At 33.9% G+C, this 144,179-nt stretch overlaps 1 long non-coding RNA gene across 1 annotated transcript; it reads left to right on the top strand.

Moving 5' to 3' along the window:
* The first annotated feature begins 38,176 nt into the window (after window positions 1–38,176).
* LOC107650043 (uncharacterized) lies at window positions 38,177–110,200 on the top strand. Its single transcript, XR_008912089.1, has 3 exons — window positions 38,177–38,411; window positions 41,383–41,552; window positions 108,728–110,200. It is a non-coding gene; the product is annotated as an uncharacterized LOC107650043 (long non-coding RNA).
* The last annotated feature ends 33,979 nt before the right edge of the window (window positions 110,201–144,179 follow it).

Below are 144,179 nucleotides of genomic sequence, written 5' to 3'. Positions count from 1 at the left end.
AATTTAAAAAAAAAACTGTCTGCCCTTTGATCGAGCCATTGCACTGCTGGGTTTATACCCTAAAGAGATAATAAGGAAAAAGACTTGTACAAGAATATTCATAGCTGAACTCTTTGTGGTGGCAAAAAACTGGAAAATTGGGGAATGGCTGAACAAATTGTGGTATATGGTGGTGATGGAATACTATTGTGCCCAAAGGAATAATGAATTGGAGGAATTCCATGGGAACTGGAATGACCTCCAGGAAATGATGCAGAGCAAAAGCAGCAGAACCAGAACATTGTATACAGGTACTGATACATTGTGGTAAATCAGTTGTAATGGACTTCTCCATTAGTGTCAGTGTAGAGATCCTGAACAACTTGGAGGAATATAGGAGAAAAAACACTATCCGCATTCAGAAGAAGAACTGTGGGAGTAGAAACACAGAAGAAAAACAATTGTTTGAATACATGGGTCGAGGGGATATGGCTGGGGATGTAGACTCTAAATGAACATCCTAGTGCAAACATCAACAGCATGGAAATAGGTTCTGATCAAGGACACATGTAAAACCCAGTTGAATTTTACATTGGTTATGGGAAGATGTGAGGGAGGGGAGAGAAAGAATATGATCCTTGTAACCAAGGAATAATGTTATAAATTGACTAATTAAATTAAAAAATAAAATAAGAAATATGTATTATGTGCCATAAAAATGCTTTTTCTCTTCATCATAAGTTATAGTTCATTTGTTAGAGACAAAAGGCAGGATGTATTTTGAAATAATGATTAAAAAAATAGAAAATACCAATAACATTTAATATGACAAACATTAATAAGTATATGGTCACTCCAAAACATGAGCCTTTGTCGCATATTCTATGGTTTTCCTGGCCCCAGTCTCCCTTGTATTTGGAATAATTAAATTATAAAATGTATTTTAAGTCTTTATTGTATATAAAAGCTTGCCAAAAAAGTCAAGATTTACTACTTGTAAAAGTTATGAGATTTTAAGTGATGTTACTATTTCAGACATTTTTATTTCTTGTCTCCATTTGCTTTTCATGTATGGTAGACAGATTACTATTTCCACTTCATTTTTCATGTTTTTTAATTCAAAATGTATTCATCTGAGCATTATATTGACTTCTACATGGTACTGAGTGATCAGTTCTACATTACTGTCATTGCAAGATTTGATTGGTCGAATGATTTGATGGCTCCAGGATACTTGTACTATTATGCCAGACTCCAGGGGAGGATAGGGTGGGGGGACTAGGAACAATGGATTGAATTTGCAAATAAGCACATTAAATATTACGTTAGGAACAAAATTGTTTCTCATACTTATAGCAATCCCAAAATGGAATGAATTCTATTTAGAGGCAGTGGATCCCCTAATTGCATTTCTTTAAGGAAAAGTTCTGGATGGCAATTTATTATGCATATTAAAATAGTGAATTCATTTGCAGGTCTAAAAGTCTTTATCCTTGCGATTGTGAAATAAGTATTAAGTACCGAACATGTTTTTAGCACTGTCCTATGTCCAAAAAGAGATACTATAACTTAAATAACTTGTTACATTTTAGTTGGGACATTGAGTATCCATGAAATGGTTCAAAAATGAAGGTTAAAACAATTCAAAGGGGAATCAGTTTGGTCTGTCTTAGAGAAGATAATTTCAAAATTTTTCCCTATTGTTAGTCACCAGAGCCACTCATCTGTGCTGTTGAATCTAATGTTCTCAAGCAACTATAAGCCCAGAAAAGGAAAGAAAAGCAAAAGGAAAGCATAATGCTGGAGTTATCTGGCCATATCAACTGAGCGCACTTCACATCAAAGGAATGTGGACCTGATTCCATGTCCCCTTTGCTAATATGTAAATCTCTCTCTCTCTCTCTCTCTCTCTCTCTCTCTCTCTCTCTCTCTCTCTCTCTCTCTCTCTCTCTCTCTCTCTCTCTCTCTTTTCTCTCTCTCTTTGTCTGTCTGTCTGTCTGTCTGTCTGTCTGTCTCTCTCTCTCTCTCTATCTATCTATCTCTCCCTCTCTCTCTTTCTCTCTTCCCCTCTCTCTCCTCCCTCTCTCTGTCTCTCTATCTCTCTGTCCCTATTTCTAATTTTAATTGCCAATACCAATAAGATAGTTCTGTACTCTGTGCCCTTTACAGTCACATATCTAGTGACTTGGGATAGCATATATTTCTAGGGCAAAATAGGTCATGATAGCACCTAGCATTTAGATATCACTTTAAGGCTTACAGAAGTGCTTCATTTTCTCCCACAGCCACTCTGTGAGGTAGTATTATTTTCATTTTATGTAGAAGAAAATTGAGGCTGAGAAGCTAAGTGACTTGATCAGTGTCACAGAGAAAATGTGACAAGTGATTTTAAATTTATTCTTCTGGACTCCAAGTTCAACTCAATCCATTGTCACCTACCTGCCTCTGAGTTAAGTTTGTTTGGTGGTCTGATTTGAATGATTAATCTTAGTGCTTTGAACAAGTCATGAGACCATTTTTAGGTGAAATTTTATTATAACAATGTAACTTTAATCATTAAATTTCTTTTTTAAGCTAAAATTCTTATCTTCCACCTTAGAATCAATACTATGCATTGGTTCTTGGGCAGAAGAGTGGTAAGGGCTAGCAATGGGGGTTAAGTGACTTGCCCAGGGTCACCAAGCTAGGACATGTTTGAGACAGAGATTCTAATCCAGGACCTCCCATCTCTAGGCCTGGCTCTCAATCCATTGAACCACCCAGCTGTACCTCATTAAATTTCTTGTGATAGAATGCAAGATGATCCATCACATTATGAAAAGTCTGATATAACTTGAGTGATCTTGAATAACTGACTCCATTTATGAAATGAGAATAATTTAATACTTCTTCAGTGTAAATGCATATCATTGTTTGGTTGAAGGTATCAGGATGGAATTTTGAGCAGAGGGAACCAAAATGCAAGAGTAGAATTAGTTTATCATTTGTAAGTTTATTGAAGAGATCAGCGTTATTGGGGTATAATACAGAATAAGAGATAAAATTGAATTGATGGGGTCAGGGACAGATAATGGAGAGAAAAAAATAAGCAGAGAGTTTGTGTTTGTTTGATCAGATAAACAAAAGAAAACTGTTGTAAATTACTGAGCAGATAAAAGTACAGAAATATACATATATTTGATTTTCACAACTACTCTGTGAGCTAGTATTATATATTTTTTTATGTAGAAAGAAATTGAGGCTGAGAGAAGTTAAGTGACTTGCCCAGGGTCATAGAGCAAATCCCTCCCTCCCCCTCTACCCCCCCCTCTCTCTCTCTCTCTCTCTATATATATATATATATATATATATCTCCTTCTCTGTCTCTTTCCATCTCCCTCTCTCTCCCTGTCTGTTCAGCTCTCTCTTTCTCCTGATTCTCTCTCTCTCTCTCTAAGTAAATGCACAAAATCTACACATGCATACACATGTGCATATATACATATATATATATATACACATATATATGAAAGAATATGAGAAATAGCATGACATAGTGGAGAGAGAGCTGACCTCACAGCCAAAAATAGTTGAATTCAAATTCTGCCTATGAAACGTAGTCATGAAACAGTCAGTAGACTGTGTGATTTTTTGAAGTTAATTAACGTCTCTGTCCCTTAGGTAAGTCTCTAAGATGATTAGTTGCAAGGAAAATGGCTATCTCTATTGGCCAAGGGAGAATGTTCATCTGAGAGTTCCTTATAGCAATGAGATCAAAGGATTATTTCCTATCTGGTGTGCATATAATTCTAAGAATGCACACACACACATATAACACATATAGAGATATTTGTTTCCATGTATTTGCTTATGAACATCACTTTCAAGTATTCTTTTTTTTTTAATTTCTTGGAATTAATGCTGTGTATGGTTCCAAGCAGAAGGTCAGTAAGGGTTAGGCAATGGGGATTAAGGGAATTATCTAGGGTCACATAGCTAGGAAGTGTTTGAGCTCATATTTGAACCCAGGACATTCCACCTCTAGGCTCTCAACCCATGGAGCAACCTAGCTGTCCCCTATTTTCAGGTATTCTTAATATCATATTAAAAATATTGGGGCAGCTCAGTGGGTCAATGGATAGAATTGGTAAGCATTAGAAATACCTGATTGCAAATCTATTTTTAGATACTTCTTTTCTCTACCACCCTGGTTCAACCTCTTTCTGCTCAGTTTCCTCACACATGAATGGGGATCTACTCCACATCTACTCCTCAGATTTGTTGTGAGACTTGAATGAGATATCTTTATGAAGTTCAGAGCAAATAGTAAAGAAATCACAAATGCTTGGTTCATTTTTTCTTTCATATAGCTTTAAACTATAAGACAGATTCAGAACTCAAAGGGGCATCAAGGTTATAGAGTACAACTTGCTAAATTTTAAATATCAAGAAATTGAGTTCTCATGCGATTGATACTTGCCTATGGTCACACACCCTAGATCCTATGAATGCAAATCAAATTCTTTTTTTTTTTTAGTCATTGTACCTGGCTGCCTTTGACAACTGTGATGGAGAATTCAGCAGGTCCAATTCTGCTTCCATACATATAGAAAATAAACTAATTTCACATAAAATATACCCATCACTGGCTGAGGAGATGGTGTTTGCAATGATGATTTCAGTTTCTTCAAAGGCAAAACTTTTATCTGTCTGTAGAATATCAAACAAAAGAACCATTTGGTAGCTTTTAGTCTATTTTCTCCTTCCAAGAGAAAAAAAATTTCAAAATCACTTTTAGTCTTTTATTTCCATTAAAATATTATACCAGTATTGATTTTCATGAAGTCATAATCTAATTTGTGATCACATAATTAGCATTTAGACTGCCAGAACTGAATTATGCAGTAATCAACAAAATGAAAGAAAAAATCAAAGCTGGTGAAATGTTCATTTTCTTATTGATACTCTAAGCATAAAACCAGTGACGAAGAGGACTGAATTTTTAGATAAGAATGAAGAGAGCATCATTTTCCCCCCAGGAAACCTAAAGAGAATTTCATTTCTATCAAAGCAAAAAATTATTAAAAATGGTTTCACATCACATTATACCCGGCACTAGGTATTCTTTTATTTGAAATCATGGGGACAAAGATGTGCAGGGGTTGTGCTATAATAATATAACTCTGCAGGCAAATGGAATGAAAATAGTAAACATACAAGATAAATGTGCTAAAGATGAATGTATAAGTACTGAAATTTGCAAAATTCAACAAAGTAAATTTTATGTATATACACAGGATATATTCCATGGTAATTATCAAGGGTACTATGCTCATGTTTCCCACTGGAAATAAATATGGAGATGAATCTAGTTCAATTGGATTTTATGCCATTCATATTTACACCTAAGTATTCATAAAGCTTAATGCATTAATAGAACTCAGGCAGTTCTGATTTGGGAAGCTCATATATGAGCAATAAAATAGATGAAAACATAAGAATTCCAACTCATTTGTGTGCAGTCATTTTGGTAAAGATGATGCATTTCTACTGGTTCATACCCTCATCATTTTTGCTGGAATCCTACAACAATTTGGTTGGGTTTTTTTTCCTGCAATAACAACTATTGTCCTCTTCCTCCAATAACTCCTTTATTCAATTTATCTCAGCATTTCTGGCAAAAGTAGCTTGTTGAAACATAGCTTCAATCATATTACACTTGAACTCCTAGCTCAAAAAAGTCAGTTCCCCTCCCACCTATTTCAGCATATCAATAGCATTGCTTGCCAAACAGAATCCACTATTCTTAGCAAGACAAGCATTGCCTTCTACAACTGGACTGTGCCCATAGAGGACTAAACAGCCTCAATTCTTTCATGTGTTGCTCAAATGACATGGCCTCAAAATCATTCATCATCGTGCTTATCCTCCCTTTTTGACAGTCTTAAGATTATTGGTATTTTCTTTAATCTTCAGTTTTTAGAACTGAACACAGCAGTTCAGATGAAATTCATGAGGATGGAGAAATGTGGAACTAACATTTTTTTCCTACTCTTGGAAATCATGCATTTCTTAATACAATTCAAAACAACAACATCTTTCTTGACTGATGGATCATCTAGCTAATTAAAATTAAGCTTAATTAACTATACAGACCAACATATTTTGCAGAGTCACTGTTTAACAATAATTTACTCATCTTATTCTTATAAGGCTGATTTTTATACTCAAATATAAGATTTAAATTTATCATTATTGAATTTCATTGTGGTAGATCTTGTCCCATACACCAACCTGTTAAAATCATTTTTAGAGCTTTACTGGTATCCACTGTGTTAGTTATCTCTCCCATATTTCTGTCAATTTCATATTTGATGGGTATATCATCTATGCCTTTAACCAAGTCATTGTTTAAAAAAAAAGTCAAACACCAAATGATGAAGCACAGGTCCCTTGGGTATTTTGAAATCCTGCCACATTGACATTGAATGATTAGTATTTACTATTTAAATCAAATATATAGTTGCAATCTAGACCCAAGTTAGATACAGGGAAACTATCACCTCTCGGTTGGTAGAATCTATACCTTTCACATAAATTTGTGGAAGACCAATACACTATGGTGAGTCGCTTCCTCTAGTCTCATTCAGCATCATCTAAGTGGAGGAAGCAGATTATAAGAATGATTTAGGTTTGGAATTTTAGCAAGAATTTAGAGGATACAACATGGAAGCAAATGAATCAAGAGTAGAGATAGGGTAGTGTTCAATTGACCTATAAGGTTAATACTTGGAAAGGAGGAAACTGAAGAAAGACATTGAATAAATTAATATATTAAGCACTAATTGATTAAACACTTAATACGTGTAGAATATATTGACAAGCACTGGGAATATGAATGAATAAAATCAGTCTCAGCTCTCAAGGAGTTGGCATTCTAAGGAAGTCAAAACATATGGATAGATTCTCCTGCAAATGTTCTTAGAGTACAGTGGTAAAATAGATGACAATACTTCTTTAATTTTATTTTTGCTGATAAAGTAATATTATTTTTTCAAGTTAAACCATGCGCTAAACCAGAGGGTCAAAGACTTGGTGACAAGAACTTTCTTTTATAGGTCTTCAATAGATGTGGTTATAGCAGCTTCTGGGGGAATTATCAGGTTATATCTCCAAGGGTCATGATTGCTGAGTCTGGATACCAGGAGTATCTGGATCAGAGTCTAAGATAAGATCATGGACAAGGTGCTGGTGATAATTCATCCAGTCTGGCACACACTTCTTCCTATGTCTACCTAAGGGCTCCTTAGTACTTCAGTTGGAATGAGGACCTTCCCACTCCCATGGCTTTGAAGTGACAATTGTTCCTTCTTCAAGTTAGATAGGTTGGGTGATGGTTTTATAGAGCACTGAATGATGGGAAGACAGAAAATAATGAGGAAGACAAAGAAAGGAGTTTAAGATAAGTACAGCCTTTGGAAGATATGTAACGATTGGATAAAATAATTTATATAAACTTTCAAGTGGCACTCTTGTGAGGCATAAGATTAATCCTCTATGTTTTTGGTAAAATGAAAAAGCTAACCAAAAAGAACTACACTTAATAGCTATAATACTATAGATCAAAATGACACTCCAACACAGATCCACTCAAATTTACTCCTGATTTCAGAGATCTGATGATAATTAAACAAATTTCCTTCCACTCTGCATAAGGTTAGTGGATCAGATTTAGGGAATGTTGCTGCCATATGATGTATTAACCAATTTGAATGCTTTTGCATAACTTTTGTTTTTTGGTTACAAGTCAAGACTTTGGTCTTAAATTATGTTATGGGAGAGATCTTTTATGGAGAGGTTTTTTGTTAATAATTACAAATTAATTAAAGAGAAGATAATGACCCTAATATTTTCATTTTATGTATATATATATATATATATATATATATATATATATATATATATATATATATACCACACAATGCCATATATCAGTGATATTATAGTCACTCAGATTGCGATTTAATTGCAATTTGAAAGCAGGAGCAGTTTTCATCTGGTAATACATACCAGCGAACTGGGTCTCTCCAGGATAAGGCCCATATGTACTCTGGCCAAGAATTGCAAAAGGCTCCTCCTTGCAACTCAAAATTTTGCCTCCTGTTTTATTTGATTTATCAAAGCTTTTTAGTCTTCGTCATAAGAAAAATGACCTGAAATAAAAAAAAAATGAATACATATATGCCTCACAAAGTAGAATATTGACAAAATATACATTTGTGAAAAGTGATATTGAAAATGTGATTTGAACTACTCTCTTTTGTTTATTATATCCTAAATGACTTCCTTCTCTGTCTATCTTTCTCTTGGCTTATTTTTTAGCAGATAATGTGATATAGAGTAATCAGGGAATCATATAAACTATTAATAAAAGTAAAAGAAATGATAAAGTAGTAAAATATTTAAATATTTGGATAAAAATTAGAATAAGAAACAAGATTTTAAAGAAATAGTAACAGCTCATAAAAGTTTCTATCTACCGTTTGTTTGCGCATGTTCATTATCATACAGCCATCAGCATAGTGAAAAGTGTACTGGGTTTAAATACTTGGCATCCATGACATTGAACCCTCTGACTTCTCCACCATCCTCTGATTACTCCTTAATGACTTCTATCCTTTTCTTGCCCTGGAAGAATGAACTTCCCTTAAGATATTATTGACTTCTGTTCCTCCTTTCTGTATATTTTCTTGACTTCCATTCTCCTTTCTATGTTTATGGCTCCTAAATCAACTTCTAGAGCACTAATATTTTACTTAAAAATGCAGTACTTGTGTTTTAACTCCTCGCTGGATGACTCAAAATAGAATTTCTACTAGCAACTCACATTCAACAAAGTAAAAATTAACTTTCACCTCAAAATCCATTTTATGCAGTAGATTCTCTGGATCTTTAAGAAACTATTAATAAAATATTCATAATGCACTACTCTGATAAAAATCACTCAGGGCTCATAAAATTCAGTGTTCAGAAACTATTGCCTGTCAATACTTCAAAAGTCAGTGATTTTTATTATTTTCAATAATCTTACTGATTCAAATAACAATCCTTTCAAATCATTGTAGACAGGTTCATAACTAGAGTGATCTTCCCTCCAATTTCCATCTTCTCTCATCCCAAATTATCATATAAGGGACATATTTCTGGCTATCAATTCTCCCAAGTTAGTTTGGTATGCTGTAGACTTGCCACAGGAATATGGGACCTGAAGATATATGTGCTGCCTACAGTATAACATGTCTATAATCACAAATCCTAGATTTTGTGATTATAGCCATATTATACTGTCTCTGAAGTTTGGTTGCTTAAGCTGTCAAATACTGAAAATATATGTGCCACCTACTTCACAAGGTTGTTGTGAGTAAAATACTTTGTAAACTCTAAAGCTTGAAGTAAATAGAATGAATTCAAAGATTTATATAATATGACTCTAACCTACTTGTATAATGTTGAACTCTTGCAGGTATGCTATATTTCAGTTTGAGTAGAACTGACCATGTGTTCATCTATTCTTGCCATAATTTCTGCTTTTTTCTTATCTTAGGATATGGAATTGCCCATACCTGAATGGATTCCCATCTTACTACCTATTTCTTCCTGATGAAACTCTTTTTTTTTCCTCCTTATTCAGGTCGGGTACCATTCAAAATTCCTTCACACCTTCCTTTCCCAATGTCATGTGCCAATTTGACCTTGAGTTCTTGGTCTTGTTGTTCATTGTTTCAGTCAAGTCCAAATCTTTGTGACCACATTTGCAGTTTGGGGGGCAAAACCACTGGAGTAGTTTGCATAGCACCCTTAAGTGATATTTTACTCTTATTTATTTAAAGTTAATCTCAAAATCAGAGCCTCTCAAATAAAATAAATAGTTTAGTTTCTTATTCTTGTCTTTCTGTTCCATTCTCACATAGAACTCCCACTCATAATAATCAACTACAGTTATTGATTCTATCCAATGTCCCTGCATTTCTAGATCTCTTTAGATACCATTGAATATGGTAGCTTTCACTTTCAGATTCATGTAATACACTCAATAAATATGTCATTTAAGTCCTTATTCAAGTCATTGATAAAAATATTTTTCAGAACAAGACAAATAAGGAAACATTCATTGTATACTCCACTGGACAGTTGACCCAAGTAGCCCTTGACTTGTAATTATTTTTTAGTTGTAGTCATGGAACTAATTCTTAATTTTCACTAAATTCTTTCCAACATACTTATCATTTCCTGTTCCTAATCAGGCCTCATATGCACAATCTTTTATTTATGTTTTTCATTTCCAGTAAGATAGACATTCCTAGGACTATATTTCACATATGTCCCTTATAAAGTCTCAGAGATACCCTTGACATCAAATTTGCCTTCATGCATTAAGGTCACTAATTTGGCTTGTTTATCACTCATACATTATTTGGTTGGCTATAAATAACACAGCCATATTTTTTTATATTGGACATTTTTATATAGTTTCCTATGAAATACTTTTTAAGCAAGGACTCCCATAGTTATTTTTCCTTTTATTATTAACTTAATAATTATTAATAAGATAATAACACTAGCATATGAATTAGGGGAGAGGGAATCATATATAAAATCTATAGCTTTTAAACAGGCACAAATTCAAAAATATTGACATCCAAAGACAATGACTTTTTTTTTCCTTTCCTGGCTTACTCAGTGTTTTGGCTCTCTTCACATCCCCCTGCTTCCATCCCCATTTGTTTTTGTTTGTTGTTTGTTTTCTTTTTTATATATAGTTGTAGTCAGTGTGTATACCAATCTGGCTTCTCTAATTTTGTTGTGCATTATCTCATAAGGATTTTTCCACAGTTTTTTGCACCTTTTACATTTATCATTTATCACACTATGATATTTCATAACATTAATATATTATGATATAAAATTCTTCAATTTTTAACTGAATATTTTCTAATTTTCACTAACAAATAGAATGATTATGAGCTATTTCCTTTGCTATATCATATTCTATATCCTGCCTCTTTTGCTTGACAGATCAAGAACTAGTTTTATGATTGGAATTGTGTTTTAGTGTACTTTCTCCTATAATATCTTCCTTTTCTACATTAGGTTTTAGTTATCTCATCAATTGCCTCTGAAGTTAATTTTAATCTCTAAGCAATACAATATGCGTATGTGTGTATATATATGCACATATATGTTTGTATGTGTATGTTTGCATTTTCCCTTATATTTGGCCCCTGTCCCTCTTCACAAAAACTACTTGAAAACTCTCAATTGGATGTCTCCATTTTGAAATTCAACATTATCATGTCGAAAGTAGGACTCATCTTGCCCAGAAACTCATAATTAATTTTAACTTCCAAATTTTTATTATAAATCTCACACTTCTGTATTTTTATAGCTGGTTCAGAGTTTTTATTTCTTGTCAGATATCAGTTTGAGTAAATTATAATTATTTCAATTTGGTATATGTTTAATTCGAGTTGCCTATATCACATCCAGTTTTAAACATTTAGCAACAGATTAGTGATATGGCAATGTAACTTAGGAAAGAATGGAAATGAGTATGAAGACCTCAAGAAATGCATATGTGGGTATATATAAATATATATGCATAGACTTCTGTTAATATACTTTAAAATTGTATGAACTTTGGGGACTTCTTTGCCATAGTCTTTTGGTCCTATATAACTAAATGATTTTTCATTTTACATACTATTTAGCCCACAAGTTCCCATAATTTGGTTCAGAGTATGCTGGGGTCCCTGAGACTATTTTGGGGAATCAGCAGAGTCAAAACTATTTTCATAATAATGTTAAGACTTTAAAAATTTTGAATATAGAAAGTATTCATAGACATAACCATCATAAACCAAATAAATGTGAAGTCTGATAATTTTTAAAAACAAGAAGGAATTCTGAGAACAAAAGAAATTAGATATCTACTAGTCCAGTCACAGTTCTCATACATTGTTTAGAGCCTGTGTTCTTTTATATCAATTTCTATTCTGTTTAGTCTTGTTTGAATTAATTTCATTGATCTATATTTTCAAGCTTTTACCCCATTTGGATTTATCATTGGATGTATCAAATATCTCTCTAAGGGTTTTGCCATCTTTAAATTTGATAAGCTGTGCCTTGCTTGATAACAATGTTGATAAAGTCAATGATAAAAATATAAAAACTCTGAACATGACCAATGATGGATCCATATGATATTACTCTAGATCTACCTTCAAATTCATATCTAATCATTATGATAACTTTTGGATCCTGTCATTTAGTCATTACAAAATCCTTCTTTTAACATCTAGCATAAATGGTTTCATCTTCTTTACAAGGCTATTATGAAATATTGCTAAATTTCTTGTTAAAAATTCAATTATATTATATCTGTGATGCTCTACAGTCTTTCTGTTTTAGAAATTTTGTCCAAGCACAAATTCAGTTATTCTTGCATGACTTGTTCTTAATATAGCAATCCTGAATCAGTGTTGATCATTGCTTATTCTTTACAGACTCACAAACCAGGGGATTGTGAGAGTGTCTACAGTTTTTTTCCCACAATTTTTTAAACTCCAGAATGTGTTTCTTTCTGAATAATATTGCTTTGTAATTTTTTTACTTTATAAATCTTATTTACTTGTCCTCAATTTCAATTCAATTCATTAATTATTTATTACACACTTACTATGTGCCAGGCACTGGAAAGATAAACAAGAAAAAGAGACAGTTCCTACCATCACTGAGCTTCCAATTTAGTGGGGAAAAGAAACCCACAAAAGGAAGGTCAGGGAGGTGGGGGGAGAAGAAGACACTAGGAGAAACCAATATGGAAGCATGCTATTCCACTGAGTGGAAGTCAAAAAGAGCTGCTGATGTACAAATAAATTATCAGAAAGGCAGCCCTCCAGTCAGAGTGGAGTGGCAACTGAGGATGAGTTGAGAAGGTGTAGATATTTAAATTAGAGTAGTTTTTCATGCTGATGAGATTTCAAGTAAGCAGTTTCTCTTGGAGGGGAAGGGGGCTAAGGGAATGTTCTTGGTGGATTTGAAGCCAAACAGAACTTCTGATGGAGAATGGAGCCTGTTGCTATATAGTTGTTTTCATGTTCTCCTACCTCAACCCTCATTAGGCTATGCTCTCCTTGAGAGAGAGGATTTTCTTTTACCTTTATTTGTACCTTCAGAATTTATCAGTGCTTTATACATAGTATGGGCTAAATGAAAAGGTATTGAGGGTTGTCCTCATATCCCCAGATACTATGATAGGATGATTATTAAAGTAAGTGGGTGGATTTATACATTGGGGTAAATAACCATGAGTTCACCTATTTTTCTCCAAAATTTCATTAATTTCATTATATTAAATATATATATATATAATATACATATAGAGTATATGTGTAAATATTTATATAATGTATATTTTATGTGTATATAATATGTATACATATAGTATGTATAAATATGTATATAACAGAGTGTGCATAATAAATTCATATATAAAATTGTATATGCTTCAAAAATATGAAAGACAATGTGACAGTGTATAGTATGTTAAACCATGATACATGACTTTTAGGAAAACATTGGTTAAAGTATCACTTCTGACACATAAATTGTTTCTGTGACACTAGGTAAGCCACTTCTCTCAGTTCCCCATACAACTCTCTAATCTTAATTTGCCAAGCTGGTATTTAGCTGCATTGGTAGAATGAGTTTGCTTATCAAGAAATCCTTACATTGATCAATAACAAGTTCCTTTTTAAAAATAAAATTATTCTCATTTTCAACAAAGGACTTAATAGAAAATAAATGCCAGATTCCCTCCAAGCCTTATTATATTGATGTGATTAGGAAATTAAATTATTTTTAAAAATTAATTAATTAATTTAGAATATTTTCCATGGTTACATGATTCATGTTCTTTCCCTTCCCTCCTCCCAATCCCCTCCAAAAGCCAACAGGCAATTCAACTGGGTTTTATATGTGTCATTGAGCAAGACCTTTTCCTATATTATTGATATTTGTACCAGGATGATTGTTCAGAGTCTACATCCACAATCATGTCCTCATTGAACCATGTGATTAAGCAGTTGTTTGTCTTCTGTGTTCCTACTCACACAGTGTTTCCTCTGAATGTGGATACTGGTTTTTCTCATAGATCCCTCTGGGTTGTTCAGGATTGCTGCATTGCCACTAATGGAGAAGCCCATTACATTCTATTGTACCACAGTATATCCATCTCTGTGTACAATGTTCTCCTGGTTCTGCTCCTTTCGCTCTGCATCACTTCCTGGAGATCGTTCCAGTCCCCATGGAACTCCTCCACTTTATTATTCCTTTGAGCACAATAGAATTCCATCACCAACACATACCACAACTTGTTCAGCCATTCCCCAAATGAAGGGAATCCCCTTATAGGAAATTAAAATTTAAAAAGGGCACAAGAGATCTGGTTGCTAGGTAGAAAAAAAAGGGAGAATTTGACTTTTCTAAGATACCTCCAATACTTGGCAATTATTCTGATTAAATTCCATCTTATTATATTATCCTATTGTTTTTCATTGTCCACTTGTTTCAGTTGTATTTGAGACTTTATGATCCAATTTGCAGTTTTCTTAGCAAAGTATACTGAGAATATTTGCTATTTCTTTCACCAACTCATTTTTATAGATAATGAAAGTGAAGCAAAATTAACTGACTTCTTTATGGTCATATAGCTAGTAAGTGTCTGAGGACTTATTTGAACTTGAGACTTCCTTACTTCAGACTTGGCACTACCTGACTACTGCACCACCTATTGTTAAACCTACTAAAATGCTTTAAATAATGTTTTCTTCTCAATGTCTCTCAGCACAGTTTAAGGTCTAAATCAATATAGCTGGGGTCTTTAATGGGATTTGCTTGTGGAGAATTCATCAGGATGTTACTATACCTTTTCAGAACTACAAAAAGTTCAACTTCTACAAATACTTCTGTTGTGGACAGGGGCTTTTATAAGATTCCCCCATCTTCATTATTTAAAGATAGGAGCTTTTGTAAGCTCCTCCCCCTTTCAAAAATCACCTGGCTTTATGTAATAGAAAAATATGATGGATTAAACTGACTTGGGAAGCACTTATTTATGTAAATTGCATACAGGATATAATGCAATAGAAAAGTCCATGTAACAGAGAATGATATGCAGAATTCAGAGAATTGTATCTTAGTTCAGAGTAGCTAGGGTTATCTTAGTTGGGTTACTTTGTGCTAAAATTAAAAGAGAATCTTTTGGTTTTCTTTATTTTTTAAAATAAATTTATTCAAAAGTCAGAAGTACACCAGTCTGTTTTTCCCATTCTCCCTAGGTTTTCCATAATCATTACTGAACAGGATTCTGGTGTGGTTTACAGTGTGGCTTCCTCATTTAGAAATGATCTCTAATTGATGACTGGGTTCAGGTATGGACCAAAGGAACATCGTATCTTGTTAGGCTGCCTAATGGGAGGGGGGAAATGTGGTATGGAAAGAAGCTACTTGGAACATATACCAAATGGGAGAGGAGAGTCAGAAAAGTGAATATCTCTTACTTTTGTTTCATTTTCCATTTAAACATCACTATCTGGCAGATAGAAACATCTGCTATAAGAATGAATAAATCAAAAAGTATGTATGACTTGCTTACCCTATGTCAAGTTCTACCAATTAATTGGATGCAAATGGAAAAAGAGAGACACTCTTTACAGTCAAGGAGGTCAAATTCTAAATGGGAAATAAAACACTTAAAGATCAGCTTCAGAGCAGCCTGAAAGTCTTAAAGGATCAGTGGAAGATTGAATGATTCTTATGTTACATTACATAGGCAGTAGAATAGCAGTGACAGTGGACTGATGACATGGAGAAAAAAAAAATAGGTGGTAAAGCCAACCAATCTGACTTTATTAACCTAGGGTCCTCTCAATAATAACATTTCCTCAACTGATTCAGTATCATGTCTCCTCTGAAATTTTAGTGGCAGAATCACTGAGTATTCTGAGAGTTTGTAAAATTTTAATGACTATCTCCTTGCATGTGACATTCAAATCTAGCCCTTATGTCTTGCCTGAATTCCAAGGTCTCATCAATAACTGGCTATTGGACATTTTAAACTAAAAGCTCAAACTAAACAAAAAGAACACATCTTTCTTCACCAAACTGATATCACTTCTAAACTTTCCTAATATGATCAAGGGTCCTACTCGAGTATCATCTCAGATAGAAAGTTCTAACTTTCCTACTCACTCTATATATCTGATGTTTTCCAATTTTGTTGCTTCTTTGCTACAAAGTACATCATATCCATCTCCAATGTTCCTCTTACACTGGTTCTATTCACCAGAGCTCAGATCTTCATGGATGGCAGCCTTATAGCCCCTGACATATCCTGGAATTCCACAGAAACATTTAATAGGGGTTAAAGCCTACCTGCCTCAGGTCTTTTCTTGTTCTTTTCTATTAACTACTCAGTTAACAAAGTCATTTTCCTTAAGTACAGGTTTAATTATGTTCTATTTCCTGCTCAATAAACTCCAGGATCTCACTGTTTCTTCTAGAATGACATATAAATCTCTTGTTTGGCACTTAAATGCCTTCATTATCTGGCTTTTCCCATTTTTTCCCATTTTTTTTTATGCACTATTATCCCCCTTGCACTCTGGCATCTAGTGGTACTCATCTAGAGGCTGAAATAAACTCTTTTCTCACCTCTTCTAGAATTACTGAATCCATTCAAGATACAGCTGAATAACTATCTTCTATATGAATATTTTGTCTTCTCCAGTCTCTTGCCCACTCTGTTTAAGAAACTGCATAGTCAGGTATTTCACTGATTAATCCCCATCCTTCGAATAATCTCCATCCTCAACTTCCTCATCTCTACCCACTGATTTCCTTTAAGTCAATTGAAATTCCAACTTCTACAGAAAGGCTTTCTTTAACTCCTTAATTCTAGGGTTTTCCTTCTACTGTGGAATTTTTTATTACTATTTTATCATATCTATAGTTTGTTCATACAGAATTGCTTTCATATTGTCTCTTCCATTAGTCTGGAAGATCCTTTATAGCAGGGATTATCTTTCAATGTTCTTTGTAGCGTAAGTCCTTAACACAGATTAATCATATACATGTGCATATACTACTTTTGTCATTTATTTCTTTATTTAATAAATTATTATTTATTATATATTTAGAAATGAATATACATTGATTGCCAATGTATATGTAATGCATGATGTATATAGATTATGTATATTCATTGAATATCTATGTGCACATAGATTATATATATTCACATATATACACATATGCATTGATATATATGCATACATACATACATACATACATAATGAAGAGAAGTCCACTATGTAACATGGGAGTGTCATTGTGTGCCTCAAAGGGAGACAGAATAGATATATCTTGCCTTTTTTTGTTCCCTCCTCCAAGAGAGATGTTAATTCTTCTCAAAAGGTTGCATTCAGAAGGTTGTCCAATCTCATTTAAGTATACCTACATATCTAAGATTTAGCTATATATCTATCACGTATATTCACTATATATTTCTTTGTAAACTGTCTCTTATCTCAGTACCAGATTTTAATGTAATATTTGTATTTTCAATTCAAATGATATATATTAAGATAAAAAATCTGAAAATAGAAAAACTATAAGATATTATGAAAGTATATCATTTATCAAATAAATGCTCAAGATACAGAAACTGAATTCATGCAATTGTATCTGATGACATAAAAAACTAGATCAGCCAAAAATGACTAATTTGAGAAAAGAAATGGAAAAATTGCAATATGAAATTGTTATTCTTATCTATTTCTCATGTTGTGTAGCTGCCTTTATGAAATAATAATTCTTTTAAAGTATTGATTTTCTAAAATATAACAGAGTATACATGCTATTAGGCAATGAGAAACATCATATTTAAACCCAAAGTTCTTAAAAGAAATTAAACTGTGGCCTTGGAAAACTTCTGATTCACTCTTTTCAAGTGTCAGCTGCAATGTGTCTCCAAAATACACTCAGACACATACATCCCAATCAAACAAAAAATTATGGTTTTACAATAACAATGAAAATAGGAAAAGTATCAAAGGTAATAATAATTACAGCTCAAATGATGACAGCTCACATTCATAATATGCTTCAAAATTCATAAGGCATTTAATAGGAAAAATGGTTTTGTTAGAAAGTTTTATTTGACTGGAGAAGACATGAACTTACAAAGTGAGCAGAATCAGTTAAACAATGCATAAAGTAATAGCAATAATCAATTGTAAAAGATTTAGTTAGGATGATAATTCATACCATAGTTTCAAAACTCTCATTATAAAAAATGCTATCCAATTACAGAGAGAGAGAGAGAGAGAGAGGCAGAGAGAGAGAGAGAGAGAGGCAGAGAGAGAGGCAGAGAGAGAGAGGCAGAGAGAGAGAGAGAGAGAGAGAGAGAGAGAGAGAGAGAGAGAGAGAGAGAGAGAGAGAGAGAGAGAGAGAGGAAGGGAGAGAGAGAGGCAGAGAGAGAGGCAGAGAGAGAGAGAGAATGGGGATGGAGAGGGAAAAATAGTGTGAGAGAGATGAGGGAGGGATAGAGAAGGAAGCAGACTCAGCATAGAGATACATTAAAAGAGAAAGAAAGAAAAATCCATGGAGATCAAAGAATGACTTCTGGATTCAAGCCAAATGTAGTTTTTGAAGATAAAGGAAAGGATTAGGCAGAGTCAGTGAGGAATGAGATAGGAAATCAAAAAGAGGAGATTTGAAAGATATTTGAACAGTACTAAGGGTCTTACTGTGGTCACAGGGGGTAAATTTTGTTCAATTTCATGACTTTAAATAATAAATTTTATTCTTATATTTTATTTATATACCTTTTTTTTTCTAAATATATCTATCCCCTCTCTAACCTATCAAGCCATCCATTATAACACAGAATTAAAAAAAGGAGTGGGGAAAGTTTAGTAAAACTAACCACAGTATAAGATGATGATGATGATGATGATACTTGGCAATTTAATCAATCTTCCATAGTTATACTACCCCTCGTCTTCAAGGAAGACAGGGAAGTACATTTTTCCCATTTCATCTTCTGTGACACATTTGGTCATTATGATTACACAATATTCAATATTGTTGGTTCTGTGATTGTTCATGTATATTGTCATAAATCTAAATAGCGTTTTTCTTTTTTTTTTGTTTCCTTCAATGAACATCATTCATATCAGATTTTGTTTTCTCAGACCACCCTACCTCTCCTTTTCCCTCATCATTATTCTTACTAGTACTTATCACAGTGCTCAGCACATAGTAAGAATTTAACAAATGTTAGCTGACTTGACACCTTTACCAAAATATATTTTAATAATAATTTATATTTACTATGGAGAGATTCTTTGGGAAACATAGTAATACTATCATAATTTTAAAAAAATTCCACAAGCAACAACAAAAACTTTCTAGACATTAAAATATGTTAAATGACTGTGGTGGGGAAATGTATTACTATTTTTACTGTCTTACTATGTATAGAATACATTTTGACTAATTTATCACTGCTGGTATACTAAAATTGAAGAAATCTATGAGAGGGTAATTCAAGGAAGAAAGAAAATAAGTTTTTAGTATCAACTATGGATCAGGTAGTAGGTTAAGATCTTTACAATTATTATCTCATTTGATCTTTATAAAACCCCAAGGAGGTATGTCCTATCACTATCCTTGCTTTGTAATTGAGAAAACAAACAAATTTAAGTTAAATGTTTTGACCAGTGTCACACGGGGATTTTGTATATGAGGCCAACTTCAGGCTCATATACTGTGAGACCCAGATGTCTACCATACTTTTTAAATAAACTCTATTTATGTATCCAGTTGCATATTTTGTAGATCAACACATTAATTTCCTAGATCAAATCTCTCCTGGCTTGGAACTGTTAATTCATTTAAAAAACTGAGTAATTTTCTTAAAATTCATTTGAAGACAATATGAATTGACCTGAATACTTTAAATTGTTCTTTTTCTTACTATGACATGGAGTTGCTATTTTGTTACCTACTAATGAAAATTTTTGGTACTATTATATAGGACTGATCAAATCAACCAATCTGCGTTTACATAATTTATGTATTGGACAAAAATCTTAATACTGAATATGTTCTTGATTTATAAATGAGGGAACCATGTTCACCAAGGAGCTGACTAGTTGTACCCTCAACCAAGCAATTTCAAATAATTTAAAAACTTAAAAAAGATAGAAAACATATTAAAATTTTAGTCTATGAAAAAATATAAATGCAAAAATATGAAGTGCTTATGATTTGAAATGGAAAAAAGTTATGTAAAAATCAGTGATGTTTTGAATAGGAAGTAGACAACATTTGATTATACTTAGCACAAATTAGAATAAACATCTTTTAAATGAGATTTTGATTTTTAAAGTGACATTCTATAGGAACTGATAGATTTCTAGAAATTTATGTTAATCTATTAAAACCACTTCAAAATTGTGTTGTAATTTATAAAACTTAAATAAGATTTTGTTACTGAAATTTATATTTTTTATTTCATATCAACTCTTAAAATGGGGACTTTACCATATAAAGTCATTATGAATGTATGGAAAACTCTTTTCTCAAACTTAAAATGTATGTAATTTTAATTTAATTAAAGCACTTACTACATAAATGAGAGATTTTATATTATTATTAAAATCATGGTCATATCACCAAGTTGAGAAATATTAATTTGGCTCATCTTATTCACTCTCATACCTTTCAAAAAGTGGAATGCACATTACACTTGAGTTATTAATCACATTTCTAAGAATCTTACCATTTTTACCACTAGCAATTCCCTTAAAAATATAGGTTTTTCTTCATGATCTTCTCTCTCCTCCTTGTCTTTGTTCTCTATCATCAATAAACAGTAATTAATCACCAGTCATATTTCAGGCACTTTAAAATGACAATGGAACATTATTATCATTGTGGATTATTTTTTAAGATCATTTAGTTAATTAATTGATCACAAAGTGCCATCTCAGAAGAAACTTATGGGAATTTTGAACTATATTTTACATATGATAAAACAGTGAGATTAAGAGCTTGCCCACAGTTATTAACATTTTAATTGACAGAGTCAGGACTTGAAACATATCCTTTAAGTTCTGGATCCACTACTCTCTTCCAACTATGATACTGCCTCTATTTTCTCACAATAAAATAAGTAGTTTCTAGTGTACAAGAAATTCCTTATCAGACCATTTACCTGTTTTTGTAACTGTTTTTTTTTTTCATATATACTTAAACATATCTATTTTCATGGTTCCATCCTCTTCTGTTTCTGCACTTTTCCATATAAAATCTTTTCTTCTATAAGAGATTAGAATTTCACTTCTAAGTTGATGGTACCATGATTCTCATCCTTCTTCATTAGCTAAATTATTACAGTTGCATCTTCAAGATAGGCATTTCCTTCTTGATACCATTAGTAAATCAACCTCAATCCTTAAAAAAATTGGAAATCATCAGCACTATGGACTGTTTCACCCCTAAACCTAGATCTTCTTGATCTTTCTCTTTTTTTTTTAAATGTTAATCATCATTATTCCTATAAATGAGGTTCAAAGCTTTGGAATCATCATTTTCTCATTCTTGTCTTTTATCTCCCATAATCACTCACAAAGTTTTATAGGTTTTACAACAATATTATCTCTCCCATCCATTTCTTTCTATTCTCACAGACACCATTCTAGCTGATCCCTTCATTACCTCTTATTTAGACTCTTCCAATATTATTCTCTTGACCTTCAGACTCTTCCTCTCCAAACTACTCTTTATTCAAAGCTCTGTCAAATTAATTTTCTGAAGCCCCGTGACTAATCATGTCACTTTCCTGATGGAAATTCACCAATGACATGTCAAGACTCTTTAGCCTGATGTTCAGGGACTCTTTCTATTTTCTGATCTTAATAGGTCCTACCAATCTTATGCCACACCAATTTGGGGAAATTACTTTTTAGATGGAAACTGGCCCTGTTCTTGAAGAGCTTACATTCTCTTGTTAACTGATGGATAACTGATTCTGATGAAATTAATCACTGTCATATCTTGGCTTAAGTATTCATAAACAGAATGAAAGCCCAGATTCTGTTCTTCATTGTGCCAATGCTATAGAGATTAATGGTAGTTATTTTTACAGTTGCTTCTTAAAAATGATTGAATGAGTTCATTTTTTGAAATACTTGTTGTGAATATCAAAGTATAAACCAGGTCACACAATTGTAAAAAAGAACTTAAAGATCATTTATAATTCAAGATACAGTGACTAAAATAGTTCACAGCCTCTCACTGCTCATATTTTGAAGAAATGCACAAAAAATGAATACTCTATTAGCTCTGCTGATGAAGAGCAGAAGTATAGATAATCTGAAAAGCTACTTGTATTTGGCTTGAGGATAGACTATTTTTTCAGCAGATTTACTTCCTAATTAAATTTTGCTTAGACTAATATTCATATTAAGTTATATCTCTGCTGCACAACAATATTAGTAATATAAAATAAAATATATTCAATAACTATTTTATTGAGTATTTACTCTGTATGAGGAACTATGTGAGACACAGATTTTTTAAAATTCAAGACTATAATTTTTCATAGATCTCACAATATATTAGAAAACCATAGAATCTCAGAATGAATCTAAAACTCATAAGTCTTATTGAATTAAGTTAATAATTAGCTTCTGACAGATTGACATAATCAGTAAGTAAATTCTGAATTAGGAAGACTTCAGCATTGCCTTCTTCACTATGTTAAATCTAGAATAAATTGTTTCATGAAAGACTTGTGACTTAGAAAGTATGACTTTTTGTTTCTGATTTTTTTATTTCTTGAGGTCTTGGAGGTTAATGGAGGGCTGGGTTCAGATGATAGCTCTGCCTCTTGGCTACCTCTGTGGCAACTTTTCCAAGCCTTGATTTCTTATTTTAAAAATAAACAGTTGGCCTTGATGACTTACATAGTCTATTTCTCCCTTTAAATTCCTTCCTTTGATAATGAAAACCACCTACAAAAAAGAAAACAAATCATTATAGCAATATTACCCTAGTGTTATTCACTTAGTTAAAATGGGAATAAATGCTTTTCCCCAAAGGACTCAATAGTGATTGTTAAAAAGTCTTAGCTATGCAATAAAATTTGCACTAGATTTTGAACCCTTTCTTCCAACCATCAGATTAATCTTCCCAATTAACCACTTCAGTTGTGATTTTTCAAATGTCATATATCAAGCATAGGAAATTGAACTATTTTAATTAAAAAAACTGGGACACTTAAAAGTAGAATTCATGATGACAGTTGGGTCTAGATTTTAATTTCTTGGAATGTAAAAGAAATATTTTGAACTCATTGTCATTTCAAAAGAACACAGAGAAACTGACTGTATGCCTCTTCTCAAGGAGGCAATGGTAATACTTAATAATAGCCAATAATGATTTTTTAAAGTTCCCGAATATACAAAGAAATAATGAGTCAAGACATATAAATGATAAAGTGACTTCCCTTCCCTAGACAAATAAAATAACTACTATATTCTCTTTAGCTTCACATATGTTGCAAGGGACTAATGAAGAAATGATTAGTTTGGCTTTGTAACTTAAAGTATTGATCTATATTTTGGATGTGGATAATTTTACAAATGGAAACAACCAATGTTAATATGGATATGGAAAATCAATATCTTTTGATTTGAAAAAACAAAAACAAAAACAAGATCCAATCCACTATCAAAACAGTTAATGCTGATCACAGAAGAGTATATGTGTCAGACCTTTGGGAATGGAAAGATTTTAAGACCAAACAAGACATAGAAAAAATTACAAAATGTAAAATAAATAATTTTGATTACATTAAATTTAAAAGTTTTTGTACTAATAAAACCAATGCAATCAAAATTAGAAGGGAAGCAACAAATTGGGAAAAATCCTTATAACAAAAACCTCTGACAAAGGTCTAATTATTCAAATTTATAAGGAACTAAATCAATTGTACAAAAAAAAAACATCCATTCCCCAATTGATAAATAGGCAAGAAACATGAATAGGCAATTTTCAGATAAAGAAATCAAAACTATTAATAATCACATGAAAAAGTGTTCTAAATCTCTTATAATCAGAGAAATTAAAATCAAATCAACTCTGAGGTAACACCTCAAACCTAGCAGATTGGCTAACTTGACAGCAAAGGAAAGTAATAAATGTTGGAGGGGATGTGACAAAATACATTGCTGGTTGAGTTGTGAATGATCCAACCATTCTGGAAGGTAATTTGGAACTCTACCCAAAGGGCACTAAAATACTGCCTGCCCTTTGATCCAGTCATAGCACTTCTGGGTTTGTACCCCAAAGAAATAATAAGGAAAAAGACTTGTACAAGAGTATTCATAGCCACACTTTGTGGTGGCAAAAAAATTGGAAAATGAGGGGATGCCCTCCAACTGGGGAATGGCTGAACAAATTGTGGTATCTGTTGGTGATTGGGATACTATTGTGCTCAAAGAAATAATGAACTGGAAGAATTCCATGTGAACTGGAATGTCCTCCAGGAAGTGATGCAGAGTGAAAGGAGCAGAACCAGAACATTGTACACAGCGACTGATACACTGTGGTACAATCTATTGTAATGAACTTCTTTACTAATTGCAATGTAATGATCCAGAACAATTAGGAGGGACTTATGAGAAAGAATGCTATCCATATTCAGAGCAAGAACTGTAGGAGTAGAAATACAGGAGAAAAACAACTGCTTGATCACATGGAATGATGGGGATATAGTTGAGGATATAGACTCTAAATGTGCAGATGTCAATAATATTGAAATAGGTCTTCAACAATGACACATGCAAAACCCAGTGGAATTACAGGAGGGTGTTGGGGGAAGGGGAGGGAAAAAACATGAATCTTGTAACCAAAGAAAAATAATAAAATGCCGCCGCAAAAAAAAAAAAACTAGTTAATATAACAATGAATAACACCAACCCTTCTGAAAAACAATACAGCATTATCTGAGAAAGTTAATTAACTTTTCAGATTCTTGACTGAATAAACAATGAGATCCTATCATCCCTAAATCTATGATTCTACAAAAAAAAAATCTTCATCCCTGGACAAGGTGTAAATCAATTTACTCTTAAGTAGAAAGATGGGGATGAGAACTCTGGAATATATCCTATCAAACTGACATTTGTAATGTCAGCAGGCTTTGCTTTAATGTTTTCCATTTTTACTATGGTTTTAGTGAGAATGGTGAGATGGTTCTTTGGAAATGACTGCAATGTAAAAAACAAAAACTCAATTAAAAATATGAGAGAAGAATAAGAAGAGTGATATATCTTCTGTTTCTATTCTAATAACCTAAAGGAAGAACAAAGCCATGATTGAAATTTCCTCCTACACTACATATTTGTTGTTGCTTTTACTTATTTGGGCTCTCCCCCAGCTATTTTAGCTAATTCTCTAACCAATCTCCACTATTATTTAAAATACCTTAAGTTTATTTGCTGTACTTTCACTCTCCCATGTGTTCCATACAGAGAAGTCATTTGCACATACCCCAGTATTTTTATTATAGAAGGGTATTATTTTAAGTTTTTAAACTCAGTTTGCTTTGTTACTAATATCATGAGATTTTAAAAGAATCTAACATTAAAAGCCACTGTTTCTAAAAGTATGGGTCACTGATCTCATTCTTTCAGTATGAGGACTATTTCACTGCTCAGAAATTATGTGCCATTGTTTAGATTGAATTTAGGACATGAAGAACCTTGTCTTCACTTTTTTTTACCTAACTTATTTTGAAGATTCAGGAAAAAAATTACTTAAAAGTTATAATAAAACTGATGTTGTTTTCCTAAAAGGAATTATTGGAATTCACTATGTAAAATATTATACAAATGAAACATGGAATAGCTTATATTTCCTTAACAAACAAAAGAAATGATAAAATAAAAATATTTATAAGTGAATACAGAGCCTTAAAATAAGACATACTTAAGTGACTGCTCTCTTATTATTAAAAGAAGTTGATACATAAATCTCACCAAAGCATGAAGTAGTTCAGAGAACTTAGAAATAGTTCTTAAATCTTCAGTAACACCCCCAAACCCATGTTTTCTGGCTAATCACAATAGGTTTAGGTTTCTTCCTCTTGTTAATGGCCTTCCCCAAATGAGAAACTGCTCATGCTATCAATGAGCTCCAGTCAGGTGAATGGATTACCTCCAAACTTGAACACATATATTTTTAGATCAGTATTTATTCACCTATGCTCTTGAAACAAAAACAAAGCAGAAGAAACAGCTAGCATTCTGTGATCCATTCTCAAATTTGATTAATCTAGACACATTGCTTTAGATACTTTGTGCTAATGGGTGTATGATAGCCAGCCAATGTTGACTTTCCATCACCCTTCACAAGAAGTCCCAGACTTATATGATGCCAACAGAAGGGTTAATGAAAGAAATTCAGTAAAAGTGTTATATACCCTTTTTGTAGGTTCACTGACTTGATCTATTCATCCTGATCAGCAGTTAATAAAGGGAATGCTTTTTTTTATCTTCAAAGCACCCAAGCACCTATTGAGTCACCATAGATGGCAGAGAAGAACTCTGCATATGCACAGTTAAAAGATTTCTAGCAGTGCAAATCAAGACTCAGAACAATCAATGAATTAATTCATTAGTTTTTATTAAGTCCCAACTATATACTAGACACTAAATTAGTCAGAATACAAATACAAGGAACTGAACCATCTCAACTGTCAAGGATAATATAGTTTACCTTTCTTTGCAGAAGAGGGCAACTATTGTTATCTAATACATTATATACTGTCAAGCACAAGTGATGTAGTAGTTTTGTTGAATTGCTTATCATGGTTCAAAAAGAATCTTTATTATACAGGATAAATCTTTGAAAAAGGAAGTAGCATACTATAAAATAAAGGTGATGCAAAAGCAAAATATTGCATTGGTTTAAAAAAAATGTAATGGGAATGGACTGGAGTATGAGGACTAGTCCTTAAAATACATTTATATATTCCTTTACTTCTGTCCAAATATCCATGTGGAAACAAAATAAAACCAGTTGAAAGGAGGTTATTTTCTCTCCCCCCCCCCACTTACAACTCACTCATTTTGAAAAACAAACAAATAAATAAGTAAAATCTTTGAAACAAATACACAGTCAACTTAAACAAATTCTCACATTGGCCATATCTAAGAAATCATATGCCATTCTATAGAGGGAATCCTTCATCCCTGTCAGGAGGTGGATAACATATGGCAATGAATATGTTCTAGTACTATGGCTTGATCAGAATTTTAAGTCTTTCAAATTTTGTTTTTAGGAAATTATTTAATAAATGTTTTCTTACATCTATTTTTTTCAAAATTTGTTTGGTTTTAGGTATCTAGTACTATGACATTCAATGTACACACACACACACACACACACACAAACACACACATATTTAAATTGTTTTTATTTCATTCTTTTTTGTTTTTAAGCATTGGATAGTTTTTCTACATACCCTCATATAAGTTTCTAGTGGTAGTAACTATTGTAGTGTAGTGGTAGTCTCTCGGTGTTCGAGAATGACTATCGTCTTTGTGCAGTTTCACCTATGGTGTACCCTCATGTAGCTTTGGAGTCCCAAGGCTGAGGCGCAGAGTTTGTGGCACATGGGGCATGGGACTCCAGTTGTTACGGGAGGTGCGGCTGTGGCCTGGTGTCGGCGTTCACGCGCAGCGGCAAGACGTCAACGTCGCTCATCTTCAAAGGTGTGGTGGCCTGGTGAATGGGGGTTCGCCAGCTGCTTCTGACAGAGGCAGCGAGTTCTCGTTGCTTTGGTGTGATGCCAGCCCACTTCAAGTTGGATTTTAGCTGATCCTTGAATCTTCTCTTTGGTCGGCCTTGTTTCCTGAGTCCAGCTGAAAGTTCGCCATAGAATACCTGTCTTGGTATTCGCTGTGGGTCCATGCGGATGACGTGTCCAGACCATCGTAGCTGGGCTTTGAGGACCAGGACTTCGATGCTGGTGGAGTTGGCTCTGTTGAGGACTTCCTGCTTGGTGATACAGTCCTGCCATCGGATCCTCATGATTGACCGGAGAGAGCGTTGGTGGAATTGCTCCAGCTGCTTCATGTGCTTCCGGTACAGTGTCCATGTCTCACAACCATACAGGAGCGAGCTGAGGACCACTGCATTATACACTTTGAGCTTCGTCGCAGTGCTTACACCTCTGTGTTGGAGGACTTTGCAGCGCAGCCGCCCGAGTGCCTGGCTGGCCTTTTGGATCCTGGCATTAATCTCGTGGTCTAGGGACCCGTCGTTGGCGATGGTGCTGCCCAGGTACTTGAAAGTGTTGACATTAGAAAGCTGCGTGCCATTGATTGTAACACATGGCTGGTTCGTTGGCCTCCCTGGTGCAGGTTGGAACAGCACCTCTGTTTTGCTGAGGCTGATAGTCAGGCCAAACAATTTTGTTGCGGTGGAGAACCTGTCCACAATGGTTTGGAGATGATTTTCTTGATGGGCCATGAGAGCACAGTCATCTGCGAAGAGAGCTTCCAGGATGAGTCTCTCTGTTGTCTTTGTTTTTGCGGTCAGGCGGCGAAGGTCAAATATTGAGCCATCCAGTTGGTATTTGATGTAGACACCCAGGTCTAGATCCATCACAGCATGTCATAATACTTGGGTGAAAAATAGGTTGAATAGTACTGGAGCGAGGACACAGCCTTGTTTCACGCCATTGGAGATGTTGAAGCGATCAGAAGTCTCTCCACCAGATAGGACTTCCCCTGTCATGTCGACATGAAAGAGCTGGATCAGTTTGACGAATTTTGCTGGGCAACTGAGCTTGCTGAGGATCACCCACAAGGCGACCCTGTTCACTGTGTCGAATGCCTTTGTCAGGTCTATGAAGACAATGTAGAGACTCAGGTTCTGGTCAAGGCATTTTTCCTGCATTTGCCTCACTGTGAAGACCATGTAGATGGTGCTGCGATCTGGTCGGAAGCCACATTGTGATTCAGGCAGGTTCTGCTCTGAAACAGATGACAGGAGTCTGTTGAGTATAACACAGGCGAGGATCTTTCCAGCAGTGGAGAGTAGAGAGATGAGTCTGTAGTTGTCACAGGCTGCTCGTGAGCCTTTGTTCTTGTATAGGGCTACGATGGAGGCATCTCTGAGTTCTGGGGGCATGTCTTCCTCTTCCCATATGCTGGTCAGCACTATGTGGAATGCCTGGAATGCCATTCCATTTAAGGCCTTGTACAACTTGGTTGGGATCCCGTCTTTACCAGGTGCCTTGTCTGAACTCATTTGTTTAATGGCCATTTGGACTTCCTCTATTGAAGGAGGGACGTCAAGTTCTTCAATGGAGAGGTTTTGGGGGATCTGGTCAAGGGAGCTTTGGTCTACTGAAGAGGGTCGGTTGAGAAGCTGACTGAAGTGTTCTTTCCACCTGTTGCTGATGCCTTTTTTATCTTTTATGAGAGTGTCACCGTCAGAGGATAGTAAGGGAGTGGTGGTGGGTTTTAATGGCCCATATACAGTCTTGAGGGCACTGAAAAATTGTTTGTAGTTTTTCATATCAGCAAACCGCTGGATTTCTTCTGCCTTTTTTTCCCACCATTGGTCTTGCATCTTCCTGATCTCACGCTGCGCCGTGGCTTGGAGAAACTTAAATCTGTCCTTTTTAGGAGCAGAGTTTGGGTTATTTTGCCACTCCATAAAGGCTTTGTTCTTCTTGCTCAATAGGTCTTCAATAGCAGTGTTGTTCTCGTTGAACCAGTCCTGGTGGTTGCGTTGTTTTGGGCCTAGGACTGCCTTTGATGTTTCCTTCACTGCGTCTCTGAACTGGTTCCATTCCTTGGTTGAGCTTCCAGGTAGTGGTCCCTTCGCAGACAGCTTGTCATCCAGGCAGGACTGGAATGTTTGCAAATGAGATGGATCTCTAAGACGACTCATGTTGTAAAATGCACGAACTGTCTGGGCGCGTTTTGGATGGTGAGGCGCAGTGCGCATTTGAAGAGTCTCTCTAACCAATCGGTGGTCTGTCCAGCATTCAGCTCCTCTCATGGCTCTGGTGACCTGTACATCCTGGATGTCTCGCTGGTTTACAATGATGTAGTCAATGAGATGTCACTGTTTTGATTGTGGGTGCATCCATGTTGTTTTATATTTGTTCGCCATTCTGAACACAGTGTTTGTGATGGTGAGTTCGAACTCTGAGCATTTGCTGAGTAGCAGTAGGCCGTTGTTGTTCATTTTGCCCACACCGTGTTTGCCGAGCACTCCTTTCCATCTTTCATGGTCCTGGCCAACGAGGGCGTTGAAGTCTCCCAGTAGTATCAGCTTGTCATTTGTGGGCACTGAGTGGAGGACGGCACTCAGGTCAGAGTAGAACTGCTCGATGGTCTCCTCTGGACTGGTCAGTGTTGGGGCATATGTGCTCATGATTGTGGTGTACCGGTCTTTGCTGAGAGGCAAACGGATCTTCATGAGCCTCTCGCTGATGCCCACAGGCAAGTATGGCAGCTGTTTGAGCAAACTGGTCTTGATGGCCAAGCCAACACTGTGGATTCTGTCTTCATTTGAGGCTCTACCTTTCCAGAAGAAGGTGTATCCAGTGGTGGGTTCGCTAATAAGCGTGTTTAGCTTAAGGCTGCGATGTCGATGTTATATCGTGCCAGTTCTTTACTGATTAGAGTTGTTCTTCTCTCAGGTCTTGGGGTATTCTCTCTATCAAGTAATGTTCTGATGTTCCATGCTCCTAGTAGGAGTTTCTTTGTATGTTTTCTTTGATTTTGACTGCTTAAAGGAATGACCCACCAGCCGTAGTGTGCTGACCAGGTGTTTGTAGGGCAGGCAATGTTTGGGACACCTTTTCTAGTCCCCTCCCTTGATTAGGGTGAGCAGTGCTGTCCTAGAGAGGGCTGCTCAGTCGCCCAGGATTCTGCCGAATGTCCCTGCTGCCCACAGGGCCGAGCGACCACTAGTTCATGGGCCGCCTACATGTAGGATCATGACTACAACTGGCAGTGGTCACCTCCACCTGTTGCGTCGCCACTCCCCCATCATCGCATTATGTACCAGGAACTATGTTAAGCAATTTATAAATATCATTTTTCATTTAAAATTAATTTCCATAATAAACTTTTATACTCCCTTTTATCCTCACTTCTTTTCCTCTCTCTTACCTCTTGTATTAAAAAAAGATAAAAGAGGGAAATTTATACCCCAATGCAAGTTTGGACTTTACATATGGAGGGGGGAAACAGAGAACACCCTTCTCAAAGCAGGGTTCAGGGGATACAGCAGGTGTAACGGGTTGGCTCAGAGAGAGGAGAGGGGGTTTGAAGATCTTCTTACTTCTGCCTTCCCTCCTTAGCTAAAGCTGATCTCCCCAATTTGCTCTTGTTCATCTTGTTCTCCTTTCACTACATGAGACCAAAAAGTCTCTTCTTGATCTGTTCACTCACACTCAGCTTGGGGAACTGATAACTTTTAATGTTAACTCAATCAGGTAATACAAAAGGAATAAAGGGCAGGGAAAAGGAAAGTGGGGAAAGGGAGTCCCTATCTCTATCTAAAACCTTCCTCCTCCAGTTTGGGGGGAACTCAGGCCTTGGCAGCCTAAGGCCCCTGAGAGGAAGTCAGGTTGACTCACCCCTGGGCAACAGGAGCTGAGGTAAAGTCTGCTTAGGTTTCTCTTCAGAAAGTCCCTTCAATTGGGAAGTGTTGGGGAGAAAGATTTCCAGTCACCAGTAGGAAAAGTGGGAAACACTCAAGAAGAAGTCTTTTTTCCAACTTCTCTCTTCAGCTTCTCAAGACCGAGAGTCTTCTCCTCCACTGGAATATCCTTCTGGGGTCCCTCCCATCTCAATCTTGAGGTGATCAATTTCACATACTCTTCCGCCTGGCACTTTTCTCTAGTGCCAGTCTCTGTCACACTCTCCATTTCCATGTCCTAATCTTTCTTTATCTCTATCTAGCCCTCTCTCCCTTCCTCTATCTCTACCTTTCTCTGTCTCTCTCTCTCCAAAGCAAATGGTGGAAAAGAAGTAAAGTGATCAATGTTAGTGACACATAATTGAAGTTATTTGTTTCCTCTCTAATGCCCTTGCTGTTATATTGTTTTTTTTAAGTTTCTTTCGATTTAATTACTCCTTTACAAACTGAGGCTTATCTTCCTTTTTGTGAGATTGAAGTCTTTATTATTTTCCTCAATACTACTTTCTCTTTTTAACAAATATCCCCAAATGCCTCTCTATTATTTTTAATGTGTTACTACAAAAACTGTGGGTGTGTATTCATTATTCTTTGAGCACTTCAATAAGAGTGAAGTTTGCATTCCAGTCTGTTTTCCATAACCTTTTCTCCATAAGTAAACATGCCTTTTTTCAGATTCCAATTGTGCAAAATAGCAAATTCTATCTCTTCCTTCATTTCTTCACTAGTACATTCCTTGCTCATTTCATTTTCTCCTCTTTTTAGACTAGAATGAAACTTTTTGTGGTCTCTGTTTGTCTTATTCAATTTCCCCTTTGGACTAAACATAGTAATTCTGAAGTGGGAATTGTTTAATCTCTCTTTGTTAGTGTTTCAAGACTTCATCATTTAGCTTCTCTCAATTTCTCTAATGTATTTGATTTCTCTTGACTCCTGTATTAGCATTTAACTTTTTAACCTGCTTATTTTCATTAGAAATACTTCAAAACTTTTTATTCCATTAAATATATTTCCTTCCTTCTATATACACATAGTATATTTGTAGATATATATGTATAAATATAACATACATATGTATGTATAATTTTACTCATTCAGATATTTGTGTATGTATTGTGACAAGGAAATCACTTTAAAAGACTGATATATATTCATTTAAGGTCGCCAAGGAATTCAGCTATGTAATTCCTAAATGAAAACTCAAGTCAGCAGTCAACCTTTTATGGAGTTTAATTACAACAGGAGGAAGAATGGAATTAGAGATAGAGAGAGAGAAAAGGGAGAGAAGGGAATAGGGCTTAAATACCCCTTCTGTTTAGGCTGGGCCAAAAGGCCCAAGCCCTTAGATAGCTGGGGCAAAGAAAAGAGATCAGTCCCTATTACTCACGTGACCAAAATGGAGAAACAGTCTCAGAGGCCCCCACCTTCAGCTTCCTTCAGAGCAAGCTTCTCAGAGCACACTCCAACCACTCAGACAAACTCCTCAACCACACCTTGAGTCTTCAGACCCCTCTCTCTTTAAGGAAACCATCCAAGTCCCCTCCCCTCAGTTCTCACATCTACCAATCACTGTCCATCAATTTCCCTGTGCCAATGGAGGCTCTAGCTTAACCCAGGACCGCCCAGAGGTCTCTGGCTTTGCACATGTCTGTTGAAGGTCATATTTTCAAATAATTAAATCTTTGATCCTTTGCTACAACCCTTCCTAAATCCTGTTAACCTGAGTAGGGTAGAGATTGGAATAATTAAATTTTGATCTATGCTGCAGCCCTTCCTCAATCCTGTTGGGACTGAGTAGGGTGGAGATTGATTCCAAGTATCTCCATTGTATCAATTCTAAAATCAATCATGACTCAAAGAAATTCCTGTTCTATGCTTAAGCATAGGTCAAAGTCCTTTCCATTGTTCAGCAAAAGGTTTCTGTCCTAAAGTAATCTTAAGAAGGGAGGAGGAGGAAACTCTCATGCCAATGGGGTTCACATTCCAATAGCCAAGACCCACTATCAATAGGAAATTTTTCAAGTATGAAATTTCCCAATGGTGAAATTTCCAACATTTATAAGTCTAAGAAATTTTGAGGTTTACAGTATTCTGAATTCACTGTTTCCAGCTAATCTTATAATAGTCTTTGTTAGTCAACCATTTTCATCATGGAGGCTCTGTTTGTACTTTGAGAGTTACTGTTTTCTGAATTTACCTCTTGTTTTCTTTTTAACCCATAATATATCACCTGATTTTCAGTGCCTTTTCCTCTTTCATTGCTATATCTAACTTTATTTCCTAATTTGGAATTATGTGCCTGGATGAGGATTTGCCTTCTCTTCCATTCCTGAAGGAGATGGCCAGATCCTATTTTGTCCTAAGTTGAATTTCCTGGATTGATTATTGGTTTTCTTTGCTCCTAGAATATATGCCCTGAGGCATCAGTGTTTCCTGTTAGACCTCTGGGCTCCTTTATATGAACAAACACTTATAATACTGTTTTGTGCTCTTCAGACCTATCCTTTGCCCAACTTGGTTTGGGATTCCTTGGTTAGAGAATTTCTGTAATGTCCTTAACTTGGATGTTGTTATGATGGTCTAATCTTGGAATGTCCATGGAAAGGGAATTGTTGCAGTCTATTCATATGTGTTCTGGCTTCCTTGGTGGAACCCCTATCCCACAACTTATGGTTTCTGGCTAACATTTTGTGCAGTCAAGCTTGATGAAGATACTTAATATTTCTTTTCATATTCTTTTCATTTGATTATTCGATTGATATTGATGAAAATATTTGATGATGATTAAGTCATCGTTTGAATCTATCTGGGATATTTGGGTCCCATTACAATCAGTTTTCAAAACATCTTTCATGGGAATTCATAATTTATTTTCTCTATTTTATCAGTATGTCAAATGAGGGATGGTAAAAGATTGACTTGTTAAAGATGATCTTTAATGACCTGAAGGAGACAAATCAAGCAAAATAAACCAGTGCAACTTGAAAAATATTTCTTGAGTGCAAGATATGTCACAAAGCATGATTCTAGGCTGTATTTTCTTCCTTATGGTTTATTGTACTATACACCACCCCATTCCCTAATACAGTAAAACATTAGTGTCTATTTACTAATTTTATGGAACTGTACCCTGGACAATCCTTCACCCACTGAATCAAAGGGATAAAGGAACACAGGGCAGAGTAAGGATAAATTTGTATATTTTAAATTGCTTTTCTAATGCCAATGATTGCAAGTAGCTTTTTAAAACTCACCTGTAGTCAGCAACTAAGGCTTCAAAATATCACTATTCTTCTTTATAATGGGCTATGATTCCATGCATGTCTTATTCTTAAAAAAAAACCCTAAAAAAACACTAATTTAACACAAACCCATTCCTTAATCTTTTAATATAAATAAAAGACTTTCCCTTTTCTAAGGACAACTAAGAACTCATGGCCAAGTAACAGTAGAAAGAAGAAAAAGAGTAAAAAATTAATTAAAACAAAGCATTCACTCAGAAGAGGTTAGTGGAAATTATTTTATTGCTAATCTCTCTCAGATAATTTTGATTATTCCACAGTCCTATCTCAAGTCCATTCACAATGAATATGTATAGATTTAAAATACATCTTTAACTAGGAAGAACTGAATCTTATTATTACTTTCCACATTTACTTTTAATAATTAAAACTAAGGAGAATTAAGAATATTAAATGACAAATGTTGAAAATTGTACCATTATGGGATCCTTGCCATTTTATTTTGGTTTCATGCCTCATACCTTCAATTGATTTACTGAAATTTGAATTCAAGGGGAAAATATCTGGAGTATCAGGGACCACTTTTATGAGTCTGTAATCATCTACTTAGTATAATATGCTATGAATTTTGTTGATATTAAATAAATATGCATTGGCAAATATGGTTAGAGCTAGTAAATTCTGGATTCAAATCTTACCACTAAAATGTACCAGTTATGTGATCATACTTGACTTCTGTGTACCTCAAGGAGCTTCAAAAAACTAAACCATAGATGAATTTTAATCTTTGTTGCTGATGGAGTTCTCCCTGTTGTCAGAAATCAGAAATCATACTTGCATGTTTATTATCACTAATTCAGTCAATGAAAATTTCAAAACACCGAAAATCAGAACATTATCTTTTTTTAAGCCCATACCTTCTGTCTTGGAATCAATACTTTGTAGTGGTAAGGGCTAGGCAATGAGGGTCAAGTGACTTGCCCAGGGTCACATAGCATTATCTTTTTTAATACTTCAAATATGCAAAGAATAAGGGCCTATTATTTAATCATAATACGTATACCATATATGTAAATTACTATTCCTCTTATTCTCTTCATCATGCAATTCCTCATTACTTTCTCTTCACATTGTCCAATATTTATCCTCTCCAAAATTACCCAGACTAGCCTTTGGACCAGAGGTCATCAGTTCATTGATTTTTATCTAAATGATCATAAAGTTTTCATTGTTGTAGGATCAACTGGAATTTATGTGTCACTGGCCTTCAGATTCACAATCACCTCATGACAATTATGAGGTATCTGAGGAGGACTTTGCTAGAGGTTAGGTTTAGTGAAGTCAATATTTTTTCTCACTGAATAACGCAGCTTACTTGAAGAGAGGAAATATTGTAACATACTACCTAGGAAGGATATTTTTAGGGAAAGAGATGAGCTTAATATATATGATATTACAATGATAATAATAGTCAACATTTATACACAGTTTTGAGTTTTTCAAAGCATTTTATGTGTGTCCTTTCATTAAATAAACACAATAATCTTATGGACATATGCCATTATTACTACATTTTGAATTGAGGAAATTATATTTGAGAACAGCTAAGTGACTTGCCTAGGGTCGTATAACTTGCAAATTTCTGTGATATGATTAGAACTCTTTCCCATACACTGTGCCTATTTAATCTAACATGATATCCATTGAATATGAAATTGATTGGGATGATGTGCTCTTTTAGGGCATCACCTTTCTTACCATAGCGCATTGAATGTGAGACTCAGAATCAGAACATTAGTTCAAATCTTTGCTAAGAAGCTGGCTCTATGACTCTGGGCAACTTGCTTAATCTTTTTAGATTGTTTCCCCATCTATAGAATGAACATAATAATATCACCCACATCTCATGTTTACTGTATCAAATTAGATTATATAACTATATGCATATATATATCACTTTGCAAATAATAAAGTACTGTCTAAGTATTAATTATTATTATCTTGGAAATATGGCACATGATTAATCTAATTGTTAATCATCATTAATTCCATTAATATTATTGCAATTATCACCATTACTATTTTTAACCAGGGGAGATGACACAATTCTTTCATTTGTTCTCATTTGGTAACAACAAAATAATGGGAACTAGAAATGATGGCCAAGGGAGAAGGCATAGTCTGTGACCATGGAACAAATTTAATGCAACAAGCAGTCATTAGAACCTACCATAGCCAAGGTTCTGAGCTTAGCATTGGGAATATACAAAAACAAAACAAATAAATTAAATAATCCTTGATTTCAAGGGGCTTCCATTTAACTAGGAAGATGCAACATATATACAGTTCAGTAAATTCAAGGGCATCAAAGTTAGGAGAATGTATCAATTACTGACAGGAAAGAAGAAATATAGCATCTCTGCTGAAATTTGAAGGAAGAAGCTGAGAGGCACAGAAAAGAAGGGACTGTATCTTGGGCTTGAGGGAATGTTTTTGCAAATGTTCAGATGGAGGAGATGAAATATAGAAGCAATTTAGCTTTGATGTGCCAAGGACTCGTACCCTGCTTAAAGGTTCCTGTTAAAAATTCTGTAGTAATCATAGACACAATCTAACATTCCTCCTTTATTATAATATATTTGTTATGTTATATATTAAGATATTTTATGTTTAATATATCATAATATATATTGTCTTATTGTGTATTATAGCTTGTTAGACTAGACTGCAAGTTTAGGCAAAGTTAAGAGTTTCTCCCCCTTTAATGTACATGGTACCCCAGAATCATGGAAAGTATGGGAATCTGAATTTTAATGTGAAAATTCAAGAAAAAATTCATTGGCATTTTTCTAGTCCAGCTTGGCTTAGAAAGGAACAGATGTGTGCAGACACTCTCTCCAAAGTTTCGACTAAGTCTACTCAGGTAGCTTCTATGTCCTTTATCTCCTGCACTGATCCTTGTGGGGATAAGATCTGTGATGCTGACTTAATTATAACATAACTTCCTAAGCATTCTAGCAAGGGAAGGTAAAAGCAACAACAGTATGATTGACAGGCCTGGATTCTGAGAACTACTGGGTCAGGACTCTAAGCTTTTGAAAGGAGCAGGATTCCAACAGTCAGTCTGGAGTTGAAAGTGAAGCTTGGAAGGTGAAGATCTGATCTCTCCTGGACTCTCCTGGACAGCTTGCAAGCAGCCTCTTTGAATACCATCAAACAAGGGCGAGAGGAAATTCTCCATACCCTCTGGTGGACAGAGTGGAAATTTGGAGGAGCCTCTCTTTCCTGGGACATCTGAGGATTCAGTTGGATTCCTGTACCTGGCCCACCAAGGACTCTCTTTATGTGAGAAATCTGGTTCCCTGTTTGACTTACCCTTAGGAAACTTAGGTATTTAGTTTAGGGTAGTTAGATAGTGGGTTTAATAACTGAGTTCAGTCAAATGCAAACCCCTTCCTCTTATCCTCCCTTACCTTTACCTTCTTTATTAATGAATTCATTTTATTTATACGTGATTTTTCCTTGTATATAACCTTCCTTTCCCCTTTCCTAAAAATCACAATAACAGTATTATCTGTCAAAAAGCTCTAGGCTGCAGAATTTGTTTTGACCAGAAAATTAAGACTTCTCTTGAATAGCTTTGGAAGTAATATAGGATTAACTCTGAGCTTGGTTTTTTTCTTCTAAAAGCATTTGCAGGATCTCATTTCTCTCCAGAATGCTGATAATTATCTCAATATTCAAAAGTTATTCATATGGTACTTTGAATGGATGTTCAGTCATTTCAGTCCTGCCCAACTCTTTATGATAGATACTATTTGGGGTATTCTTGGCAAATGCAATGGAGTGGTTGCCATTTCTTTCTCTAGCTCATCTTACAGAATAGGAAATAGAAGAAAATGGGGTTGTGAATTACATAGATTCACACAGTTTCAAAGTATTTGAGCCTAGATTTTAACTCAACACTTCCTAACTCCAAGCCCAGTGTTCTATCTACTATACAACTTAGCTGCTCCTTCAATTGATACCATACCTGAAATACTTACAAGCTTTAGAGATGACATTCAGCAGCAACATTGTTAGTATCCACATATTTGTTACTAAAAGTGGAAAAACAGCACTGCTTGTATTGCTAGGAAATTGTTTTCCCAAAATATTTTCCTTGCAATTTGGGATAAATGATTGAACTAGAGGTCAGAATATGGGATAACAGAGGCCATTTTTCTTAGTACTATATTGATAGGACAGAAAAACAAAGAATAATTTTTCCTATTCTAAGAAATTGCTATTGATTGAGCACATATAAGTTAAAAGAGTTATAGACACAAAGGTGAGAAGTGGACCCAAGAAAATAGACTGAAGGTTATGTCCTTCTGGGTCTGCCCTTTCTTGCCCAATCTGGATTGAGGAGGACTAATGAACCAAGAATGAAATTAAATGATGTTATATTCACTTGCTAAGTATTATTTATATAGTTGTCATCTCTTTATATTAAGGGCACTGCAGTATATTTATTAATATTTCATTGTTTTAAGGATATTAAACAAGTAAATCACCCAAGTCATAAAAGCAACTATTAGAAATTGGTTAGACTCTATCACAAGTGGTGTATAGCAGAGGTAGCAGCTGCAGAATGGGTGTACTTTTGATAGGATAAATAAATGCCCTCAATTGTATAACATCAAAAAAAAGAGAGAGAGATATAAATAACTTCACTGGCATAGATGGAAGAATGAATGCCTGGCTGTTTTTATAGGACATGTGCATTTCTCCCCTTTGGTCCTGTACTTAATGTAAAAAGGGAAAATGTTTATAACATCAGAAGTTACTCCATTTGGCTTAGCTTTATTGTAAGGTTATTTAAATTTTTTTTCCATAGAATAAATTGTCTCCCACCTACAGAAATTTACACCCTTGTTATAATTACTTCAGAAACAACAACTCCTCCTCTTAACACTCAAATTGTGTGGGCACTGAGGATGCAGGATATAAACCTGGTATTTTCAAAAGGCAACAAATAATAAAAATGATTTCTCTTTCCAGATGCCCACTTAGGGTCCTATACTTGGATCACTTTTTTTCTGATATCACTCCATGAGAAATTAGCCCCACCTCCCACCCCAATACATTCTAAACATGACTATATTCCATATGCTTGCTTTTTTATGAGACAACAATTTCCAAATGTATTTCTCTAGTTTTGTTTTTCATTAAAATGCTTAGTTGATATGGGTCAGTTAGGCTAGACCCTCTTTGGACACTGAAATTTTGACTCCTAGCCATCAATCATCAATCATTTAAATATTTACTCAAATTAAAATGGAATGATTGTTGCTTAACAACCAGCTTTTTCATCCAATCCAAATATTTTATGCCTGGCACATTTATTTTTTTCATTTATCTATATTATTACGGTATTTTCTCCATCACTTTCTTGAGTTTAGAGGATTAACAAAACACATGTCAAACCATATAAGTATTTGCTTATTTGGAAACTGTAAATGTTTACATTGAAAATTTAATAGTCAACTATATTGCATGGTTCCAGCATATCAGACATTGTGATAAGTGAGAATATGCCAAAACAAAAGTGCATACATATTCTTAAGCAACTCATATCCTAATGTATGATTAAAAATTTTCATATGTAAAATTTACATGATATATTTTAAAAGTATATGAGGTTGTTTGGGAGGAAGTATACCAGGAGCTGTCTTCCAGCATGGAAATAATTAAGGTTAGGAACAAATTAAAAAGAGTACTCAAATAGTCAAGTGGATTTTGTTTTTCACATATTCGTATCAACAATATCAAAGGGAAAGGAAGGAAGCATAAATTAACAAAACAAGAAGTGAATGATGATAGAGTCCGTACCTCCAAAGTAGACTACCAAATCCCATGCTGGACCTTATTTCGCTTACTAAAGATTGGCATTTGAAAGAGGTCCAAGGTCATTGTTTGATTATAAAATTCCTAAAATAAAAATGATAGATTACAGAATTCCTAGAATGGTCCAGCAGTCAGTCTAGGTTCTGGATAATTTCCATGTGCAGTTTCATCTTTCTATTGTAAGTATGGGAATCTGAATTTTAATGGGTGAATTTAAAAAAATCATTGACATTTTTCTAGTCCAGTTTGGCTTAGAAAGGAAGAGAGGTCTGCAGACACTGACAACAGAACCCAACCCATATAGAGTCTATAAACCAGGACAATAAAGAATCCCATATCCTTATTCAGCCAGCCCTAAACTCATACCTGACACCAAAACAGGGATAGGTGAGAATCATTAGCTTTGCTGTCTTCTTTCCCATTTTAGGTACAGATCAAAAGCAGACTGACAAGGATAACTGTGCTGAGCTCTGTCTCCATCAGTCTTAGGCCCTGTAGAGGAGCAAGTTCAGAAGAGTGCTCAGACTCAAGGAACAGTGAGGCAGGTATAAGTTCCTATCTCAAGCCCAGTCTAAATCCAGCAAATGATTAAAAAAGGTAAGAATCCCAGACTGAAAACAGTGAACAATCTTTTAAGTAAATCAGCAGAGATTTCCAGTTAGCTGACAGTGGCCAAGTTTATCAGACTCTATTGCTACTCAGATGCAAACATAGGTAAAACATTTGCAGACCTGACACCAGAGTGGGCAGCAATCAGACTGTATCATGAATCAAAACACTTCAGGAAAACTGATAGCTTGCATGTTCTGAATCTAAATTGGCTTCAAGAGCCTAAAACAACCCAACAGACAATTCCCATGGAAAATGAGGATCAAGATTGTCTCAGATAATAACAATTTTTAAGAGATACCAAAGACCTCTTTTCTTTTAGAGATACATATCATTTTAAATTATTGGGTTTCTTTAAAAAAGATGTTTTTTTTTGTTTCTTTTGCTTTTTCTTTTTTCCTTCTTTCTTAATTATCTTTTGATGATTCTCTTGAGTTCTGGGTCTGAGCATCAAATTTTCCATTCAGGTCTGGTCTTTTCATTGTAAATGCTTGGAATTCTTCTATTTTGTTAAATAACCATAATTTCCCCTGTAAGAATATACTTATTATCACCTGGATAGCTAGAAGAATTACACTTGGAGTGAACAGTGACAAAGGATATAGGATGAAATGCCAAGACATAAATATGTATATAGATATATGTATGCATATATATATATACACACACACACACACACACACACATCTAGAGCTCAAAAAGGAGGTTAACACTAAAAGAAATGAGAAAAGGAACAAAATGGGGTAAATTTATATGTCACAAAGAAGCACATGGCAGGGGGGTAGAACATCAATATACTGGAAGAGTAAAGAAATTGGAAATAGAAAATATTCAATTCTTATGTGCATTGAAATTGACTCAAAGAGGGAAGAACAATCCAATACATTGGGGCAGAGAACTGATTCGGACCCTATAAGGAAGTAGAAGGGTAACAAATGGATTGATGGGGAGGGAAGCAGTACAAGGGAGAGAGAGGGTGGAGGTAGTTTAAAAAGACTGTAAAGAAAATAAGAGGGGAATAAGAAGGGAGGAGTAGAAAGGGAAGTAAAATAAGGATGGGAATTAGGAGGGTCTGATTAAAAACAAAACATTTGTGTAGAAGGAAATAGTGAAAGAAGAAAAGGCAGGACTAGGAGGGTAAATCAAAATGCTGAGAAATACACAGCTGGTAATCATAACTCTGAATGTGAATATAGAATTAACTCACCCATAAAACTCAAGCAAATAGCAGAGTGGATTAGAAACCAAAAACCCTACCATATTTTGTCTACAAGGAACACACATGAGGAAGGTAGACACACATAGGGTAAAAGTAAAAGGATGGAGCCAAATCTATTGGGCATCAACTGATAAAAAGAAGGCAGGAGTCTCAATCATGATATCTGACAAAACCAAAGTAAAAATAGATTTTGTTAAAAGAGATAGGGAAGGTAATTACATCCTGATAAAAAGCAGTATAGACAAATGAGGAAATATCAGTACTCAACATGTATGCACCAAGTGGCATAGCATCCAAATTTCTAAAGGAGAAACTAGTGGTGCTCCAGGATGAAATAGATAGAAAAACTATCCAGTAGGAAATCTGAACCTTCCTCTATCTGAACTAGATAAATCAAACCAAAATATAAATAAGAAAGAGGTAAGATAAGTGAATGAAATCTTAGAAAATTTAGAGTTAGTCGATATGTGGAGAAAAATAAATAGGGACAGAAAGGAATACACCTTCTTTTCAGCAGCACATGGTACATTCACAAAGATTGACCATGTACTAGGGCATAAAAACTTTGCAAACAAGTACAAAAGAGCAGAAATAATAAATGCAAGCTTCTCAGATCAAAATGCAATGAAAATAATAATTAGAAAGGGTACATGGAGAGACAAATCAAAAATTAATTGGAAATTAAACAATTCAATTCTCCAGAATAGATTGAAGAACAAATCATAGCAACCATCAATAATTTTATTGAAGAAAATGACAATGATGAGACATCCCTTCAAAATGTATGGCATGCAGCCAAAACAGTACTCAGGGGGAAATTTATATCCTTGAGTTCATATATTAACAAATTAGGAATGGCAGAGGTCAATGAATGGGCATGCAAATTAAAAAAAAAAGAACAACTAGAAAGTGAACAAATTAAAAATCCTCAGATAAAGACTAAATTAGAGATCCTAAAAATCAAAGGAGAAATTAATAAAATTGAAAGTCAAAGAAGTATTGATTTAATAAATAAGGCTAGAAGCTGGTACTTTGAAAAAAAAAACAATAAAATAGACAATATACTGGTCAATCTAATAAAAAGAGGAAAGAAGAAAACCAAATTGACAGTATCCAAGATGAAAAGGGAGACCTAACCTCTAATGAAGAGGAAATGAAAGCAATCATTAAAAAGTATTATGCCCAATTATATGGCAATAAATATGGCAATCTAGGTGTGTGAAAGTTTAAATAGTCTCTAGTAACAAAAGTATTATTTTTATGAGGTTTATTAGGGATTATTAGAAAACAAGGATACAAAATATTAAACCATGTGCCCATGGCTGATTAGCCAATTTCAGAACCCCCACACTTAGTTTACTCACTACAGCCTTGGAAATGGAAGAGCAGAGAGGAAGAGAGAGAGCCACGTGTGAGCATAGAAGAGGAAGAAGGAGGCTCTTGGGAGGCAGAGAGCCCATTAAATACTAAATTGTGATCTCACACAGGTGGAGACTCATGTGATATAATAGTGAATTCTGGGAAGTATCAAGGACTTCTGGGGATTGAAGTCCAGGGTTAAAATATACATTTTACATTCCCCCTACCCCCTGAGGCCCAAGGAAGACTAGTCTCTCACCTGGGTCTTGTAAACATACCAACTTTGAAACTACAACAATTTGAGGATAAGAGGAAAAGAGAACAAAACCAATAATTGTTAGACACATTGACAAAAAGCCAGTTAGGGTTTGTCATGAAAGTATACTTACAAATAAATGTTCAATCAATCACACCCGAAGTTCATTCTTGATCTTTCTCGTGCAGCTTGTGGTCTGTGGAGGCATCTCCATGGTGTCTTCTCCAAACAGTACAGTTTCTGAATTCTGAGAGGTAGCATGTTTCTTAATCTAAAATTTCTCTCAAAAGGAATTTAAACTTTGCAATTTAAAACAATAATAATTTTACATACCCACCTGAAGTGGGTGATTGAAAAACACAGGGATTATTTAGGGATGCATGGCTGAGTTATGAGGCATATGAATCAATTGGTAAAGAAAATTTTAAAAAAATCAGAAAAATCCAAATGAAAAAATAATTTCTGGATGAAATATAGACTATGAAAGTCTTATGTGTAGAAATTCTAAAAATAAAATAAAAATAAATCTATATGAGGTCCTTGAATCAGGGCCCAATTAAAATGATTTAAGCATTAATGCATTTACCCATTCAGTAGCCAGGACTACAGAAAGTTGCCACATTATGAAAGACAGAAAAGGGACTAGAGTCAGAGCCAAATTTGAGATACTTGTCTATAATACAAGGAAGGCCTATGATTTAACATATGTTAAGCATCACAACCTCGAGTCTTCATAGTAGGCAAGATCACAATTTAGTATTTAACGGGCTAACTGCCTCCCGAGAGCCGCTTCTTCCTCTTCTATGTTTACACGCGGCTCTCTCTCTTCCTCTCTGATCTTCCATTTGCAAGAATGTAGTGAGTAAACTAAGCATGGGGGTTCTGAATTTGGTTAATCAACCATGGGCATGTGGTTTCTTATTTTGTGTCCTTGATTTCTAATAATCTTTAATAAGCCTCACAGAACATAATACTTTTTATTACCAGAGACTATTTTAACTTTTACAGGTGATAAGGATGAATATTTGCAAGAATATAAATTGCCTACACTAACATAAGAAGAAATAAACTACCTAAACAACCCCATATCACAGAAAGAAATTGAACAAACCATCAAAGAACTCCCTTAGGAAAATCCCCATATCTAGATGGATTCACAAATGAAATCCATCAAACATTCAAAGAATAACTAATCCCAATATTAAACAAACTATTTGACAGAATAATAAAAGAAGGACTTCTACCAAATTCCTTTTGTGACACAAATATGGTACTGATTCCAAAGCCAGGCAGGTCAAAAACAGAGAAAGAAAACTATAGATGAATCTCTTTAATGAATATAGATGCAAAAATCTTAAATAGAATACTAGCAAAAAGACTCCATCAAGTGATCATGAGGGTTATTCACTATGATCAGGTAGGATTCGTACCAGGAATGCAAGGATGATTCAATATTATGAAAACTATCCACATAATTGACCATATAAACAAGCAAACTGACAAAAATCATATGATTATCTCAATAGATGCAAAAAAAGCCTTTGACAAAATACAACACTCATTAATATTGAAAACACTAGAAAGTATAGGAATAGAGGGGCCTTTCCTAAAAAAATAATAAATATTATGTATTTAAAATGGTCAGCAAACATCTACAATGGGGATAAACTAGAAGCCTTCCCAATAAGATCATGAGTAAAACAAGGATGTCTATTATCACCTCTATTATTTAACATTGTACTAGAAACACAAGGTGTAGTGATTAGAGAAGTAAAATAAATTGAAGCTATTAAAATAGGCAATGAGGAGACCAACCTATCACTCTTTGCAGATGATATGATGGTCTACTTTAAAAATCCTAGAGAATCAACTAAAAAGCTAGTCAAGATAAACAACAACTTTAGCAAAGTTGCAAGATATAAAATAAACCCATATAAATCATCAGCATTTCTATATGTTTCCAAAGTATCTCAGCAGCAAGAATTAAAAAGAGAAATTCCATTTAAAATCACCCTAGACTATATAAAATACTTAGGAATCTATCTGCCGAGACAAACACAGGAACTATCTCAACACAACTACAAAACATTCTCCACACAATTAAAACTAGATCTAAACAATTGGAGAAACATTGATTGCTCATGGGTAGGATGAGCTAAGATAATAAAATTGACAATCCTACCCACATTAATTCACTTATTTAGTGTCATACCAATTGAGCTACCAAAAAACTTTTTTACTGAATTAGAAAAAAACCATAACAAAGTTCATCTGCAAGAACAAAAGATCAAGGGTATCCAGGGAAATCATGAAAAAAATGAGAAGGAAGGAGGACTTGCAGTCCCAGATCTCAAACTATGCTATAAGTAGTAGTCATCAAAACAATTCGGTACTGACTAAGAGACAGAAAGGAAGATCTTTGGAATAGACTTGGGGTACGTGACCTCAGCAAGACAGTTTATGATAATCCGAAAGATGCCAGTTTTTGGAACCAAAATCCACTATTTGATTAAAACTGTTGGGAAATTTTGAAGACAGTATGGGAGAGATTAGGTTTGCATCAAGTTCTCACACCCTACACAAGATAAACTCAGAATGAGTAAATGACTTGAATATAAAGAATGAAACTATAAGTAAACTTGGTGAACACAGAATAGAATACATGTCAGATCTTTAGGAAAGGAAAGATTTTAAAACCAAGCAAGACTTAGGGAAAAATTCATGAAATGTAAAATAAATAATTTTGATTACATCAAATAAAAAGTTATTTTACAAACAAAACCAATGCAACCAAAATTAGCAGGGAAGCAACCAATTGTGAAACAATCTTCATTATAAAAACCTCTGACAGATGTCTAATTACTTAAATTTATAAAGAGCTAAATCAGTTGTGCAAAAAATCAAGCCATTCTCCGATTGATAAATGGGTAAGGGATATGAATAGGGAGTTTTCAGATAAAGAAATCAAAACTATTAAAAAGCACATGAAAAAGTGTTCTAGATCTCTTATAATCAGAGAGATGCAAATCAAAACAACTCTGAGGCATCACCTCACACCTAACAGTTTGGCTAACATGACAGCAATGGAAAGTAATGAATGCTGGAGGGGATTTGGCAAAGTTGGGACATTAATGCATTGCTGGTGGAGTTGTGAATTAATCCAAGTATTCTGAAGGGCAATTTGGAACTATGCCCAAAGGACTCTAAAAGACTGTCTGCCCTTTGATCCAGCCATAGCACTGCTGTGTTTGTACCCAAAAGAGATAATAAGGAACAAGACTTGTACAAGAATATTCATAGCTGCACTCTTTGTGGTGTAAAAAAATTGGAAAATGAGTGGATGCCCTTCAATTGGGAAATGGCTGAACAAATTGTGGTATATGTTGGTGATAGAATACTATTGTGCTCAAAGAAATAATAAATTGGAGGAATTCCATGGGAACTGGAAAGACCTCTAGTATTTGATGTAGAGGGAAAGGAGCAGAACCAGGAGAACTTTGTACACAGAGACCAATACACTGTGGTCCAATCAAATGTAATGAATTTCTCCATCACTGGCAAAGCAGTGATCCTAAACAACTTGGAGGGATCTATGAGATATCCATATTCAGAAGAAAAATGTGGGAGTAGAAACACCAAAGATAAACAATTGCTTGATTATATGGGTAGAGGGGATATGACTGGGTATGTAGACTCTAAATGAACATCCTAATGCAAACACCAACAACATGGAAATAGGTTTTGATCAAGGACACATGTAATATCCAAGGGAATTGTGCATCAGCAATGGGAAGGGGGGGGAGGGAAGGGATGGAAAGGATATGATTCTTGTATCCAAGAAATAATGTTCTAAATTTACTAAATAAATAAGTTACAATGAAAAAAAATGAAATAAAATAAAATAAAATAAAATAAATGACATGAAGAAAAAAAGATTGTCTGATATTTCCTATAGAAGTTCATTGAGTCTGTCTCTACCAAAATGAATTGAAAGAAAGGAAGGAGAATGGAAGAAAGAACAAACAAGCAAACAAAAGGTTTCTGTCCTCTCTTTTTCACATACACACCTACTCCTTGTTGTGGTGACAGGAATATATACATATATTAAAGGCACAAAACCAAATGTTTCCAAGACATTTAAAAACAAAGCCTTCAAATAAAATGTGTGGTCTCTCAAGGAATTCATTTTAGCAAAACAAAACCTGAAGATCTATATAAAATATTTATGATTCCTTTAAAGTAGATAAATATGGGAATCTAAAGGATTATTCATAAATTTAATAACAAGCTATGTTAAACAAATGTGGTCAGATAATATGATATAAGAAATGAAAAAGAAGATGGTTTCAGAAAAACCTCAGAAGATTTATATGAACTGCATGAAGTGAAGAGAACCAGGGAACAATTTATACAAATACAAAAAAAGATGACCAACTTTGAATGAATGAGGAATTCTGATGATCAGCATAATCATTAACCACCACTCTAAAGGAACAATGATGAAACATACTACCCATAGCTTGAAAGAGAATGGAGAGATTTGGAGTGGGGAATTTTCTTTTTCTCTAACTCTGCCACTCTATTGTTACCTCTCTATGTCTATAGCTAGTCTATATATGTAATATAAATATACATATATTTCATTATATGTAAATCTATTTTGTGTACATATACACATTCATGTGTATACATAATATGTATAGTGTGGACAATGAAGGGATTTGTCTTGCTTTAACATATAGGTTTATAATAAGGGTTTTGTTTTTCTTTCAGTCTTAAAGGGGATTTTGGAGAGGGAATATCAATGGCAATTTTTTTCTGATTGAAAGTAAGATAAATTTTAAAAGGTTATGCATATTCATATGGTTAGTATATTATTCAGTTATGCCTTGAAGTCATTTTAAAGTGAATATGAATATATCTGGAAAAATTAAAAACTTCACTAACACACTTGAATTCACCTTCAAAATATTATGCATCATGAAATCAGAAAGGGAAATTTTCAGAGAAAATTTGGAAAACTTGAAATGAACTGATGTCAGATGAAGTGAAAGGAAACAACACAACAAATTATAATGCAATAACGTTTCAAAAGATTTTAGATCATTTTAGAAGATTAAAGAACTCAGATCATTGAATTGAATGAGTGTGAATCCAGATAGTCAGTGATGACGTATCTTGTTTACCTACTGAAAGAGAGGTAATAGACAAAATATGTAGAATAAAGCACTTTTATTTGGGCATGGCCGATATGAAAATTGGTTTGCTTTATATGTCTTTGTTTCTTCCTTTCTTTTTTAAATTTCTTCCTTCCTTCCAGAAGAAGTGGAGGGAAAAAGGAGGAGAATAAATGCTTGTTAATTTAAAAAGAATTAATATGGTTTTGTTAGAGTTCTGCTTCCTCCTCTAATACCCAAATTTCTCTGATTGATGGAGTATTCCTTTCAACGATGGAGAACATAACACATCCTTGCCATTCTGTATGACATCCATTTCTTCCCATAGTTTTGCCATAAGAAGTTCTCCCAAAATTTTAGCAGCCTTTTTCACTTACTCTTAACCCCATGTTGATATAGTGAGTAGACCATGTAGTTTAGATATTAGGTTTTAATTCATTATAATATAGCCATTCAGCCTACTCTTTTAATCATGCATTTCTTTGATAACATCCTTTATTCTGCTTGTCCTTTCTAATCCCATGTTTGTAATGGTATCACAGTGTACTTATGCCTTTCCTGAACCTTTGTATTACCCTCTAGATAATACTCATTTTCTACTTTTTAGAGACCAGGATGTTCTGAGTTGTGCAACCATACACACATCAGTTGGTACTTGTGGCAATAGATAAACTCTAGGAAATCCCTTCAAAATACAAATGCTTTCACTTGGGATTAATGAGGCAGTCAGTTAAAATTTACATGGTAGTCACTAGAACAGGGAGGAAGAAGATGAGTTATGTTATTAATAAACTATTAACATTAAAACTAGTGGAGGAAAATACTTCCTACTGACTAGTTGGATTTATTTCATAAATCCAAAAATTTTTATTTTCATATTGAGCATGGAGATGCAAATTATCTTTTAAAGGTTGAACTCTTCAACAGACATTTTATTCAACTCATCAAGATACTTGCTTGGGAATATATAAATTCTTTAGTCCTAATATATGTAAATATATATTAACCAGAGAACCAATGAAAAAGACAACCCTGTGATTTTTTATAGTTTGTAGCAGAGCTTGTCATGTGATAGCATTAGTCCTCACACCTAGAAGTCTAAGAAAATTGCTCCTTACTTAAGCCTTAAAAAAAAATAAATATTAAAAATAAAATAGGAGTATATGGTCTATAATCTAGCTTGTCTTGAGATTTTTCTCCAGGATGTGACCCACACTTAATCTTGTAAAGAATATTGTATCATCTGCTTATAAAGATGACTGAAAAACATGCCATATGCCCATCAAGACTTTTTCTTTATAATCTATCTACAAAGGATACAACATGGCCCAGGGGGATACAGGGTCAGCCTTGGAGTTAGTACTACTTAAGTCCAAATCCTTGTACACATTTCCTGACTATGGACAAGTCATTTGATTTTTCAGATGTGAAAACATCTTTTATACAGTAAATTACTGATAGTTTTCAAATTTGTATTGTAAGGAATTTTCAAATTAGAAGTTAGTATATCTATGAAATTATAGGTCTGAACAAATAAAAGTAATGAAAAGCCAGAAAACAAAATTTGAGTGTTTATTTGATGGACTTTTAGATAACGTTTTTCATTATTGGCAAAGGAACCTCTCAATGTATTGTTAAGGAACTTATGATTAAGAATAATATAAAAATGTTAAAAATATATCTCACTCTAAACTAAATGCTAATGTTATTATTTTGTCAGAAGAGCATCCCTTAAATCTGAACTTCTTGCTTTTTCTGTAACTCTAGTGTCCCATAAATAGAGCTTCCACCTAAATTGATGTTGTACTTAAATATTTCTGACAAGAAAATATCTCAACTAGGTAACATATAGATTTGTTTAGCAACTATTGACCTGTGGGCACTTGGGGAATAACTAGACACAGACATATGAGCAGATGATACAATCTAGCATATGAGCCATGTTGCATTTGAACTAAAGTGTCTTACTTTTATGCCATACTCAGAGGTAAAAAGCTTAATTCCATTACATAATAATTATCTAAAAATAAAAAATACCCCCAAAACATGATTTAAATGTATTTATTTTTAATATCATTTATTATTTAAATTAAATATTAATTTGTTTAAAGGCATTAAATTTTTGCTGATTTTCAGGATTGTATTTTTATTATTATCAACTTGACAAACATTATCATTTACCTTTCCAAAGAAGAAAAGGAAAATACTTTTGAATAAGAAACTGTGACTATCTCCTATTTTCATTTTCTTAGTATTTTATGCATTTCAAATCTAATGTAGTATATGTTTTGGGTCCCCTCTGAACTTCCCCCTAGTTTAATCCAATTTTGAATAAGTTTATACTCTATTCTTTCTCTTCTTTTACTATCACTATTACTGTCAACTCACACCACCTCCATCTTTCTCCCAACATCCAGCAATTAAAAAAAGAAGATATTACTTATAATAAAAAAAAACATAGTCACATGAAACAAATCCATGCATGGATCCTGTCGCAAAATATGATATTATTTTGTACCTGTAATCCATTGCCTCCCTGCCAAGACTTTGAAATTTATTATCAGTTTTTGATCATTGTGATTAGTTATTCCCTTGACATAATTATTCTTATTTAGTTGTTTTACTTAACAATATTTTAGTCATTGTATGTATTATTCTCATAGTTTTGGTTCACTTCTTTCTGCCACAGTTCATGCAAACTCTTTCTACATTCTCTGAATCTGTCCATTTTTCCTCTGCATACATGTAATACAATTTTAATACATGCATATAATATAATTTATGAAATAATTCCCCAAATAAAAGGGTACTCACTTTACTTCAAGTTCTTTGTTACACTAAAAGACTGATGTAAAGATTTTTGTTCACAAGTCCTTTTCCTTTTTCTTGATCTTTTTTGTGGAAATTGTATCCTCTGTAGTAAACATTGTATAGTGATTTTGGTCTACAATTCCAAATTGCTTTCAAGAATTTTTAGATGACTTGAGACTTCCACTAATACTACATTAATATATATTTTCTCTGACACTCACTCTAATGTATTGTCCCTATATTTTTCCAAAATATATCTTCTTCCTATTTTGCCTATTACTGTAGAGACACCTAGGTTCATAGCCATTATTTTTTAAAATTTTATTTAATTAGACAATTTAGAATATTATTCCTTGGTCACAAGAATCATATTCTTTCCCTCACCTCCGCCACAATTTCCTGTAACAGATGCACACTTCCACTGGGTTTTACATGTGTCCTTGATCAGAACCTATTTCCATGTTGTTGATGTTTGCACTAGGATGATCATTTAGAGTCTACATTCACAATGATATCCCCCTCAACCCATTGAATCAAGGACTTGTTTTTCTTCTGTGTTTCTACACAGATTTTCCTCTGAATGTGGATAGTGTTTTTTTTTTCATAAATTCCTCCGAGTTATACAGGATCACTGCATTGTCACTAATGGAGAAGTCCATTACATTTAATTGTACCACAGTGTATCAGTCTCTATGTACAATGTTCTCCTGGTTCTGCTCCTCTCACTATGCATCAATTCCTGGTGGTCATTCCAGTTCACATGGAATTCCTATAGTTTATTATTCCTTTGAGCACAATATTATTCCATCACCAACATATACCATAATTTCATCAGCCATTCTCCAATTGAAGGACATCCCCTCATTTTCCAAATTTTTTGCCACCACAAAGAGGGCAGCCATGAATATTCCTGTATATGTCTTTTTTAAAAAAAATTAAGTTAATTTATTTAGTCAATTTAGAAAATCATTCCTTGGTTACAAGAATTATATTATTTCCCTCCCTCCCCTCCCCTAAACCTATCCCCAGCCAACATGCTATGTGTCCTTGATTGAAACCTATTTCCATCTTATTGATGTTTGCACTAGGATGATCATTTTGAGTCTATATCCACAAAGATATCCGCCTCGACCCATGTATTGAAGCAGTTGTTGTTTTTTTCTGTATTTCTACTCCCACAGTTTTTCCTCTGAATGTGGATAGTGTTTTTTTCTCATAGATCACTCCAAGTTGTTCCGATCACTGCATTGCCACTAATGGAGAAGTCCATTACATTTAATTATACCACAGTGTATCAGTCTCTGTGTACAATGTTCTCCTGGTTCTGCTCCTTTCCCTCTACATCAAATACTAGAGGTCTTTCCAGTTCCCATGGAATTCCTCCAGTCTATTATTCCTTTGAACACAATAGAATTCCATCACCAATGTATACCACAATTTGTTCAGCCATTTCCCAATCAAAGGGCATCCATTCATTTTCCAATTTTTTTTTACACCACAAAGAGTGCAGCTATGAATATTCTTGTTCAAGACCTTTCATTATTATCTCTTTTGGGTACAACCCAGCAGTGCTATGGCTGGATCAAGGGGCAGACAGTCTTTTAGAGACCATTGGGCATAGTTCCACATTGTCCTCCAGAATAGTTGGATTAATTCACAACTCCACCAGAAATGCAATAATGTCCCAACATTACCACATCCCCTACAGGATTCATTACTCTTCGTTGAAGCCATGTTAGCCAATCTGCTAATTATGAGATAATACCTGAGAGTTGTTTTGATTTGCATTTCTCAAATGAAAAGAGATTTAGAACACTTTTTCATGTGCTTATTAATAGTTTCAATTTCTATAAGTTTCCATAAAGTTCTACATAATTTCTATATTGCCCATTTATCAATTGGAGAATGGCTTGATTTTCTGTACAATTGATATAGCTCTATACTAATTTAAGTAATTATAGCTTTGTCAGAGGTTTTTGTTATGATGATTATTTCCCAATTGGTTGTTTCCCTGGTTGCCTTGGTTTTGTTTGTACAAAAATTTTAATTTGATTTAATCAAATTATTGATTTCATATTTTGTGATTTTATCTAGTTCTTGCTTGGTTTTAAAGACTTTCCTTTCACAAAGATCTGACATGTATACTATTCTGTGTTTACCCAATTTGCTTATAGTTTCCTTCCTTATATTCAATTCATTCACTCATTCTGAGTTTATCTTGGTGTAGGGTGTGAGAACTTGATCCAAACCTAATCTTTCCCATACTGTCTTCCACTTTTCCCAGAAATTTTTATCAAATAATGTACTTTTGTCCCCAAAGCTGGGATCATTGGGATTATCAAAGACTGCCTTGCTGAGATCACTTAACCCTAGTCTATTCCACTAGTTCTCATCTCTGACTCTTAGCCAGTACCAAATTGTTTTGATGACCACTGTTTTATTGTATAGTTTGAGTCTTGGGACTGCAAGGCCACCTTCCTTCAAATTTTTTTTTAATGATTTCCCAGCATATCCTTGACCTTTTGTTCTCCCACATGAACTTTTTCATGGTTTTCTAGTTCAGTAAAAAAGTTTATTGGTAATTCAATGGGCATGACACTAAATAAGTAAATTAATTTGAGCAGGATTGTCATTTTTATTATGTTAGCTCATCCTACCCATGAGCAATCAATGTTTCTCCAATTGTTTAGATCTAGTTTTAATTGTGTGGAGAGTGTTTTGTAGTTGTGTTGAGATAGTTCCTGTGTTTGTCTCGGCAGATAGATTCCTAAGTATTTTATATTGTCTATTTTGATTTTAAATGGCATTTCTCTTTCTAATTCTTTCTGCTGAAATGAGTTGGAAACATATAGAAATGCTGATGATTTATATGGGTTTATTTTGTATCTTGCAACTTTGCTAAAGTTGTTGATTATCTTGACTAGCTTTTTGGTTGATTCTCTAGGATTCTTTAATCATATCATCTGCAAAGAGTGATATCTTGGTCTCCTCATTGCATATTATAATACCTTCAATTTCTTTTTCTTCTCTAATTGCCACTGCTAGTGTTTCTAGTACAATATTAAATAACAGAGGTGATAAAGGGTATCCTTGTTACAGTCCAGGTCATTTTGGGAAGGTTTCTAGTTTATCTCCATTACAGATGATATTTGCTGATCGTTTTACTTATACACTGTTTGTTATTTTTAGGAATGGCCCTTCTAATCCTATACTTTCTAGTGCTTTCAAAAGGAATGGGTGTCGTATTTTATCAAAGGCTTTTTCTGCATCTATTGAGATAATCATGTGATTTTTGTCATTTTGCTTTTTAATATGGCCAATTATGTGGGTAGTTTTCCTAATATTGAACTATTCTTGCATTTATGTTATGAATCTTATCTGATCATAGTGAATAACCCTTGTGATGACTTGCTGGAGTCTTTTTGCTATAATCCTACTTAAGAGTTTTGCATCTATATTCATTAGGGAGATTAGTCTATAGTTTTCTTTCTCTGTTTTTAACCTCCTTGGTTTTGTAATCAGTATCATGTTTCTGTCTTAAAATGAATTTGGTAGAACTCCTTCTTTGCTTATTCTGTTCCAGAATATCAGGACAGTTTCTTGAATAATATCCTATAGTATTATGTCCAGGATTTTTCTTTTTTCATGGTCTTCTGGTAGACCAATGATTCTTAAATTGTTTCTCCTCAAATGATTTTCTAAATCATCTATTTGTGAATGAAATGTTTCATATTTTCCTCAATTTTTTCATTATTTTGGTTTTGTTTTATAATGTCCTGCTGCCTTGCAAGGTCACTTAATTCTAGTTGTTGTATTCTGGTTCTTAAAGACTGGATTTTATCCCTGGCTTTTTGGTCATCCTTCTCCTTCTGGTCTGATTTACTTTGGAGGCCATCTTTCATCCTCTTTGCCTCATCTTTCATCTCATTTACCTAATTTTCAAGCTGGTTGATTTTGACTTTCAAGACACTATTTTCTGTTTCCAGATGACTTATCTTAGTTTTTAAGTTCTTTTTCCCAATTGTCTTCAGTCTCTCTTATTTGTGTTTTGAATTGAATTTTGACTTCTTCCAATGCCCATCTCCAATTTGCTGGGATTTCTGATTTTTCCTTTGCTGATCCCTCCCCTTCTGTTTCATTTGCTCTTTGCTCATTACCTGTACAGAAGCTGACTATTGTAATTTCTTTCTTCTTTACTGTTGTTTGCTCATATTTACCCCATCTTTGCTCCCCTTATTTGTGCTCTTGTTCCTCTAATTTTTTTGGTTTTGGGGGTTTCTGTCAGTCTCCCCTCTTAGAGCTTTGATAGAGGGTCTCTCCCAGCAGTCTGTGCAGGAGGGGTGTTGTAGTTTGAGCTTCCCTGTCCTCTGGAGGCTTTTGATTGGATTAAAATCCAGAAGTCTGTGAGGGGGAGTTGTTGGATTTTGGGTTTCCCTTACCTCTGAAGACTTTTGATGGGATTAAGTTCAGCTGGGTTGGGCTGGATGTGCCCTAAGACCAAAACCTCCTGTAAGATTGGAACAATATAGAGAGTCTTTGTAGTTCTGTCCAGGCTGCCAGCTCTGTGCTCCTTCTCCAACTCCTTTCCTGCCGCCTGTGTTTCAGGCTCTGAGCCTGGCCCAGCCCTCCCTGAAAGGTATACCCTCCAGACCAGTGCCTTTGCCCGCCCAGAGCTTCCTGTTGCCACTGGAGGCTTGGCATTCTAGGTGGGGGTAGAGGTCCTGGGACCTTCTTTCTGCCTTCCCCTTAAATCCAAGTGTTCTCAGATTCCATCTTTTCAGGGGAGTACCTTTTGAATTGAGTCCAGCAGGATGGTTCCTTGGCTCTGTCTTGTTGTTAGCTTTGATTTTCAGTCTCCTATGTAAAAATGGAGATTTGAACTCCAGACTTCAATCCCCAGAAGTCCTTAATACTTCCAGAATTCCCTATAATCTCACATGAGTCCCCACCTGGGTGAGAACACAATTTATGTTTAAACTGGCTGCAATGCCTACTTTGGCTCTCTCTTCCTTTACTCAGAGATTGCAACATGTTGTAAGTAGGCTGTGAATGGGCTAATTGTACCCTAGGCACGTGGCTTATTATTTTGTATCCTTTATTTCTAATAATCATTAATAAACCTCATAAAAATATAATACTTTTATTAAAAGAGACTAAATTAACTGTTACACTTAGGAGCAGTCAGTTTATGATCTGTAAGGAAGGGTTTTCAGAGGTCTGAATTTCTACTGCTTCTAAGCCACCATCTTGACTCCACCCTGTTCATAAATAGCATTTTTAAGTGACACGGGAGTCTAACTTAAATTTACTGAAAGGTCAATATTAATCAATAATGTGATGAAGGACAAATAAAAAATTTAATCTAATTTTGTGTTGCATTAATATAAAGAATGGCATACAGTAACATTAAGGTGACAATACTTTTATACCCTGCCCTGTCAAACTATTTCTTTCTTATTATATTCAGTACCTAGAACCAAAATTTAGAGAAGGCATTAATAAACTGATTAATATTCAGAGCTAGAAAATAGAATAGTAATATGACTTGAGATTATGTCATTTGGAATGGTTAGAACCTGAACTGGATGCAAAAGCACGTCACTGGGATTTCTTGAGCAGCAATTTCCTCATCTCCCTTCCACTCTCAGAGAATATTCTTAGGGGTCAAGTCAGAAGAAGTTTCTTCATCAGAGATTTCCTCTCCCAATGAATTTATAGGATAACAAAAAATTGATAATAAGATTGGCATTCATGTAGTGATTGAGCTTCTCTTTTAAGCCTCACAACAATAGGTACTACTATCTTCATTTTATTAATTAGGAAATTTGAGGTTACAACAGGTTAAAAGCCTTTACTTATAGTCACACAGTTAGTTTAAGATTTGACCCAGAATTATAAATAGATCCAATACTCCACACTTATTTTCTGATAAACACGGTGTACATATGATACAAATCCACAATGAATATTGAAGACTATCAAAATTTTACAAAATGACATTCCACATATTCTATTTCTTTGTCTTTCCTTTTTATATGAAAAGATAAGAATCTTATGATGGTGGTTGCAGGAAAACCAATAAATCATACTTTCTAGATTTATATTTACATATCTATGGTAATTTTTTCTTGATTTACTGAAGGTGATTATTAATTTTACAACCTTGCCATTGAGAAAAATGGTAACAAAAGGAAAAAAATTGCAGGCATAAAAGAAAAAAAAGTACTGTGAGCTCCCTCTGCTGTTTCTGAGGCCTGAGTGATTTAGAAAACTAGAAAATAGTCATGATTTGGAAATACTCTGTTGCTAAAAAATACTAGACTCAGTACCAAAAGATACAAAGGCAAAAGAGTAGAGTAAATATAACCTCAGAATAAACTAATGTCTTACCATGTTGTTTTGAAATTTTAGTGTATTTCCAAGATTACATTTATGAGTCAATCTATGTTATTATTCTGAAAAAAACCACACTAAATGTGGTAAATATGATTGTACAGAGCAATATACATATATGACTATGATCTTTGAAAATATGGCTATCTTTTCTTCTTAGTTTGTGTTATTTATGTTAATGATTCAATCATGCACACACACAAACCATTAATATTTAATGGTTTGATTGCCATCTCATTGATGGTTCCTCCAGTGATGATCCATCTCTTCTTTCATCAATATAGGCTAATCCATATTTTCATTTAAGTATAATACAGGACACTCACTTTTCCAGCACCCTGGAATCCTTTAAATTTTAAAGACGTTGATGATGATGATGATCTTGGTAAAAATAAACAGATGTCAACATCTCTATGTTATTCAAAAATTGGATAATAAAAAGGGTGTCTGATAGTTCCACCTCAGTGAATACAAAGATTCTAGATTTCTTTCAATTAATCATCAAAAGAAACAAGTAGTTGTGACCAACTCTTAATATCTCTGTTGAATCATTAATCAAATTTCTTCAGTCCTGTTCAGTTCTTTGTGGTTTTGAGTTTTCTTGGCAGAGATACTGATATGGTTTTCCATTTCTTTTTCAGTAAATTTTACAGATGATAAAATAGAAGTAAATTGATTTAAGTGATTATCCTGAGTTATCACCATTTGTCTTAACTATTGTCTTGCCATTAGACTTTGATGAATTTGAAAGAGAAAGCAAGGCTAAAGATTTTGTGCTTCACTTAAATCCAGTTTTTGCTGAGTCAAAAGACTTCACAAGTGATGTCATTTTGGACCTTTTTGAATTTGAAGGATGATAATCAGCCAAGAAACTTAGTACATTAGGAAGCATGTTGGTCAAGGAGAAATGTGATCTCTTTCTTTGGAGTTTGTATAAATCGGAAGACCTGGTAAGAACCCATGGATTTGATAGTCTTGAAGTGGAAAAGAACTAAGGACCTCAAGAGTTTTGCTGGAAAGAATTAAAAGCAATAAGTAAAAGTAGAAATTAAAAGAAATAGAACTTAGCTTTGGCTGAGAAAAGTTAGGAATGCCCAGTGACAAGGCTGGAATCCCCCAAAATAAGGTTTGGGCTAAATTCACCACTTGATTAAATGGCCACTATCTTGCCACTAGCTTAAACCTAGTATATTGAAAATGGACAATTACTCATCAGAAGAAAAAATTGAATAAGAAAGGAAGGAGAATGAGGACTTTAAAGACTACTGAAAATCTGCACCCTCAAAAGTCACACATGTATACACATTACAAGAAGATAATTTTATATTAATCCAAAAATATCTGTGTTCTTAAAAAATAAAAGTACTTATTAGAACTAATACAAAATGAAGTGAGCAGAACCTGCCAATATTAATAGTAATACTATACAATAGTCAACTGTGAATGATTTAGCTACTCTGATCAACACAGAGATGCCACACATATCCAAAGGACCTATGTTAAAAATGTTGTCCACCTCCAGAGAATGATGAAGTATGTGTCTAGATTGAAGCATAACTTTTTACTTTATTTTTCTCACTTTTTGGCATCATGGTAATGTGGAAATATATTTTCCATGATTTCACATATATAATTGTTATTATATTTCTTTCTTCAGAGAGGAGTAGGAGAGAGGCAGAAAATTCTGAACTCAAAAAAAATGTTTAAAAGAATGTTTAAAATAAATAACATTAAAAATAAAGTCCATATATAAAATAATAAAAATGCATATTAATTTTAACACAATAATGCCAATAATTTCCTGCTGGTTCATATCTTTCTTAACTTTCTTTTGACCTCTTTTGTATATGTTTTAAATTTTGAATATCTGTTTTATTTGAATATATCATTAAAATTAATCTTCTGTGTTTCCCCAAAATTTTCTATTTTACACTCAATAAATGCCCTCGTTCTGAACACATAACTATAATCAAATAAAAGCAATCCAAAAGCATCCATGTCTTAAAATATATGCTACATTTAGCACTTCTAGTCCATCACCACTCTGTCAGGAGGTGCTAATCATGATTCATCATCAACTTTCCCTTTATTTCTTTCTCTTGGTATCATAATTTTAGTAGAACACATTGGACAGTGACATATCAAACTTCATTAAAATGCCCTTTCTTCCATATACTGCTTTGATAGCTTTTCTTTCTATTCATTGTTGATATGCTGCAGCCTGATCATGACCATCAAGCTCCATTTATTTTCAACATTTCTGAGTCTATTTTGTTTTCTCGTGCCTATAAAACTATCAAAATTTAGGTATTGAAGTAGTGGAGTTTTTCTAGGAGTAATTTGAGATTTTTTAAATGATTTTGCTATTTTGTGATGGAGTAATAGCCCACAGTCCTCCTCCCATATAATCCTAGAACTACCACTGCATTTTGATTATTTGTCCCAGATATGCATAGTGATGGATATGTTCTGTGGTTTGTCTGTACAAACTGCATGTCATAATATGGTCAATAGACGTCCTTTATCCATTTGGTCTCATTTAAAATATGATGAAAGTATGCATTTCCCTTTTGTGTCATGTTATAAAACAACTTGGAGAGATATTTTGACAAAAGCAAAGGATTTTATTAGGTGATTAATATCTAAGGAATTAATAAATTACAAATTTAAGTTTACGAAAATATCAATATAGAATATTTTAAACATAACTTATTCTATAGCTTTTATTAGAAAAGAGATTTAACATCAAATAACCTATGCTTTAAACAATTAACTGTGTTTTATTTGGGATCTGAAGGGAGAACTGATTAACAAGTGAAGGCATCAGAAAAGTTTGTGTGAAAGAAATCACAAATAAGGTAAGTTTTAAAGGATGGGAAGGAATTCAAGGAGGCAAAACGGAAGTAGAAGACTAATGTTAGTAAAGACTTAGGGATAACAGAATGTGGTATATGTTGATAGAGAGAATAATAGTCTGGCTCATATAGACCATTTAAAAAAGAGAATTGAAGATTTTTGTTTTGAGATATTTCTCAGGGAATTCTCTTTGCTTTTTGGGGAGAAGCATACCTATCAGCCAATATTCAGGAAGGACTAGTAAGTCTGGTGTGAGGGCTGCAATCCAAATTTAGTGTCCATCTTTCACCCAACTCTCATCTGTGGCTCCAAGAAGCTGTTGGATACACAGCAGCCAGACTCCGGTAAAAAAACTATAAGCATATGAAGACTACAGCTTCAGTGCCCTGGTGTTCACATGTTATTTTTATCATATGTCAGAAAACAGTATTCTATAATAACTTAGGATGGGTTAGTAAAATATTTCACAAGAGAGGGAAGAATATAGTAAATAGATGATCAGTCAAGACAGAAAATGGAATTATTTGGACTACAAATGATAGACTTTATTATCAGAATTAGAAAACAGTGTAAAATAGCTAGAGACTTTGAAGAGATTAAATACCTGTACAATTGTAAAAACAAAAAACATCCTTTTGGACAAAACTGTAAGATCTCTTATATAAGGACAGTAAACAATTGCTAAATAATGTATGAAATCATTCATTTTTTTCCAGTTAAAGGGTTTGGAACTTTCTATTCAGGAATCAGGTGGTTGGAGCTTTATAAATTATTAGTCCATCAAGGTGTTACAAAAAGTTTATGGTTTATATCTTTCCTTCCTTTCCCCTATTAGACAATTGTACCCAATGTAAAGGATATTGCTATGGCACCAATGTAAAGTGTATTATTATGGCATCAATATAAAGCATATTATTATGGCAAGGTAAAGAATAGATTAAAAATGGGTTAGAGGAGGGAAGACCTGTGTGGAGATTTTTGTGGTAGTCCAATTTGGGAGTAAAATATCAGATGAGATCAGTGGAAATAGCCAGGAAAAGAAAGAAGCAAGAAATTTTGAGGTGGAATTGGCAACCTTTAATAAGTGAAGAGAATCAAAATCAAACATATCAAATTAAAAGGGAAAGAGGGGTAAATCCAATACAGAATGATTACCACTTTTCTTAAGAACTAGAAAAATTCTTATCTATAAAATTCAAAATACTAAACAATGAAAAAGCATATTAATGTCATGATGACATTAAAATTATGTCTAAAAACCTAGAGTCTTAGAGCAGTTACAGTTAGACCCTACCATAATAGTCTTAGATATGCTTATAGAAGAGACAGGGGAAAAAAAGACACAGAGAGAGTAAAAGGCAGAGTTCTCCCACAAGACTACAGGTGCTTTTTGTAGATCACTTCATTGCCCCTATGCCTACATACCATCTGCAATTTCACTAAATAATCTGCCCATCACCACAAACAGTTGGATCTAATCAATACTAATTCACCACCTCCATCTGGTTGACTTGTTATGTCAATACCAAAGATATTTTCTTCCAATGCAAACAAAATCTTTGCATTGCAGAGTAGGGAAAAGTCCTGAGAAATATTTAGCATTCTACAACTAGCACCTTTCTCTAATATTGATTCCCCCATATCTTGTTCTTCCCATAATCCTAAACAATTATGAAAAGTAAATGAAGTACCTATGAGAAAGGGTCTTGAACAGATATTTATGTGTTCATATATGTTGAGGACATGGGTGGAGCTATGTTTTCATCAAGCACCTAATCTGTTCTTTGATTGGCTCAGTGATTTTCCAGTGTGAAAACTCCCTCCATCAATTTAGACTACTTATTATTCTATTTGTTAGTATCTTTGAGATTTAGCTGGGTTCACTATTTTCCCATGCAAAACTAGTTTGTGTTAGAGGTGACTTGAACCTTAAACTAATATGCCTGCTATCCATTTTGCTATAATTTTTAAAGGTGTATACATTTGTATTCAAATGTAGAGCATTACATATATGTAAGTATATACATAGACACATTTATAGATACACATCCTTAAAGCATCATCTAAGAACAGAGGGTCCATGGATATTACAGGAATATTTAAGGATAATAATAATGATTCATTGGTTGAAAAAGTTGCAGAATCTTCACAAAGTGCTTTCAGTATTAGCATATGGATGGCATTCCTCTTGGATGGTTGATTTTTATTTTATTTTTCATGTAGTAAAATTTCCCTTTTGCCTTGTAAAGCAATTAAGGCAAATGAAAACCCCTGCCAACAATGAAACAGAAAAAATGTTTCCACATATTGCCTATCTAAATGCATTTTTCTTTCATTAAATTATTGCATGCTACTAATTCTAAAATCAGACCATCACTGCTATACACTTCCCTCCCTTGGTAATTCTTTTTATTTAATATGACTGAATTTCCTTGTGGCATCTGCCCAGGATACAGTGTACTGCTGCCAACTTTACAATTGATTAGTGGGATAATTTCTTAAAGAAGAGGTTTATGGCATTTACTGGTATAATCCTATCACCCAAATATCAGGCTAAGGAATAGATAAGAAGTTATAAAGGAAGATTCTTTAATGAGGTTAAGGCTCAGTTAAATAGAGAAAAGTACATTTTAATTTCTAGTTTCTGCAGACTGTAGTCAAAGATACAGAAAGCATAGCTTAGCAAGCTTGGAAAAGGGATAAAATAGATCGAAACCAAAAGCATCTTAGAAGACAGAGGATCAAATCCTTCCTGTAGCATTAACTAGCTGTGTTGTCCTATATAAAACCTACCTAACATTTATAGACTGTTGGAAATTCCTAATTTATTAACTATTAACATAATCTAATTCTCTAGGACTTATTGTCTAAGAAATGAATCTATTGTGATGGTGATGATGGAATAATATATTCTTTGTATTTTCTACTAAAGTAATTATATCTCTCCTTTAAAAATAATGTATCCCATTTATAATTTCCTTCAATGTTGGAACTCCACAAATATTTTCTTATTTGATTTATTTAGTATTCAGAGGACTAACCTTTGAAAAGAATAATAACCCCTTTGAGTTAAGAAATTGGAGTCGAGTCTACTGTCTGTCATTGAATGTTTGCTTGACCTTAACTGAAACTGTTCTTCATACCCTTTCTGCATCATATGATGAGTTGAAGAATCACTTGCTCTAATCCAGTAGAATATATATTTTGATCTATCTGGCTAGAAGAATTGATAGCACTTCCCTTTTAATCAGTATAACCAGAATGTCAATTAATATTCTGGCAATTTTGTTGAAGTTTATACTCCCTTTGGGAGCCCTGGCAGCTTACAATCTAAAATTTGCTTTAAACAGCAAGTATTCAGGACTTTTAGTCATAGACTTCAGCAGTTTCCTTAACACTGTTGAGTTTCCAACATAATCATTCACATCTGGCTATGTGACTTACGTCACTTTACATGTTGGGAGTAATAAGTAGATTGAAATGCCATTGAAAGAGTCAATTTGCCTTCTGGTCACATCTCAAATGAGTAAGATTCTAAACAAGTAAACTGCATTTCAGGGCTAAGTTTATAATGTCTAATTTCCCACAAAATGCACTCTTGACATTATCCATCTGCTTTTGCAATCAAGCATTGGAAGAAAAAAAATTGTTTATAATGAATGATAGGAGAATCATCTAAACTCTTTCTGAGAGTCAAGATATCGAAGTAAACTTGAGCAACGTTCCAAGTGACCTTGGGTCAGAGATTTGTTTGGAGAGATTTTTCTTGAATTTTAATTTAATATCTCTACCTTTTGAGTATCAAAAGACTAAAGTAATGTATTAAAGATTAAAGTAATATATGTTTAATCTTTTTTTCAATTATCACCAGGTGAATCTAGATGTTTGGGTCTTTTTTTTTTTGGTAAAATGAGGAAAATTAATAGTTTGTCTCAGAAATACCAAAATAAGTAAGTTAGAATGTCTTTTAGTGGGATTATGTTACTGAATTTACATTATTTCATCTTACAGATTTCACACGTAATTTAAAGTATCATTTTGGTTTTTCAAAACCTGTGATTTCATATATATGTAAAACATCCCATCAATCCATTCTGGCAACTCATCTATCTATAATATAATGTTCTAGAGATTTTTTCTGTGTCCTAGAAGTTGTGACTTGCCTAGGGTCACATAATATATGACATATATAGAATTTGGACCCATATGTTCCTGACACAAAAACAAACCCTCTATCCACAAGGCCACACTGCTTCTAAAGTTATGTTAGACTTTAGAAGTTCAAAATATCTTAATTCTATGCTTTAAATTTTTCTTTAAAATATGATTTAAGAAGGTCTTTTGAAGACTGTCATAAAAGGATAAAAAGCAAGAGTTCAATTATGACATATTAGGCTTTGGAGATTATACTGTACTAATAACTTTTCTAATTTAAAACTCTGATCACATCACTTTATTACTTAAGAAAAAACTTTAATGATTCAGAATGAAACAATATCTCAAGCATAGAATAAATATTAACTCTTGATCATTGCAGTGAAAGTCCTTTTTCAACCTGGTTCTAACTTTCCTTTTTAACTTATCCCACAGTTATCATTACCACCACCATCACCACTAATACTATCTCCATTAAATACTTTAACACCAACATTAAATCTTCACAAAGCATTTCATATTTTACCTTATTTGATCTATACAATATCCCTATATTATAGATACTGTTGAGATACTCATTTGACAGATGAAGAAATAGCCTAAGAGAAACTCAGTGACTTGAGGTCCAATAGTCAAAAAATGTCAAAGACAGGATCATGTTTTCATGCCTCTAGCTTCAGTTTTCACTAAAACACCTACCCTTTATGTTCTTTAAGTGGAAAAACACAGGAACTGGAGTGAAGAGAAACCTTGGTTTGAATTTCATCTTTGATTCGTAGCAAATGTATGACCACAAGCATGACAATTAAACCTAGTAAGATTCCTTCCTTATTTATACAAGGTAGGGAATAATATATTTGGCAACTCATTCATTTGGTCCAGTGAGTTTAAAATGAGAGGAACGATATAAAGTGTATACGTACCAACTCTTTGACCCTCGGCAAACCATTTAATTTTTCAATGTTCTTTAAGGCTTTGGGCATGGTGGCACATACATTTAAGTTTTACTGCCACTGGAAATTGAGGACAATCCTTTGAATTGTGAGTTTAATTGGGCTAAGGCAAATATGCTAAAACTGAGATCAATGAGGTGAGGGCAGTTTCAGACCTGTTCATGGCCACTACCCTACAGATGATGTCATCATCATCATCATCATCATCATCATCAAAGTTCATTCAATGAATACACATTTATTAAGTGCTTGATCTTCTAGGGGCTAAGTATACACATTCAAAAATGAAATATTCCCTGTGTTCAAACAGTTTCCACCTTAATTGTAGTAGGTAATACAGTGGGTAGAACTCTGGACTTGGAGATGGAAACAACTGAGTTACCATGCAGGTAAAGGGGTTGGAGGAGTGGGAAAATGGAAAGAGGAAATTTGACACTCAATATTCAATGAAAAACATTGGAAACTGTTTTTACATGTAATTTGGGAAAATAAGATAAAATTTAATTTAAAAATGTTAGAACCTTCTCCATATTCTTGCTAGGTATGTGACTTTTGACAAATCATTCAGCCACAATTGACATCACTTTTTTTTCATCAATTAAATTAAAGTTTGAACTCACTTGCCTCTGAAGACTCTTCTAGTACGAAGTCTATGACACTGTGATCCATTAGTCTATCTACTATTGTAATGATTAAATTTAATATACAATAACTAAGTATTACATTTTAAAAGTTTTATTATTGATAATAAAGTAAAAACAAAAAAAAATCCTACCTAAACCCAGCCGAGTCTTGAGAGAAAAGAGTGAGAGAGTGGAGCTACAGAAATTATTAAACAACAACATGACCATTCAAACGTGGAGGTGCAGGAAAAGGGAAAAGGATTCTAGGTAATACAGAAAAGAATTTTGGGTAATGTAGTTTTAGGGGTTCAAGAATTTACAGCTATATAATATTGGCCTATAAACTATGTCTCTATGTCTCTAATCTGCCTGCCTGCATATCTATCTGTCTGTCTGTGTTGTCATAGAATGCAAATAGTTAAATACAAGACAGTTTGGAAGTGAGATATAGGTGTGACAGAGCCCAGTTCATGAGCCAACCTTTAAAAATGTAATATGCATTTAGAACTGGAAATAAGCAAATTCTACAAATTAGGGCTTGCTTTGTTATTTCATTGAGTATCTAACTTGGAGTAGAAAATATTAAAAGTGGGTCATGAATACAGTTTTTTTTTTTTGAGGGGGGGATCCAGCTGTTAAACAATTATCAGCACATTGATAAAATGAAAGCACTAACAATCTGGAGGAGGAGCAGTAGGCAAGGTTCCAGTGAGAAGATGGTAGCTGAACTTCATATTAACAAGAGAAAAGGGACTTTAAGAATTGGAGACAAGGAGGACATGCATTTCAGGTATGATGATTTGCCATTTGTGGGGATTGAAGTCCAGAGTTCGAGTCCATTTTTACAACAGAAGGATGGTGGTATTGGGAAGGTGCTAATCTTCATTGGTAGAGGGAGTTTCCTCAATTGGAATATCCCTTTACCAATAAAGACCCAGGTCTAATCCCTTATACCTATATCTGTTATAATCATATCAAATAAATGGGTATATTGCATGTATATCCCTTGCACAAAGGAAGTCCTGAGTTCACTTAAAATTACATATTTACATATAAAGGTCAATGAATCAATCAAAAGACATTGATTTAATTACTAATAATATGGCTGACACTATGTTTGGCCTTGTGAATACATGGACAAGGATGAAAGAGTCTCATGTTCAAGGAGTATCTGAGGAGGCAACATGTGCTTTTAACACTTAAAATATGTACAGACTGTATACAAAACAAAATTCAAACTTTTTAGTTGGGAGAGCACAAACACTCCAAAAATACAAATTTAAGCAAGATCAACAAATATCATAAAAATACATTTCAATATTTATACTATTACTATATTCTACATACTATATCTATATTCCCTTTAAGCATAATTGTTTTCCTGTTTCTATTCTTGATGCTATTTTTAATTTTGCCATACCCAAAATCATGATATAAAAATTCCTGCTTCATATCACTTAAAACATACTTTCTATTCCACCACCCCTTCCCTATCCTCTCTTTCTTCCTCTCTCCTTCTCTGTCTCTTTGTCACTGTCTCTGTCTCTATCTGTCTATGTATAGATATTAATCTGCATATCTGTATAATATAAATATATACATATATATATTCCCCATATCTTACATGCAAAAAACAACCAAACAAATGCATTACTACCTTCAACAGCTCAAAATTGATTTTTAATTACATCATTCTTTTTTTCCATTGGTGAGTGTGATCCTTTTACATTTCAGGTTTTAATTTTTCAAGTTGACTTTCTTTTCATCATTTCCTATTATTTTGTTTGTTGTTTTCAGCAAAAATTATGGGACAAATTGTTTTGTTGATATCAATCCTCACTTGATGCAAAGGGACAAACACAAAAATAAACAAATAAATAAATACTGAATTATTTTGAGTGATATATTTTAAATATTTACTTGGATCTCAATTCAAAATAGTATTTATTTTATTATATTTCTATTGCTTCAATTTCTTTGTTATCCTTTACTTTCTTTTACCCCAAATCAAGATCTAGTAGGATAATAATTTTATCTTCTTACTCATCTGCCTTTTTCCTTTAGATATTATAAAGCTGCATAATATTTTTTCATGAAGTTTCCCCCCTCATTTCCTACTCATTATTTCCTAACAACTTCCATATTTAAATAAATTCTTATAACATGAGAATTCAAAACCTCATGGCAAGTAATGCATAGATACACATTAATTAGTGATTACTTGGTTTAAGGACTTAGAATTCTTTTTTAAGGTCCAGCTTTATAGGTAGTTAAACTGTCAAAAGTAAAACACTACTTTTGAGATTTTAATACTTGAAGCTGCCAAATATTTTCAATTATTAATGAGGAAAAGATGACAAATTAAATGGGAACATTATCTGCTTCCTACGTCTTTCCCAATCCTCCAACTTCTTTCTTTTATTGGAGGGAGGGAAAAGGGTTTAATTTTCTCTATTTGCCAGCCACTCACACGATGATAAAGAATTTCATTTCTTTTTTCCCTCTTTCCCTACTACTTGGCTTAATTTTTTCCCTTGGTGTTTATATTGCTATATGGTATTTCAATGAAGATGTGATTTATTTCCCTTCCTGTGAAATAATCAATTATTTTACTGTATTTGGTTTATTTGCTACTGCATTTATTGAAAGAAACTGGCTTCAGAATGTCTTCCCCTATTCTGATATCTTGCCACACCTTCCCTGTCTCTGCACTCAACATAGATACTGTTTTCTCCAATTCTATTAAGAATAGGAGAATTTTTATGCATTCCTAAACCTCCAGAGAGAATGCAAATAAGATGCGTGATATTTTATTCAGAGGGAACAAATCATGGTTATACTTGACTTTCATTCTATTTAATTTTGCTTTATAAGTAGAGAGAATGTTATGGTTTAGCTATCCATATTTAATTTTTACTTTGTTGTTTAATGCTGCTTCTTAAGGAAGAATCTGCATACATTTTAATAATAGTCAGCCTTTTTTTTTAGGTAAATATGAGAACACAGGAGGCTTTTTTTTTTCATTTAATTATAGTACCAGTGAAATTTGACCAATCAAAAGAACAAAGGCAAGAAAACCAGTCTGTCATGTAATTAGGTTTTGTGTGTGTGTGTTTGGGTAGACAAGATAAGAGGAAAAAAATACTGATGAGTTTTATTTATAGCTAAATCCTAAGAATGGGAAAGTTCTTCTATTAATCTTCTCTTCATGTCAAATTAAGCTTATTTTGATTTTGAATTTGCCTTTTGTGCAAATGTCTTCTATTTCCTTGAATTAAGACAAAATGCCTATCATGTCTCACCTTTTCAAAATATGATCTTCAGTCATAAAAGAGGTTATTTCTACATATTTCCATTCATGGATGACATGATGGATATCTGATCAAGATCAAAGATGATCTCCTTCCACACAGCCAAGTAGACATCTCCCAGTGCCAAGTGTTTTAGGCAAAATTCTCAGAAATGCTAAGTTATCTTCTCTAAGAAAAAAGTCAGAAAGGACATGTTACATTACATGATACCAGATGATGTCTGCTTATCCTTGAATGGCATCTTCAGAAGAATTTTTAAAGAATTTTTAAAAAATCACATTTGATTCTACAAACTCCACTTTAGTCAGTCCCTTTCTAGCCTTTATATTGGGCCATTCTTATAACAGTCTATTTTGACCTCCAATATTTGGATATGAATGCATTTCATTAATTTTTCTTCTTTCTAAAGTAGTATACACTTAAAAGATATATTTTAGAGGAGATGAGATGTGAGAGATTTATGAGTGATGAGAGGGCTCCTGATGTCATATCTACAATTACAAAGCACAACCTATAGCAGATATAGTAAAGGCTAACTTAGAAGACTCCTGTTAACATTGTCTACTTCTAAATTAAGTGAGAAAAAGGAAATTTCCATTTTTATTCCTACTCTAAATATTGTGTTGTTGAGGTTCAGTCATATGCAACTCTTTGTGACCCCCTTGGAGTTTGCTTGGCCAGATACTAGAATGATTTACCATTTCCTTCTCCAGTTCATAGAAGAGGAAACGGAAACAAATAGTATTAAGTGACTTGCCCAGGGACACAACTAGTAAGTGTCTGAGGCCAGATTTGAACTCAGGAAGACACATATTGTTCTTTTTTATCCTCATTATACTGGTCCCCAAATTTTAGGTGAGAATTTAGGGATTATAATATAAGAGAGGAAGAACAGTTAATAGAAAAAGAAAGTTAGATATGCAGTGAGAAGATCTGGGCTCAAATTCCTGCTTTGCTATTAAGTTCCATTACCTTGGGTATGATATTTCATTTCCCTAGGTAACATTTTTCTTTCTCATTCATTAGAAGAGGACTAGACTGGAAAACCTTTGTACTGTAATAAACTATGACAATATTTTCCCTCAAAATATTAATTTTGTTAATTTATTTTTATAAACTTATACAATATTGTGGTACAGCTAGGTGGTGCAGAAGATAAAGTTCTGAACCTGGATTCAGGAAGACTGATCTTACCAGTTTTGTGATCCTGGGAAAATCATAAAACCCTGATTGCCTCAGTTTCATCATCTGCAAAATTAGCTGGAGATGGAAATGACAAACCACTTCAATCTCTTTGTCAAGAAAACCCCAAAGAGGGTTATGAAGGTTGGGACAGGACAGAAAAATGACTGAACAACATCAACAGAAATACAGTATTGTAGGAATGATGTTAGAGTTTCCAGCCAAGCACAGTTTCCTTGGTAATATCCTCGAAAACAATGGGAAAGAGGGCTAAGTGGAACATAGGATGAAAAAATGAAGAGAGAAAACATTGATATATACCATTTCCACCAAAGTCTTCTATGAGCCAATTCTAGATCAATGTAAGTCTCTTATGTATAACCCAGTCCAGAGATGTGAGAAGATCTAAACCTCAATATCCTTACCCAAGGTTCTTTCTTCATCTCAAAGTCTTCCAACCTATCTACAACTGAATCAGTGAGCAGGTCCTGTATTCACCATGGATTCCTAATCTAGACCTGTGGTTGGAAGTAGGACTTTGGCCAAGCCACTCCATCTAAGATTGAAGAATGGGGCAGAGACTGATTCTGATACAAGTTCCCAGTTGAGGAATGTGACAGAGAAAGATACCTTAGAGAACAAGATCCAAGCTTGATCATATCACCTAGTTTTTGGAGACAGAGCAGTCAAGGAGGCTTAGTTGCCAAATTCAGTCATCTTCTTATCACCATAATCTCTGATTTGATGTCCCAGATGAAACTGTTCGGAGGGTACAGAATCAAACTTGCTGGTTTCCCTACTCCAGACTGAATTCAATGTGATTTCTTATCATCTTCCATGCCTACTTAGGATCCTGTGAAGAGGATCCTGAATGATAATGGTTTCTGCAATTGCAAAATCAAGAAAAGTTAGAAAGAAATGACAAGGAAATGAACTGTCACCAACCATCCCTAGCAGAAAGACTGAAGTCAAGAGCAAATAGAAGAAAACTAATACAATTTAGGAAATCCAATAGGTGAAAAGAACTCCAAGTTATAATTATAGAAGAAAATATTTCCACAAAATTTGTGGAAATATTTTCTACAAAAATTACAAGTAAAAATTTCAAGGGGTAATGGAGTAACTGGACATAAGAACTCCAAGACCAAGTGGAAGAAATTAAACAATAGTTAAAGAATGAAATTAGAACCCCATAAGGGGAAAAATGACATAGATAAAAAATTAAATTTGCCCAAATAATAGACACATTAAAATAATCACAATGCAAATAGAACAAAAAAGGAACTAGTAATATGTATTAAGATAAATTCAAACTACCAAAAAATTAGAAGTACATGTTAGGTAAACAATATCTAAAATAAACATGTCAAGACAGCATAAAAATGTTGGAGATAACAATTGATTTTAACTATTTGGGAAAATGATTTTCAATTATACCAAAGTCATGAAGAAAAGATCATATTATTTGACCTAATTATACTGTTATGAGACACAGCCTCCTCCCCTTGTCAAAGATAAAGGAAAAGTTGCATATGTCCATGATATTATATCTATATATTAGATAGAAAATGGATCTCCAGAGATAAGAAATAAGAAATAGTTTATAAGATGGAAATGTAATAGAATGTGATGGTTCTATGAGAAATGATGAATATGAAAACCTTGAGCAGACCAATGAATGACACAGAATGATGTAATGAAGTCACACACCTGTCACATGTGTGACATTGGACAAATTCCTTAATTTTCCTGCATTTCATTTTTCTCATTAGTAACTGAGGTTCTCAACTCTACTATCTGACCCCATGAAGGAAAGCTAAATGAATAGAAGCATATCAGTCTATGTGATGACCACAATAAGGGAAACAGTTCCTAAACATAAAAGGCAAAAATGAAAAAGTTCCTGAACACAAGAAACTTATGTTTTATTAAATGAAACAACATGTACATAATGGTAATATGGTAATGAAAATAACTAACATTTTCATTGTGCTTAATTTGTGCCATGCACTATGATAAGGGCTTTACAATCATTATGTTAATAATGACAGGTAGGTGCAATTATTTTTTCATAGATTTTTCAAATATTTTTCATAGATTCACATTTCATACATGAAGACCCTTAAGCAAAGAAAGGTTAAATGATTTCTCCAAAGTCATTCAGCTAACAAGTGTCTGAGGTCAGATTTAAACTTAAGTCTTCCTGACTCTTGGCCAGGTGCTTTATCTGGTGTGTCACCAGTCTTCCCTATTTAAAGAAAGTGACTTATGATTTCTCTGGGGCTCAAACCCAGGATGTTCTTCTTGCAAAAATATATGTTAACCATTATGCTATAAAACCTTTTTAAATTTTTTTAAAATTTTATTTAGTCAATTTAGAACATTATTCCTTGGTTACAAGAATTGTATTCTATCCATCACTCCCCTACCCCCACCCTTCCTGTAACCCATGCGCAATTCTGTTGGGTATTACATGTGTGCTTGATCAGAACCTATTTCCATGATGTTGGTATTTGCATCAGGATGTTCATTTAGAGTCTACATCCCCAGCCATATCCCTTCAAACCCATGTAATCAAGCAGTTGTTTTTCTTTGGTGTTTCTACTCCCACAGTTTTACCTCTGAATGTGGATAGTCTTCTTTTTCATATATAACTCAGAGTTGCTCAGGATCACTGCATTGCCACTAATGGAGAAGACCATTATATTTTATTGTACAACAGTGTATTGGTCTCTGTGTACAATGTTCTCCTGGTTCTGCTCCTTTCACTCTGCATCACTTCCTGGAGGTTGTTCCAGTCCCCATGGAATTCCTCCACTTTATTATTCCTTTGAGCACAGTAGTATTCCATCAACAACATATACCACAATTTGTTCAACCATATACCAATTGAAGGGCACATGCTCATTTTTCCAATTTTTTGCCACCACAAAGAGTGCAGCTATGAATATTCTTGTACAAGTCTTACATTTTGTGACACTTTCTAAATCTTGTTTGGTTTTAAAATCTTTCCTTTCCCAAAGGTCTGACATGTATACTATTCTGTGTTCACCTAATTTACTTATAATTTCCTTTATTATGTTCAAGTCATTCACCCATTCAGAGTTTATCTTGGTGTAGGGTGTGAGGTGTTGATCCAAACCTAATCTGTCCCACACTGTCTTCCAGTTTTCCCAGAAGTTTTGATCAAATAGTGGATTTTTGTCCCAAAAGCTGGAATCTTTGGGCTTGCCATAGACTGTCTTGCTGAGTTCATTTACCCCAAGGCTATTCCACTGATCCTCCTTTCCATCTCTTAGCCAGTACCATATTGTTTTGATGACCACTGCTTAGTTTGAAATTTTGGACTGCAAGGCCTCCTTCCTTTGCATTTTTTTTTCATGATTTCCCTGGATATCCTTGATCTTTTGTTTTTCCACATAAACTTTTTAATGTTTTTTTTCTAATTCAGTAAAAAAGTTTTTTGATAGTTCAATGGGTATGACACTAAATAAGTAAATAAGTTTGGGTAGGATAGCCATTTTTATTGTTAGCTAATCCTACCCATGAGCAGTTAATGTTTTTCCAATTGTTTAGATGTAGTTTTAATTGTGTGGAAAATGTTTTGTAGTTGTGTTCATATAGTTTCTCTGTCTGTCTTGGCAGATAGATTCCTTAGTATTTTATTTTGTCTAGGGTGATTTTAAATGGAATTTCTCTTTCTAATTCTTGCTTCTGAGCTGTGTTGGAAATATATAGAAATGGTGATAACTTATGTGGATTTATTTTGTATCCTGCAACTTTGCTAAAGTTGTTGATTATTTTGACTTGCTTTTTGGTTGATTCTATAGGACTCTTTAAGTTGACCATCATATCATCTGCAAACATTGATAGCTTGGTCTCCTCATTGTCTATGTTAATACCTTCAATTTCTTTTACTTTTCTAAACACTTCAGCTGGTGTTTCTAGTATAATGTTAAATAATACAGGTGATAGTTTGCATCTTTGTTTCACTCCTGATCTTATTGGCAATGCATCTAGTTTATCACCATTGCAAATGATGTTGGTTAATGGCTTTAGACATATACAGTTTAATATTTTTAGGAAAGACCCTTCGCTTTCTAGTATTTTCAATAACAATGAGTGTTGTATTTTGTCAAAGACTTTTTCTGCTTCTATTGAGAAAATCATGTGATTTTTGTTGATTTGCTTGTTGATATGGTCAATTATGTGGATGGTTTTCCTAATATTGAACTATTTTTGCATTCCTGATATAAATACCACCTGATCATAGTGAATAATTCCCATGATGACTTGCTGGAGTATTTTTGCATTATTATCCTATTTATATTGCAATTTATTTTGCAATATTTTTGCATTTTTTATTTTATTTATTTAATAATTGCAAATTATTATATTGCAATTGCAAAAATAATATTGCAAATATTATCCTATTTAAGATTTTTGCATCTATATTCATTAGGGAGATTGGTCTATAGTTTTCTTTCTCCATTTTTGACCTGCCTGTCTTTGGAATCAGTCCATATTTGTGTCATAAAAGGAATTTGGTAGAAATCCCTCTTTGATTATTATGTCAACTAGTTTGTATAGTATTGGGATTTGCTGTTCTTTGAATGTTTGATAGAAATAACTTGTGAATCCATCAGACCCTGGGGATTTTTTCTTAGGGAGTTCTTTGATGGCTTTTTCAATTTCTTTTTCTAATATAGGATTATTTAAGAATTCTATTTCTTCTTCCAGTAATCTAGGCAATTTATATTTTTGTAAATGTTCATCCATATCACCTAGATTGGCATATTTATTGCCATATAATTGGGCAAAATAGTTTTTAATGATTGCTTTAATTTCCTCTTCATTGGAGGTGAGGTCTCCCTTTTCATCTATGATACTATTAATTTGGTTTTCTCTTTCTTTTTTAAATTAGATTGACGGGGCTTTGTCTATTTTTTTTTTCAAATTTTCAAATTTTCAAAATACCAGATTCTAGTCTCATTTATTAATTCAATGATTCTTTCACTTTCTATTTTATTAATTTCTCCCTTAGGATCTCAAATTCAGTTTTTTTCTGGAGATTTTTAATTTGTTCCCTTTCAAGTTTTTTGATTTGCATGTCCAATTCATTGACTTCTGCCCTCCCTAATTTGTTAATATATGAACTCAAGGATATACATTTTCCCCTGAGTAATTTTTGGCTGCATCCCACAGATTTTGAAAGGATGTCTCATCACTGTCATTTTCTTCAATGAAATTATTGTTTCTATGACTTTTTCTCTAGCTGATTTTGGAGAATCATATTATTTAATTTCCGATTTATTTTTGATTTGGCTCTCCATGTACCCTTGTTGGTCATTATTTTTAGTGCCTTATGACCTGAAAAGATTATATTCATTATTTCTGCTTTTCTGCATTTGTTTATCATGTTTTTATGTCCTAGTACATGGTCAATCTTTGTAAATGTGCTGCTGAAAAGAAAGTTTATTCATTTTTGTCCCAATTTATTTTTCTCAATATATCTATTAGTATACCTTTTCTATGATTTCAATCACATCATTTTCCTCTTTCTTATTTATTTTTTATTTGATTTATCTAAATTTGATAGTGGTTGTTTCAGGTCTCCCACTAGTATAGTTTACTATCTATTTCCTCTTTCAATTCCACTAGTTTCTCCTTTAGAAATTTGGATGCTAAACCATTTGGTGCATACATGTTGATTAGTGGTATTTCTTCATTATCTATACTCCCTTTTAATCTGCATGTATTTACCTTCCCTACCCATTTTAATCAGATCTATTTTTACTTTGCCTTTGTCAGATATCATAATTGAAATTCCTGCCTACTTTCTATCAGTTGAGGCCCAATAGGTCTTGCTTCAACCTTTAATTCTGACCTTGTGAGTATTTACCCACCTCAGCTGTGTTTTTTGTAGACAATATATGGTAGGATTTTGGATTCTAGTCCATTCTCCTATTTGTCTACTTTTTATGGGTGAGTTCATCCCATTCATGTTCAAAGTTATGATTGTCACTTTTGAATTCCCTAGCATTTTGAAATACTCTCCTAGTTCTGTCCTTTCTTCTTTTGCTATATCCTTTTTAAACCAGTGGTTTACTTTTAATCAATTCCCCTAATCCCCTCCCTTAATATGTTCCCCTTTCTGGACCCTCCCTTTTTGTTCCCTTCTTGTTTATTAGGGTCTGTAAGTTCCCTCCCCCCTCTCTTTTCCTCCCTTTTTGAACTTCTTCCCTGCTACCCCCATTTCCCTTCTCACTTACCCTTTAGGATAAGATAGAATTCAAGAATCCAATGGATCTAGATGCTCTTCCCTCTCAGAATTTATTTCACTGAGAGTAAGGTTTAAGAATTACACTCTCTTCGTCTCTTTCTTATAAAAGAGTATTCTTATATAAGTATTCTTCCCTGCCCCTACCCATGTGTATCTTTGTGTAATAAAGATTATCCTATTTATTTTATTTCTTTAAGTATCTCTTGGTGCCATATTTGATTCCCTCCCTCCCTTTTTCTTTTGTTGTATATTATCTTATAGCCCTTAATGCCCCAATCTCTTCCTGTGAATGATTCTTCTAATTACTATAATAATGAAAACAATTTTTGGAGAGTTACAAATAACATTTTCCCCATATATTAATTTATGTATATATATAATTTGATATAATTGTAGCCCTTAAGGAAGAGAGTTTGAATAAAAAACATTTTCCCCTTTCCCCTCTCTTTCTTATTTACCTTTTCATGTTTCTCTTGATCTTTGTATTTGGATATTAAACTTTCCACTTAGTTCTTGTCTTTTCTTTACAAATACTTCGAAATCTTCTATTTTGTTGAATACCCATACTTTCCCCTGAAAGTATAGTCAGTTTTGATGGAAAGGCGATCCTTGTTCTCTCAAGACCCAATTCTCTTGCCTTTCTGATTATCATGTTCCAGGCCTTGCAGTCCTTTAGTGTGGAATTTGCCAGGTCTTGTGTGACCATGATTGGAATTCCTTGCTATCTGAATTATCTCTTTTTGGCTTCTTGTAGGATTTTCTCCTTAGCTTGAAAGCTTTGGAATTTGGCAATTATATTCCTGGGAGTTGTCTTTTGGGGGTTTAGTGTAGAGAGTGTTCTATGAACTTTTTCCAGTGTGTATTTTGCCCCCTTGTTCAAGACCATAAGGGCAGTTTTCTTGGATGATTTCTTGTAGTATGATGTCAAGATTTCTATTTAATTTTGGCTTTTTGAGTAGACCAATGATTCTCAAATTGTCTTGTCTTGAACTATTTTCCTGATCTGTGACCTTCTGGTGAAATATTTTATGTTTTCTTCTATTTTATCAGTCTTTTGCTTCATTAATTCTTGCTATTTTGCAAGATCTTTGTCTTCCAGTTGCCTATTTTTGGTCTTTAAGGACTGATTTTCAATTATAATCTTTTGATTTTCCTTTTTGGTTTGGTCTATCCTGATATTCATGGCTTCCAGCCATTTCTCCAATTGGGAGTTCTTGCCCTTAAGACTGTTTTTCTTTTTGAACTGTTCCCTACTTTTCTTGCCAGAAGGCTTCCATCTTTTTTGATAAGCTCAAATTTAAATTCTTCAAGAGCTTGTGGACAATTTCCATTTTTTGGAAGGTTTTGGGTTCATTTAAATTTTCTCCTGTATTTCCTCGGTTCCCTGGGTTTTTCCTCCATAAAAATTTTCCAGTCAATGCCTTTTTCTTTTTCCTTCTTTCTTTCTTATTTTTTTTTTTTTTTGGTGGAGGGAGTTTGAAGCTCCTGGGCACAATTTGCCATCACTGTGGAGGTTTTTCCTTCTGTTTTTAGTCAGAAATCTGAGTGAGATGAGCAAGTTCTCTGTGTATGGAATTAAGGAGCAAGGATTTTGCCTGAGGCAAGCTCACGAATATCCGCACCTTCAGCTCTTCACTGCCCTTCTCTGTTATACCTTCCTGGGAATGCCCACGGTCTGAGCTCCCTAGCCCACCAGGGTTTCAGGTGTAGCTGCTCTCATGGGTAGGCCTTTGGTGGTCTTAATCAGCTTCCAAGGACCTAGAGGTGCCCCTTGCTCACTCTAGAGGTGCCCCTTGCTCACTCGCTGATTCTGGTGCACACTGGCTCTGACTCTGGTTCCATAGGTGGGGTGGGGGAGGGTAGATCAACATGCATTTTGGTGATTGCTTTTTCACCCCCTTATAATGTGGAAATGCCCAAATACCAATTATATTCAATGCTGCGCCCTAATGTAGAGTCCCTTTGTTCTCGCAAATTTTTGTTTTGTTTTGTTTTTTGGGGGGTAGTCTATATTGGTGGGTGCTGAGGAGAGGAAGCATCCTGAGTCTAAACTGCCACCATGCTTACCCAGAAGTTTCTGGTTCCCTTTTGAAAATTAAGTACAAAAAAATCTCAAAGGGAAGCCATTTTTTTTTGTTAAAATAAAATGTTTTAAGTAATAGGAAGGGGGCAGCTGGGTAGCTCAGTGGATTGAGAGCCAGGTCTAGAGATGGGAGGTCCTAGGTTCAAATCTGGCCTCAGACACATTCCAGCTGTGTGACCCTGGGCAAGTCACTTGACCCCCATTGCCTATCCCTTACCACTCTTCTGCCTTGGAGCCAATACTCAGTATTGACTCCAAGACGGAAGGTAAGGGTTTATAAAAAAAAAAAAGAAATAGGAAGGGGAGATAAGGAATATATAGATATATGCAGATGTCAATTTGTGCTATGCTAAACACTTGAAAAATATTTTCTCATTTGTGAAAAGGGAATCACTTCAGAACATTTACAATGCTATACAGGTATAAATTGTTATGATTATTCCTTTCAGATATGAGACTGAAAATGGAGAGGAAAATTGAGGCTAAAGATATAGTTTTCAGTATTGTCTAAATATTGTATTTTTAAGGTGAGTTTAGAGGGCACTGCACTGATTTTTAGATATCTTGCATCATCAACACATATAAAAACATACTTTTCTGGAAGCAAGGAAAATTAGTCAAGAATTATAACTATTTAATAAATATTTTTTGTCATCATCTGTTGCCTATCTTCATTAATCTGACAAAGCTTAGTCTTTGGGAAGGGAGCCTTCATGGTAAGATCATCTTTGCAAACAGAGGTCTCTAATTAATCATCTGTGTAAATGATTTACAGAGCTATGCTCCTGGCTTGAAAATTATGCACAGAATGAGTCCCTTGTGGTATATCAAAGTATTTTCTCAAACACTATGCTTTCTCTTTAAGCAATCAAACTGCATTTGATTTAGATGATCCGAAGATTGCAGTTACTTTAGGCATCCAAAATGTACATATTTTGTGGTTTAATAGGGTAGGGAAGTTAGAAAAGACTAATGAAGGAGTGAGAAATGGGGAAATAGTGACAGCTCTTTTCTTGTTAAATAGTCAGGTCTAATCAATTGTAACAGCATTGAATCAGGGAACAAAAGGTCTCTGTATTATCAAATTGGCAATACTTTGCTATTGAACTTTAGCAAAATCCATGGAAAGAGTCAATGTTCTTGAAATTTTGTTGTATCCAATTGATTTTCCCAACTAACTGTAAATTCATTTAATAACTGTGCATTTAATTTTTATCTTTCTATGATTATAATGATTATGCTAATAATAGCATTGTGCTTTAAATTGTTCAAAAAATTTTGCACATATTGTCTCATATTGCCCTCAGAAGAACCATGGGATGTAGATCCTAGTCTTACATCATTTTTTACAAATGAGAAACCTGAGACGGGAAGAGGCTAAGTGACTTGTCCAGGATCACAGTTAGGAATTATCTCAGGATGGATTTAAACTCATTTTCATGTCCACATATCCACTGCATAAAAAAGGGTTGATCTTTTTTCTGCCTTCATTGAGGTCCTTCTCTAATACATTTTTTGGTCACTAGTTGATCTTGGCTTTTCATAGGCTGTATCAAAAGAGAACAAACTCCTTACCAAGCCAAAAAACAAAAGATTTCAAGTACAGTTTTGATGATCATAATGATGATGAATTGATGGATAATGGGTGAAGATGATTAGGAAGTTGAGGAAAGAGAATAAATTACATTTATAGAGCCCATTGCAATTAGCAAAGGATTCCAGAAACAATAGTTTATTTGATCCCGACAACCAGCCTTTCAATCTGTTGTATCATTATCCATATTTTATAGATGAGGAAGAAGATACTCTGAGAGGTTAACTGAGTTACTTGGAAACTGGAATGGAAGTCAAGTCAAATCTACCCTCTGCAAGTCCAACCTTCTAGCCACTCTGTCATTTGGGTGTCTATGTTGAGGACCAGAACAGTTAAATTCAGATAGATTCATAACCAGACAACTGGCATCAAATGATCCAAATTCTCTCTATTTCAACTCATGGAACTATTTTCCAAATCACAGAAAAATTGTGGTCTGTGGATGGAATCTATAATGCAACGAAATCACGACTCTTGAAGGACTATTTATAAGAATGTTGTTAAATTAATATAGTTATGTGCATTTAAATATGCAAGGAACATATAGTTCCTTGGAAACAAATCGTTTTTTTAAATCCATTATGTAAAATACAATATATGGCAACCTTGGCATTAAGCAACTTATCCATCTGCATTAACTTTCCCAAAATAACATCCAAATAGAGAAAAGATTGGTAAAATGAATTGGGTATTATTATGAGCTGAGAAACCCCAACCCACAGACAAGGTCTGGAGCTCATTTTTGCGTTGATTGGATTTTTTCTATCAGAGAACATCCTTCTTCTTCCTGTGGGCAATAATCCCTGACATCACTGCTACTTTGGATGAATATGTGGATCATCTAGAAGTGATACTGAATCTAGAACGATGAGCATTTTATGTAATGAGTTTGGAAATAGTTTTGAAAACAAAGCTTTCTAGGTCACCCTCATTGCTAGGTTCTCCCTTCTAAAATCATCTTCCATTTACCCAGTATTATCTTTAGGTAAAAATTTGGCCGCTGATTATCTTTCCCATTGGACTATGAGCTTCTTGAAGCCAGGGGCATAGTTAAAACTATTTTGATCTTCAATTAAAAAGCATGAGGTTGGAATATTTGTGTACTTGATATATTGGGTACTCAATATCACATTAAATAATTTTCAATTGCTTTATTTAAAAATCCATGGCTTTTTCCTTGCATTTCTCCTGCTAAATGTATTACATTTCTTGTTTTTATGGATTGTTAAAAAGTAAAAATTACAAAGTTATTACTAAAAGTCTTTAAATAACATTAAATTAATAAAAAGGGTTATCTGAAGAAACATATTTAAGCCAAGCCAGGAAACCTCTATAGCACTTAAGAAATTATATTAGCTTCCCATTAAATATCAAATTGGTTTAAGCACACTAAGGTATCAATGAGGAACAAGATAGCATATAGTAAGCTGTCATTGGAGTCCTGTGTTCATTATCATTCTCTAGCCTATACAGTATCTGGGGGCCATTGGAAAGGAAGTAACCATGCCTCTCATGCCTCAGAAAGCTCTTTACAGATAATAAATTCAAGAGACATTGTCTATTTATATTGTTATGGGTCTCCTCTCTCAAATGTGGAAGTCACAAGTCTACAATTTTGTTAAAAATAAAAACAAAAGAAAACTGTATTATCCTTTAATATTTCTCTATCTATACTATTCTATTGGATTATGGTCTGAAAGCAATTTCCAAGGCCATATATAATGCATATGCATATACATACATGTAATTCACATATACAAATATATGTTAATATGGTGGGAATATCTATTTCTATATATTACTATTTAAAGTTGTGACAAGGATTCTTATGGATTAAATGTTATGGCATCATATAATATCATAATTTTCTTTTTTATTTATATACTTCCTTTTTATTCAAAATTTATTTATCAAATGCCTACTGTCAGTTGAGGATAGAAGCTAGGTACAAAAATAAACATAAGCTAATCCTTACTTTCAAGGAGCTTCCATTTTGCTAGGGAAGACTCTATAGCTAGTGAGGTAAATAGAATGGTTATTTGGTTAGATGTTTTATTGTCAACAGAGATCACAGAAAACGTTGTAGGGAGAATCAGAATTGACTTCATGGAAGATAAGGCAGATTAATCAAGATTTTAATGAAAGAATTATGAGAAGAGAATTAAATGGAGGAATTAATTGGATTTCTATGTCTGTTAAAAGAGAAAAGGTCTTGAAGGACTTTGAGAGTAGTTTATTATTGAAGGACTCTCTTTGGCAGGCAAGGGCTGATGCATTATGAGCAGTAATTTTCCACCTATAATCAGAATGTAAGAATAGAGAAGTGTTCTTTGCAAGTAATGAGAAGCACTAAAAGCTTAGGACAAAGTACCACCTGATCTAAGGGTATTAATTCAATTAAGTCTTTTAGCTTCTCTGGACAAGTTTTCTTATTTGTTTAAAATAATGAGTGATAACACAAATATATATGTGTTTTTTCAAAATAGCTTCCTTATAATTATCTTATGAAGTATATCTACCACACATTTGAATGATAGTTGGATAGACAGACATAAAGACAGACAATCACATGGATAGGTGGATGAATGGAGGATGGAGAAATGGAACAACTATTTATGAATGTATTACTAGGAGCCAGAAAGTGACCTAAGCCCTATGAATACAAATTCAAGGCATTATCAAGGTCCCTCATCTCAAGGAGGTCAAAATATTAGAGATGGAAGAAAGACATAGAAGAACTAGAAGGGTGGAAGAAGGTAGAAAAAAGGCAGCACTGAAGGAGGAGAGTATCATGCCAGAGGGGTTTGTTGTTATTATTCATCCTTTATTGAAGAGGATGGATGAGCTTGTGAGAATTAAAATTAATATACAATAACTCAAGTATTATATTTATAAAATTGATTAAAATAAAAACTGGAGCTAAAAAGGAGCTAACTAACTTGAGAAAAGAGAAAGGGAGTAGTCCCCAGAAAGTTATAACCAATCTCATAAGGATACACATAAATGAAGGGAAAAGAGTGCTGAGAAATACAAAAGGAATTCTGGGGAACATAGTTCAAAAAGGTAGAAAATGTCCACTTTTACAATGTCTTGACTTGTTTGTGAATTAGATTTTAGTAAATCAGAATTACACAAAGTCATAGGCTGAACTCTCTCTTCCAATCACCAAAGGCCACTGACAAAAGTCAAGATGACTTGCTGGTGATGGCCCAGCATGCAGTGGATGACTTTGGTGTCTTCTGGATCTGACCAAGTTCTATTCATCCCACAGTCCCTGCTTCATCCACCTTTTATGTCTACTGGAGCAAATTGTTCTGGTCCTTCTGCCTCTGGTGATGCTACATCATACTTATAATTGTATTATTGTTGCTGAAGTTGGAACACATTTTTTCGGGGAAAGGAGTGAAAATAACTTCCCTGCTCTAAAAATTTGAAGACTTTTTTTTTATTCCTACATTTAATATGTTTTAAAGAAAACTGATTTTTTCCAGATTGAATCTTCAAAGAATTATATTCCACAATATACTTAATTAATTTTGGGTTAGAAAATAGTTTTGTGAGAATTGAGAAATGATTTTCTTTTCTATTGAAAAAATAACAACAAATAGAAATGTTGCAGAAACAAAAGGTACTCAGATGCAATAATCTAGAGAATGCTTTAGATTACAAGTTCATACACTTTTATTCAATAATATTTCTTAATATCTCTTAGGAGTATGATTCAACTTTCTCTTTTTGTTCTTCAGTCCCCAACCCATTTCATAGATCAGGAAATTGAGGCAAACAGGGTTAAGTGGCTTGGTCAGGGTCACATAGCTAGTAATTATTCATAACCAGATTTGAAATCAGGAAGAAGAATATTCCTAACTCCCAAACTCAACTACTATGCCACTTATATACACTTTTAACTTTCTCCATTTGTGCCTATTTCTAGTCTCTCCTTATAGCATAAGAAAGTCAGCTTTACAAATGAGAACAATGAGAAAACCCAATTCTTGAAATCTCCTTACTATTTAGTATTTCATATTTATTGATATCCTTTTTTCTTTATAGATTTTATTTAATTCGATTATTTAGAATATTTTCCATGGGTTACAAGACTCACTTTATTTTTATTAATACAATAACAGCAACAACAACAAAAACAACAAAGATTCTTACCATGAACATCAAATCAATCCAAATCTAGATTCTTGTCTCTTGTCAAATAGAGTTTCCCAGGAGATTTGTCCTAGACAATGTACTATTCAATACTATTCAATCTCTCTCTCCTTCCCTTTCTTTCTACCTTTTCCTCTTTCCCTCCATCTTTCTCTCCCTCTTCCTCTATCCCCTTCTCTCTTTCTTTAACTTCATTTCTTTCCTTGTCACTCTCCTTTTGTCTTTTGATTGGAAAGAAATGTGTTTAGATTTTTTCAAAATACAGGAAAATGAAGGAATGACCAGATAACAATTACTTGTAAAACTAAAATCAAGAAATGTTAGTGGACAACATTTGATCTAAGTCAAGACTTTGGCAGCCAAAAAGATAATAAAGTTATAAATTTCATTAATAATTAATAGAAGCATAATGTCCAGAAGAGAAGTCTTAATAACTCTACCATGTATTCCCTTATCACAGCTCATCTACATACTCGTGTTCTCCTCCTCTGGACTCTCAACAGTTTATATAATAAACTGTTGAGAGTCCAGAGGAGGAGAATAAAGATTTTTAAGTGACTTGAGAATATGCCATATTTGTTTGATGGTCTTAGAATGTTTAGCTCTGGGCAAACTTGGGGTGGGATGTACATAATAGGCTCCCCCCAAACAAGTGAGGCCTAGCCATGAGTAAGAGCATTTATTTTCATTTTGCTGCTCAGTCCTTCAGTCCTGTCTGACTCTGTGACCCTGTGACCATATGATGCCAATATTGTCCATGGAATGTTGTCCAAAGACGCTGGAAGGGATGGCCATTTCCTTTTCCAGTAGATTAAAGCAAAAGGGGGTGAGTTGCCTTTGGTCCCACAGATAGTAAAAGCCTGAGGATAAATTTGGACTCAAGTCTTCCTGACTACAGACCCAATTTCTGATATATTTCTTTTTCAATGGAGTCATTTTTCACTAATGTTTTGCTCTTCATGACACCCACGTGGGGTTTTCTTAGCAAATATGCTGGAGTGGTTTTCCATTTTCTTCTCCAGCTCATTTCACAGATGAGGAAACTGAGGCAAACAGTGTTAAGTAATTTGCCCAGGATTAAACAGATAGGAAATGTCTGAGGTTAGATGGGAATTAAGGTTTTTCTAAATCCAAACCCAGTGCAACCTTGATGCCCCTCTATTGGTTTTACTAGGGCTTAAAAGTAGGAGCAAAGGGTAGGAATTTCAGAGAAGCAGATTTTGACTTGATGTATTGAAAAACAGAAACAAACTTATAGTCCTAATAATTATAGATGTCCCAAAATGCAAATGACTGAATATTATTAAAAAATTCATTTTCATTTAAGAGATGGATGAAATAACTAATGGGGTTAATCTTATTCTGGAATTCTTTGATTCACCAAGAACTTTTCTACCATAATAATTCAATCCCTTTCACTTTGTTTTTGCAATTGGACAAATAAAATAACTCATCTAATAATTCTACCACTGAATAAATAATACATTGCATATGCCACTGCCTATGGAACTCGTTATATATCTCTTCTAAGAATTAATTGAATGGCTCTACACTTTCTGGCCATATTTCATCCTTTAGTTACTGCATGTACTTTATATATTATGACAATGGAGGGATTTCCCTCCATTCTCCCAACTATCCTTATCTAGTTCAGTTCAATGCTTTTGGCCAGACTAGCCAGTATTTTTAGAATGAACTCAATTCACAGTCTCATGGCACAGCTACTCACTATTTGTTGTAGTCCATTTTTTTTTAAAGTTCTGATTCATGAACCTTTTCCCTTAGTCTCATCCAGACTCTATTAACCCATCATCAGATTTCTCAAGGCATGTTGCCCAGAACTTTCTTCAGCCTTTAGCACACCCATTATCATTTGGATACTTGCCATTTTATCTCTGTAATTTTAAGTTCCCTCATTACCATCTTTAGATCAGTACATCTACCACCAAATGTGGAAGCAAGCAAATAGTAAACATGATACAATTATTTATTGAATTCTGGAGGCTAAACATCTTAGTGCTTTTCTCTATTCTTTATCTGACCTTATTTCCTGTGTTTATGTTCTTAGCTTCCTTTTTTTTTTCCAAGTTAGGAATCTTTCTACTATCCCTAATTCAAACAAAGCAGAAAAACATGACTTGTATTCAAACCAACAAAAATACTCTAAAATATTCAAATTCAAGTCTGACAACTCCCTCCTTCCTGCTGATGTACATGAAAGACGATTAAATGATTTCTTATTACCAGCTAGTAATTCCCAGACAGTTTTTGATAGATCTACATTATCCATGTCTCTTCAGGTGGGAATGTGGGAAACTTTGTTGTCAGGTTCTATTTTTTTGTATTGGACAAGAGAAAATGATAAAAAAAATAAGTGAGCAAAAATTTAAGGATTTAAAAAAGTGTGCTTTCATTCTTATTGAAAATTAAATTCTATTAGGAAGGATATACCGACCTCTAGTGTGTATCATTAGTATCTCCTTCTCCTCTCACATCTTCCTAATTCTTTCAAAGAACCATGACTCCATCCTTTTAATCCCTTTTCTTTTTAATTTTTTATTTTGTGTGTCTCTATTTGGGTGGCAATATATGGGGATGGATAATATTTAAAAGGGAAAGTAAAAAAAGAAAAGTATATAAATTAAGTATTAAAATAAAATGTATTTTATTTTAATAAAGTATAAAAAGTAAGGAAGAAAATTCAAAAGGGGACACATAAGTATAGCAATTTTCATAATGAGTGAAATGTAATACTTTTAAGGAAATGTAAAACATTTTAAAGAGTATTCTATATGTAATACAATTGTGCTTCAGGTAGAAATGTTCTTCATCACATGATGGTTGAATTTTGAAGTAAGATAGAAAAACATTTTTTTTTAGTGGAAAGCATTTTTTTCTTACCTCCTTATTTACTGAAAGTTTAGTCTAATTTTAAGGTCATTTTTGAAAATCCATTTCACTGCTTTATAATTTTTATATGTAAATGTTGCTCCATTTATTGTTTTTTCTTTTCTTTTTTTAAAATTTGAATTAATTTATTTAGTCAATTTAGAGCATTATTCCTTGGTTACAATAATCACAATATTAACCTCCCTCCCCTCCACCCACCCTTCTCACAGCCAATGGGCAATTTCATTGGGTATTACTTGTGTCTTTAATCAGAACCTATTTTCATGTTGTTGATGTTTGTACTAGGATGTTCTACATCCCAAACCATATCCCATCGACCCATGTAATCAAGCAGTTGTTTTTTCTTCTGTATTTCTACTCCCACAGTTTTTCCTCTGAATGTGGATAGTTTTTTCTCGTAGATCCCTCTGGGTTGTTCAGGATCACTGCATGGCCACAAATGGAGAAGTTTGTTCCATTAGGTGGTACTACAGTGTATCAGTCTCTGTGTATAATGTTTTCCTGGTTCTGCTCCTCTCACTCTGCATCAATTCCTAGAGATCATTCCAGTTCATATGGAATTCCTCCAGTTAAGTATTCCTTTGACCACAATAGGATTCCATCACCACCATATACCACAATTTGTTCAGTCATTCCCCAATTGAAGCGAATCTCCTCATTTTCCAATTTTTTTTGCCACCATAAAGAGCTCAGCTATGTCTTTTTCCTTATTTTCTCTTTGGGGTACAAACCCAGCATGGGTGGATCATGTATGGCTGGATCAAAGGACAGGCAGTCTTTTATCACCCTTTGGGCATAGTTCCAAATTGCCCTCCAGAAAGTTTGGATAAATTCACAACTCCAACAACAATGCATTAATTTCATGACTTTGCCACATTCCCTCCAGCATTCATTATTTTCCTTTTGCTGTCATGTTACCCAATCTACTAGGTGTGAGGTGATACCTCAGAGTTTTTTTGATTTGAATTTCTCTGATTATATGAGATTTAGAACATTTTTTCATGTGCTTATTAATAGTATTGATTTCTTTAACTGAAAATTGCCCATTCATGTCCCTTGCCTATTTATCAACTAGAGAATAGCTTGATTTTTTTTTGTACAATTGGTTTAGCTCTTTATAAATTTGAGTAATTAGACCTTTGTCAGAAGTTTTTGTTATGATGATTGTTTCCCAATTTGTTGCTTCCCTTCTAATTTTGGATGCATTAGTTTTGTTTGTACAAAAACTTTTTAATTTGATGTAATCAAAATTATTGATTTTACATTTTGTGATATTTTCTAATTCTTGCTTGTTTTAAAGTCTTTCCTTTCCCAAAGATATGACAAGTATACTATTCTGTGTTCACCTAATTTGCTTATAGTTTCCTTATTTATATTCAGGTCATTCACCCATTCTGAGTTTATCTTGGTGTAGGGTGTGAGATGTTGATCAAAATCTAATCTCTCCCATACTATCTTCCAATTTTCCCAGCAGTTTTTATCAAATAGTAGGTTTTGGTCCCCAAAACTGGGATCTTTAGACTGTTTGCTGAGGTCATTTACCCCAAGTCTATTCCACTGATCCTCCTTTCTGTCTCTTAGCCAGTACCAAATTATTTTGATGACCACTGCTTTATAATAGTGTTTGACATCTGGTACTGCAAGGCCACCCATCTTCATTTTTTTTTCATGATTTCCCTGGATACCCTTGATCTTTTGTTCTTCCAAATGATCTTTGTTAAGGTTTATTCTAATTCAGTAAAAAGTTTTTTGGTAGTTCAATAGGTTTGGCACTAAAAGAGTAAATAAGTTTGGGTAGGATGGTCATTTTTATTATGTTAGCTCGTCCTACTCATGAGCAGTTAATATTTTTCCAATTGTTTGGATCTAGTTTTAATTTTGTCGAGAGTGTTTTGTAGTGGTATTCATATAGTTCCTGTGTTTGTCTCAGCAGATAAATTCCTAAGTATTCCATATTGTCTATGGTGGTTTTATTTATTTATTTATTTTTATGTGAATTAATTTATTTAGTCAATTTAGAACATTATTCCTTGGTTACAATAATTACATTATTTCCCTCCCTCCACCCACCCTTCCTGCAGCTGAAGCACAATTTCATTCGGTATTAGTTGTCCTTGACAAGAACCTATTTCCATGTTGTTGGTGTTTGTACTAGTATGTTCATTTAGAGTCTATATCCCCAATCTTATCCCCTTGACACATGTAATCATGTAGTTGTTTTTCTTCTGTGTTTCTACTCCCACAGTTTTCTTTAAAATTTATTTTGGTCAATTTTGAACACCATTTCCTGGTTACAAAAATCATTTCCCATTCCTCCCTTCCCTCCCGCCACCCCTTCCCTCCCATACCCAATGCACAATTCCACTTGGTATTACATGTGTCCTTGACCAGAATCCATTTTGATATTGTTGGTATTTGCACTAGGATGTTCATTTAGAGTCTACATCCCCAATGGTATCCCCTTCAAATGATGTAATCCAGCAACTGTTTTTAATTTGGTGTTTTTATTCCATAGGTTTTCCTCTGAATGGGGATCCTCACTGACAATACTAACTGACTGGAGTGTTCTTAACTAGCTGTGAGAAAAACCTGTAGAAAGGAACCCTGCTAGAGAGAGTGATTGTATTCAGTTTTAGCCTTGTCTTGCTCTGACCTTTCACCCAAAAGACTTAATTGGATTAAAAACTTTAAAAAGGACCACACACAAACACATAAAATTGTGGTTAAAACCAATCTATGGCCAAATTATCAGCTGGCTTTTCAGTAAAATAACCAAAATTGGACATTGTTCTTTGTCTATCTCATAATCCCAGAGAATGTATGGCAATGGCTATACTCCTCACTGCTCCTAGTTGGGATTTTAATTATTGGAGTTGTAATATTGTATCTATTTTTCTCTAACAGAAACCTGGAAAATGCCTTACATAACCTAAAGAATCAGATAAGAGATTCAGGTCAGTCTCCCCTTGAAAAACCCATTTCCTGGTCAAACTGACCAATTGTTTCTTCTACTACTCAACAAAATCTGGAAGTAAATACTTGACTTGAGTTTATAGAGGAAATTTTGGGGGAGATTATGGCTTTTATAAAAAACAATTAAATGAATTTTAAACCACTCTAGAGTAGGAGTGACTTATCTCTCCAAACTTCCTCATTATCAGAATATTTATCCCACCCTGCTCTACACAATATGGCTCCTACTTCAGAAAACATCCCCTCCCATACCCAACTTACTCCTTCCCCCACTTCCCAACCCAATCCTCCCACCACCCATGCTTATTGCCCCATCTAGTCTACCCTATCCTCACACCCTACCCATTCCTCCTTCCCTACCCCCTCTGCCTCCTCCCCTCCAATCCCTACCCCCTTTTCCTTTCCCCCTCCTTCCCACCCTGCCCTATTCATTTCTCATACTGCTTTTACTTCTCATCTTTCTGGCACCATGGGCTCACAATCTCTCTCCCTCAGCTTGCCCAACCCTTCAACTCCTCTTACCTACCCCATTGAAAACAGAGCAAGAAGCCTAGAGACAGAAACATGAGAAAATTCATGTAGAAATTTATTCCCTTTAAGGGAAATTACAACTTTCAATAAAAACGGGATCTTGGTATCTATAAGACACCATACACCTTTCAGTCCTGAGGATTTAAATAAATTCAAGGAAGATCTTCCATCATTTGAAGAAGAGCCAATATTAATTATAAAAAGATTGGAGAACATATTCAAACCTTTTGACTCCACTTGGATAGATGTCCAAAATTTATTAGAAAATTTTCTGATAAACAGAGAAAAAAATAAAGTCATCTTTTTGGCTAATCAGAAGTGAGCTAAGGGATCAAATTATTGGCCAAACAAAAACCTACATTGGAACCCCAATGTTGAACCAGATTATATAAAACTAAACCAGGCCAGAGAAGCATTATTGACAGTCATGAGAGCATGCTCTGGTAGATCAGATTCATGGTCTAAATCAAAAGCACCAAACAAAAAATAGATAAGACTCCATCCCAGTTTATGGACAGACTGATTGATGTTGGGAACATATATATATATATATATATATATATATATATATATATATGTATGTATATATATATATATACTTTAATCTATCCAAAGAAATAGACATAAGACAAATATGTAGACAATTAGTTAAAAATTGTTGTTCAATGGTAAAAGACTACTTTAAAACTAGCTGCCCAAACTGGTACTCTATGAACCTCGAAGAATTGAGGAGAGTAGCAGTCTACATTTATAAAGGCCATACAAAAAGACATAAGTAAAACAGTAAATCAATGGAAGACTTACAGAAATAAATTGAAATGTTAAAAAGAAAACAGAAAAATGATGGAGAGACCATACCCCCTCTGCAGGAATCCACAGATAAATCAATAACTTGCCTTTACTGTGGAAAAAGAGTCCATGTAATGATGGTCTGTAAGAACTAAGGGAAAATATAAATGATAATAACTTTAGAAACAGTAACTATAAAAATGACTATAATAATGATCACAGAAATCACAACCTTAAAACTGATAGAAATAACAATAATAAATATAGGAATCAAAATTTTAGAAATCAAAATTCTAGAAATAGAAATTGGGAAAATGATAACTCAAACAACTAACTCCACCACAGTATAACTTAAGTGGAGCTTGTTCAAAAAATACTCATGGTGCTACTGCCCCTCCATGTGGGGCAGAAGGTGGTTCCCCTTAGACTCTATTGTTTTTATTGATATTAATCCTTTTCAGTTTTGTCTCCCCTCCAAATAGTAGCAAAAAAAAAGAAGAAATGGATTTTTAATACAGTACCTCTGTAACAACCTTCTGTTGAGAATGAATAATTGACTATATTGATAGTATTTAACTATTGCTTATGATAAGGCTTCCCTATTGATGAACCTGTACTATTTTGTTGCACGTTATTTGTGTCATACAATATTTTTTCTTTCTCTCATTTTTTTTGAAGTTGAAGCACATATAATTGTATTGAAAAGATTTTCTTTTAACTATTTTTGATTTTTCAATAAGCTAAGATATCAATTTGCTTTACATAAAAATGTATACCCAAAAAGCTTTAGACTTTAGAAACCTGCCATTTATTGATAACTATTATGGGACTATGATCAACGATTGTGTCTGATTCTATAAAATAAAAAATCGGAGAAAAGATTTTATCTAATAGTGCCATAGAAGTACAAATTTAACTTGAAAAGTGCCAAAAGTGCACACAGGTCCAAAAGGAAATCATTCCATGTGGTATTTATGAACTTCTACTCCAATATGAAAGGACTTGAACTTAACGTGAGACTCGAGGTTGTGGTGCTCGACATGTGTTAAGAAGTAGGACTCCTTGAACAACACTCTTTGTAAAATAATTTCTGTGAAAGTATTTAACAATTGGCTAATCTGGCTCCCCTATCTCTGAGAAATGATGAAATATCAGACCAGGAAATGGCACTTCCCTTTTTACATGAAAATCTAGTTTCTCTTTTTTTTTTCTCTCTCTCAAGATATGGCAACTTCCTGTAGTAATGACTTATATTTGGTAACTACAACATTACTGGAATTTTTTTCTGATTTTGACTTCTTATTTCTCTCAAAAACTTAAATTTTTCCTTCATTTTTGTTTTTATGTTTTTGACTTTTTCTTTTGATAATTGACTAATACACCCATAACTCAACCACTTTGAGCTGATTGGGGTGTTAATAAATACCCTTTTAGGGGGGGTTGTATTGTATTTTTATAAAAAATTTAAGATTTAAAATTTTGTTTGAGGAGAATTGCAGGAAAAGAAGTTTGCTAACTCCTTGAACCCAGAGAATAAACTCTTCGAAGAAAGATGCTTGCAGAAACATACACTACATCAAGAAGATCCAGAATGAACTTTTGGGTGCAAATGATTGAACAAAAGGGGATTGAACATTTATTTTAAATGTACACTTTTACGCCAAAGGGGACTGCCCCCTAATTTGACTTTTTGTCAATGCTCCTAGCAAAACATTGGTTTTTGCTTTCTCTCTTTTCTATTTCTCTCTAACTATTGTGATTTCCTCTTAGAAGTTGAAATATTGTATACATATGTAATTAGAAAGGTTTTAGGACTACAAGATGGTTCTGTTAAATGGTCAATGGGGAGATTAGTCTCCGAATGATCATGAGGGGAGATTGTGAAGATTGTATTTGGCTATCTCCTTATTGTAACAATGAAGCTGCTTAGCTCTTCCTTTATTGTGAAGATTGAATTGTAATACCCAGTCTATTTTTAGATTTTAATCCCCAAAAGTGTTAACTCAGTATTTGAAGTAGATCTACCCATTTTAATCTACAAAAAAGTAACTAACTACTAAGGGTGCGAATTTACTACAAAAGATGTGATATAACCAAAAAAGGTATAACTAACCATTAAAAAGGTGTAAATACCCATTTCATCCATTGAATGGGAGGTCTGTGATCCATGTGTGAATGAGTGGGCAGCTCTCAAGAGGAGTGTCTGTTGTGATTGGTAGACGTGAAATTTAGGGGAGGTGACACAAGAGAAAAAGATCTTTAAATAGAGGACTACAGAGACCAGAAGATATAGACCAAAGAACTCTGACTCAGAGTTGGACTGAAGGATCAGTCTCTTGAGCTTGGAGTGAAGAAGAGTCACTCAGAGGAGAGATTGGAAGACAGACACTTGAATTTGGCTGTGGAACTTGACTCTGGAGGAGCTCTTACAGGAGACTTCAGACTACTTTCTTTCTAGAGGATCACAGTGGTGAGTGAAAGGCTGCTTTAGTTTCCCTGCCTTTCTGGAGGTGTGAACCTCATAGAAAAGTCCATTGTCTTGAGCCTCCTTTCCCTGATTAGGGCCTTAAAATCTACCTGACTCGGAGGAAGCAGAGCTCTCTCCTTTTATCTCATTCCTTAATAGCTTCCCTTTATTGTAAATAAAGTATCATAAATTCCATTTTACTTTAGTAATTTATTTTTGGATTTAGAAATTGAATCTCTGGTGACCACCAATTAATAATATATTAAGCCCAATCACAATTAAATTTAACATTACTATTGAACCTTTGGGAAGCTATTAGAACTTTGAGAGGGATTATGATGGAATAAGTAAAGCACAGGCTTCAGAAGAAGGAAGACCTGAGTTTATGTCTTTCATTCTATCACTTAATGTTGTGTGAAACTAGGAACATTACTTAATCTCTTTTTGCACTTGGACAACTCTTTGAAGCTCTAAATTTCTAGGAAGGGACTGCCCTATTTTGCATGAAGGAATTCCTCCCTTGAAGACTGGATAAATTCCCAGGCCATTTGTCAAGTATATATGTCAGGTTTCATGTATGTTCAGAGAAGGGAAAATGTTTGGTTCCAGTATCTGATGTTTGTATGACATATGCTTTATAATTTATATCAAATATATTATATATCCCTCTGAAAAGAGGTTACAGTTTCCTCCCTGAATTTTTCTGTAGAGCAAGCAATATGTGTCTTATTTCTCAGAGTGATGAATGGAGAAATATGTATTACATGATAATGTATGCATAAACCATATTATATTACCTGTTTTCTTGAATAAGAAGAGAGAAAAACAAAAAGGATGAGGTATAGATTTTTGGACATAGCTATTGCAAGAGTTTGTTTCTCTTGGACAAGCATATTTATTATTATTTATATTATACTTAATATAATAATATTAACACTATCATTATACTTATAGTAAATCATATATATTACATTATGATGTTTCACATTATTTTATTATATATAAAATAGATGGTAACAAAATATAGAATAACTTTCCCTAATTGATTATTATGAATGCCACCCCTTTATAAATTTGATTTCACATAGCACATTATTTTCAATATCTTACCTTTGCTTTTTTCCTCTCATTTTATTAGATTATTATCCTAAAATTCACTATAACTTACTTTTCATTCCTACAACAAACTTATTATTTAATGATTTTCATTAATTTGTCCTACCAAAATAGCTCAGAGTAAATTGCTGTGGGGAAAGATTTTGTTCAAATGATAACCATTCAATTCTGAAATAAAAGAGAAGATATCCATTTATTTAAGGTGGCTTTTGAAGTAAATGGTTTGTATAATTAGATAAAAGCAATAAAATTCATATAGATTGGAATAGTAAAAAAATAATTCCCTCAAACTTAATTACCTTTCAAACTTCCCCTTTGTTGTTGTTGTTGTTGAGGTATTAGTTCTTATGTCTATTGCATATCTACTGGGATAAGATAATGGAAAGGTTGTTATCCTGCAGGTCCTTAGTCAAATTTAAACTTCCTAAGATTTTATTTCCTCATCTATTAAAAAAGTGAATTTAGGACTAAATGGTTTTTGACATCTATTCAAGCTCTATCTCTTTGTCCTTACTTAAGGTTATTTTCCAATTAGATAATGGACCACATTCATGGGAAAGCCAACTTTCTTTTCCCAAGAATTGACATTTTATATGTGTGTCACAACTATTTCTGGAGTCTATTTTCTTCAACTTCATAAAGTTATGCTTTTCATGATGAAGATATCCTTTTTACCAATATCCATTCCCAACTTAATATATAGTCTAAGATTTGCTATCATTGAAAAACATCTTTATAAAGAGACTTTGAACAAAATAAGGCTGGAACTAAGGCAACAATAATGCCATCTATCACTATAGCATTCCTAATTCATTTCCTTGGCAGGAACTACCAGATCCTGCCAATTCCACAGTCATTATGATCCCAGTCATTACTTCAGGAGAAGATAGGTACAGACACAACATGATTCTATATCATAAAAGAGACACTCAACTCTACTCAACTCTGAGGACAAGACCATGTTTGTGATTTTATCAATCTAAGTAACTCTTGACAAGGAAGTTTTATCTAGCAATATATAAGCAAGAGTTCTACAACTGATGGTCACAAAAAGTTGTTAGGGACTATGACCCAATAAAATTTTTCCCATGGTTTCAAAGCCAATAGTCTTGTAGAGAGATTTGAATCCATGTCTTCCTAACTACAAGAATTTTTCCTATTCACTATACTTCTTACTCTATTAAAATACAACAAAAACTCCATCTAGCCCCTGTCCATGAAAAGCTGAAATGTTAATTTAACTCTGAGTCTGGTGTCTTCCAAATGTTTGAAAAAACAAATCAACAGAAATAGATAAATGTCATATCTCTGAAGTAAAGTATTTATAACAAATTGTTTCTGTTCATTATAAATGAAATTGTTAACTTTTAGGGGTACTGTGATATATATAATCAGTATTACTGATAAAAATATCATAAATATTTTAATGGCATCATAAAAGTCCTAGCAGGATTTTGTCTTTAAATGATTTATATTATGAAGTCTTTTGAAAAATATATAATTCATAGTGAAAATGAATAATCATTCATTAATCATACCTCTAAAGAATTTCAATTATTATTATCATTTTAAGCAAACAAGCACTCTTTCCTTAATTTTCTATCTAAGATGAAATTAATACCATCTTATATATATGATGAAAATTTCATGATGCCTTCTATTTTTAGAGCACAGTTCACCCTCCCTCTCCCACTGTACACTCTTTTGTAACATAGGAAAAAATGAGCTTTCCAGCAGAGCACCAGACTCCATGGATGACCCATATTCCATATCCTCTGTGGAACTTTAATGTAGTTTCTCCCACTATTTACAGTTGAATAATTTTCTATGGAGAAAATTATAGGACTGATTTTTATATAGAAAAACAACTGTTTCAAAGTAACTTTTGGGTCAAGAGTTTCTTTTATATAACATTGTTATATAATTTTCTCTAAGAAGTTAAAATACCTGAGGATTTCAATAGGATGAAGAGCAGAGTAATTTCCACTGAAAGAGAAATCTACTTTTCTTGGAATTTAAGTAGCTCAACTTTTGCATACCATTAAGCTATAAGCTGACAATCTGTTAGATGGATGAAGAATTCAAATGGAGGGAAAGGAATATTTTGTTAGACTAATTATCTTCATTGTTAAGATCAGGAAATAGCTAAATCCAATCTTCACAATATGTATACACATATAAATACACACATATGTGTATATACATTTTGCACATATATATATATATAAAAGTATAAAATAATTTATTTTATATTATTTTATTTTTCCTTTTTAAGATTTAATTTAATTTTTATCTCAATATTATTCTTTCTTACAAGAATACCATAGAACCCAAATCCCAAAATGTATACTCAAATAAACAAGTGATAAATCATATGTTTTATTTGCATTTTACTCTAACAGTTATTTCTCTAGAGATAAATAGCATTCTTTTTCATAAGTCCGTCAGAATCATCTTGGATCATTGTGTTGCTGTTAGTAACAAAGTTGATCATATTTGATTGTTCCACAATATTGCTGTTCCTGTATACAATGTTCTTCTGGTTCTGCTCATTTCACTCTGCATTAGTTCACATAGGTCTTTCAAGCTCTTTATGAAATCATGCTGATCATCATTCTATGTAGCAAAACAGTATTCAATTGCCATCATATACCACATTTAATAGAAATTGATTTTATAGACTATAAAGACAAACTAAAAATGAAAATGTCCTGTGACAAAAATATGTAAACATTTTTCTTCATAGTACTATATAAGACTGAAATAAAGCTACTGATTTCTTGGATGAAAACTGCCTTTTCATGTCCCTTGCCATTTATCAATTGGAGAATGGCTTGATTTTTTGTACAATTATTTTCCTTCTGTCTTCCCCTTAGACGCGAGTGTTCTCAGATTCCTGCTTTTGGGGGGGTATCTTTTAATTTGAATCCAGAAGGAGGGTTCCCCACCTCTGTCCTGTTTTTAAGTTTGCATTTCAGTGCCCTAGGAGCATTCAGTTTCTGATCGGTAAGGAAGGGTTTTCAGAGATCTCAACTTTTGCTGCTTCTAAGCCTCCATATTGACTCTGCCTCAGTTTTAATTTCTTTAATGGAAAATTGACTATTCATGTCCTTTGCACATTTTTCAAATGGAGAATGGCTTGATTTTATGTACAACTGGTTTATCTCTTTATAAATTTGAGTAATTAGACCTTTGTCAGAAGTTTTTGTTATGACGATTGTTTCCCAATTTGTTGCTTCCCTTCTAATTTTGGATGCATTAGTGTTGGTTGTACAAAAACTTTTTAATTTGATGTAATCAAAATTATTTATTTTACACTTTGTGGTTTTTTCTACCTCTTCCTTGGTTTTAAAGTTTTTTCCTTTCCCAAAGATCTGACAAGTACAAAATTCTGTGTTCACCTAATTTGCTTATAGTTTCCTTCTTTATATTCAGGTCATTCCCCCATTCTGAGTTGATCTTGGTGTAGGGTATGAGATGTTGATCCAAACCTATTCTCTCCCATACTGACTTCCAATTTTCCTAGCAGTTTTTATCAAAAAGTGGGTTTTGGTCCCTAAAACTGGGATCTTTCAGTTTATCATAGACTGTCTTGCTGAGTTCATTTCCCCAAGTCTATTCCACAGAAGCTCTTTTCTGTCTCTTAGCCACAACCAAATTGTTTTGATAACCACAGCTTTATAGTATAGTTTGAAATCTGGGACTGCAAGTCCTCCTTCGTTTGTATGTTTTTTTCATGATTTCCCTGGATATCCTTGTTTTATTCTTCCAGATGAACTTTGTTATGCTTTATTCTAATTCAGTAATTTTTTAAATAAAATTTTAATAAAAATCTTGAAAAATGAACAATTATAAAAAAGAAACAACATAGAAAGTTATTTTGGGAATACTAAAGCACAAGATCAGAAAAAAGAGAAGAAAGTCAATATTGCTATATCCAAAGACTCTGAGAAAAATATGAATTGGTCTCAATACAAAAAAAAAGAATTAATTAAGGAAATAAAAATATTTTTAAATCAAATAAGATAGGTAGAAATATTAGGAAAAGAAATGAAAGTGACATTGGAAAACTATAAAAATAGAGTTGAAAGCTTGGTAAAGGAATTTCAAGAAATACCACAGAAATAAATATTTTAAAAATGCAATAGGCCAATTGTTAAAATAGGCATAAAAATCTACTGAAGAAAAAAACTACCTATATGGCAAAACTAGATCTATGGAATCATTTAGAGAATGGCTGAGATATATTTTCATAATGGAATACTACAAGAAATGCTGTTCAACAGGACTTCAGGACAATCTGAAAAGACTTTCAAGAATTGATGCAGAGTGAAGTAAGGAGAACCAAGAGAATATTGCATACAGTGCCAGGATTATTATGCAAAGAACAACTTGAATAAATTTAACTCTTCTCAACAACGCAATGACCAAAAACAGTCCCAAATGATAAAAAAGGCCATCTGCTTTCAAAGAATGAACTGATGGAGTCTGAATCCAGACTGATGCAAACTTTTTAAACTTCCTTTCTTAATCCGATTCTTAATTTCCTTTCATAAAAGGATTAACATGGAAAGCTATTTTCCCTGTTTGCACATATAAATCTATATTAAATTGCTTACCATCTCAGTGGAGTAGTCGGGGTGGGTAGGAGGAAGGGAGAGAGCAAATTCAAGATTCCAAAATTTTATGAAGGAAATATCAAAAAATTTACAGGTAAATGGGAAAATAAAATATCAGAATACTCAAAAAAAGATCAATGTGTTGTCCACAATCAGCTGAATAAAACATTCATTTATAAAAACTTAAAAGCAATATCCTATCTGAATAGAAGAGAAAAATTGCAAAAAGAAACTTTACAGAAGAGTCATGTGTGAACAGAGTCTGAGGTATTTCATCTTTACTAACTTGGTCACCTTTGTAGTTGTACTGAGGAGGTTCTGGGTAAGCTTATTGAAAATGAGCTTAATATCTAATATTTTTATTCAACTACCAAAAATGAATAAATAAAAAACTTAGTTGTTTATCTATGTTTACGATACTCTATAAAACAATGAAATATACCAGAATATTAGCAAGGAAAAAAAAACCCTCAAGTTAAAGCAACCTTTGGGCTAGAGGGAGGTTTGGTGAGTAATACAGACATCTCAGACAAGAACATGCCCTCCATTGTTTCTCCCTGGAGACTGGTCAGGAAACAAAGTTTTCCTAAGGTGAAATCATGATTCCAGGCCTGTTTGTCCAAAAACATTTCTTTAGTATTTGACCTGTTTTTCATCTTCCCTGGCAATAAATTTGAGCATTTTTCTCCCTTGTTGACTAAGCAATATTCCTCTTTTTGATGTTTTAGGTTCGTGGACTCCATGTTTATTGTTTTGATTTTGTTACAATATTTTCCAAAAACGTTGCAATTAACTTCATAATTGTAAAAGTACACATTAACTTCACTACTTTAAATATGGTCTTCAATTTGGGATTTAACTTCAGTATAATAACTCCTAAGGCATTCAGCTACTACTAGTTGTTCCTTTGTAATTTTATGCTTCACATGTGTTCCTCACAGGAGACCGAACATTTTGTAAGTTATACTGACTTCCATTGTTTCACTCTGATCTTAGAATTTGAGTTCAAACCCTTCAATTTTTCTTTAAGATAAGTTAAAAATTTCATATTTTGAGTCCAATAAAATTCTGATATTGTTGAAAAAAAAAAGATTATGCTTGACCAAGAGGTCTTTTTTTTTTGGTCATTGTGTACAAAGACATTTGAATGAAGGGCTTCCTGGCTGTGAAGCTAGTTGTCTGTCCACTACCAAATATTAAAAAGATTGAGGAAAATCATAATTTTAATTAGTAATTTAATTAATTAACTGTGACATAATACTTAAGGCAAATCATGTTCAGAGCACTGAATTAGACACACTGCTAGTTAAATACTTTTATTTTAAAATGCAAAACAAATATGTGTTGTCTGTCATCTAGGTATTTCCAAACCAAATAGCTATAGATATGAACCCTATTTTTAGAAATAGATAATATTCTATCCCTCTACCATATATAAAGCCTTTCCTTCTTGGTAATAGCTGCTACAGTTTGGTTTCACTGACTTAGTTTTTAGAATCCTAGGATCATCATCATTCTACAATTATGTGTCAAAGATGAACTTTCTGAAGCTTTAATTATAGGCAGAATCCTAAAAGATGAAATGGATATTTTTCCAAAGTTTCAGAAGATTGTTTGAATGGAAACAGAAGAAAAAAGAACCAAGAAATGGGAAATGCAATGATGTAAATGAAAACTATGCTTAAAAAAGAAGCTGACAATATTAAATAACATGATCAATGTTGTTTCTGAGAATAGAAAATTAAACAATACATACTTTCTTGCTCTCAGTAGAGATGGGCAAGACTAAAGGTACTAGGAATTGCATACTTTAGCAAATAACATCATTCCTCCTGGCTTTGATTCTCTGTTTTCCTACTCTGTAAGGGATGACTCTATGAAAGTTATGGGTTTGCACTTTGGGAAATAACTGCTGTAAACAGTTCAACTAACAGATTGGCCAATATGGCAGCACAATCAAATGTGATAGACTTCTGAAAGGGAAGATTTTACACAGAGTTAAAATGGAATGATGGAGAAGCAAGCATGACAGGCAGGGCATTTGGAACATTGGGGACAGGGACTGCTGGGAAAATAACCAATGGACTGGGAGTTCAGTTCTGATCCTGGGACTGCAAGCAACCCCCTTTCCTATCTCAGGATTTGAAACCCACCATTTCCTAAGGATTTCCCAAATATATCTGATGCCCACATTAACTGTGAATTGATCCTGTTTCTCTACCATCTCAAGACCTGTATGGACTGACTGGACATTCAGCTTCCTGAGAGGATTTACCCCAGAAGGCAGGTGGAGTCAGTCCTGAAGACAGAAACATCTACCTCTCTGTCTACTGTTCCTAAAGATATTTGTTGTTTCTTTAACAGTAGATTAGGATAGCCAGCATAGGGAAATCAAGAAGACAGAGAAGGCTTCCAGGCTGGTCCTTTCAGCTGTGGGCCTAAGCTGAAAGGACCCATCATCAATCTGTGTTTTAGCTTAGGGAACTCCTGTTTGACCACTTCCCTGACCCCATCGTAGTTATCCTATCCCAAATAAATAGTTATTGTTTATTCAATAGCAGTCATATCTTTAAAGAAGAAATAAAGGTTGGTGGATGGAGGTTTAATCTGGGAGGAAGATCTCTATTAGGTTCAGGTAAAGCAAAGTCCTAGACTGAAAGCCATTGATCTTCCTTCAGCAAGGGGTTTGATTGGAAGAACACCCAGGTGGTTAGGTTTCACAAAATTTCCTAAAAAGACATCAAATTCTTATTCCTGTGATGTTCTTATATGGTTCTATAGGTCAAGGACAGAGGGAAGCCATCAGCTCTTTGTCTGAACAGGGAGGGAGTATCCTTGGGGGGTTAGATTATCAACACATTGTGACCAACCTTTAAACCATTGTCCCAGGGGTTCTCCTCCTAGTCTTTTAACACTTCTCTACTAGCAGCAATGCAATGTTCTGAGGGACTTATGAGAAAGAACACTATCCACATCCAGAGAAAGAACTGTGTGTGAATTTTAGATTTTCTACACCCTGATTAGTTTTAAAAATCCTAACAAACAGGAATGTCTACACCCCTACTTAATGATTAAGGATTGAGGAGGATGGTCTATGACCGACATGTGCTAGCAAATGACATATAAGAAAGAACTGACAGACCCCCTGGTCTGTCCTAAGTCAAGCTTAAGCTATCATTGGTACATGTGAGATGCAGGAAGTGATGTAAAAAAAAAAGCCTATAAATTCACGTCAATACCTCTTGCCATTTTCTCTTTTAGTGGAGACGTGGCTCTGGTTCTCTCTGGTGGAGACCTGGCTCTCGCTCTGGCTGGTGTGGCTCGTGGCAGTGAGGGAGATCTAACCTCAGTGGGCAGGCACCCTCTCTGCCCCCCCTAAGAGAAAAATAAGTTGGAAATGAGGGAGATCAAAATTGAAAGTTGCCCTGAGAAATTCAGCCAGGAAAAATGCCAAGGCCCCACAGACAGATAAGCTCCAGGCTTGTGCTGGGGCCTGTCTAAGGTCCCTGATAAGCTTCAGCACTGAGACCCCAGGTGCAAAAAGCAACTTTCCAACAAAGGTTATTCATGAAGAAGTATTTAAACCCCAGCCTGTCAGAAGCAACTTGGAACTCTGATGGTAGAGGTTCCCACTGATGCGCATATCAGTTTTCCCAATAAAGGCTTTCTCCTTGCTTGATTACATTGTCCGTGGACTTCCTTGGTGGGGGGTGAAAACCCAGACCTTAACAGCAGCATGCTGGGCATCTTGGGTCTTGGTGTCCTGGAGTGCTTGCAGCTCTTGTCTGGGTTTGGCGGTGAGCGTCCTTAGTGTGGTGACTGGAAAAGATCAGTAGCATGGGTCAGGTGAGACATCTTCCCTGAGCATTCTTGGAGTTTAGACTAATTCCTTTTTTTCCTTTACCTTTCCTAAAAGCACTATCCTCTTAGGAGGCCCCTCATATAGGAGTAGACCTCGTGGCTGGAAGCCAAGCTAGTTTTAATCTTGGAGGAGGCCTCATGGCTGAGGTCTCTGAACTTCCCTTGGGTTAAGGCTACACCAGAGAAATCTTATACCCCTTTCTCTCTTTCTTCTTCCTAATTCCTTCCCTCTATATTAATTAAACCACCATAAAATTCCCAAACTGACTTGAGTATTTTTATTGGGATTTGAATTAATCCCTGGTGACCATTAGTAAATATATTAGTCAAAACCCCCTAAATTTACCCTTAACATGTGTGAGGAGAAATGCAGAAGAAAAACAACTGCTTGATCACATGGGTCAATGGGGATATGATTGGGGATATAGACTCTAAACAATTACCCTAATGCAAATATTAATAATATGAAAATAGGTCTTGATCAATGACACATGTAAAACCCAGTAAGATTGCTCATTGACTATGAGAGGGGGTTGGGAAGAGGGAAGGGAAAGAACAGGAATCATGTAACCATGGAACAGCTGAGTCTTCTTTGCTATCATCTTGGCAATCAAGCCTTATGGAAATGTGACCTGACAAATTTTCTGGCAAATCCTATAGCCTCATAAAAAGCCCAGAAAAGAAAGTTCTTGTCATCACACTCTTACACAATCAAATGAGTCTAGATCATGAACTGATGTGATTTTATCAGTGGATGGTGGTTGTTTTCCTTCATAGCAGAAGAAGACCCAAATAACATCACTGGTGATATCTTTTGACTTGTATATGAATTGGATTTTAAGTGAGACAGAGATGTGCTGAGTTTCTCACTCTCTCTCTTTTAAAGTCATCAAAGTTCAGTGGCAAGAGAAAAGCCAGGATAACTGATGATAACCCAGAAAACAGTGGATGATGTCATCTCCACATGACTATTAGATGACTACACCCCTTATCTTATCAGTGAAAATGACATTTAAAAAGAGGCATTGTGATTTATTGGCTGACCATGGGACATTTCCAAATCATTTGAATCTGAAATCTTTCATATTTGTTGTTTCCCCAATTAGAATGTCAACTCCTTTAGAGCAAGAAGTATCTTACTTTGTTATTTGTATCCCAAGCTTAATAAGTGCTTAATTAATGTTTTAATTCATACATACCTTCATTCATTCCTGTAAATGAAAGGAACACTCATGCATATGAGTTATATAAGATAAAATCACTCAGCCCTCCTTTGCACTTTGAAATGTTAATGCAAAAAGACACCAAGCAATAGATCTAGAAACAGAGAAAAGATATAATATTTTGTTTACTCATCAATCAAATCAATTGAAAGCTCCCCCCAAACAGACTAAGAAGTAATGACCTAAAGATGATAACTCAACAGCATAGAGGGAGAAACTTATAATTATTTAAATATAAAAGAACTGACACAAACCTATCTGTTGAAGATAAATGTTTTAGTAGCCTCATAGGTTCTAATAGAAAGCATCTCTCACAAAATATATAACTAAAACAAATTGGGGGCCATCTGGCAGCCATGTCATTGTACTATTGATTAATTTCTGGACCAGTCCCTGAAAAAAGTACATTAGGACACTTTAGTTGTGCTTAGGGTCACTTTTCTGTTTCATGATTGAAGGATAAACACAGAAGAATCCAAATATGAAAAACGAGCATGAAACAAATCATTTCCCTTACACTGGATCCTTGTCATCTAAATCAGAAATTGAACATTCTCAAAAGGTTGCATTTGACTAACCTTAGCATTTCTAATGAATTATTAAAAATTTAGAAAAAAGTTTTTAAATAATGCATTGTAATGATTTTTTAAATCTAGTCATGACATAATTACAATGAATTAATCACTACTGAAGACTGTTTACCAGTGAAAATTTTATTTAATAAGGAATGCATGATTAGCCCCAAGTTGAACATGTTAAATAATATATTCAATATTAATGTGTACAAATTTTATACAAATCACACTTCTAAGTAAGACTTCAAAACAGAAGTAGATGCAGAAATGAGGACTTTAAAATAGGGAGAAGTGACTTGCCCACTGTCACAAAGCTAGTGAACCTAACATTGGTAGTCCTAGGTCAAAAGACTTACCATTTTGGGGACAGCTGGGTAGTTCAGTGGAATGAGAGCCAGGCTTAGAGATCAGAGGTCCTAGGTTCAAATCTGACCTCAGACATTTCCCATTTGTGTGACCCTGGGCAAATCACTTGACCCCCTTTGCCTAGCCCTTGTCACTCTTCTGCCTTGGAACCAATATACAGTATTGATTCCAAGACAGAAGGTAAGGTTTTAATTAAAAAAAAAAAGACCTACCATTTTGATAAAGGTTTCCAGAGCAACTCAATGTTTTATATTTGTGGGAGGATTTCAATGGGTTCTGACATGGTAATTAATTATCTTTTTGGCATGAAGCCACCCATCTCAATTAGCCAATTATAATGTAACATTATATTGTAAATATTATCAGACTAGACTAGTTGTCAGTAGTGATGAATTCATCATAATTGTGACATGACTATAACTTTTTATTCCACTCAAATCAACATTGCTATTATATTCACTTTTAAAAAAATAAGTATTGGTTCCCTGAGGGCAGGAACTATTGACTTTTATCATTTTTTCACCAAAGTAAATCACTGTTCATTTTAGAAACTTAATAAATATTTCTTTGTTTTGAATTTAATTGTATTGGATACAGCCAATCCATCTTACAGGCAAAAGCTACAAATCCATTCTGAATATATGAATATGAAAGTCACTGTTTAATTACAATGTTATGTATTGGCTATGATTATCATATTTTTTTTCTATTTTGGGGCTTTTGTACTTTTTTCTTTGTACATTTAACTTTACAAGGTCAAGATGAGGAATTTATAGTTAGATAATTGTTCTCAGGGAGGAAAGATAAAGGGAAGTTTTAGTGGACCTCAAAATCAATAGGAGGTAATACAGTGATATGGCAGTCAAATAAAGTCAGTGTAATATTAGGGTATTTTGATATTCAAATATACTAATTATACTAAAGAAATAAATAGCATATGCTCCTAAAGTCTGTGTTGATCAGAGTTGATCTTTAATATAACACTTAGAATTACAGGCTCTGGGGAAAATATATCATTTCTTAATAATATTGTTTAATGTATTTTACTTACTAATATTGGCATTTATTCCCTTTTAAATTTTTTATTAATATGTAGCTTTTATGGGACTAGATATTGTTTAAAGCAGAATTTGAGTTGGGGTCAAGCGGACCCCAACTACACTCGAAGGGAGTCAGAGATCACTGAAAAAAAAAACTTAAAAGCCACCTAAGGTATTATTTGGGGGGGCAAAGTTTTGGGGCCACTCAGATTTGGGAACAACTGTAATTCTTGTGTTTTGGATTCATTCAAATTTTATTGGATGTTTTTACTTGTAGATCGCAAGCAACATTTGGAAAATATATTTTTTGGAAACTGCCTACAAGTGGATCCCTTGTCTTCCATATAAGGTAAAGTTTTAAAAGAGATTAGGGTGAGGGGAGAGCCACACCTTTTCAGTCACACCTTTTCTAGCTCTCTTCTCTGCTGAAGAGACAATATAATTATTTCTTTCTTTATTTTTTTTTAGTTGCAGGGATTTGTACCTGACAGTGTCATAGTCTACGGAAGACATTGCTACTACATAAACCATCCAATAAATAAAATAAAATTGTTCCTTTAATCCACATGAGGATCATTTAAGGAATTAAGGGTCTTTTGCACAGAAAACACTTTGTTGGAAGGGTGAACTGTGTTTAAGAATTTGAGGGACTGTTGTATAGAAAAGTGGTTTGATTTGTTCCATTTATTCATAGAGGATAGAACCTGAAGCACTATGTGAATGTTGCAAAGAGGCAAATTTAGGATTGAATTTAAGAAAAATTAAAGATCTTTGAAAATATAATGTGCAAATAATGTTTGTAAATAACCAAATAAAATAATGTTTAAAAAGTAAAAAAATAAAAAATAAAACCGACTCGTGATTCCAAAAAAAAAAAAAGAAAATATAATGTGCTTCCTCAGTAGATGGTATGATCATCCTATCTAGTCTTGCATGAGGGGGAAAAAAAAAACAAAGAAAAAGAGAACTCATAGTTGATGCCTAGACATTGAATAAAAGAGTTCCTTTAATAGTCATTTTAGGATATACATTTCCCCTTGTTTTATATATTTGATATTTGATAATTCTGAAGTTAATGTTAAAATAACATTGTTTTACAAGCAAAACATTTTTAATGAAGACCAAAAATTTTGGTGATCTATGATGAAGTATATGGATGATCCTAATAGTAAACTTAATACTAAATTTCTAGATAAAAACTAAGAGACATAGTTAATCTGACAGCAAGTAGCCTCTAGTGATGAAAAGATTTCAATTGCCTAGAATAATAGACCAAATCAAAATAAGTTAAAATGCAATAGATTTATGTATAAAGTTCTACACTTGGGCTTATAATAAGTTTGTCAAATGTATAATGGAATAAATAAACAAATAAACCACTTAAGCCATCCAAAAATGGTGTATTAGTGAATGGCAGGCTCAGGAATAACCAATAATGTGACAGAGCATTAAAAAATCTTTCTCTTAAGATTCAGATAGTGTTTCAAATAATGGAAGTGACTTTATAATGGCTAGTTGTGAATGAAACATGTTAAGAAGGATGATAACAAAATAGAATATATCCTTAGAAGGATAATTAGGATTAGAAGACTGGAAATCATTCCATAAGATAAATGACTAAAGGAATTGAGAGTACTTAAAACCAAGAATAAAAGATTTGAGTACAGTATAGCTGTCTTCAAAGATCTGAAGAATTATGTGGAGGAAGGATTAAAAGTGACTTTGAGTTCAAAGGAGCAAAAATAGAATCAAGAAGTGGAACTGGAATCAAGAAAGATTTCTGGTAAATATAAGTACTAAAATTTCTAATTATTCTCTCTTTTCTAATATTTTAAAGTGTTGGACAATTGAATTAGCTACATCATGAGGCAATAGATTCATAACATGTAAGAGTCTCAAATGGAGATTTGATGACTAAGTATTTTTTTTATCTTGGGAATGGAATTTATATTGAAGGATATATTGGCCAACATGACCCTTATGTCCCTTCTCCCCTGATATTTTAATACATACTTAGAAAAATATGTTTTGTATAGGGAGAAACAAATCCAAGCCAAGATCCATACTGATTTTTGGAATAAGAAATTCACTGGAAATATTAAGAAGTTTATAAAATAAAACATGCTAACTATGCCAACTGGCAAATTTATGACTGTAGGACTAATAGCCACTACATAGACAAAAAGGTTTAATGTTTCTTAGCTAATACTGCCACTTCAGAGAGTTCATCATTGGTGTAGTAAGAATGATACAGAATTTTAATGTATTCCACAGTAATAGAAGAGTTCTGAGGAAAATGGACAAGTTCCTCATTATAGTTTACTTGGGATGTATGTTTAACTAAAATTAAACAAAATATTTCAGAAAAAAAATCTGTTCATTGTACTGATTCTTATTCAGATATACATCTGTTTTTTTTTCCTATCTAGAGCATAAATCCTCATTTATTTTGTACTTACATTCAGTATGAGCAATAATAAAAACAGCTTTCAACCAAAATACCAGTATTTAGGTTGACAGAATGAATTCCTCATGAGCGCTAATGATATAAATGTTTGCTTTGAGAAGCAAATTTGATTTCTAGCCCAGAACACAGATGGAAATGTTCCAAGTAAATATTTTTTTTTACTTTATGAAAGATTTTAAGCAAAGTTTTAAAGCAGCTTTCCAATGAAATTATGTTTTCTAATGTACTTCCTATTGGGAATTTATAGATGAATATATTTATATTTTTCATTGGTTGTTGATTTTCAAGTAGTATATGAGTGTATTTCAAAATAAATTAATGTACTTATGTAATGATTAAATCATTCCATCTTTTGGTTGTTGAATAAATTCCTAATTATAACCTTTAATGACCTTTGAATTTTGACAGCTTTTAAGTATGTGAATAAATTATGGTTAGCTTTCAATTTTTACATAGTGATGTGAGAATACTAAAGTTTAGCTTCTATTTAATGGAATATCCGTGGTTATTTGTTTGACAGACTTTTCACAAACATGGTTCATGGTAGAAAGTATTTAATTGTTAATTATTATACATAAAAATTAGAAACTTCAGTGAAATATCAAATTGTACAATAACAGTTTCATCAATATTCCAGAATTATCCTCATTTTGGCTTATATGTCATAGATATTAATTAAAGGACAATTTTAAAAACAATGTTCAGCATAGTGTTCAATCCCTCTTTTTCAGTTGCCCTTTCATGATACTTTGAATTTACAAATTTGTATAGTTAATTTTTTTTAAACCCTTGCCTTCTATCTTGGAATCAAAACTGTGTATTGGTTCCAAGGCAGAAGAGTGGTAAGGGCTAGGCAATGGGGGTCAAGTGACTTGCCCGGGGGGTCACACAGCTAGGAAGTGTCTGAGGCCAGATTTGAAACTAGAACCACCCATCTCTAGACCTGGCTCTCAATCCACCGAGCTACCCAGCTGCTCCCTTATATAGTTAATTTAAACAATATTAACCTAATTCTTAAGTGAGAAATTTTGGAAGAGCATTTAGATTAGAAGTCCCTTCATTTTGTATGATGAATTGACTGAATAAAAAAGAAAGTAAACTTTTCTGAAGGCAGAAACAAAAAACAATCAGAGAAAATCTAATAATTATTAGAGAGACAAAAAGGAAGGAAGGAAGGAAGGAAGGAAGGAAGGAAGGAAGGAAGGAAGGAAGGAAGGAAGGAAGGAAGGAAGGAAGGAAGGAAGGAAGGAAGGAAGGAAGGAAGGAAGAAAGGAAGGAAGGAAGGAAGGAAGGAAGGAAGGAAGGAACTATAAAAATGGAGACTTGAATTCAGGACTTCAGTCCCCAGAAGTCCTTGCTCCACTTCCCCAGAATGCTTTGTAATCTCACTGAATTCTCACCCGGGCCGAGAGCAAATTATGATTTAAAGGGTCTCTGCTGTAGGCGGGGTATCTTCTATTCCTGTCTCTGCTGGCAAGCAGATGCGTCTCATGATGTGAGTGAAATTGAATTGGGCCTCTCGGCCCACCTGGCACATGCCTTTCTTACTTGTATTTTTCTTAAATTCGCAACCTTAAATAAACCTCTAAAAATATAATACTCCTTGTAGAGAGAAACTAATTTCTACCTGCCTCAGTTTCCCTAAATTTTAATCTTTACAGTTTGGCATATTCACATTGGGAAAACAAAATACTCTCAATCTTCTGATTCTTTTCTTTACTGATCTTTAGTTCAGCCTTTAAAAGCTACTGCCTAGAAAATTTTTTTAGCCACATTTCTCCAAGATGCTTTTTTAGAAAACCATCTTGATCAGCTCCTATTGTTGTTGTCTACATACCTTCATCCTGGTTTAACCTCCTTGTCAAGAGTGATTACCTGATATTGCCACTGCACAGCATATAGCTTCTTGTAGCCACAAGTGAGACCTGGGTGGCAGGTAGACTCGAAAGGAGGAAAAGAGCCCTGAAAAAGGGCTCAGCTAGCCTTAACCTATAGATGCTAGTCTTCCTGGACACTCCATGAACTCCAAATGAATATTAACTACTTATCACCTAAGAAATCATTGGAGAGATACAAAAGCTCAGTGATCTGAATACAAGTCCTGTAATAACCATCATTACCCATCCTCCAGTTCCCATTTTAAAATGGCAATTTCTTCTATGGAGCTGTTTCCTTCAACTCATAGTGATCTTGCCTTCTTCTGATATTTTCTAATATTCTGAAAAAACCCATAGTTTGTTAAACACTTGATAATAAATACTTGTTGACTTGGCAAATACTGCCAGTTATTGTCATTGATGTTCATAATTTTTCTTTTCTATTAAAACTTGGGGAACTAGGGTAAAGATGGTTTAATTTATTTTCATATAGTTTAAAACATAAATAATTTCCTTGTACATAATACACATTTAATACCTATTTGTTTAATGAAGGAAGGTAGAACTTTCTAGAGTATTATCTTTGCCCTTCTTATCTCTGGCCAGGTTTTTGAAATAATGATTCCCTCTAATTAAAATGACTTATGAGAAGCACAAACAGAATGAATTTCCTTTCAATTTTTATTATGCTGAAGAATAGTGTAGAGATTAATGATTTTCCTTTGAATGTTCCTACATGGACAAAAAACTCCAAGTTGTATTGACACTTCAAATGCTCACTTTCAATCTTCTTTTTTGGTACCCTAGAAATTGTAGCCCTTTTCACAATAATATTTATAGTACATTCTTCCCCTATAACTACTGCTAGTGGAACCAAAATATAGCTATCTTCAATTCAATTCTTTAAAAACAAATTCTCCAGAAGTGGAGCCAAAATGGCAATGTAGTGATAGGAGCCTTCTGGATATCCTTCTAATCAATCATTACAAAGTATCTCAAAAGTACAGAAATCAAAACTGGATGAGTAAAGAGACTCTTCCATTGGAAGTAACTTTAAAAGTAGGCAGTGAGTGGTATTTTCCATACTATATAAGGGGGTAAAACTTCACTAATCAAAGTGCAAGCTAATCATCCATCCCCCACACCACCTTCTGGACCAGAGTTAGAACAAGGTCTGAGGCAATCTCTAAATTCTCAGCGGCTGGCTGAAAGCACCACAGACTTGCCCCTGAGGGCAGTGTAAGGCCTTGAAAGCAAGACTTGATGCTGAAAAGTGTGGAGCTTGGGCAGCAGAGCAAAATACAGAAGTAACAGCAGAGAAAGATAAATAACAAATACATCCAAACTTGCCAGAAAAAAAAAAATCTAAATTTGTCAAAAGCTCAAGGAACTCAGAAAAGAATTCAAAGGCCAGGTGAAAAAGATAGAGCAAAATGAGAAGAAAAGTGGGAAAAAGAAATCAAAGTAATTCAAAAAGAAAATAACAACTTAAAAGTCAAAATTGCCCACATAGAAAAAGAGGCACAAACATCAAATGAAGCAATAAGCAAATAGGAGACCAGAATTGACCTGCTAGAATCCATGAAAAGCAGAATAGACCAAACCTAAAAGGAAAATCAAAAGATCATAGCTGAAAATCAGTCTTTAAAGACTAGAACTGTGAAAGTAGAAGCTAATGATCTCATGAAACAGCAAGAATTAATAATACAAAACCAAAAGAATGAAAACATAGGAGACATGAAATATATCATTAAAGACAACAGACATGGAAAACAGATATAGGAGGGACAATTCTAGAATTATTGGTCTACCGGAAAACCTAGAAGAAAATAAAAACCTAGACATCATATTATAAAAATATTATCCAAGAAAACGGCCCTGATATTCTTGAACAAGAGGGTACACAGACATTGAAAGAATCATAGATTACCCCCTACATTAAATCTTCAAAATAACACTCCCAGGAATGTTATAGCTAAATTCAAGAGCTTCCAGGTCAAGGAGAAAATACTGCAAACAGCCAGAAAGAGACAATTCAGATATCAAGGATCCTCAGTCAGGATTACTCAGGATCTGGTGGCCACCACACTAACAGACAGCAAGGTTTGGAAGATGATATTCAGGAAGACAAGAGAATTGGGCCTACAACCAAGTATCACCTACCCATCATAACAGACTATATACTTTCAGGGGAAAATATGAGCATTTATAAAATAGAAGATTTCCAAGCATTCCTAAAAAAATACCAGAACTAAATGGAAAATTTGATGTCCAAATACAAAATTCAAGAGAGTAATAAAAAAGGTAAACAAGAAAGAGGGGGAAAATGTTAAGGGCTTCAATAAGGTCAAATTGATTATATTCCTATATGGAAAAATGATATTACAACTCTTAAAAATTGTTTTCGTTATCATAGTCGATAGAAGAAATATTCATAGGAAGAGGTTGTATTATTAAACTGTTTAAGACGATACGTAAAAAATGATATGGGACAAAATATAGGTGGTAGTAAATGAAACTCAAAGGAAAAAGTAAAATGGGATAAGTTATAGCACATAAAGAGATGCGTGGTAGGTGGGGATATTATTATAAGAAGAGGAGGAAGAAAGTGGTAATAGGTAATACTTAAGCCTCATTCTCAATGGAATCAGTTGTGAGAGGGAAGAGCAGCCAGATTTATTGGGGTATAGAGTTCTATATTACCCTACATAGAAATTGAAAAGCTATAAGGAAAGGTGGTAGGGCAGGCAGCATTAAAAGGGAGGGAAAGGAAGCAGGAACAATTAATAGACCTTAAAGAGAAATAGGAGGGGAATAGGAATGGAGGGGACAGGAAGGAAAGTAAAATATGGGTGAGGAAAAGGGGGGGGATGATTAAAAGCAAAACATTGGTTTGGAAGAAAATAGTGAAGAAAAAAGGGCAGGACTAAAAAAGTGAGGGGGGAACCATTCTCCAGAGGTAAATGTATAATAGTAACATTATTTAAATTGAAATAACAATAACACTGTTTCTACTTAATGTGTGAATAAATAGACATAGATCAGATAACAAAGTCAGTAAAGAGATTAAATTGCATCCTGTGTTTAAAGAACACACAAAATGTTCCATTGGGTTTCCACAGCAAAATAATTCATTGAAAATAAACTTTAAAGGAACAGCTGGGTGGCTCAGTGGATTGAGAGTCAGACTTAGAGAAAGAAGGTCCTGGGTTCAAAGCTGTCCTCAGATAATTTGTAACTGTGTGACCCTGGGAAAATCACTTAACCCCCATAACCTAGCCTTTACCACTCTCCTACTTTGGAACTAATACACAGTATTAATTCTAAGACAAAAGGTAAGGGCTTTAAAAAAAGGAAAAAAGAAAATATACTGTTAAAAATTCATATGGATTTCTTCTTTGCTTTCAACATTACATTAATTTAGCTTATTTTTGCTTTTATACAATAGTATTCAACACATATCATGTAGAAACCTATTGTCAAAAGATAGGAATGTGATCATCCTTCTGTATTCTCTACTGGCCAAATCACAACTGGAGTCTTGTGCTCATTTTTAGATATCACTGACAAGTTGAAGTAGAGTTAATGAGCGAGCCCTGGATAGTGAGAGGACTGGAGAACATGTCATATATGCTAAAAGAACCAGAGATGATTAGCCTGGAAAAGAGAAAAGAAGATTAGTGGAGGCAGGGAAATTAGAAAAAGAATCAATATTTATTAAGGACTTAGTGTATGCCAATAATTGTAATAAATGTTTTTCAGTCATTTCCAATAATATCTTCCTCTTCTTGACTCCTTTTGGGGTTTTCTTGGCAGAGATACTAAAACGTTTTGCCATTTTCTTCTCCAGCTCATTTTACAGATGAGGAAAATGTGATAAACAAGGTGAAGACCAAGTTACACAGCTAGTAAGTGTCTAAAGCCAGATTTGAACTCTGGTAAATGAATCTTCCTGACACCACACTCTTATTGCATCAATGAACTTCCTCTAGCAAATAAAGGTCATACAAATAGAAAAATGAGAATTATCTTTATCATAAGTATATTCATTTCTATGCCTAATGGAAACGTCCTTAGATTGAAACTACAGGGAATTTGGTATGGTCAGGTAGTCTAGAGAGTTCAGTGGCAGGGCATACAATTAACACCGCCTATATGTCTGGAAGATTTAATATCAGAGCAGATAGAGAAGTATGGTGATTCCACATATTACTAGAAGATTTGTAATTAGTGATTCCCCACTCGGTAAATTGTAAAGGATTTTAATTGGCCATCTAAAGGGTTTAAACAGCTCAGCAAAATTATCTGAGTTACTGAATATATCTGATGATACATATAATATTCCAAATTTAGAAAAATCCTACCTTTTCAGTAAATGGAGGCAGATATTGAATAATATTTTCAATAAAAATACCAAATGCTATGTTTTCTACCTTTCCCAATAAGTTGTGTGAAGGAATATACAGTGAGATATAGAAAACCATTATAATCTACTTTTTACTTCATAAGTTATCCTTGATTCATGAACAGACCATTTTCAAAAAGGTCTAAAGATTAATGCTTCATTGATCACAATTTTTTGGTGTACAAGTATCATTTGTCATCCTTTCCATCCTTTTGGATGAATTGATCTCTTGTGGAAATATCTTAAAAATCTATTTGTAAATGACTTTAAAGTTGTTTTATCTCCAACACATATTTCTTTTATGTTGATTTTATCATGGGTATGTTCTCCTACCAACTTTATCTCCTTTAATACATTTCTTATTTCCTCAAATAGAACTTTTTGGTATTAGGATGATAGATTTCTACTATATTTCATGATTAATGGGACTAAATTGTTATAAAAATATCCATAGATCTGTTCTACTTCATGCTTATTTCTTTTTTTTTCCAGGATTATTCCATCAACAAATCCTTTCAGGAATGAATTGCTTCACTGAATTTCATGGCAATCTCTCAGTATTTATGTTTTCTCCTCCTGTAGCTTTCTCCTTTTTGTACACCATCTTCCCCCTGAATATTTTGCAAATGAACCTATAAAATAAATTATTTTTGCCCTTAACTGCCATATTTTTCTCCTCTAGAAAGAGATCAAGGATTCACTAACTGAAAATACTATTGATCTGTTTTTGAACCATCTTTCTCCTGTTAGTGCTTTTTAAAATGAAGTAAACTACTTTAATTGTGCCAACTTAAATATTAAATTTGTGGAAAAGGAAATTCTTGTAGGAAGTGAAAGATGCTACATAGTTTATGTGAAAGAATGCATTCCAGGCATGACCAGTGCATGGATGAGAGACGAGAGAGTAGAAAATAGAAGGAGCAAATAGTAGTGGTTGCTTATTCCTATTGAGGAGTGTTGAGACAGCCATTTGTAGAGGAAATTTCAGTAATAAAATGTCTTCTATATTCCAATGAAAGCATCTAAAACACAACAAAAGTCTTCAAAAGACTCATGAAGCAATTCAGCAACTGTTACAACTATGGAGGCTCTGTCAGCATTGCCCTAGGACTAGGTTACTATCCAGATGAACTTGGGGAGAAAGTCTTCTAAAGAGAGAAATCAGACAGTTACCTCATTCCCTGCCTCTTTCCATCCTTTCCTTTGAGTTTCAGGGATAATCCACACTGAACTTATTTTAGGCAGTTAAGTTAGTTTTCATTTGGAATCATTTGAAGGGTATTAGGACTATGTAGGACCCTTACTAGGAATTTAATGATGCCTATAAGGAAGGCAAGGAATGAGATTATTCTCATAAACAAACTTTTATATAATTAAACATTGTTTTTAAATTTCATTTTATTATTCAGTGTAGCAATAATTGAAGAATGTATGTTATGATATGTAAAAGGAAACAGACGTGTATATGTGTATACCCAAAAAAAGACTCCTTTAAGCAAGGTTCCTTAAAATATTGGTTGACTTAAAATACAAAAATTTTTTAAAAAGCATAAAAGCTTCTTCTGCCTTGATAACTGTATGCAGCTCTTCAGAGCTAAGAGGGAGTGTATGAGAAGATTCATGGGGACAGACAGGCTGGAGAAGGAATGAAGCACTTGCCCTTGAGTTCTCCAAATCATAACTTTAGAGGTAGAAGGGACTTTTAACAACATTAAACCAATCCTCTTGAGTTATAGATGAAAAAATGAAAATTAAGAGTGATTATATGACATATGACAAATATGAAATAGCAGCACTAGGATTAAAACTCCAAGTTTTTTAACTCTAAATTCAGGATTATTTCCCTTTTACTGATCTCTACATGGTATAGGCATGCACAGCTATTATTCTCAGAGAATCACCTCTTTCATGTAGAAAAGTTTTGGCCCTCTATACCAAACTTGTACCCTGTATCCCATCTGCATTACCTTTCACATCAGAACAGTTAGCTTTATGAAATTTCTATTTCATCAGATAAATGAAAACTTCCTTAAGGTATAATTCTTCTTGGTGAAATTTATATTGTTGTTCTGTATATGTTATATTTGAACAGCCTGAAAATAATATCGAGGGGGTAAGCATGACAGCAATCTAGAAGAGGGTCTCTTCCTCTCCCCAGCAGCCACTGATATAGACTACCTCAAAAGACCAAAAAAAAAAATTCTCATGAGAACGGAGGGACACTACAGTAGGGCACAGCATTGAAGGTACATGGGATTTAGGCATTTCCACATTATGAGGAGGTGAAAAAGCTCCCACCCAAACGTGAGCTGATCTACTTTCCCCTCATCCCACCTATGGAGCCAGAGTCAGAGCCAGTGTGCACCAGAATCAGCAAGTGAGTGAGGGGCACCTCTAGAGCGAGCAAGGGGCACCTCTAGGTCCTTGGGAACTAACTAAGACCATAAAAGACCTATCCCTGAGAGCAGCTACACCTGAAAGAACAGACTGTTGGTGATCCCATGCAGAAAAGAGCTGTGAATAGTGGTGGCTGGGTATATTTGAGAGCTTGCCTCAGGTGAAATCCTTGCTCCTTAACTCCATACAGAGAACCTGCCCAGTTCACTCAGATTTCTGACTAAAATGGGAAGTTAAAACCTCCACAGTGATGGCAAATTATGTCCAGGGGAAAACATCCTCCAAGAAAAACAAACAAACAAAAAAGACAGTGACCCTCGAAAATTTTTTATGGAGGAAAAACCCAGGCTACAGAGGAAATACAGGAGGAAATTCAAATAAAACCAAAACCTGCCCCCCAAAATGGAAATTGTCCACAAGCTCTGGAAGAATTTAAATTGGAACTTCTCAAAAATATGGAAGCCTTCTGGCAAGAGAAGTGGGGAATGGTTCAAAGAGAAAATCAAAAAATGTTAGCAGAAAATCAAAAAATTAAAGCAGAAAACCAAAAGATTATAACAGAAAACCAGGCTTTAAGGACCAGAATTGAGCAACTGGAAACCAATGATCTTGCAAAACAACAAGAATTAATAAAGCAAAGTCAAAAGATTGACAAAATAGAAGAAAGTATAAAATATCTCACTGCCAAGATCACAGATCAGGAAAATAAGTCAAGATGAGACAATTTGAGAATCATTGGTCTACTTGAAAAGCCAGACATCATACTATAAGAAATCATCCAAGAATACTGCCCTGATGTTCTTGAACAAGGGGCAAAATAGACATTGAAAGTGTTCATAGAATACCCTCTACACTAAATCCTCCAAGGACAACTCCCAGGAATGTAATTGCCAAATTCCAGAGCTTTCAAGCTAAGGAGAAAATTCTTCAAGAAACCAAAAAGAGATAATTCAGATACCAAGGAGTACCAATCAAGATCACACAAGACCTGGCAGCTTCCACACTAAAGGACCACAAGGCCTGGAGCATGGTATTCAGAAAGGCAAGAGAACTGGGTCTTCAACCAACAATCACCTATCCATCAAAACTGACTATATACTTGCTGGGGAAAGTATGCACATTCAACAAAATAGAAGATTTCCAAGTATTTGTAAAGAAAAGGGCAAAACAAAGTGGAAAGTTTGATACCCAAACACAAAGATCAAGAGAAACATGAAAAGGTAAATAAGAAAGAGAGGGAAAAGGGGCAAGGTGTTTTTTTTTTTCAAACTCTCTTCTTTAAGGGCTATAATTAGATCAAATTATATATATTAATATTTGGGGAAAATGTTATTTGTAACTTTCAAAAATTGTATTAATATAGTAATTTGAAGACTCACTCAAAGGAAAAGATTAGGGCATTAAGGGCTATAAGATGAAATGCCAAAAAAGAAAAAAGAAAAAGGGGAATCGATGATGGTACCAAGAGATACTTGAAGAAATAAAATAAATAGGATAATCTTTTTCACACAAAGATACACATGGGAAGGGGAGGAGAAGAATACCCTGATAAGAAGGAGAGGAAGAGAGTTTTAATAGGTAATACTTAAACCTTACCCTTAGTGAAATCAATTCTGAGAGGGAAGAGCATCTAGATCAATTGGGATCTTGAATTTTATCTTATCCTACAGGGTAAGTGAGAAGGGAAAACTAAGGGGGTTCGGGGCAGGGAGTACAAAAAAGGGAGGGAAAGAGAAGGATGAGGGAACTTAACAGACCCTAAAAAAAACCAAGAAGTGTAAAACATAGACTCGAATACAGGACTAAAATCCCCACAAGCCTTTGCTCCACTTCCCCAAAATGCTTTGTAATCTCATGGGAATTCTGAGGTGGGCCAAGATCGAGGAAGGATATAAGCTGATGGCAAAGGTTTTTGGGTGGTCTTTTGGACTTCTGTTTTGGAGCAGATGCATCTCTTCTGTGATGTGAGGTTATCTGGCCTAGGCACATGTTTTTTCTTATTCTGTATTTTCTTTCATCTTTAACCTTTAATAAACATCTAAAAAATATAATACTCCTTGCAGAGAGAAACTAATTTCTACCTGCCTCAGTCTCCCCATATTCCTAAATTTTAATCTTTACAGAAGGGAACAAAAAGGTAGGGACTAGAAAGAAAACAATATCAAGGGAGGGGATTAGGGGGAGTGATTAAAAGTAAACCACTGGTTTAAAAGGATATAACAAAGGAAGAAAGGACAGAATTAGGAGAGGATATCAAAAAGCTAGGGAATTCACAAGTGACAATCTTAACTTTGAACATGAATGGGATGAACTCACCCATAAAAAGTAGATGAATAAGAGAGTGGATTAGAATCCATAATCCTACCAAATGTTGTCTACAAGAAACACACCTGAGGTGGGTAGATACTCACAAAGTCAGAATTAAAGGTTGAAGCAAGACCTATTGGGCCACAACTGATAGAAAGAAGGCAGAAGTTGCAATCATGATATCAGTCAAAACCAAAGTAAAAATACACCCAATTGATTGATTTGACGAACGAAATGGTATAGTATCCAAATGTCTAAAGGAGAAACTAGTAGAATTGAAGGAGGAAATAGATAGTAAAACTACTGGTGGGAGACCTGAATCTACCACTATCAAATTTAGATAAATCAAATGAAAATATAAATAAGAAAGAGGTAAAATATGCGAATGGAATCTTAGAAAAATTAGAGTTAATAGAAATATGGAGAAAAATAAATAGGGACAAAAAGGAATACACGTTCTTTTCAGCAGAACATGGTACATTCACAAAGATTGACCATATACTAGGTCATAAAATATGGCATACAAATGCAGAAAAGCAGAAATAAAAAATGCAACCTTTTCAGATCATAAGGCAAAAAAAATAATGATCAGTAAGAGTTCATGGAGAGCCAAATCAAAATCAAATTGGAAATTAAATAATATGATTTTCCAAAATCAGTTAGTTAGAAAACAAATCATAGAAACAATTAGTAATTTCAGTGTGTGGCATTTAAAAGGAGTGGGAGCCATAAACTGTAATAATTAAAATGGTTGAGGTCATAAACTGTAGTGAGTTAATATAGTGGATGATATAAATTATAGTAGATATAAGAGTGGATGAGTAAGTTGTGACCGCAGGAAATATGTTTTCACTACAGTCTTTTGTTTTTAAATCAAATATAAGGTGGTCACCAGGGAAATATTCCCAATTATGAATATAACCAAGTCAACTGGGTTTTATAGAGAATTTAAATAATAATACCATGAGGAATTAAAGAAAGAGAGAAAGAGTAAGAAAGGAATAAGTATGAAGGCCCTTAAGCCAACATGGCCTAGACCTGAGTCTTAAGAGAGAGATCAGTCAGTCCTTAATCACTCACCACAAGATCTGTCCAAGCAAGAATATAGACACCAGTTCAGCCAGCCATCCTTCGCCAGAGAGGGATTCTTCTGACTGTCCTCAAGAGCCTCTCCCAAGAGATTCCTTAGAGACTGTTTTTTTCAGAACCTCCTTAGAGCACTCTCCTTCTAACAGCCTCCTTAGAGACAGTTTTTCAAGAGCCCATTCTCCTTAGAGCACTCTCCTTCTAACAGCTTCCTTAGAGACTGTTTTTAAGAGACTGTCCTTTTTTCTTATATAGGGGGTTTTCTCCTATGTCACCTCCCCTAAGTTCTTCCATCTACCAATCACAGTAGACATTTTCCAAAGGACAGCCCATTCTGAATTCACACCTGAGTAGACTAATCCTTTTAGTAATCCACACCTGAGTGGGCAAGAATCTCTGTATAAGTTTTTTCCTCTTTGCTCCTTGTAAGTTCACAAGTTGCCTGACCTTTATAGTTACTTAGCACCCCTTTGTATTAATTCTAAAAATAGGCATGGCTTAAGTATGGGTGTAAGTATTTTTCATTGTTCAGATAGGAGTTTTTTCCCCTAAAGCAGGCTTAAGTATGGGTGGAGTAGAGGTCTTCACATTTCTGATCTAAGTAGAGTTCTCACTGTCCAAATGGGGAATGGTCCCAATAGGGAATTGTCCCAATGAAAAATTCCCCAATGGGGAATTTTTTAACATTCACAAGTCTGAGAAATTTCAAGATTCACAAGTGAAGAAAATTATAATGATGAGACATCCTTTCAAACTCTATGGGACGTAGACACAAAGCAGTACTGGGGGGAAATTTTTTATCCTTGAGTTCATATATTAACAAATTAGGGAGGGCAGAGATAAATGAATTGGACATACAAATCAAAAAACTTGAAAGCAAACAAATTAAAACCCCCCAGAAGAAAACCAAATTAGAGATCCTAAAAATTAAGGGAGAAATTAATAAAATCTAAAGTGATAGAACTATTGAACTAATAAATAAGACTAGAAGTTGGAAATTTGAAAAAAAAAACAAATAAAATAGATAAAGCACTGGTCAATCTAATAAAAAAAAGGAAATAAGAAAAACAAATTAACAGTGTCATAGATGAAAAGGGAGATCTCACCTGCAATTAAGAGGAAATTAAGGCAATCATGAAAAACTATTTTGTCCAATTACATGGCAATGAATATGGCAATCTAGGAGATATGGATGAATATTTACAAAAATATACTCTGCCTAGATTAACAGAAGATGAAATAGTATTCTTAAATAATCCCAAATCAGAAAAAGAATTTGGATCATCCATCAAAGAATGCCCTAAGAAAAAATTTCCAGATCCTGATGGATTCACAAGTGAATTCTATCAAACATTCAAAGAAAAGCTAATCATAAGGTCATACAAATTATTTGACATAATAAGCAAAGAAGGGTTTCTACCAAATTCCTTTTATGACACAAACATGGTACTGATTCCAAAGCCAGGCAGGTCAAAAACATAGAAAGAAAACTACAGACCAATCTCCTTAATGAACATAGATACAAAAATCTTAAACAGGATACTAGCAAACAGACTCCAGCAAGTGATCTGGAGGGTTATTCATTATGATCAGGTGGGATTTATACCAGGAATGGAAGGATGGTTCAATATTAGGAAAACCATCCACATAATTGACCATATCAACAAGCAAACCAACAAAAATCACATGATTATCACAATTGAAGCAGAAAAAGCCTTTGACAAAATACAACACTCAATCTTATTGAAAACACTAGGAACTATAGAAATAGAAGGATCTTTCCCAAAAATAATAAATAGTAGCTATCTAAAACCATCAGCGAACATCATCTGCAATAGGCATAAACTAGATGCATTCCCAATAAGATCAGGAGTGAAACAATGATGCCCAGTATCACCTCTATTATTTAACATTGTAATAGAAACACCAGCATTAGCAATTGGAGAAGAAAAAGAAATTGAAGGTATTAAAATTAAAAAGACAAAAAAAGAAGAGACAAAGCTATCACTCCTTGGGGATGATATGATGATCTACTTAAAGAATCCTAGAGAACCAACTAAAAAGCTAACGGAAATAATCAACAACTTTAGCAAAGTTGCAGGATACAAAATAAATCCACATAAGTCATCAGCATTTCTATATATATATCTCCCACACATCTCAGCAGCAGGAATTAGAAAGATAATTTCCATTCAAAATCACCCTAGACAATATAAAATACTTAGGAATCTATCTGCCAAAACAACCACAGTAAATATATGAACACAATTACAAAACAAATTTCCACACAACTAAAACCAGATCTGAGCAATTGGAAAAACATTAACTGCTCATGGGTTGGATGAGCTAACATAATAAAAATGACCATCCCACCCAAACTTATCTATTTATTTAGTACCATACCCATCAAACTTCCAAAAAACTTCTTTCCTTAATTAGAAAAAACATAACAAAGTTCATTTGGAAGATCATGGATATCCAGGGAAATCATGAAAAATAATACAAAGGAAGGTGGCCTTGCAATACCAGATCTCAAACTATACTATAAAGCAGTGGTCATCAAAACAATTTGGTATTCCCTAAGAGATGGAAAGGAGGATCAGTGAAATAGACTTGGGGTAAGTGACCTCAGCAAGACAGTCTATTACAAGCCCCAAAATTCCAACTTTTGGTACAAAAATCCACTATTTGATAAAAACTGCTGGAAAAAATTTGAAGACAGTATGGGAAAGATTAGGCTTAGATCAACACCTCACACCCTACACCAAGATAAACTCAGAATGGGTGAATGACTTGAACATAAAGAAGGAAACTATAAGTAAATTATGTGAACACAGAATAGTATACATGTCAGATCTTTGGGAAGGGAAAGATTTTAAAACAAAGGAAGACTTAGAAGAGTCACAAAATATAAAATAAATAATTTTGACTTCATCAAATCAAAAAACTTTTGTACAAATAAAACCAAAGTAACCAAAATTAGAAGGGAAATAACAAACTGGGAAACAATCTTCATAACAAAAACCTCTTACAAAGGTCTAATTACTGAAATTTACAAAGAGCTAAATCAATTGTACAAAAAATCAGGCCATTCTCCAAATGATAAATGGGCAAGGGACATGGATAGGCAGTTCGCAGATAAAGAAATCAAAACCATTAATAAGCACATGAAAAAGTATTCTAAATCTCTGATAATCAGAGAGATGCCAATCAAAACAACTCTGAGGTACAACCTCACACCTAGCAGATTGGTAAAGGAAAGTAATAAATGCTGGAGGGGATGTGGCAAAGTGGTGACATTAATTCATTGCTGGCCAGTTGTGAATTGATCCAACCATTCTGGAGGGCAATTTGGAACTATGCCAAAAGGGAACTAAAAGACTGTCTACCCTTTGATCCAGCCATAGCACTGCTGGTTCTGTACCCCAAAGAAATAATGAACAAAAAGACTTGTGCAAGAATATTCATAGCTGTGCTGTTTGTGGTGGCCAAATCTGGAAAAAGAGGGGATGCCCATCAATTGGGGAATGGCTGAGCAAATTATGGTTTATGTTGGTGATGGAATACTATTGTGCAAAAACGAATAATAAAGTAGAGGAATTCCATGGAGACTGGAACAACCTCCAGGAAGTGATGCAGAGTGAGAGGAGCAGAACCAGGAAAACATTGTACACAGAGACCGATACACTGTGGTACAATCGAACATAATGGACTTCTCCATTAGAGGCAATGCAGTGATCCTGAAAAACTTGGAGGGATCTATGAGAAAGAACACTATCCACATTCAGAGGAAGACCTGTGGGAGTAAAAACACCAAAGAAAAACAACTGCTTGACTACATGGGTCAAGGGGGATGTGAATGGGGATATAGATTCTAAATGAATATCCTAGTGCAAATGCCAACACCATGGAAATAGGTTCTGATCAAGAACACATGTTAATACCTAGGGATTACATATAGGTTATGGGAGGGGTTGGTGGCGGAGTGGAAGGAATAGAAAATGATTTTTGTAGCCAAGGAATAATGTTTGAATTTGACCAAATAAAAAAATGTTTAAAAAATGATATTGAGATATTTTCTTAACTTGTGTTTAAATTTACATATAATGGGGAGAGATCTTTTTCATTCCATACTATAGTTATCAAATGAGTAAAATAGATGTGTGTGTGTGTGTGTGTGAGAGAGAGAGAGAGAGAATGAGAGAGAGAGATCTATTTATCTATGGATTCTGGAATGCCATGAAACAAAAATGAAATCTGAGGGACTGTTATGCTAATACCTTGTAACATAAAGATATCTGATTTGCATATTTTAGAACTTATTGTGGAGCCAGGAAAAGTGGGATTCTAAAATGTTCTACTGCCCTATTTCTGGTTCCTTGTGTATGTGTATTTAATGAGGACTTATGACTATATAAAGTAAAATCACTTTGAATTAAATATTAAATATCTAAACATTTATGGAACTGCTAATTTTATAAATTAATATTTTCTTTTCTACATGTTTGATCTTATTTTTATGTAAACATGTTAAAAGTTTAAATTTATTCACAGACATTTTGCTTTTGTGATTTGATACATTCTGAAATTGCTTGATGATAAATAGAATATAACTAAAGCAAAATGTACAGTTAGTAATAAAATATATTGGTTCTACAATGGAAATTCAACCTTATTTATGTCATGGAACCCATTGGGAACAGGGCGAGGTCTATGGGCCATTTCTTAGAATAACATTTTAAATATGTAAAATGAAATACATGAGAGTGTAAAGGAAATCAATTATATTGAAATATAATTCAATATATATATGACTAATATATTAAACATATTTTCAAAATATTATATTTCCAAAAACTCAACTTTATATATATATACATATAAATTTAGCCCTATGATAACCTATCCAATAGTGGCAGAAAAAAGGCTCATGAATATAAAAACTTTAATCTGCTCACAAAACATGAATGTAAGTCATCTCAAAAATATATTTAAATTTAAAGTTTCATTGAGTAGATAGTTTTTTGGAAATATTCTTGTTTTCAATATATTGTTATTAGACAGAACAATTTCCTCTCTCTGAAATTCAAGTATTTAATAAATAGAAACATAATCACCAACAAATTGTCTTAAATATCTCAATTGCTGCCTCCAGTCTCCATTTATAGGCAGCTTAGAAACCTTTGGAAAAAAAGTTGTCATGTATAAGAGAAAGCAATGTGAAGAAATTACTTTAACATTTCCTATGCCTCCATAAACAAACCAAAACTAAACAATATAATGTATCTATTTCTTCACATTGATACGTATATTTTTATTCCCCATAAGTAGATATCCATAAAATATAATTTATGTCATTATAATTTTCCTCCAAAATAAACTTTAGCTGCTTAGATCAATACAAACTGGATTATAAGTGAACTGTTGAAAAAATGTCACAATATGCCTGCTTATATTAGCATTAATATGCATTTTACAAATTAATTTAGACATACTTAAAAAGGAAATAAAACATAAGTTGTACTGAGAAATTCACCAATGCATTAATTTCCTAATTTAAAACAAAGAGAATGGGTAAAGTTGCATGTTTTATTCATGATTTAGCTAAATTTAGGCATTATGGTTATTTTTTTCTTAAGAAAAAATATAGAAGAAACTCTTTGCAGTATCAGCCTTCCTTGGTTAACCTAGACATATTTCATGAAATATGACTTGTACTGTCCAAAACAGAATTATTCAGTAAGGAGAATGAAGGGGAAAAAAAACAGGGCATCAACACTTGTTCCTAGGAGTTGCTAGGACAGCTATCCAGGGATGTCATAATAGAAGTCTAATATTTGTACAAGGCTTTAGACAATGTGGATTCTTTGTTTCAGATGCAGTAGGAAAGGAAAGAATAAAAGGGGGGAAATGCTTCAATTTATAGTCTCAATCTATCACATCTCTATTTGGAGGCCAAGAGAAAATTTGATAATGAACCCCCTAGAATTGTGATTGCTTCCATTGTGTTGATTTACAAACCTTTCATAATTTTTTTTTGTCTTCAAGTATTGTTATTATTATATGTCATCCTCCTGGTTCTAGCTCATTTCACTTTGCATCATTACTTGTAATCTTCTCAGGTTTTTCCTAAAACTATTGCCATTATCCTTTTTTAGTGAACAATAAAATTCTATCATATACAATGTGGTAAAGCAATTATTCAAGACATTTCCCTTAAACCCTCAAAATTAAATCAATATACACATTAACATTTAGAGACTTAAATGCAAAGGTGAGGACAATTGAAAGTTGTGGAAAACATTGTTCAGGAAGAAAGAGAGACACTAGTGACTTCTATATTACACAGATGTGTCATAGATGACTTGTTTATGAACATTTTGTTAAAAAAGTAGCCTTTTTAGAATTTGGACATGGTAGAGTCAAATAACACTATAATTTAAGAAATCTATTTTATTAGATAGGAAAAAATGACTTCATTATTGATGGGGACATATCCTTGATTTGGTTACATGCATACAGACACATTATTACTTCATCTGAGCAAAAAGTAAAATTGGTAAAATTATAAGAAAAAAGAAGAAAGAAAAATGTATCTGGCATTTAGCAGAAACAACTGAACCTTGAACTATCTCAACAAGTATTAATTATCCAAAATGGTAAATTGCCAGCAGAAATTATTTCCTCACTAACTCTAATTATGCTTTTATGCAGATGTTTGGTCAATGTAAATTCATTGCCACATGAGACCAAAAGATCCCAGAAAATGCCTTAATTTAAGCAGAAATGTAACTTACCTAACAAAGTAATGTATGCTAATGCAAAAATTAGGTTAAATGTAATTTTATTTGGAAAATCTGGAATAGAAGGATGATTAATGTTTATTTCAGTACTATCTCATAAGGCAAAGAGATGTAGTACAGCAAAACAAGTTAAAAGAGACCATGGCAGGATATTTAACTAAAGTCATCCCAAGGAAATTCAAGTTTCAAAATATAAGAAGTATTACAACTGAAAGAGAGGAAATTATTTTCAAATATAATTATTGTATAATGATTTATATTCCATGATGTGCAATGAAATCACCACAAAGGGAACATAATAGCACAGACCCAGATAAATGTTTATAGGGGAAGCAGAAATGGCACAAATGGAATAAAATGTTTAGAAAACAATCTTTTGGGTTTTTTTAATATTTTTTTTATTTTTCCCTCTTTTACATGTAAAATCAAAATTGAATATTCATTTAAAAAGTTTTGAGTTCCAAATTCTCTCTCCTCTTTTGAATCTCACTTCCTCCCTCACTTCCTCCTTGTCCTCTTCCCTCCATGAGACAAGCAATCTGTGTAATCCTGTAAAACATTATATTAGTTGCTTTGGGTATGAGTTCTCAAATGGAAAAAAATAAAGAAAAAAGAAGATGAATGTTTCAGTCTGCATTCAGACTCTAGTTCTTTCTCAGAGAGCATATGGCAGGTTACATTTTTCATAATGAATCTCTGGGATTGTCTTGGGTCAATTTTACTGAGAATAACTAGGTCATTCACAGTTATTCATCAAGAAATACTGCTATCACTATTTAGAATGTTCTTCTGTTCTGCTTACTTTTGCAGCATGTATGTCCAGATTTTTTTCTTCTGAAATCATCCTGCTTGTCATTTCTTATAGAGCAATAGTATTCCATAGTAATATACCACAACTTGTCTGGCCATTTACCAATTAATGGACAACTCCTCAATTTCCAGTTTTTTGTTACTACCAAAAGAGCTGCAATAAATATTTCTGTAAAATGGGTCCTTTTCACATTTTTTATCTCATTGAAATACAAACCTAGTAATAGTATTCATGGATCAAAAAGAATGCACAGTTTTTAGTCCTTTGGGTGTGATTCCAAATTGTTTCCCAGAATCATTGAATTAGGTTTCAAACTCCACCAACAATGTAGTGTCCAAATTTTACCATTTCTTCCAACATTCATTATTTTCCTTTCATATTAGCTAATTAATAAGTATGAGATGGTACTTCAGAGTTGTGTTCATTTGTGTTTTTCTATTCGAGTGATTTAGGCCATTTTTATTTGACTATAGATAACTGATTTCTTCATCTGAAAATTAACTGTTCACAGAGGAAGAACTTCTATGTTAATAGAAACTCAGAAGAAAAACAACTGCTTGATAACATGGGTTGATGAGGATATGATTGGGGATGTATATTCTAAGCCATCAGTCTACTGCAATTATCAATAATATGGAAATAGATCTTGATCAATGACACAAGTGGTATTCTGTGTTGGCTATAGGGTGGGGGGAGGAAAACATGAATCATGTAACCATGAAAAAATATTCTAAATTAATTGATTAAATAATAATTTTCAAATAAAAAACAATAAAATTATCTGTTCATATCATTTGACCATTTATCAAATGGAGAATGAATTTTAATTTTATATATTTGACATAGCTTTCTATATATTTTAGAAATTAGTCCTTTAAAATACATAATGAAAAAAAAATCCCTAGCTTTCTGCTTTCCTTCTAACTTTGGTTCCATCTTTTCTTTGGACAAAACACTTTAAATTTAATATAATCAATTTATCCAGTTTACATTATATAATGCTCTCTATCTTCTTTGGTCCTAAATTTGTCCCTTATTCATAGAAATGACAAGTAAATTTATTTGCTTATGGTATTACTCCTTATCCTTAGTTCATGTACCTATATTGACTTTATCTTTGAACACAATGTGAGATGTTGGTCTAATCCTACTTTCTGCCATGGCATTTTATAATTTTCCGAATAGTTTTTTTTTTAATAGTCAATTCTTGTCCAAAAAGGTTGAATCTTCTGATTTATCAAAACACTAAATTAATATAGTCACTCGTTTTATTCAAAGATATTTTGTTTTCCCATTTATATACAATAACGATTTTTAACATACATTTCCCAAAATTATAAGATTCAAATTATCTCCCTTGCTCCCTTCTCAGTCTATTCTTAGAGTTTTAAACAATTTGATCTGAATTAAAAATGTAAAAAATACTTCCATATTGGTCATTGTTGTAAGAGAATATTCATATAAAATGAAAACTCCCAAATAGAAACACAAATAAACTAATGTGAAGCAGTATATGTTTTGATCTGCATGACTCCAATTGTTCTTTCCCTGGAGGTGGATAGCATTCCGTGTCCTAAGTCCTTCAGAATTGTCCTTGATCACTGTATTGTTGAGAGTAGCTAAGTCTGTCACAATTGATCATAGTACAATATTGCTGTTACTATGTACAATGTTTTCCCACTTCTGCTTAGTTGACTTTGCATCAGTCCATGGAGATCTTTCCAGCTTTTTCTGAAATCATACTGCTTATCATTTCTCATAGCACAATAGTATTCTATTTCTGATGTACACTATAATTTGTCCATCCATTTTTCAACTAATGGATATCCCCTCAATTTATAATTCTTTGCTACCACACAATGAGCTATTATGAATATTTTTGTAAAAGTATGTCATTTATTACTAGATTGTGTGTACCGCATTTCTTCTATTGATCTATTTCTTGGCAACAAGCATATTGTCTTGACATCATTCTTCCAAATGAATTTTATTATTATTTATATTATATTATATTATTATAATATAATAATATAATATAAATATAAATATTATAATATAATATAATAAATATATTATTATAATATAAATAATATATATTATTATAAGCATTAAATATAATTTTGTACAGTTTGATATGGCATTGTATATGTAGATTAATTTAGGCAAAATTGTCATTTTTAGAATATTTGCTTAACCTACCCATAAGCAATTAATGTTTCTTTTCCAGTTGTTTAGATCTTACTTCATTTTTTTATGAAACATATTGTAGTTAAGTTCATATAGTTCTTGGGTTTGTTTTGATAGAATTCCAAGTATTTTATATTATATACTGCTAATTTAAATGGAATTTGTTTTTCTATCTCCTGCTGTCGGGTTTTGTTGATAATATAATAGAAAATAGAAAAACTGATGACTGACCAATATGGATTCATATTATATTCTGCAATTTTGCTAAAGTTGTTAATGATTTCAGCTAACTATTTTAGTTCATCCTCTAGAATTTTCTAAGTCATCATATTATCTTCAAAGAGAGATAATTAAAAACAGCTTATTTGAACCAATTATAAATAGAAGAACTGACCAATGTTGAAGACAAAATTGCTGTTCTATTGAGGGAATTTCAAACATATCAAATACATATGGAGAAAAATCTTTAAAATGCATGAACAGTTACAATATCAGTTTGAGAGTAGAACCAAGAGAACACTGTACACAGAGACTGACTGATACACTGTGGCACAATTTAATGTAATGAACTTCTACAATTCTGAAGGACTTATGAGAAAGAACGCTATCCACATCCAGAGAAAGAACTGTGGGAGAAGAAACACAGAAGAAGAAGAAGAAAAAAACAAACTTCTTGATTACATGGGTTGATTCAGATATGATTGGGGATATATACTCTAAATGATCACCCTGGTGCAAATATCTATAGTATTGAAATAGGTCTTGATCAATGATACATGTAAAACCCAGTGTGGCTACAGGAGGGGGCTGGGGGGAGGAGAAGGAAAGAACTGGAATCTTGTAACCATAGAAAAATATTCTAAATTAATTAATTAAATAAAATTCTAAATTAATTAATTAAATAATGAATAAAAATAAATAAAAAATTAAATAAAATTTAAAAAATATCAGTTTGAGAGAATAGTGATATTTACTGACCTATGCACAAACTTATATATATATATATATATATATATATATATATATAAGAATCCTCTATATGTGACTTGAAGGCATCCTAAATGAAGGTATTAGTGGAGAATAGGGGATATTAGAATTTTTCAAGTAATATTCAACATTGAACTATATGGTTACCATTTCATACTTAATATCTATAGAATATAACATATCATTGTAATGATTTTTTCTCATTTTTGAAAAGGAAAAAATTCTATGCAACTAAAATAAAATTCTAATAGCTTTTATATTTTTAATTAATAATTATTTTTCTCTTTCTCCTCACCATTTGAAAAGTTAAAAAAGCAGAGCAAAACTTTTTTAAACAGATTTTTCAGTAAGACGAAATAAATTCATAAATTTTATGTTTCCAAAAAAATTTGTCATATCCAGAAATGTATTAATGCACCCATTTTCCTTTAGCTTCTTCAATATTTGTCATTTCCCTCTTAATTGAATTTACTAATATAATGTGTGTGATATGGATCCTCAGAGTTTTTAGAATTTTTACTCCTCTAATTAGTAGAGGTTTGGAGAATTTTACATAATTTGGGTCCTTGGATTTTTCTTTGAAAATAGTGTTAATAAGCTTTGATTTTATTTTCAACTTTTGAATTGATGGTCTTCTTAATTTTAATTCATTCCTTATATATCTTAGACTATAATTAGGGAAACTTATTGCAAAAATATTTCCCATTAGTTTTTCTATGCATACATTTAAAATCATTTAAGATTCCTGGGAAAATATAACAGAAATTCCTCTATTCAGGTATTTTCAAAATAAATAAATGTAAAAATATAAAGTAGAGATACATATGTAATATAGACTCATCTCTATTTGGCAGAGATGAACTAAGTAGGTCAGTGTAGCCGGATCAAAGAATGTATAAAGAGTAATAATATGCCATGACTATGAATCACAGAGTTACTTGTATACATCCCCATTCACCATAGTAAAGACACAAAGTGAAAAGGCACATCACTAAGTAACTGTGATGCAAAGCTGCATATATCTCCCCTTGAGCTGATATCATCACCATATACAGAATAATCAACCAAAGATGGATTAACTCTGTTCCCACTCCATGGTTCCCCTAAATATTATTATGCTTCACCTGGAAACACATAGGTTTTTTTGAAACCCCAGTCACAAGTATATTTTAATATTACATATAGCCAAGTCATGTTTACATAGGACAGAATTTGGTCGAGTTTAGACAATAACTTTTTGAGTGTATAATAATAGTGATTCTTATTTTTAGTTCATGAGTTGATTTTAGTTGAAATTAAAGTATTTTCCAATTCTGCAATTCTCTTATTTTGTGATTCTGTGACATTCCTTCTTCCCGAAGAAAGGGACAAGTTTAATCCCATACCAAACCAATATACACCCAAAAGGCTTGTCTTTGGGTAAAGACTTCCCTTTGACCACTGCCCTCTTTCCTCCTTCTTGAGGAAGGTAAATATTTCTTAGCTTAAGCTCCAACATACTTTTCAGTGAAATAGAATACTTTGGGGGATGACTCAGTCAATAAGTAAAGTAAAAACTGATATAGTTTAGATATTTCTTTATGATGAATTAGAAAGTTATAAAACATTATTAATAACAATCATAATGGTTCATCAAATTTCAAAGTAGTTTCTGGAATCTTTTATGTTCATCATGGTTACCATTTCTGGTCAGCTAAACCATCATAGGAAGTGGAAACAATGTCAGTTTCTTCACATTATCAAAAAAATAAAAATAAAAAGAATCTCAGAATCATAAAATTACAAAAACACTCCAAAGTCATCTAGCTCAATGGGTATCTGAAAAAAGAAATCCCCTTCATAAAATCTCCGACAAGAGTTTATTCACACTCTAATGAGGATCAACACTGTTGGACACTTTGCTTCTTTCCAAGGACAGGTATTAAATTCTTGCAGATTTTCATTTGTTCAGAGGACTTTTTTTATACTACAGCAAAATCTGTTCCTATGCACAGAACATCACCTCCTTGAAATGAGAATGTTTCTTTCCTTCCTTCCTTCCTTCCTTCCTTCCTTCCTTCCTTCCTTCCTTCCTTCCTTCCTTCATTCCTTCCTCCCTCCCTTCATTTGTTCCTTCCTTCTGTCTCTAAAAAGTTTACCATCACTGCTCTGGAATTAATACTCTAGGCATTATTGTCCTCATCTTACTGATAGTTAAATGAAACTCAGATAAGTCAAATGATTCATGAAGGGCTGTGCAAAGATTAATGGGGAGCAGGGAGGGACTAAACATTGATATGGTACCTATTATGTTCTAGGCACTGTGCTAAGTACCTTACAAATATTATATCCTTTGATCTTCACAACTATCCTGAGAAGTAAGTGATGCAATTATTGTAATTTTATAATGGAGGAACCAGGAAACAGAGGTTAAATGATTTGCCTGAGGTCAAACAATTAGTGTCTAAGGCTGAATTCAAACCCAAGTTTTCCTTATTCCAGGCTCATCTAGGTTTCCATTAAAGCTAAAAAAGCATTACTTGAATGCAGTTCCCTTCTGTCTCCAAATGCAGCACACTTTCTGCTATTGTGCCTTGTGACCCCACATGCCACAAAGAAAATTTAAATTCCTTTTCTCTGCCAGTCCTTCAAATAACTGAAAATTTTAAATTTCTCCCATAAGGCTTGTCTTCCCTGGGCAAGATCTTTACTTCCAATTTCCTCACCATTCTGCTCCTCTGCTCATGGATATGTCTGTTCATCATGTCCTTCCTAAAATTTTGGGTCTCAGAACTGCACATCAGACTTTAAATAGGGTCTGTATAAGACAGAGTACAGCAGAATGACTGTCTCCCTCATTCAGCATATTCTATGTCCATTAATGAAATATGTGGTTGCATATTTCTTGGATTATTATTATTTTGTTATGTTGTTATTTTATATTTCATAGCTTCTTGGCCATGATTATTAATCTATTGAAATTACATGTCATTAAAAACTCAGTGCTTTTTTCCACAAAAATCATAGTCTACATATGTTTAGCTATGTTGTTGATTTTTTATTCACAAATTGTGCTTCCTAGTAATATTTATTTTAGTAGATTGATTTAGTGTGTATCATTTGACATCCTGATTCTATCTCAATTTCTAACTTCCTGCCGTCTGAAAATCTATTATACATATAACATTTCTTTATAAAATGTAAAGTATGATAAAAATGAAAAAAAAAATAAAACAGAGCAAGGCCAAGTACAGAGCCCTGTGGTTACATCCACTAGACATTTCTTAATAGCTTAGGAATATAGACTCAGCTTTTTAAAGGATGGTAGGGGTTATCTGTTCAAACCACTTTATCTTATAAAAAAAGTAAACTAATATCAAGAGATATTAAAGGACTTGTTCAAGGTGCTACATGTTGTCATTCTCAGAGGCAGAAGATCATTCCAGGTCCTCTGACTTCAGATCCAACCCTTATCTTTTACCACATTGAGGTTTGCAGGGAGGACAAGCTTTTCTGTGTCAGGGCTTGCTCAGGCATTTTTCCAGGCTACCCAACTCTCACCAGTGACTGCAAGAAGCTGAAGTATGTGCAGTGTCTAGTGCTTAGTAAAACAGTTAGCGGATGGGCTAAGCCAGGTAGAGAGTAAGTGGCAAGTCTCAATTCATCTCAATTCAATTCAATCATTCAATGAGTGGCAGAAATGTCTACCCCAATCATGTGAAGACTTCCCATAGCAGAATGGTAATGGAAGATAGTTCCAATGTGTTAGTTCCAGTATGGGAGAAGCAGGCATTGTGGAATGTTTAGAGCTTGGTTAATTTTCAAAGAGACCAAAGTCATCCACTGCGTCCCTGGCCATAATCAGTCATTCTGACTTTTGCTTTGAAACTGGAATTCAATAACTCTAGAAGAGAGAATGAGGTTGATGACTTTATGCAATTTTGCTTCAGTTTAATCCAGTTCACAAAAGAAAGTGAGTCAAGATGTCAATTGCCATATTATTGGTCCTCTTTGGAAAGGATGAACATGATCAATGGCATGAAATAACACATTAATCAATACATTTTGACACGGGACATTTATCCAGTTTCTGATTCTGCTTACCAATATTCTTTGCTAGATGTCATTTGTACCCTAAGAAGAATTTGTTAAATGTCTTACTATGTTCTGGGTTTACTATGTCTAAGGAACTCTAAATGTTACTGACATAAAAGCCAATAAATTCATCTATGTCATCAAACTAATATCCTGAATATCTTTGTAATCCAAATCTACATTGGTTAGGAAATCTATAGACCACTTCTAATAGGGATAAGAGAATATTTCTTAAATTGCTCTGGGAGAAAAAGTTTTTAATCTTCCCATCCTGAGATGGCATCTCAGTCATTTAAAAGATTGTGTAATTAGAATCTGTTACCCTAAAACCTACAATCCCCAGCAAAACTACAATTCCCAGAACCCCACTCACTTCCTGTCTTTACATTCTGATATAGACAGGATATAAATTGGGTGGAGGTCTGTCTCTCTAATCTCTTTCCTCCCTGCGTTGGCTTTGGTGGAGTGGGGATTTCTGAGCAGGTAGAAAAAATTAATCACACTGTTCTATTTGTCAGATAATAAACTTTATAAAAAATAATGCCAGAAGTATTGGACATTAATTTAAATCTTACAAGATAGAAGCAAAAACTTGAGTCTGAGTTCCTGATATATTTGCTTGTTATATCAGGTTTAATTTATAACTTCTACTTCTTTGAATATTAATTTCTAAGTTAATCTCCTGAATAGTCCCCTGAAGTTATTAGTTATTAATTCCTTCCTCTGGACATTCTAAGATATCTCTGATTTAAAAAAAAAAAAAAGAGCCACAGAGGAGATAGACTTAGAGATCTCATTTCCTCTCTTATTATTCCTGACAATAGGGGTTGGTGTGTTCTCCTTGGCCCACCTGTAAGATGCCAGCACATTTTGCCATCTAGCCAGACCAGTGTACTTTAAGTGAGTTCAACATGGCAGTTCAACTCAAAAGTGAGAGTTTGTTGACTTCCCATACCTGGAAGAGTTCTAGCTTACAGATAAATAAGGACTAGGTCTCCACCCTGCTTCTAACAATAGCCAGCCTTGTCAGATGCCTTGAGGTCTAGGAGTAAAGTACTATAACTTGGAAACTGGATGAACTTCAGAATCTGAGCTTCAAGAAAAATTTCATTTAAAAATTAACTATAATTCAACATCGTTTTCTCTCTAAGCTATGGAGAGACAAAGAAAAAAACAAAACAAGTCTTGTTCTCCCCTCTGACTACTTTAGACATAGGGATGGGTAAGAAGTGGCACTAGAGCTGAATTTCTGAAGAAATCAGATATTCTCTGAGGCAAGCAGGGCACACCTCTCAGGTATATAGGAAAGACTGAGATGATAGCTACAATATAGTAAAAGGAGATTGACAAGTAGACCAGTTTGACTAGAACAGAATGCCTGAAAAAGTAATGTGCAATAATAAATCTAAAAAGCATAGGCTACACTTAAAGGACTTTAACAGCCAACCAGAAGTTTGTATTTTATCCTAGAGACAATTATTAACCATTGAAGCTTAGATATGATGCTTTCTTTAGGAAATCATAGAAAATTAGGCATTTGCTTACAAAAGTTGCAGGCTTTAAAACCCCTCAAGTGAGTCAAGATGGCAGCTTAGAGGCAGCGAAAGTTCAGACCTCTGAAAACCCTTCCTTCTGATTACAAACTAAATCTCCTAGGGGACTGAAAATCAAACTTAACAACAGAACAGAGTCAAGGAACCCTCCTGCTGGACTCAACTTAAAAGGTACACCCCTCAAAAGCCTGAATTTGAGAACACTCGGGTTTAAGAGGAAGGAAGAAGGAAGGTCCCAGAACTCCTCCCCCACCCAGAGCACTGAGCCTCTAGCGGTAGCTGGAACCTCTGGGGGGACAAGGGTGCTGGTCTCCATAGAGAAGCATTGAACACAGGCATTAGGGAAGCAGTTGGAGAAGCACAGAGCAGGCAGTCAAGTTGAAACAGCAGACATTCCATATTGCCACCCCCTACCTGAGGTTTTGGCCTCAGGGCCATCTCTACAAGTTCAAACCAGCTGGACTTAATCTCATCAAAGCCTTCAGAGGGCAGAGAAGCTCAGGCTCCAACACCCCTCCTCAAAAGATTGTACTGAGAGATTTGCTGACTAAGCTCCCAGGGGGAAGGCTGACAGAAAAGCCCAAAACCACAGATCCAAAACATAATGAGAGGAGCAAGAGTGCAGGCAGCAGAGCTAAAAGAAGGAGCAAATATGAGTAAACAAACGAAAAAGAAAAAAAAATTACAATCGACAGCTTCTACCCAGGCAATGAACAAAGAGCAAATATAACAAAGAAGGAAGAAGAAACACTAAGCAAAAACACAGAAACTCCAGTGAATTGGACACAGACTTTGGAAGAACTCAAAATACAATTCAAAACACAATAAAAAGAGGCTGAAGACAACTGGGAAAAGAACTTAAAAGCAAGATAAGTCTTCTGGAAACAGAGGCAATTGAACTAAAACAAGAAAATAGTGTCTTTAAAGGCAAAATTAATCAGCTTGAAAATGAGACAAAGGAGATGAAAGATTAGAAGGAGATGGATGACCAAAAATCCAGGGATGAAATCTAGTCTTTAAAAACCAAAATAAAATAATTAGAAGCAAGCGATTTCACAAGGCAGCAGGAAACCATAAAACAAAATCAAAAGAATGAAAAAAAATTGAGGAAATTATGAAGCACCTCATTCACAAAAAAGAAGATTTAGTAAAACATTCCAGGAGAGACAACTTAAGAATCATTTGTCTACCAGAAGATTATGACAAAAGGAAAAGCCTGGACATCATACTACAAGAAATTATCCCAGAAAACTGCCCTGACATTCTAGAATAAGAGAGAAAAGTAGAGATTGAAAGAATCCATAGATCACCTTCTGTACTTAATCCCCAACTGACAACACCCAGGAATGTTATAGTTAAATTCAAGAACTACCAGACCAAGGAAAAGAAATATTAAAAGCTGCTATGAAGTCATTCAGATACCATGGAACCACAGTGAGGATAACACAGGATCTGGCTTCATCTACACTGAAGGACCAAAAGGCATGGAATATGATATTCTGGAAAGCAAGGGAACTAGGTCTAGAACAATAAATCAAGTACCCAGAAAAATTGACCATATTTTTACAAGGGAAAGTATGGGCATTTATCAAAATAGAAGAATTCCAAGCATTTGTAAAGAAAAGACTAGACCTGAACAGAAAATTTGATGCCCAAACACAGAATTCAAGAGAATCATCATGTCCTGCCCCATATCTTGTTACCTCTTGACTCTACTCTAACAATTTTCTGGCTGTTTTTCTATTCTTGTGACTCAATTCATCCATTGAGTTTCCTTAAGCAGTCCTTGTTTCCAGATCAGATCATCAGCAGGAGATGAGGTCAAGTGTGGGAACTGTGGAAGAGGCCTGAATAAAGAGAGGATTTGCAGGCCAAGCAAGGCATGCAGACCAAGCTGGGGACCTGATCTGCAAAATCAAGGTGAAGATTCCAAACAGAATGTTCCCAGGAGGAGGCAGTTGGGAGCCTGGCCAGAAGGAATTGATTCCTTCTCTCTGGGGTGATTAACCAAGAGAGAAACCTCTTCTCTGGGTTCCTGACCAAAGAGACTGGTTTTTCTTGACCTAGGCAGAGAGAGAGACCTTTGTGGCCTTTGACAGAGTCTGGACTTGAGTTACTCAAGCAGAGATTATCTGACTAAAGAAAGAAAGATACTTGTCCTCCAAACTTTCTGATTGTCCCTGAGTCACAGCTGTGGCTGGATTGACATTTACCACACTCTCCTAATTCTCCTTGTAGACTAGGGACAAATCTCATCCCCCTCACCTCAATTCCCATCCTGTCCTATTTTTCCCAATAAACCTCCTTACCTGAGAAAGAGAATAAGTGCATCTTCTCTAAATCTCACAGTTCACCTTTGAGTTACATAGAAAAAGTGACTCACCAACAGGGATGAGGGGAAAAGGGGCAGGAAGGTATGGGTGGAAGACTGGGAGGTGAAGGATGGAGGGTAGGAAATACTTTGATTTATTAGTCATTAGGGATCAATAGACAAACCCCAGAGAGTACCCCCTCAAGCGGCTTCTCTCTCTCCATCTATCTATCAGAAATACTTCTATCTCCATAACAAATAGGCCTTCCTTAAAGTTCCCCTCAGCAGCTCTCTAGTCACTGCCAGAGTATCCATTTACCTCAACCAGAAAAAGTTTCTCACACATTATCGATTTTATTACAGACCCCAGGAGAGTAAATTTCCTTTACACAATGAGACTAGTTCTTTGTTTATTTTGTTAAATAGTTTGTGTTGTATTGGGATTAGTTGTTCTTTAAATGTTTGATAGAATTCACTTGTGAATCCATTGGGCCCTGGGGATTTTTTTCTTAGGAAGTTCCTTGTCTGGACAAAATAGCTCGTAATAATTGTCTAAATTTTCTCTTCATTAGAGGTGAGGGATCATCCTTTTCATTTTTGATACTATTAATGTGATTCTATTCTTTCTTTTTTAAATTAGATTTATCAGTACTTTATTTTTTCAAAATATTATTTCTTAGTCTTATTTATTAGTTCAATAATTCTTTTACTTTCATGTTCATTAATTTCCCAGGTAATTTTTCAGATTTCCAACTTTAGGAATTCCAATCTGGGGATTTTTAATTTGTCCTATTTCTAATTTTTTAAGTTGCAAGTCCAATTTGCTGACCTCCTCCTTCTCTATTTTGTTGATACAGGCTCTCAGAGATATCAGTTTTCCCCTGAGAACTGCTTTAACTGTATCCCATAGTGTGTTGTCTCCTCATTGTTCTCTTCAATGAAATCATTAATTGTTTCTATGATTTGTTTTTTTATCCACCTGTTTTGAAGAATTAGTTTAGTTTACAATGAATTTTAATTTGCCTTTTCATAAACCCTTATTAATTGTAATTTTTAATCACATTTTGGTCTGAGAAAGTTGTATTTATTATTTCTTCTTTTTTGCATTTGTTTGTGATGTTTTTAAGTTGTATTTATTATTTCTTCTTTTTTGCATTTGTTTGTGATGTTTTTATGCCCTAGTACATGGTCAGTCTTTATATATATGCCATGTATTGATGAAGAGAAGGTATATTCCTTTTTGTCTCTATTCGATTTTCTTCACACATCTCTTAGGTCTAATTTTTCTAAGATTTCATTCACTTCCCTTCTTTCTTATTTATTTTTTAGTTCTATTTGTCTAGTTCTGCTAGGGGAAGGTTGAGGTCCCCTGCTAGTATGGTTTTACTATCTATTTCCTCCTTAAGTTCCTTTAATATCTCCTTTAAAAATCTGGAAGTTGTGCCATTTGGTGCATACATGTTGAGTATTGATATTCCTTCATTATTTGTTACTTTTTATCAATATGTAATATCTTTCCTTGACTCTTTGAATAGAATCTATTTTTACTTTAGCTTTGTCTGAGATCATGATTATTACTTCTCCATCTTTGTTTCAGTTTTAGCCCAATAGATTCTGCTCCACCAGCCTCTTACCTTTACTGTGTGTGTCTACCTGCTTGATGTGTGTTTTTTTGGTAGAACACATAGGATTGGATTTTAGTTTTTTTAATCCACTCTGCTCTATGTTCCATTTTATGGGTGAATTCATCCCATTCATAGTCACAATTATGAATACTATCTCTCTTTTTGCCTCCCTTTTGATTTCCTTCTTTAATCCTGACCTAATTCCTTCTATTCTTTCCCTTCCCTATAATGTTTTGCTTTTAGTCAGTCTCCCTTCTTTTCCTTTTTGTTCCCCTTACTCACCCCTACCTCTTACTTCCTTCTTATTAGAGGACCTTTTGATCACTGTGCACCCCCAGCCCCTCCCTCCCTTGTATTTCTTCCTTCACCACAACCATATTTCTTATTCCCCTTCTATGTAAGATACAATTTTATAATCCAATGATTCTGACTGTTCTCTCTCTGAGCCAATTTCACTGAGAGTATGGTTTAAGTATTACCTATCACCAATCTCTTCTTGCCTTCTATTATACTGGTTCTCCCAACTGCCCTCCTGAATTTCTTTGTGATATATTTTGCCCCATTTTACTTTTCTTTTCCCATTTTGTTTAATGTTATCCTCTTTTTCCTCTACAATTTATACACACATATACATATATATGCATTTATATAAATTTATATTTATATATTTTAAAATATTATCCTAATCAGTTAACTACCACCCCCTTTATGTTTACTTCTTTTAACTACTTTTAACTGCTATGACACCGATAATAATTTTTAAGAGTTACAGATATCTTTCCATATAGGAATATAAACCATTTCACCTCATTGAAGCCCTTAAATTTTTCCTCTTTCTT

The sequence above is a fragment of the Monodelphis domestica genome, chromosome 5 (genome assembly GCF_027887165.1).
Source record: "Monodelphis domestica isolate mMonDom1 chromosome 5, mMonDom1.pri, whole genome shotgun sequence".
Lineage (NCBI taxonomy): Eukaryota > Metazoa > Chordata > Mammalia > Didelphimorphia > Didelphidae > Monodelphis > Monodelphis domestica.
This window is presented reverse-complemented; position numbering and strand designations above follow the sequence as displayed.